General features: G+C 42.9%; 1 protein-coding gene across 1 annotated transcript; it reads right to left on the minus strand.

Annotated features, from left to right (window-relative positions):
• Positions 1–16,742: 16,742 nt before the first annotated feature.
• Positions 16,743–111,039, minus strand: CHSY1 (chondroitin sulfate synthase 1). The gene is made up of 3 exons (XM_050967467.1): positions 110,563–111,039; positions 96,772–97,267; positions 16,743–18,623 (listed from the first exon to the last, which is right to left on the minus strand). The coding sequence occupies exons 1-3, from the start codon at positions 110,874–110,876 to the stop codon at positions 17,031–17,033; spliced, it is 2,403 nt and encodes an 800-aa protein (XP_050823424.1). The 5' UTR covers positions 110,877–111,039; the 3' UTR covers positions 16,743–17,030.
• Positions 111,040–120,896: the final 9,857 nt, after the last annotated feature.

Raw genomic sequence — 120,896 nt, forward strand, 5'->3', positions numbered from 1 at the left:
ATAAGCTTGAAAATGGGAATCTTAAAAGGGTCAAAAGCCAGAAGGCAAATAAACTCCACATTAAGACAAAACTAAACAACCCCCCACACTCATGATTTTTAGGCCAATCTCATGATTTTGGGCAGCCTGAATTATTTTTGAATGCTTAGGGTTGGCGATACTGCAGAGTCATCCATATCTTCGGTGTATGAGTGGCTCATGGCAGGTTCTCATACTTCTGACTTCTATGTTACTGATTGCACTGTGCTATCCTGCTGGAGTACTTTGGAAACCCAGGATTCCCCCTCCCCATACAGTTCAGTTAAGTGCTTATTGAACACAGATGTCATTTTTCTAATCTCCCTCCAGACACTTCAGTTATTATTGGTCCAAATAATGCATTTCCTGATGAATTTTTCAAAATGATCTCTTGAAACAGTCCCACTTTGGGGTATGAATTTACTGATCCATGCACTGGAATAATTTATGGGTGTTTTCCCAAGAAATGCTGTTCCACGTACCCTGTGTTTCATAGTCTGCAGTTCAATCCCATCTTTTCGAGCAATCATTTAATTTTATGGCGCTTCCAGAGAATTTGTCCATCTCTTGAGAAACATCTGTATGAGGCGTCAACGTGGTTGGCACCAAAGTGGTAATGAATAGTCTTGTCTTCTTGTCAGGTCGGTTTGATATAGTCTTGGATTATGAAGGGCTGGCTAATTGAATTTCTGTCCTCCAGCTGGTGCTTCATCAATTGCCTGAATTCGTCAGCCAAGGTCCTATGCAAAACAACTGCAGAATCATCATAAATGCTTTTGTATTGAGCAACGTGGACGTAACTTCCATTGTAGTTGTGTGTGTACTTCATGCAGGGAATTTGGGTTCATGCCGGGTGGCTGGCTAGTGAAAACTCTACCAGGGAATTTTCTCTCTCTGTGCTCACGGTGTTGCACTACAAACTAGATGTAGCATTTGGGGGTTCATCTTCGCCAGACCTTGCTAGATGGAGGGTCCTGGCCTGGACAGAGCAATGGTCCGACCCTGTATTTCCAGGGTGCCAGGCTTTGGAGTGTGGCATGAGAAAGCAGGTCTCATTGATGTCTAGAAGCCTTTCTATTTGGAGAAAGGCCAGCAACAGCCACAGGGTGCACAGTGGTGAACACCGGCACAGGCTCCTGTGAAGTCAATGAAACTAAGTGCATTTGCACACTAGCTGGGGGACTGGCCCAGAGGATGATATCGTGCCCTCGGAGAAAAGCAAACGGATCACAGCACGGAGCAGCACAAGCTTACTCCAAGCTGAGAGGAGCTTTCAGCCCAGTGCATGCTTTCCTGCTCCTTTGAAAACCAATATGGCATCTCCTCATAGACTTTAAGGTCAGAAGGCCCTGGCATATGCCCATATGCCAGCCGGTTAATGGCATGAGCAGCCCATAGCTGGCAGCTTATTACTATTTGTATAATCACAGTGCCTGGGAGCTGCAGTCATGGATCAGGATCCTGTCGTGTTAGGCACTGTTCAAACACAGAACAAACCCACAGTCCCTGTCCCAAACAATGTACAGGCTGTGTCACCGCGGAGTAGTAGGGCAGAGACGGGCATCCAGGCAAGGGAGGTCTCTCTGTCAGCATTCAGAGCAGTCGGCAGATCTCCTCCCCTTCGGCCTGCAGAGCGGGAAATGCTTCTCTCTCTTCAGGCATCTCAGGTACTTCCGCACAGTGCAGGGCAGACAGGAGCTTGGCAAGTTAAGCAAAGTTGTGTGTCATAAACCTTCTCCCCACACCTGGTGCAAGTGTCCTAAGCCATGTCCACACTAGAAACCCATAACAGGCTACAAACAAGCTGTAGCTTCTGCATAGTAACTCACCCCTACACAGAAACACCTCACAGAGCAACGTCCCGAACGTTCTGCAAACAATTCGTCATACTGGCCAAATGAGGCTTGCTTTCAGCAGGGCTTGGTACTGCTTCAGCCTGAACTGGTTTAATGCCAGTACAGACACAAACTATCTAAAATGGTTTAACTTGTCCTCCTACAGCTGTCCCCCGCTGCACCAAGGGCCTTGCGAAATCTCCCAATGTCCACCGCTTCTGGGAGCTATGCCAGAAACCAGCGGCAACTAAGCACAGCTTAGAACAGCAGTTCCTCAGCCAGTTCAGCATGGATACCCGAAACCAGCTGTGCTTAACTTCCAGAGCAGTTGAACTACTTCAGTTCTCCAGTGCAGATTCATCCGCAGGCCTGGTCTACGTGACAAAGTTTTACTGGTAAAAGACGCCTTGTCAGCACAGCCTCACACGCATCCAAACACAATTCTGAGTCCTGCCAATGAAACCCTGAAGTTCTGTCAGTCAAGTTAAACTACCTTCCCGAGTGGTGCAATGCCTGGGAAGACCCTGCATTACGTGTACCGAAGCAAACCGTCCTCCAGAAACAATCCCACATTGTCTGTGTCCCCAGGGTGGCACTGACCACTCTGGTCGAATTTTTGAATTCTGGGGCTCCACAGAAGTTACCTCCCCACCCCCATCACTGCTTCACAATACCCAGCATGTTTAGGAAATGCTTCTTTTCCTGCTAGCCCACCTTTGCAAGGGCACAGGTTTAACTCCAGTTAAAACCACAGGTAAAACTGCAGCTAAGCCTCGTGCTGCTACCTAGTCCAAGAAAGAAGTCCTGGATTTGCTCGGCCTATGGGGGGAAGCAGAGGTGCAAGCCCAGCTGAAGAGTTCCCATGGGCATAAAGATGCTTATTTGCACATTGCAATGGAGCTGCAGAAGCTGGGGCGTGACAGAGATGAGCTCCACTGCTGAGCGAAGGGCAAGGAACTGTACCAGTCCTACCAGAAGACAAAGGAGGGCAACTAAGCACCTGGTGCTGCCCCCCAAGTGGCTGCTATTGTGTGGAGCTGGGAGCTGTGGAATCTTATTAATTTAGATAGAATATAAGGGCTTAAAGTGTTAACATAACCCAGTTACGGTAATATTCAACCATGTAAAACCAGGTCTGGGGCTTGGAATACACAGGCTGTACCCTGCTAAGCACTCTGGTCAACATACTACTAAAAAAATCTTTTAAACCCTTTATTAAATACACAGAAAAGAAGGAAAAACAGTTAAAACATTTGTAATGTAAAATATTAACCCAGGCTCTTGTTTTAACACCACTTTTTGTTCTCTTTCCCTTTAGCTGGAAAGGCTTCTAGAAGGAAAACCCCCTTGTTTAACAGTCTTGGAGGTGGTATCACAGACGGTAACTCTCATGCCAGGAGGTGTGGGGGATTCAGCTGGCGCCAGTAAGGGTGGCCATGTCATCTGCGTCCCTCTGTTTTCAGCCTCTTCCGATCAGGATACCTCCCAGGAGCAGGAGGACGAAGGACCGGAGGTCCCAGGAGAGCAGGAGTGTGTTGCAGGCATGATGGGGATGCTCGCTCCAGTTGCCTCTGTTCTTTCCCATCTTTTAAATTTTTTCCTACAAAAATCTCTTCCTTTTAAGGCCCTAAGAAGGGAGCAATGGAATAGCCCATCCCCTCATTATTTTGCCCACCAGTTAGGCATAATATCCATCAGACTAATTTTGTCTCATTAGCTCTCGGCTTCATGTCGCCTGTTTTCATGCATTCAGAACTGGAAGAGACATACATGCCGACCAATGCCTGAGCATTCTGTTAAATACATCAAAAGTACAAAGGAATCCTTGCAATAGGGCATTCAGCCTGGACGGTTGTGCAGAAATACTGTTGCAAACCAAAATATGTTTTGGACCAGAAACCTGCAGCCAATATATTTACAGGTCCAAATACAAAAGGTTCTGGGATTAGGTTCGGGGAAGAGGTAGAAATGGTCGTCGTTGGCTCGGGTGGCTTGGTTTGAACTGGCTCATAGAATGAGCCGGCCACCACAAGTCTTCTCAGCCTGTGGAGCTTCTGGGGCAGCTCGGCTTGTCCAGCCTTTTTGTCCTCTGGGACAATTTCACGGAGATTTCCAAGCAAGGCCTGTTTGATCTCTGCCTGCACATTGCTAAGAAGAGGAGCTTTGTTTCTCCTGCCGACACCTCTCCACACCACTTTTCTATGCGCTCTGGTAGCACCAGTAATGTGACGAGAGAAGCAGACAAAAGCCTCAGACCACTTCAAGCCGTTGCTTTCTCGGAGCCTTTGGCACCCGCATTAGTGGTGTATACACCAGGATCACCACTGCTTCTACAAGTTTAACATTGTTTACTATACTATCCCTGCACTTACCATGATACCACACAGCTAGAGAGAGGGTTTGAACGGCAGCCTATTCCTCACGCATCTCCCCGACTACCTATCATTAGTATCAGTGAAACGTCCCCGGTGATCTACCTATGATCGCACAATCATAGAAAATTGCCTAGCTCTGTTTATGTACTCAGGTGGGCAGGGTCAGAATCGGGATCCTGTCTATCGCCCCGGCACAGTTAGGGAAGCCCATTTCTTCAATTCCATCATTTATATCCTGCCCGTTTCCCAGAGTCACAATGCTGTGCAGCAGGATGTTTTATGGCCTTGCGCACCCAGATGATGACCGCCCTCAATATAGATTTTCCAGGAAAGACGTAGGGGATGAGTGGACTGAAATGCCTGCCCACCAACCCATAGCAACCTGCACTCTGGAAGCTTGCAGCCCCAATCACCATCTTTTTCTCCACTGGAGGACTGGGGTGGGTTCGGCGCAGAGCTCCAGAAATGTGGCCTTCTGCTGCTATATTTGTATCAGGATCTGTGCGTTTCACAGGCCAGAACCACCACTCCACTGCGTGTATCTGGTCAGTGAACGCCTGCAGCATCTGTGGTCATCTATTCACTGTCCACATCCTCCTGTCTCAATTCTCATGTTCGCTGCTGCCCGGCTGGCCACAGTGGTGGTAACAGAGGTTCTGCAAATAGAGACGAATCAGTCACCGTTCACAAAGCAGACAAGACAGATCTCCTGACCTGTGCTGCGTCTATGCTGTTGCCAGCGAGTTGATGGCGAGATCGGAATTTGGCAGGAGGAAAGAGGAGATTATGGGATGGAATAGAGGGAACTGTGGGAATTTTAAGAAAATGGCAAAGAAAAGATTATGGGATGTGGACCCTGCATTCTCTCAATTCCCAGCATTCCACAATGCACGTCAAAAGTTTCCCAGGCAGCAACATGCAGAACAGTGGTGTGGGGGACACAGGTGCCTATCCACAGAGCTGGGAGTCTTTGGCCAATGCAGCCTGTTGTTATGAGGATGCACTGCACCAGCAAAGGCAGCAGGGGTGTCATTTGCAGTGGGACAAGGGGGGCAGTTGCCACCCCAGACATTTGTTTCCTCTCCTCCAAGCCCCCAACTTTTCATGCGTCTCTGTGCTCCACTTTTTGCCTCTGCAGACTTTGCAGGATACATGATAATTACATATAATGTTCTAGATGCTGACAACTTTGCTCCCCCCCTCCAAATTTTTCTGATATCATCACCCTGAAATGCAGCCAAGTGTGAACAGACACTAAAGTCATAGCAATGCTGGCAGAAATTTTACGAGTAAAACCTAGCGTAGTCTATGCCAGACCTAGGTCAACCATGTATTTAAGAAAAACTTCTGCCAGCAAAATGACTCCTCTCCCCCCCCGCCACAACTACAGCACTCTGCAGCGTTTCCCAGAGCCCAGTCATTCCTAATGGGTCAAGTTCTCCAGCATCTATTAAATCACTCTGGGTTACAGCAGCAGAAGAGAAGACAATTTGTCCTAGGTTCTTTACCAAGCAGGATGTATCCATCCAGTCATGCTGCCCATAAGACGTGACAAAGGGCACCATCTTGCTCCTAATTCATTTGGAGACTGTTTGTTTTATTGCAGTTTCACGCAAAGGAAGTGACTCCATTTTCCCCTGGCTGATCCTCACAAGCTGTGAAGTTTTATGCTCATAACCAGATACCTGCTTGGGAGGGTGGGAGGAGCAGGGCTATCTGAAAAAAACTCTCCAGGGTGCGAGTTTTATTAAAATGGAACATGAACTTACATTAACAACGAAGATTGTCCGGAGCTTGGCTGGAAGGGGCACTGGAAAGCAGAAGGCAAAAGAAAGACAGCAACAGTTCATCTAGCTCAAGCTGCTGCTCTGGACTTTTCAGATCCGAGTGAACAGCAAACAATCAGCAGCAAAACCAGTCAAGCATTCTCTACCGATGGGTGATGGATCAGGGAACCAACGAGTGAAGAATTCCAAGGTTCACTTGGGAGGGGCAGGATCATCTTAGCGTACACTCCAGGCTGGATTGGCCCCTACACACCAGCCTGGAGAAGGGGAAGCACGGCTGTGTCCTGCCCCAAGAGCAGGAGAGGAACTAGTGATTGTACTTTCCCTCCTGACTCCTGTTGGGTGGAGTGGCAAGGAACACATGCAGCCTGTGCAGGGCTTGTTATTGAATTAGTCTAGCTCAGGGCTCAGCAACCTTTCAGAAGTGGTGTGCCAAGTCCTCATTTATTCACTCTAATTTAAGGTTTTGCATGTCAGTAATACATTTTAACATTTTTAGAAGGTCTCTTTCTATACATCTAACTAAACTATTGTTGTATGTAAAGTAAATAAGGTTTTTAAAATGTTTAAGAAGTTTTATTTAAAATTAGATTAAAATGCAGAGCTCCCCGGACCGGTGGCCAGGACCCGGGGAAGCGTGAGTGCCACTGAAAATCAGCTCACGTGCCGCCTTTGGCACCCGTGCCATAGATTCCTTACCCCTGGTCCAGCTTATCCCCCCATGGCTGTTGCCTACCTGGGGCCGCCAGCACTGGCTGTATCAAGCCCAGCGAGTGCCAGCCAGTGTCTGCTCAATGCTCCCGCTGCCTGGCTCCCCAGGTGCTGTGTTGTGGTCTCAGAATAAAGCCGGATGCTGCCTCAGCTGAAGCAGACTTTGCTGTGAGCGTTACTTTGTTCTACAGCTGGGGTGGGGAATAACCTGTGCCGGCCTTTAGCTGGTCCCTCTGACTTCCCCTACTGCACCAGCTCACCTGCACAGGCTCATGTGCTGGGGACGAGCCAAGGTTCTGCCTGCAATGGAGGATGTGGACACGGATCACTTGCCTGTCAGCAGCTGCTTCCCTTTCATCCCCCTCTGTGGGTGCGCAGCTGGGCTCACGTCCGAGGGTAGATTTAAACATCAACACCCTGTTATTTTGTGTCACCAATGACAGACAGCTGTCGTCAGATGCTCCCAGTGCGGTTAGGGTGACCAGACAACAAGTGTGAAAAACTGAGACAGGGGGCGGGGGGTAATAGGAGCCCATATAAGAAAAAAAGGCCCCAAAATCAGGACTGTCCCTATAAAATCAGGACATCTGGTCACTCTAGGTGTGGTGCTCTGCTCTGTTCAATGTTGATAACAGTCGGCTGTGTGCGTGTTCCCTCTGAATGCTGCCCCGGCTCTGCGCAGATCGCTGACGCAGCAGACTCAGAGAGAACGCCCAATGACCACAGGCTTCGATAAGGTATGAAGGCACCTGGCTGGTTTATTGCCAAACGAAACTCAGTCTGTAGCTCCCCGGATCAGATAGCTACAGTTCTGCTAGTAAGTATGTGCCCCCTGACAATGGACCGGCTCAGTCAGTGGCAGGACTTTCCACTGCCCCCTTGGCCAGACAGCCATCCACTCAGGGGTGCACTCTTAGACATAGGTACAAACAAGTTACGCATCACTCCTGTTGTACTGAGGTGCAACTCCCCTACGTAGTAAGGTGCTGCTTCTCACCTTGCACATGTTAGTTCGAACAAAACAACTCTATCCATCATATTACCCTTTTGACCATGTCCTTGTTATCTGTGTGGAATGTGCACGTATCAGAGTGTTCTGGTACCATCAGGGCATATGTTTATATCTCTACTGCCCAGTATTTTTTAGATATGTATATTTGTGCAACATCCACCCTTTCCTTGCCAGCTTCTGGGAGCAGGGCCTGCCTCTGGCTCACAGCTCAACTTAGCTTTATGTTAGCAAAGTCTTGACTAATACTTGAGTTCAGGTCTTATGCCTCACACTGGGCCTCTGACAAGGGCTTATTTTTCAGGGCTTCATCTTACTACAACAGCCTTGAGAAAGCAGCTACTGTGAAGGAGAGAGTCTCACTGCATACGTTTGCTGGATGGTAAATCTCCATAACCACCACTGATACATTTTTACCCTAAATAAAGGGTATTCACCTGGCCCAGGCCAGCCACTGACATTTCAGTCACTTCGGGGAACGTATATTCTTTGAAACAATGGGATTCTGACTGACTGGATTTGAAATCCTACCCGCTCCGTACCTGCAAAATTGCACCTGTTGCATGACCCAATAGTGCTGGAAGAGACAAGAGAGGAAGAAATCACAGCGAGCAGCATTTATAAAGGCAGCTACTGCAGCAATACTCCAATTCTGGAAGTCTGCATCCACGCCAACAGTAAGAGAATAACTGCCCAAAAGTGGCTCATGGGAGATACACATATGCCAGATATGAAAGACAAGGCTACATGGGAGGATATGTAGGGGTCCAGTTCTCAGAAACACGGAGGGTCCATGAAGGTTTTTCTGATTTAATTCCTTTCCCATTCTCTCACCTGCTCTTCCCTTAAAGGCAGGGTGAGAAGGCGAAACTAGCAAAGCAAACAGCTTTTATCTTATCCTCTGTCACAGTGAGTTTACTTTGGAAGTTTGTTTTACCATTGCATTACTCATATAGTTTAGATTGGGCTCTTTGTATGAGCCTTTTCATGTAAAGTCAATAGAATTAAAGGCTTTTGAAAGACAAATGAAAGCAGAGAGACGACATGCATTACAGCCAGCCTCCATGTCCTCCTGTGGGGTAAGAGGTCTTCATATCTCTTATTACACATGCTCTCCATTTTGTTTTCAGAGCCAGAAATCTTGGAGTCATCCTTGACCCCAGCTTTCTCCTTCCTACATCTTCCTTTCATCATGACCTACCCGTTCCTTGAACCTTTCTCTGCTTAAAATTCTGAGTCATGCATTCATCCTTTGCCATCTGTGTCCCTCTTTCACAAGCCTTCCTTTATCTGATCTCAGTGCTCCTGGGAATCCAAGACTCCAGCCAACACAACCTCTCAGTCCAAAACTATCCCTACCTCCACAGCCCTCTATAAAATCAAGTTAAAATGACCATCCTTGGCTGTGAATGCTAACCATGGATTTGTTCCTCTGAGTTCCATCGGCTTAGCCCCTTTCTGCCACAGCACCTCTGCTCTGCCAGTCTCATACTTCTGTTGTCCCACCTGGACCCCTTACCCTTTTGAAGACACTGATGGTGAAGTCCTATTTCCATTGAAGTCAATGGCAAAACTCCTGGCCCCACTGAAGTCAGTGGGATTTCATCCTAACTTGCAAACTCTCTGGAATCTCATCCTCTCACTTTCCTTTTTTCACTTTAGTCCATGATCCCCAGGGAAGTCTTCTGTCAACTTGCAAGAGTGTGCTATACAATTAGTTGTACCACTCGCTATACAATTATTTGTACCACTTTAGTTGTACCTAAATTCAGAAATTGCTGTTTTCTGAGACACTTTAGAGCAGCACACTGCAGCATCTGGAGCAGCTTAGGAGCCATTAAAATAGAGATTTAATTAAAGCATGAGAAATGCAGCCAGAACAGTATTGTTGTTTTCTGACGTAAATTCAGTTTTTTCCAATCCGCTCATAAACGTGGCCCAGATTTTTGAACTGGCAACACAGCTCTTCTGTAGAAGTTGCAGAGGAAAAGTTGCAGTAAGGAAGATAATTGTTGCAGTTGGAAAGGGTGATTTAGGGCATGTGTCATGTGGGAAAGCATCTGAGGTGATCAGGCAGTGAGGGATAAAGTGTCCTAAAAGACAGACATCATCAAGTTCCTCACAGACCATTGACCTCACTATGGGCCCAATCCTGCAAATCTTCACTTACGAGAGTAAGAGTTGCAGAATTGGGCCTATGAATGTCGCAAGTTCAGTTTTTAGGACACCACCATGGGGGCTAGGTTACAGTTATGGATGTGGAAGAATAGCAGTTTGCCACAGAACTGTGCAGAAACAAAGGCATGGCTCTAAAAGCAAGCCATGCAAAAAAAAGGTGAGCTGATAGATTTGGCCCCTGAATCAGGTTGATCCACAGCTGAGCCACAAAGATGCCTATTAAACTCCTGCAGGCCCAGGAAAGTAGAACAGCCCACATTGCATGGTGTTGTTCTTGTCCAAAGTGAGTGGAAAAAACCCATCAAATCTGAATTTGCCCCAGAGAATGCACTAAGCCACTGACAGATTCATAGAACTCCTTGTAGTGACCTTGGTGAGTATGCAGCAAGAGCAAAAAGTTAGGTTCATGGATTTATAAGAGTTTAAGGCCAGAAGGGACCATTAGATTATCTGGTCTGCCCTCCTGGATATCACAGACCAGAGAATTTCACTCTGTTCCCTTGCATTGCACCCAATAATTTGTGTTTGGCTAAAACATCTTCACAAAAGGCATCCAGTCTTGATCAGAAGACATCAAGAGATGGAGAATCTACCCCTTCCCTTGGTAGTTTGTTCCAGTGGTTAAGCTCTGTGTAGCTCAAAAGCGTGCTTCCTTCACCAACAGAAGTTGGTCCAATAAATGATATTACCTCACCCACCTTGTGTTTCTAAAAAAAAAATGTGTGTGTGTAATTTCTAATTTGAATTCATCTGGTTTTAGCTTCCAGTCACTAGTTCTTGTTCTGTCTCTCTCTGCTAGCATAGAGAGCTCTCTAGTACTTGGTATTTTCTCCCGTGAAGGTACTTATACAACAGCGTCAAGATACCTCGATTGTCTAGTGCAGAGGTTACTGGCCAATCAGCACTTGACGGTGAAATGGATAACAGATAACCCCCTCCACAGGTTGCCATGTTGGAAACCAACAGGATGTGCTAAATGAAATAACCCAACAGACTGGTGCAACCCTGTAGGTATCAACTCTCTCTAGATCTCATAAAGACTGGGCCCCCATCCCTCCTTGACCACACACCACTCCCCCAGGGGCTCACCCACAGCTAGGGATAGTTATTTTTTGTATTACTCAGATGCCTCAACTTAAAGATCCCATTGTAACAGGGGCCTCACAGACAGCTGGTGAGACAGTCTCTGCCACAAAGAGCTCTGTGTAGATAAAGGGAGGGGAAGGGAAACTGAGGCATGGGGGTGACTTGCCCAAGATCAGTGGCAGACCTGGAGACACAATTCACAGGGTCCTTTTTAGAAAAATCCCAGGGCCAGATTCTGCCACCCTTCTCCCCCTTGTGGCACTGCTGAAATCCAGAGGCTGATATAAAGATGTTTGTTTAAAACAAACCCGACAGAGAAAATATCATAAACAATAACCGCAAGGCACAATTACCGCTCCTGTAAAAAGGGAGCACAAGAAAGAACATTAGCTAGCTGCATTTGCCATGAGCAAAATTACTAATCTGGTCTTGAAATGAGGTCATCAATTTTTAATATTTGGGAAAGATTTTTTTCCAAACAGCTCTGGAGAGGTTGGCTGTGCAAGTGGAATATTTTTAGTAAATACTCATGCAAAAAAACTGACTTAGACCTTTAACAAAAACTTCACACTACGCAGATTTGGTTTTAGCAGCATTTTCTTGCTCTTCTTGCTGAAAGGAACCCTACCCAGATCCAGAAGGCATAGTTAGGGAACACAGCAGGTTAACATTTCCAAGTTACTAAAAACCCCTTGTGCATACAAATGCCAGACTCATGACTTGGGCCTTGATCCTGCAGAGACTTATGCATGCCCTTAACTTTAAGCATGAAGATAGTCATAGTGAGTTCAATGAACCGCTCACATGCTTAAAATTAACAAGCTCATGTTTTTTCAGGAGATGCTTCAGACAAAATTCTGGACATGCTTGCATAGTAGGGTGACCAGATAGCCAGTGTGAAAAATCGTGATGGGGGTGGGGAGTAATAGGCGTTTCCTATCCTGAGCTCCTGAAGGCTTCTTCAGGGGCATCTTTTATTTTCTATGGAGGAAAACAGACAGCATTAGGGAGAGCAAAAGTCTATGTTCCGCAGTCTTAGAAAGTCATCAAACATTATGCGTTAAGCACGCAAAAGTAGTAACAGTATTTTTTTTTATACTGTTGCATAGATAGGGGTTCGATAGGTATCTCTGGCATCTCATTAAACATGCCCTTTATTAGTCACTACTTACACTCAAGTCTTAAAACACAAGTACCATTTTACAATTACACAATAAAACAAGGTTCCCAATAGCTCTCACTTCATTTCACTTCGTTCTTATATCTCACTGACTGGCTGACAACATTCTAGAAGGTTGAAGGAAAAGGTAGTTCTCAAAGTCTGGAAGGTTCCACGAGATTCTACAAAGGTCCAGAACATTCCAGGCGGGCTATTGCAAAATGAATCCACATATGGAATACCTGAAACATTTTACTTCAAACATTCAATTTTCCCCTTTGTTGCTAACAACAAAAACAGCACCTTGAGCCTGGCACACCCCAAGCCCGACACCCTAGGCGGTCACCTGCCCATAAATCCGGGTTTGATAGCAAGTATACTTTTGCCTCATGAGATACTCCTCATATGATAAGCAACAGCTTCAGTCCCACACGATGTTTAGAGCAGTGATTTAGAGCCAGGAAGGGGGGGAAAAATCAGGTTTTGTTTATTGGAAAGATATCTTCCATATCTTGCATCCAACGAAGTGGGTATTCACCCACGAAAGCTCATGCTCCAATACGTCGGTTAGTCTATAAGGTGCCACAGGACTCTTTGCTGCTCTTCCATACCTTCTACAGCATGACTTTGGCATATTGCTGATGCCCTTCCTCTGTACTTAAGTCCATCTAGATCAGAGATTGTTGGGGGGAAATCACATCAGAGGCCTATAGCACCAGGTCCACTGTCAGGACTCATAAGAATGGCCATATTGGGTCAGCTCAATGATCCATCTAGCCCAGTATCTTCTGACAGTGACCAATGCCAGATGCTTTAGAGGGAATGAAGAGAACAGGGCAATTAACAGGTGATCATCCCTTGTTGTCCAGTCCCAGAATCTGGCAGTCAAGAGGCTGAGACACATCCCTGACCATCTTGGCTAATAGCCATTGATGGATCTATCCTCCATAGAATTTTTTAATTCTTTTTTAAATCCCGTTATAGTTTCGCCTTCCCCACACCCCCTGGCAATGAGTTCCTCATGTTGACTGTGCGTTGTGCAAAGAAGTATGTCCTTTTGTTTGTTTTAAACCTACTGCCCATTGATTTTATTATGTGACCCCTGGTTCTTATGTTATGTGAAGGGGTAAAATAGCACTTCCTTATTTACTTTCTCCACGTCATTCATGATTTTATAGATCTCTGTCATATCCCCTTAGTTGTCTCTTTTCCAAGCTGAACAGTCCCAGTCTTTTTAATCTCTCCTCAGATGGAAGCTGTTCCACACCCTTGATCGTTTTTGTTGGCCTTCTCTATACCTTTTCCATTTCTAATGTATCTCTTTTTGACACGCACTGACCACAGTATGCACACAGTATTCAAAGTGTGGGCACACCATGGATTTATATAATGGCATTATGATATAGTCTGTCTTACCTATCGCTTTCCCAATGGTTCCTAAGGTTAGCTTTTTTGACCGCCGCTGCACACTGAGAGGATGTTTTCAGAGAACTACCCACAATGACTCCAAGATCTTTCTTGAGTGGTAACAGCTAATTTAGACCCATTCATTCTGTACGTATAATGGGGATTATGTTTTCTAATGCGCATTACTTTGCATTTATCAACACTGAATTTCATCTGCCATTTTGTTGGCCAGTCACCCAATTTTGTGAGATCCCTTTGTAACTCTTATCAGTCTGCTTTGGACTTAACTATATTGAGTAGTTTTGTATCATCTACAATTTTTGCCACCTAACTACCTGTTTTTCCAGTTCATTTATGAATATGTTGATCAGCACTCGTCCCTGTATAGATCTCTAGGGGACCCTACTATTTACCTCTCTCCATTCTGAAAACTGACCATTTATTCTACCTTTGTTTTCTGTCTTTTAACCAAAAACAAACCATGAGAGGACTTTCCCTTTTATCCCAGGACTGCTTAAGTTTGCTAAGAGCCTTCGGTGAGGGACCTTTTCAAAGGCTTTCTGAAAGTCCAAGTACACTGGAGCACCCTTGTCCACATTTGTTGACCTCCACAAAGAATTCTAATAGACTGGTGAGGCATGATTTCCCTTTACAAAAAAAGGGAAGTTGACTTTTCTCCAACAAATCAACAACTCTGTACTTTACTATAGTTTCAACCAATTTGCCTGGTACTGAAGTTGGGCTTACCGGCCTGTAATTGCTGGGATCGACTCTGGAGCCTTTTTAAAAAAAAAGAAAATAAATAAATAAAATTAGCTATCCTCTAGTCACCTGGAAGCTGATTTAAGCAATAGGTTACATACCAGTTAAATCTGCAATTTCATATTTGAGTTTTCAGAACTCTTGGGTGAATCCCATCTGGTCCAAGTGACTTATTACTGTTAATCAATTTGTTCCAAAACCACCTCTATTGATATCACCTCAATCTGGGATAGTTCTTCAGGTTTGTCACCTAAAAAGAATGGCTCAGGTGTGGGAATCTCCCTCACATCCTCTGCAGTGATGTTTGAGGGAAATTATTCATTTAGCTTCTCCGCAATGGCCTTGTATTCCTTGAGTGCTCCTTTAGCACTCCATCTTCCAGTGGCCTCACTGACTGTTTGGCAAGCTCTCTGCTTCTGATGTACTTCATTTTTTTTTTGCTGCGAGTTCATCTTTTGCTCTTCATATTCTTTTTTGGCCTGCCTAATTATACTTTTACACTTGGCTTACCAGAGTTTATACTCTCTTGTATCTTCCTCTGTAGGATTTGACTTCCAACTTTTAAAGGATACCTTTTTGCCTCTTTTACTATGTTTAGCAATGGTGGCATTTTTTTGGTCTCCCCTTTTTAAAATTTGGGATATTCATTTAATTTGAGCCTCTATTATGGTTTTTTTTTTTTTAAAGTTCTCATGCAGCTTGTAGGCATTTCTTGTGACTGTTTTAATTTTCAAAGATCTCCATTAAAAAATCTCAACAGTAAACAGTAGGAGCAGAGGGTGAAACATCACTTTTCAAGGACTATTGCATCTGAAATTTGGCACAGATGGCAAGAACTTGTGTATATACGGTACTTTATTGTTTGGGTCATTTCACTCCCAAATCTTTGCTATAATACTTACCCTAAACTGTGCCTGCTACGTAAGATGAGGACTGAGGCAGACAACATGATGAGATAGGATTGCAAATAAAAATCTTTATTGCATCTTAGGACCAAGTCTTTCAACACTTTCCATGCATTGAATCCATTATAAGTATCTACATCCTTGGGGCTGTCACCAAAACAATGACAGCTGTATGACACTGACTCTAGACTAGTTGCAAATGCAATTCACATTCCATAAATGTGTAACCACTGATTATTTTTCTATTGAAATATTCAAGCAGTTACTCCATAAAGACCCCTTAAAACTTGGTAAATCAAATCTAAATACTGATTTTCATTCTCTTTTACTATCCTTCACCTCCCAAAGAGTAGGTCTTTATATTACTGAAATGGAATGAGGGCAAAGCGGTGTTGACGAGTACAATAGAAAAATATATTTTTCACTGGCATTATCTTTAACTTCTGCGCTCAATACATGATCTGCTTCAATAGCAATTTCCATCAGTGTTCTAACTCTCAATGCAAAAGAGTTCCCTCTCCTTTTGTTCACTTTAAGGCACTTTATTTGTATGTTTATTTATCCTTTACTAGGTGATAACTCGGAGGGGTCATACTGTTTCTACTCAACATTTTCTCTCCCCAGTTTATCTTAGAGCATCAAAACAATTCCCAAGGTTATTTAAGTCACTCAGTAAAATTTTAAAAGGAATTTGGAATAAAAAATACTTTCAAAAGAAATCTTTGGAGATCACAGTTTACTGTAAGTAAGATGTACACTACCTTAAGAGTGAGAAAAAGCAATACATTCCTAATAGATAAATAAATGACTAACAGATATTCAAGAAAAGGGCAAGAACCTAAAACAATGGATATTAAATAAATTAAAGGTCTATCAGATACAGAAAACAAAAGAAACTAGTAATCAAAGAATGTAACAATTGTTCCCACCAACATCTTGTAACTGACTGTACAAAATGAATGCAATCAGATGCAAGTTTCCAATGTTCTCATTAGAGATTTCAAATTTTTAGTTGTGTACCTTATTTTGCAGTGAGAAATTCTCATTTCTCCCTCCCACACACATTACAATTTTGCATTTCACCATCATTCAGTCTCTGTTCTAGACTGGAGAACAATTTAGAATACACAGAATCCACCATGGAATTTTTAATGTTAGATCCACATATGGACCAAATGTCAGATAAAACTTACATATGGACTAAACTGATACAAGGTTGTGCTTCTTGACCGCAAACCCCTTCAAAAAGTTGCTCGGCCACAATAAGCAAAAGTACATTTTTGGTTGAAGTAATCAACCAATTGAAATACTCCTGAAATTAATAACCCAACTATTGCCACACTGTTTTGCATTATTCTAACACAATTTGAACATTATGGCTATTTAAAAAGAGTAGAATCTGTGTAATGTAACAGTCACAACACAACAGTTAGGTACAATATTTTGCCATTTTGCTTCAATGTTCAGGTTCTAATTTATAGAATCCTAGCAGAGGAAAAAAGGTTTTAAAAAAAAAAGGAAAAGAAAAAAAAAGGAGGTCCTTTGTTCATATGGAAACCTTATTTCAAGTCATCAGAATTATGCAGATCTGCCAGATAATACTCAGCCAAAATTTTTTGTTCAAAGGCAAATATCAATCACAGTTTTGTTCAAAAAAGCTCATTCTCAAAAGAGTTCTTGGTAAGAAAACACGATTTCTAAAATATATCCTTGTGTGGTCTTTAAAAATGAACTATCAAAACATTTTCCAAAAATAAATTAGATAATTAAAAAAAGTCTTCTCCAGCATAGCTGGACATTAGGCTGTCCTCACTGAGCCATTAGTATTGCTGCTTTTCCCAAAGCTAGGGTCATTTTTTTCAAGCCATAGTTCAGCCAACTGTTGTGTGGATCCATACGTTGAAGCTTTGGACCCCAAGCACATTTTATATTGTTTCGGATCAAGATTGGGGTCACAAAAGACTGGATGATGTACATGAACAACTCCGATTTCTTGGCTTCGGAAAGTCTTTAAGCCAGCTTGAATGACTTTGTTAAATAGGTCCACGTCCTCAAGGCCCCAACCCTGGATAGAGACATCAAAGCCACCTGCTCTAAGGAGATCACCTTTGTAAATACAAGTAATGCCAAAGCCATAGTTCCTCCAGAAACCTGTTTTCTGGGTGAAGGCAAAATGATTGTCACTGGGAACTTTTCCACTATAAACTATCTTTGGATCATACTGACTAAAGATGACTGGAAAGTATATTTGTTGGCCCAAAACTGTATTGGCTCTACATCGCTGGAGAAACTCTGTGGTAAACACTAGGTCAACGTCACAGAAGAAGAGCAAAGACTCATTTTTAAACTGAGAAGATCCAACTTCAAGAGCCAGAGCTCTTGAGAATTCCCCAGACACTGGCAAGATCTGCATATCAGCCTTGGGGTACTTAATACGGTAATCTCTCATCAATTCAACTTGCTTTGCCTTATCAGGGTTTGAGTCAGAATTGAAAAGCAGGACGACCAGCTTGACGTTCTGACTGGGAATGAGGCAAGTTTTCTCAAAATTCCCCATGAACCTAGCAAACATATCAAAGCGTCCAGACAGAGGAATCAAGATGTTGATCTTCTGGTCTTTGGGCTCCTTCCGCTCTGCTTTTGATCCAGTGAGCTGGAATGGAACAAACATCTTCAGTGAATTGGACAGGAAAGACAAGGATCCAGAATCTTGGTTAATTTTGCTGGCCAGCTCTTTGGCATCTATCTCTTCATGCTCCATAAACTGGATCTTGCTGAATGTCTGCTGTAGGTAAGCATGCCTTCTGACAGGCACAGTCATCTTCTTTCCCTTGTGTTTTTTGTATAGAAGCAGTAAGTCAAGAACATATTCCGCTCCATACATAGGATTAATTCTGCGATAGCCATATTGTATCTCCTTGAAATCAATGATCCGCCCTCTGGTCTTAGCATTGGCATTGATCATTTCCATGACCTGCATAACAATGTCATCCAATGCTTCACGCTGAGATGAATCCATCCCTCTCCGAGGGGGCTGTCCATCAGCTGCAGAATAGAGATACTTTCCCGTAAGGAACTCCCATTCCAAGACCTCCTCACGCTGGTGTGGCTGGAACCTCATAAAAGAAGGTGGTATTCCCAGCTGAAGATCATCTTTATGTATTTCTGCATTGCTGTATTTGCTCATCAGGACGATTTCTCTGTGCAGCTGTATAGTCCGGTAACGCAGTTCTGCGATTTTGCGACTCAGCATGTAACTATGAAGTCTATACTGGTATGGTGGGTTCTTGTTGGGATGCAGTGTTATAGCTCGGTGTATCTTGCTATTTCTAAGGTCTTTGATGTAGCCTTTTTTGTTCTGCTCATAATTTTCATAAAACAGCTGCTGCATCTAAAAAGAGAAATATTAAGTTACTATTTTTGCAAGATTAAGATTTTAGCAGTAGTGTATTTGTGACAGTTACCCCACATAGCCCTACTGTATGAAAATGCCTCCTTGCTTACATGACCAGAAGTCTTTCTGAATAAGCTGTTCTCCATTTGAGGCACAGGTTGTAAGGATACCAGCTACTACTCAAAGGAATTAAGAAGGTTATTCATTGTAAACTGGTGAAAGAAACATCTACCAAGGACTGGGATTATGATGTCCTACTCTAGAAATATTATTATCTGAACAACTCATTTTCAGTCTAAGACATCAACATCAGATGTGTGTTTTTATCCTCTACGTTATAAAATGAATAGCATTTTTCTGTTTTTTTTTTTTTTAAACGGCATAAGGCAAGGCAAGGACATTGTATTCAGAATAAGTAGGTTTTCATTATCATGGCCTTTTAAACTTTTCCTTTACGGCCAAACTCTTCTAAAGAAAAAGAGCAACAGAGTTAAACTTGTAGAACACTAGTTTAACTAAACATTTTTACCAAAGATGCTAAGTACTGTGTTTAATTTCTGTATTAGTAAACATGATGACACCAAATAATATATATCAGGATTCAGTCTCTGTGGCAGGGGGTGATGAGGTCCACATTTTTTTTTTTTAAATTTAAGTATCTTAAATAAGATATAGAGTTTAAATGATAACAGGTCCCTACAAAAAGTACCAACAGCAGTTTCATAAAGTAAGTAAAACATAAGGTACATATACAGTAGAAAAGTGTTTCCCAAACGTGGGATGCCGCTTGTGTAGGGAAAGTCCCTGGCGGGCCAGGACAGTTTGTTTACCTGCCGCCGTCCACAGGTCCGGCCTATCACGGCTCCCACTGGCCAAGCTTCACTGCTCCAGACCAATGGGGGTTGCTGGAAGCGGCGCAGGCCGAGGGACGTACTGGCTGCTGCTTCCAGCGGCCCCCATTAGCCTGGAGCAGCGAACTGTGGCCAGTGGGAGCTGCGATCAGCCCGAACCTGCGGACGCGGCAGGTAAATAAACAGGCCCGGCCGCCTGGGGCTTTCCCTACACAAGCGGCGTCCCAAGTTTGAGAGATACCACAGTAGAACATAAGCATTCTTAAAATGGGAATTGCTCTATTTCAAAATAACGAGGTGGCAGGCTGAGACTGGTCTACACTGAGAAGTTATATCTGCATAGCTATGTCTCTCTGGGGAGTGAAAAATCTAGACTCTTGGGGGAGACAGTCAAGCCAACCTAACCCCCAGTGGAGAGAGTGCTAGTTGAGGGAAGAATTCTTCCATCAACCTAGCGAGCACCTCTCGTGAAGGCGAATTAAGTACAGTGATAGGAGAAACCCTCCTGCCACTGAAGTGTTTACACTGAAGCACCACAGCTGTGCAGCTGCAGCAGTTCAACCATACACATAGTCTGAGATATTTTAAGTCAGAATGGGTGTAAATGTCAAATCTAAGAATGCAAGCCCATTCAAGCAGTGTACTAAATGCAAATTATAAAGTAAGAAAAAGAAATAAGGAAATGAAGTCTCCATCTTGAAGATGCTAAAAGAAAGGCAGTTAAAGCGGCCACCATCCTTATGTGATCCTGTTGTGTCGATGTACAGCAGCTAGAGGTCCCATTGCATGGGTCTCTAATTGCTACCTAATTTGCTTGGTTTGACCCACCGTTTAAGAACAATGTTATATTAACTATAGCTGCATATTACTTGCAGTGGATATATTACTTGCATTACTATCCCATATCGTTTTTCCCCTGACCACATTGTAGTAATCACCATTTCTTTCCCTCTCCTTCCCATTTCTTGTCCTTCAAAACATCTGTCCTTTCCTATTCTATCTTCCCCATGTTAAGTCATTCTTCCATCTTCTCAATGTAAACTGTAAGCCCTTTGGAACAGAATCTGTCTTTTACAAGGTGTATGTATATTGCCCAGCACAAAGGGGACCTGAACTTGGTTAGGGTCCCTAGGCTATAGAAACAGGTCAACTGACAAGGAATACATACCCTTTTGGAGTAGCGCATGATAGAAACTCTCCCAGATATAGAAGTAGAGTGTTACTGGGGTGGAACTTAATCCAATTGAAACTCAGAGTAGGAGCGGTAAGAGTTAAACAGACTTAGGCCTTCTTCAAGAAACCAGCTCTGAAGCATGGTTCCCATCCTGCACTCCCTCCCTTTTTAATTCTGTGTATGCTGTTTCTGTTACTAATAATGGGATACTGTAGCATACTTTGAGTCTTGAAGTTTCTGTTAAGATTTCTGGGATCCCCCTGACCCCATGTCACACCCACACAGAATCAATCTTGTAAGCACACTGTTTATTACAATGGAGAATTTATATAGCATGACCAAGCGAAGGCACAGATTTCCATAGGACTGTGGAAAGCAAGATATATATATTTTATATTGTTTCAATAGGTAGCTAGTGTCAGGTTCTTGTTTTGTTTTTTAAACAGCACTGATAATCACATTTATTTTCAAATTCTGTTTTGGATTTAAAAAGAAAAACAAATAAATCAAGACCATACAACCTGAGAGCATTTATTTTAAGATACCGAACCAGAGCACTTAAACATCCACAATAGGAAACAATCAAAAGCAGAAGCACTTTTAAGTTACTTTACTCAACGAAGTTTGAATAGAACACTGATGGGTAGGAAAAATGATATGAAACATCTGAATGCAAATTAAGATATCGACCATTAACTAACTTTCTGAAACAAAAGTAATTGGTATTTTAAGGACTACAATAGGTGCTTGCTAAGTATGAATAAGATGTTAGCAGTGTAAGTTAAAGCCTAGATAATTTAATACATTTTTTTCCCCCTTTCTCCTCTAGCAGAGCTGATTTGAAAAGAAAAAAGTAGACTTGACTGGTGTTTCAAGTTTCCGCTCAATGCAATTTAAACGGAAAGCGTTAAATTCCCACCCTGCCCTCCCAAAGTGGAAATTCTAACAAACCACTGACTGCAGCTGAACTACCAGGCAGTGCTAGAATACAGATACACAACTAATTAGAAGGCATCAAGGCTTCCAGAAAGTTTGTATATAAACATGTTTTTCAGAATAACAGCTTGCAAGGATCATTTTGATTGCTTTTCCTATAAAACTTCATGTCTCCTCCCTCCCAGACAAGCCACTCCCCATGTACCTCATAAGCAAAAGTATACCCTTATGGCCTCTTGTGCACTGTGGGCCTGATTCGCTACTCATTGAAGTTGACGGCAAAGCTCCCATTGGCTTCAATGGTCAAGGATGTTTAAAAATAATATTGCGTCACGCTTGATATATAGGCTTGGTCTACATTACCAATGTATACTGGTAAAACTTCATTGCTTAGACACTATTATCCCAACCTAACCAGTGGTGTAGACAGCACAATGTTGGCTAAGAGGGCTTCTGCCATTGACACAGCTACCCGCTCTTGGGGAGGTGAAATACCTATGCCGATGGGAGCAGCTCTCTGGTTGGCACAGGTAGTGTCTTCACTCATTGCTACAGTGGTGCTTAAAAGCTGCTGCAGCACTGTAGTGTAGACAAGCCCTAAGATCCCATTTAAAAATGCTTCATAAAGGGCTAGTAAATCATTAATAGATGTTATACGCACATTATAGACTTAGTAGTTTGTTACAGGTGGTTATGCACCAATAGAAAGTGTCACAGGTTGCTATATGCAGTTTATTGACCAGCTGAACTAACAATCAATTACCCATTTATTAAAACAACTCATTAACCCTGAGAGAGAGAGAGACAAACCATCTATTCAGCAACTCATTTTTTCACAACTCAACCACATTATCTTTGTGCATCCACACTTGCCATACTGCCAGTGCATTCTGGGAAAAACTGAGCAGTTAACTCACAGTGCCTCCATAAAGGACAGTGCTCCAGAGACAAGCACACAGAAGGGCACAAGCACCATATAATGCCGCATACTCCGGGATGTCCTATTGCACACAGCTAGAAGGAAAAGGACACTCTGAATCAGTTATATAGCTAGGACCCCCCCTCCCATCTTCACCTTTGGGATGACGCAATTAAAGAAAAAAATCACCATGTTTTAGCCTACATCACTAACAAGGGAAACCCATAGTTAGCAATCACAGCTACTACCAGAGTAGCTGCCATATCCATGCAGAATAGGGGAAAACTGACTTAGCAGCAGCACTGCTGAGAAGGATCTAGGAGTTGTAGTGGATCACAGTCTCAACATAAATCAGCAAATGCAATTTTAGTTGCACTAACAGAGGCATAGCATGCAAGTCCTGGAGGTTTCAGTACCACTCTTCTCAATTCTGGTTATGCCTCAGCTGGAGTACGGTGTCCAAGTTTGTATATCAATGTATAGAAAGGATGTAGAGATGAGTGACGAAGATGATCGAAGGAATGGAAAGCAAGCGGAAGGAACTGTGTATGTTTAGTTTGGAAGAAAGGAGATATGGGAGTTATCTTCAGATACTTGAAAGGCTGCCATAAAAAGATGGAGAAAAGTCGTTCTCTTTTGCCGCAAAGGGCAGGACAAGAGGCAATGCGTTCAATTTACAGCATGAGAGATTTAGATTAAATGTCATGATAAAAATTTCCTAACTATAAGAACAGTAGAACAATGGAACAGACTTGCTTGGGGAAGTCACGGAAGCGTCTTTACTGGAGGTTTTCAAAAGGAGGCTGGCTAGCCATCTGTCTTGGATAATTTAGACACAACAAATCTGCATTTTGGCAGGGGGTTGGACTAGACGCAGTCCCTTCTAACCCTCTGATTCTATGTTGGGGAACACAATCAATGCTTCGGACTAATCAAGCCATGCCAGCTAGCTATATATTTGTTTAAAGGTTAGCATATGCAAGGGCCCTGATCTGAAAGCATTTGATCATGCCACCAAAAGGATTGCAGCCATGTTTGCTATTTGCACATTTCATTGTTTGAGGATTTGGGAACACTAAACAATTATGACTTTTTTGATTTTTAACCTAATGACCATCAAAATGTGTAGACAGAAATCCAGAAGAAAAAAATCAAAATGATAGCAAGGTGGTCAATCTGTGGAACGTAGAGTTGTCTACAGGAAGTGCAAACTTTTGCATGACAAATTGGTTATCAGACCCTTGCTAGTAAAACATACCCCTCATTTGGAATACACTTCTCTAAGTATTTTTTTTTAAAGAAACTTTCATAGTTATTAATTTTGGTGATTATATTCTAAGCATGCTTTATTCTAATGTAGAGCACAGGAAATACAGGGATACAGGCGCTACTCTTTATTAACCAGTATTTACTCTAGACCTGTTGAAGCCTTAAAACCCCCTAATGTTCCCCAATATATTAGAGACTGAATGTTTAAACTGTGGTACAGCTGTTGTGGGAACTATGGGCTTGGAGCCAAAAGACTAACTGAAAGAGTGTTATGTTGATCATTTTAAATGAAGAAGTCTTTTGCATGCAAAAAAAGAGTGTATTGGAGAAAATGGTCTTAAAAAATAAGGCCAATATATACAGAAACTGGCCTGCAGCCACAGAATAGCCCCACAGGACATGCTCTCACAGCTCCAGATTGTACTACCACAGCTCAGAAAATACAGCTCCACAAATGTCATGAAAAACAGCTCTGGACAACTCATGTTGTATGGCACATTTACGAATACCTGAGATGCACTTGAAATACAAAAACCTATCTAATTAAAACCTAGGATAATAGCTAATGTTGCATGGCTAGGAAGAACTTTGTTCAACAGAAGGCGAGCATCTGACCTCAGCAGCAGGTGAGGGGCACTCTTCTACAAGAGGAAAGAACATGCTTAAGACGACCACACAGAGGCCTTGTCTACAGTTTTAATGCTTTAACTACGCCAGCCTAAAGCAGCAGCCTCCGCCCCGCATCGTGTAGACGCAGTCTTTTTTGGATATAAAAGTGCTTCTATTAAGATAGGTTATTTCAGTTCAGTGACGTGAAATAAGCTTTCCTGATATAAACCACCTTATGCCAGTACAATAGCATCTACATTAATGGTCTTGCCACCTTAACTAGGTCAGTAAATAAACCTTTTGTGCAGTTCTGCTTGTAAAATGTTCAACGCTTAGACCAGGCCACAGGATAAAAGTCTTTTCTTTATCATTGTGGTTTGTGCATTTTTGGGGGTGGGGGTGATGAGGGGTTTGCAGGAGATTCAAATAACAGATCTTTGAGCACGAAGGGACACTGAGGATTCTTCGTAATGACTCTTCATACAGGTTTCTGCATTTTAAATTTCACTGTGTCACATGCAGCCCCCACAGCTATTGCTGGGGTGCTCAAAAACAAGCCGCACAATGGACTTACTGTGTTGAGGGGAAAAGGATGAACTGTGATTTCCTACGCATGTCACTCTCACCCTTTAAACACAACCTCTCAGTTGGCCACAACAAGAGGAGGTACAGCAAGAGTCATATACAGTGCTAGATGTTAATATTAAACTTCTGAACTGACCAATACAACATTCAGGCTGCAATTCAGCATGTGCTCAGCCCATCCTTTTTAACTTAAACACATGTTTAACTATCACTGACTCTAATGAGATTTGTTTTAAATAAAAGGGAAAAATATTGTTGGACAAATTTCAAACATGGATTATCTAATGCAGTTTTGGAAAGGACCGTTAAGGGTGCTACAAAATCATTTCAGGCTCAGAAGCTGTGTATTAAATAATTTTAAGCCTGTTCTTCAGAAAGAGTGAGCTGTGCCTGGCAAAATAAACTTCTTTTTATGATATTACAAAAAAACAGTGCGGGTGGTGTAATTGAAGTGTCTAGAGTCTGCTAAGGCTCTCTCAGAATCTTCATTCCAACAGTGCCATGTGTATTGCTGACCTCTATGAAGCTACTGCTCCCCCTCTCTCCAGTGTATTTTAAAAGGGAAGGCAAACATCTTGGACTACTTTAACGTACAGCAAATCCAAGGTCACTGAATTCCCAAGGAATGTCTAGTCCAGCTGTAAATTACAACAGCGACTGCGCTGAGTTTAATCTTTAGTTTACAGTAGTTTACAATGCAACTACTTCATTAAGCATTTTGTTTCATCTCAATAAGCACAGAAGCTTAAAAATCTGCCCTCAATTTGCCCATTTCCAGTTTCTCCAAACCAATTAATTTCTAATGGATCACACTCTCCAAATTTGCATCTCTTCTCCTTTCTACCACCCAACATAGTCACTTGTCCAAACAGCAGTTCTTCCTCCTGCCTCCAATATTAGAGTGATATGTCTGTCAATGGTCGCTCTAGTATCATGGAATTAGCACTACGAACAGACCACAGTACAAAGGAGTTTAAAGAAAGAATATAATAATTTAATCTCCTGGTTATGAAGTGTAGGAAAGAGATGGAAAATAAACCTTTTTGTTTTGTTTTGCAATGATCTTTTCCTGTGATCTAGACAAGGTAACTAGTCAGTTTGTTGCAGTTGGAAAGTGAAGGGTCCTCTCATCCCTGCCCCCAAATTCAGTAATGGGAAACAGACTGGGACCCTTAGTGGTTAAAAATAAAGAGAGATGAGACAAAAGCCTTCATAAGCATCTCTCAGGAGGAGATTGTTGCTTGGTTTGTTTAAATAATGTCTTCCCATTTGGAACATATAACATATTAGCCACACAGCTGCCATCACTCCAGTTCTATAAAGCCTGAGGGCTGCTTCTTTGCAGTTATTTTATTTTTTAAAGCAAAAAGCAGAACTCTACTCTGCAAGTATTTTGTATCATAAAAAAGAAACTAAAATTTAAAAAAAAACACCACACACCCTGAAAACTGGCTTTTTGAAGAGATTAGATCTGGTTATGCAAACCTCACAAGGCTTGGCTGTAATTTAGGATTCTGCTTCTTAATAGGAACAAAAGCAAAGAGTGTGCCAATAAATGCTATGAAATGTTCTACCCTACAGCTACTAAAGAAGTGCAGCATCATAAGTGTCGATGACTAATTTATATCACATTCACTTAAGAAAGTGTGTTCAAAATTCATTTTGAGCATTTCCCGATTAGGAGTCCAGTGGAAATGCACTGTTTTGTATGTGGGTCTGTCTCGCTCAAGCTCAGACATTGACCTGTGGGAAAAGTGATTCAGCTTTCCTTCACAAATTGAGGAGCGGCTGCTTTCACTGATCCAGACAAAACAGGAATGACATACTAGCAACTCACTTCTGATTTGTTCATTTAAGGCCAGACGCCGGGACTGTACCAAATTATTTTCATACCAAATATTTTGTGAGTTGGATTTTATTGTTCCTCTAAGGGCTGGTCTACAGTATGCAGTCAGGTCGATGTAAGGCAATTTATGTCAACCTAATTATGTCAGTGTCCACACTACAGCCTTCCTCTTGCTGATGTAAGTGCCCTACTACACAGTATCTGTGTAGACACTGCATTCCTTACATGACTGTCTTTGTCAATTTCATGGCAGGAGCTGTGAACTGACAAGGCTGACAGGCTCCCAGCAGGATTGGGTGGGCTCGGGGGGGAAGAAGCCCCGTGTGGCTTCCTCCCACTCCTGGCAGAGAACGGGGATAAGGGTACAGCCCATAGGGAGCCTGGGCTCTCAGATCCCCATACTTCCCCTCTTAGGTTGATGGAAATGCTCCCGGTGAGGATTCAGCGGAAGCTCCCCTGATGAGTATGTGTGTGCCCCAGTGACTCAAGATGGGTAGTGTGGACGAGCACCACTGCAGTAATTACTGCGGTGGCTGTAAGTCAACCTAATAAAGGTCAACTTACCTTTCTAGTTTAGACGTACCTTTAGCTTCCACGGTGCTGAGATGTAAACAACCTGTGTTTTGTTATCACTGACAGCAGCCCCATGAAAAGAATAGCCACAAACAGCCTGGAAGTTTGTATTTGTTCTATTTCACAGAAAGCCCCAAGATTTTGCAGAAGAAGCCTCAGATAAGCAATCCAGAGAGGAGTTATCCATTATTCTAGGTCATAGATCAAGTGAAGGGCAGTTCTTGGAAACACAGAAAGATCTACACATTGTATTATAGCAGGCAGCCATGAGTTGAAGACATCTTAAGGGGTGCAGCCGAGGTGAAAGGAACTTAAAGGACTTACTGGTACGCCAGAGTCCTGAGCAGAGGCATGGCCTCATCCGGAAGAGGCGTGGCCTCAACCAGAAAAGGCGTGGCTTTTCAAGATTTAAAGGCCCTGGGGCTCTGGCCACTGCTGGGAGCACCGGGACCTTTAAATCCCCATCTGAACTCTGATGCTAAGGCAGCTACACATTGTGTCTTGGCATGACAGTTTACTGAAACCACTTTTGTAACTTCAAAAATGGGTTTGTTCTGTCAACTTCATCATCTGAAATGATACAAGGGGTGCCTGGGACACAGTATCTATGGCCTGCTAGAGTCTTCCACTGTAAACTAGCTTAACACGGGTGAAATGTGAAGGCTAGCCAATAAAAATGAGACATTTGCCTATGGAATCTCATCAGCATCACACTCTGTGACATCGTTCAGAGAGTAGCACCAAGTCAGTATTGAATTAGTACCCCAACGCAGTGCTTATGAACTCTGGGAGATGCCATTTTTTGACTAATACTAAAAACTCCTCACCAGTTAAAGCAATCCAATACTTGTAGCATTTTTCACCAGAGCACACGTGTTGGTTTTAGTGTCCGACAGAACTTTCCCTGTGGGTAGTTACAGTCTGCTGACCTACCCAATTTCTCCTTACAGGCTCAAATGGTTAGTGCATTATTCTTCTTCACTTTCAGTCCTGGACTATTTAGCAATTCTGGGCACTGTTTAAAAGTTGTTGTTTTCCATTCCTGGTGTGACTGCATTTCCCCGCTCCATCATTACATATCAGCCCTGAAATAGATCAGTTACGCCAGCCCAAAACACAACTGCTAAAACAATATTCCTTGCCGGTCACAACACCCACACTTGGATTCCCTCTACTGGCTGACACTTTCACTTCATCAAGTTCAAACTTTCTGTCCTCAGCGTCAAAGCCCTTCACAACTCTGCCTCTTTCCTGTCTTTAACCAGAGGTGCTTCTTTCACACTGTCTACTATGCCAGCGACGCTAGTCTTGTCTGGTGGTTGCTGGTAGTACGGTTGCCAATCCTCCAGGATTGGCCTGGAGTCTTCTGGAATCGGCATCAATCCCCAGGTGACTATTGAAAGCAATCCGGAAGATTTTATTAGGATATTTTAAGAAAATGTCATTATGTCATGTTGGAAAAGAAAATCTCTCGGAATAACTTCAGTTAGGGTTGGCAACCCTACTGGTAGTTAGTTCCAGACTCCCATCCATTGCTTTTGGACTGAGAACCCTCCTACAGCCTTTTGGGATGCAGGAATTCACCCAGAAATCAAGCAGCACACAGTTCATGTGCCCCCATAACATCAGCTCCTTAGACACTGAGCAAGGCACCTTCTTCCCAGTGGCTTCTGGCTGATTCCTGCATACAAAGCAGAAAGGCTGCTCCCTGAACCTGTCCCCCAACCTCCAATCTCATATTCTCAGCTTGCTGTCCTGCATCAGTAGCACCTAGCCAGTCCTGCAGTTCACCCAGTCCCTTCTCGAATGGCATCCCCATCCTCCAAAGGGAGGAGAACTGCAGCAGGGATAGGATTTCCTGCTTGCTCTCTAAGCTGCCAAGGCTCTGGTTACAGAGGGCTGGCCATTTACACTTTTGACAGGTGGCTTGGGAACTTCACACGTGACTGTCTACTTCTCCCACAGCCAGCTGTGCTCCTCTTTCATGCCATCCTGCACAGGATGTGTATGGCCATTACCCTCTCCTCCAAAGCCCTTCTCAAGATCCACTTCTGTTGCAGCGCCTATAAGAAATAAGCCAGCTAATAAAAAGGCATAATACAAGGACAAATTTTAAAATAATATGTATTTTGACAGCATATTTTCCATTCTATTCACCCATGTGTTGCTTTCCTTCCTAAAATGGTAAACTCTTGGGATTGAAGACTGTGCCTTCATAAATTTGAAAAGTACCAAGCACATACTGAAATGCTAGTTCATTCTATAAAGTATAAGTTCAAAGTGTCACACTTCATTTTGCTTGCCACTCACGATGAACTTTTACAGTTTTGTTGTAAACCCCATTTAATTGCACTATACATAATCTAATCTGCTAGCGACATTTTGTCAAGTAAAGTTTATAATCTACATTAGCCCGGGCCATTAAAATAATGGCTTAGTTTTGCTTAGTGCCTTCTTGTGTCAGGCTGATTTCCTTAGCCATTTAGGACATAAGTATTCTTAGCTCTGGAAAATGACCAGTACAAATACTTATGCTCAGGTACAGGATAGGAAGATTGTTATTAGTTTACTAAGAAGTGACAAACTTTGTAATGCACACCTAGCAATAAAGCAACTGAATGACACCTAATGGTGCATAAAGGCCAATTTACAAGTTACTGTATCTCTCCATAATACTCAAAGAAAAAAAACCCCTCTGTTCACATGCTCTTGTTACTTTTTACCACAGCATAGCAACTAGGGTAAGATAAAGCATCATTTAAAGAGATCACACTATAGCAGCGAATCTGCTTAATGTGATACACAATATTTCCTACTGGGTTATTTGTAATGTATCAAGTATAGCAACATACTGGGTACAAAGCAAATAATAAAGAGGAACATCAGACATCTCTGTGAAATAAAGAAAGCCATATAAGCCAGCTCTCTGTGATATGCTGCAGCACCACTGTCCAACATTAAATTTAGCATTTATGGAGCACAAGGGTAATTTTTCTCTGTCACATATTTCTTTAGCAGCCTATGACTATAAATTAGCCCTCCCTGCCTAATCAATTTTGTTTTTTATTAGGTATTGCTAAGAATGGTGATAAAGCCTATTCTGGCATTGGCTTGTGTGATGTGTCCACTAGGAAATGAACTAAAATCCCCTAACTAATTTCACAAGGAGAACAGTGGGAGATGACAGCCTTCTGTAGTTACTGAAGAAGCACAGCACCATTTCAAAGTGTGTGTTTCAAAGGTACGTGTGATTCTGGCCAGCAGCACTGTTTTATAATAGCTCAGAATAGCAAAAAAGAAGCCACAAATTCTTGTGCTATGTAGAGAAACCACATACTTACTTACTCCATTAGAATCTTACTGGATAGCATTGGCACACTACCTCTACTATACCTTAAGACTGACCAACAGTAGCTGAATCTGAATGCAATAAACTACCCTCTTATCATTGGGAAACATATGGATTAAATTTATATAGTGTCAAAGTTATATATGGCTGTACAAAACCCTAAGATGGCACAGCCTGTGCCCCAAAGAACTTGGGCTCTCACAGACAATGCACGTTGCAGGTAAGTCACAAAAGGATATGGATAGTTTTTCAATAAGATCAGTAGAGGAATGCTGCCTATTTAGTAGGGTCATCATTCTTTAAGTAATTTGATTTTCTTGAAATTTATTATAAAAAGGCTACATAAGACTAGTATAAAGAGCTCTGGCTATAAAATTCACCTATATTTGTAAATGGTGTCTCTGAAGCGTAAAACATAATTTTAAGATGATATAGTTAGGTCAGTTTTTAGGAGAAGTAGAAATGCATGTAGATTACTAAGCAAATAAAGAGACTCATTTTAATAGATTTACAGGAGTTACAAATCCAGGAGGTACGCACCAGTCATATGATGGGAATTGAGAACCCGTGTATGTTTGTGTACGTATGTACACACGGAGAAAACACAAGTCAGAACCCACACCATTCCTCCCAGATTTTGCATATGTGTATAGCTTTAAGAGAGTCAGTGATTTTTATTGTCATCCCATTGGTGGAACAACTTTCTAATGACTGAAGAATGCCATTCCCACCCTCTCCCTGCAGTATCCAAGTTAGCCCATTAGTTCAAATATGGTTAGAGATTTCACATGGAGTTGCTGACTAACTGTATATGGTCTGAGGTTTTTGTGGAGGTTTGCTCTCTGGCATAGTTTGGACAAGTAACAAATAGCATGAGTCTGCGGCACTACGTAATTGAGAGTATGTTGCAATACATGCAGTGTGTCAGACTGGGGGTGGGGGTCACCTCCACGTTTGTGTTTTTAGCTATGCAGATGTACGCTGCCTGTAATTCAGCTTTGGCACTAAAATTTTCAGTGCTGCTTTTAAAACTTTAAAATGCTTTAAGCAAAAGCAGGAAATGTAGTTACCAATAGCTCCCGTTACACTGAATGAAAACTCATTAGCCACTATTTCAAAAGAGTGGAACACACTGCTTCAACTTTGGCAATCAAATCCTTCACAAAATTTGTCAATCAAGCAAGGCATGGATTTAATTCTCTTGAATGTTTCCGCTGCTTGCATGTGAATAGCTTTCTGATTTCTCCCCACGGTTTCTTTCTCACTCCGCTTCTCTACTGGAGATAGTTCAGGTTCTTGTCACCCACTTCTGCTGATGGGACTTCAGAACTCAGCCACCATTTCAGAATTCTGATATTTCGATTGCCTGTTGCTGTTACATCGGCTGCTTTTAATGCATTCATTTGTAGCTACAGTATCCAAAAGCAGATTCTGAAGCACATATACCCTTTATACTGGGGCTCTGAATGCACATCCAATACTGTGCTTTTCCCTTCTTTTGTAGGGGTAAAGCCTCTCTAGAACTGTAGAAAGAGAAATGTGTACTTGCAGAGTGAAATGTGAAAAACCCTGGCTTTCCCTGCTCCCTTTTCTACCAGTTTGGGAGGTGGAGGGCAAGACAAGTTACTTCTTGTGCATCACACATAGGTCTGGCAGCTCAGCATGAGTCACAATACTTTAGGGGGGTTGCTGCTGAGTGCAAAGGAGGAAGGAAGAGGGGAGGGGTTAGCAACTGGAAGGCGGGATGAGGCTCTTGTCAATAAAAAGGCAGGTTCGGGTCAGTGTGAGTGTTTTACATAAAAAAGGCCCTACTGGGTCAGACCAAAGGTCCATCTAGCCCAGTATCCGGTCTTCTAACAGACACCAGTGCTTGGTGCCCCAGAAGGAATGAACAGAACAGGTAATCATCAAGTGATTCATCTCCTGTTGCCCAGTCCCAGCTTCTGGCCCATCCTGGCTAATAGCCATTGATGGACCTATCCTCCATGAACTTACTTAGTTCTTTTTTTTTAACCCTATTAAAGTTTTGGCCTTTAGGGTGGAGGGATTGTGGCCAGTTTGATCAGAAGAAGAATCAGGATATGGAATGGGGTAAGAACATCACATACATGACTGCAATGCCTTGCTTTCTGGTGGTCATCTACGAATGTTTAGTGTTTGACCTGTTGCTTGGGAGGGGTTTCAGTGGAGCAAATGGGGTATAACTACTTTTTTCTTACCTCTTCCTTACTGTTTTTTGGAGGCATTTATTCAGCAATTAAGCAGCTCTGGATGGGAAAAAAGTGGTGATAATGCAGTGTCAGGAACCACCTAATTTGGAATGCCAAATCCTCGGCTGTCCGTTTATTGCAATATTCAGTCCTCTCATTACACCATTATTTTGGTCAATTAACTCTTTTAAAGAATATACAAAAGCATATAGGAAGACATTTTCATATGTTTTATACTGCCCTTCTCATCATAACCTGGGTCTCGTTGAGCATGGTTGGAAATAGCGGCAGCAAATTTGCTTCAAGTCTTTGTAAACTGGAACAAAATAAAATAAAATCCAGAAGCCACCCAAAACACATGCTAGGAACCAGTCTCTTCAGATGACCTCTGCAGTCTGGTGTTTTGCTAAAGGCCAGAGGAATTTGCCACTGCCTTTAGAGAACAAAGTATCCAAGGGATGTTTGTTTTGGGAAGACAAATCTGTGCATTCCCCAGAAGTGTTTTGATCCACGAGGGTGAATAAATTACTGTGCCTCTCTGAATACCTCTCTTTTGATTTACAGAACAAAGACTTCCCCCTCCCACGCACTTTGTAATAAACATTCTTTAGCATCATAGTGCACAGTCATCACAATTCCACACAGCAATCCATCCAGAGTGCCACCTTTTACTTGGCAAAGAGTCTAATGATAGAAGATATTCTAATACCAAAACAAAAGCAATTAGCTTAGGCCTGATTTACACTACAAAGTTAGGTTGATATAAACCACCTTGCTTGGACCTAGCTGTGCTTGTGTCTACAAGTCTGCCTCATGCTGATGCAAGTTCCCTGTCATGGCAATGCTGAATACCACCTCCCCGAATGGCACTGAGCCATAGTCAACCTACTGTGATTGATGCACTGTGAGTGTCGACACTATGCAACCTACGTTGATTCTAACTTTCCTCCAGCAGCCTCTCACTATGTCCCACACTGACCACTCTGGTCACAATTGTGAACTGCACTGCCCAGGGATCATGGACACCAGAAGCCAACACACTCTTTAAAAACTCCATGTATTTTTGAAATGCCATTTCTGGATTGCCCAGCCTGGCGAGCACACATAGCAGCAATCCCTTGTTGTTGGCAACTGCCCAACGTACCATGCTGGCTACATGCTACAGACACTCTCCTGCCTGGAGGAGACAGGAGGTATTGGATCATATGGGTCTGTGGGGAGATTAGGCTGTGCAATCACAGCTTCTGGAGCAGCTGTATAAATGTGGACATATACAAACAGATTGCATGGGGGATGCAAGAGCTCCATGAATGTCACCAACAACCTCTAATTGGTTTCTGCTACGTCCCACAGCAATCTGTTCTCCATGACATTGTCATGTGCCCAGTTGTTCTGGTTGTTCCTGCAGTTTTGCAAATACAGGAGGACTCTTCATCCTGTGTTCGCAATGATCAAGACAATAGTGCAGAGTTGTTTGGGTTCCATGCTTCCATTAGAGATGGTGGGCAGCAAGAAGTGTCATGTCGTTTTGTGGGATTCTCAAAAAAGGCATGAAAAGTTATGGGTTATAGATGGCGTTATGGGATGGAGAAAGTTGAATGCTGGGAACTTGGCCCCTTGCTACTAATCATCTGTTTGCACGTCATTTATGCCCCACCACTCATTGCCAAAATTTCCCAAAAGACAGCACACCAGAAGATGGAGAGAGGAGCACACTAGGATACCCACCTATGGTGCACCAACAAGCATTCCTAGTGAGTACACAAAGCACCTATGCAAGGAGCCAAGTATGCATGCATATACTAACTGCGGCAGCTTTATGCTGATGTAATTTGGGTCCACCAAAGTTCGAAGTGCAGACATAGCCTTAGACAACTACTTCTTTTACCAGAGAGAAAACTGGACAGTCAATTAAAGACACATTTTGGTTTCCAAAAGCTGAACTTGTTCCCATGTTTCTCATAGATGGGATATAGGTGCCACTTTAATTTAAGTCAAATCTAAACTACAGATTTGTTGGCATCACTATATCCATCAAGGGAGTTACGAGTTGTGATCCCTGAGCAAGAGAGCTATTCCAGCAGAAGCCTGTATTGGAGACTGAGTCCACAATAGGAGGACTTTGCTGGTAGAGTATACTAGTACTGCTACATTGGTAGGTGCTCCTAGTGAAGACCTCGCCTTAGCCCATAGAAGTCTTAAGTATGAGGGAAGAAAAAGGGGATAAAAATGTGCTGATTGCTCCCTCCCACAACACACATATCAAAGCATGACTAGGGCAGGAACATTCTCTTTCTGCACTGCTTTTGCAAAGCAACACAGCACTATATGTGAGTATGTATACAAAAAGAAAATCCAGACAAACAGCAGTCAGGGTTGTGTAAAGAAGAAAGATGGGATCCATTATGTAAATCTTAAAATGTAGCTTGGGGGCTCTTGTGCATAACAGCCTGTTTAGTATTAGCATTATCCAAAAAGAACTGGAAATGTGTATTACAGGATATTAAAGAAATATGTACCAGGATATTAAAACTAGGCTTTACTAAACTGTTAGCAGACACCACCACAATATGGTCAGACCACAAAGCTTAATGAAGCCTAGGAAATAAGCATCAAAAATAATCTGAAGCACATTAAATGAATCACATACAAACTCCACTAAATCCATGAACTCAAAAAGGATACTTCTTTGCCTTGCTTATAAATGTGTGAGGAATCAAATGCACATACATTATTCACATATGGTAGTTTGCCACATAATCATCTTCTGGTAGTTTTCAAGTATGGTTTCTATTTGGGGGGTGGGACTGTAAAATGCTAGGAATTTGTAAATACGGCATAGCAGCAGGAATTAAATTGACACTGTCAGAGCCAAGAGGCTGAGAAGTTGATCAACCCTGATTATTTTCCTCTCCACCCTTTAAAAAACCCTATAAACTTGATCAGTCAATACAAAGGCATACTGATCAGCTGGGCAACCCACTCAAACAGAGAGCACTGGGGTTTCTTGTTTATCGTCTCAGCCAACGAGGTATGTTTCCCTCACTGTATTGCTGCTGCTTCCTGCAGCTCCCATTAGCTGGGAATGGCGAACCGCAGCCACTGGGAGCTGTGGGCAGCCGTGCCTATGGATGGTCAATGTAAACACTGTCTCATGGCCTGCCAGCGGATTACCCTGACGGGCCACAGGCTGCCCACCACTGCCTTAACATTTTTGAAGACTTATCAGGTCCCCACCATGTCTTCTTTTATCAAGCCTAAACATGCCTAGTTTTACAATCTTTCCCCTTTTATCATGTTTGATGATCTCCTCTGGACTCTCTTCAAATTTTCCACATATTTCTTAAAGTGTAATGCCCAGAACTGGATACAGTACTCCAGGTGGGCCCACCAGTGCTGAGCAGAGCAGGACAATTACCCCCGGAGTCTTACGTACAACAATCCTGTTGATACACACCACAATATTACCATTTTTCACAACAACTCCACATTACTGTTTCATATTCAATTTGTGATCCTCTATAACCCACAGATCCTTTTCACCAATACAATCACTTAGCCAATTATTCACCATTTTGTAGTTGTGCAATTTTAAGATTCTGGACCATGTTTTCTTGCAAAGAAATACAAGGGTATATTGGTAACTTAGCAACAGCAGCAATACCATAATATGAACTATCAACAGAGCACTTGTATTTTAAATAAGACATGACTCCTGCCCCAAGGAGTTTACATTCAGACTAGTAGTATATGAAGGGCAAAGGTCTTCTCTTGTGTAAACTGGACCAGGTCCACTGGCTTCAGAGGAGCTGCACCAGTTACACCAGCAAAGAACTCAGGCCAAAGTTCTTACACTAAGGACCAGAGAATGTGAAATCCATTGCATTGGAGAGATAGCCAGGTCTTTATTACAAGTGGGGAAGAGAGATGTAAAGTAAGAGAAACAAAAATATTGTACTGATGTAGTAGTCACGGTTACAACAGCATGAGTCTTTGGTCATAACCATGAAGGGAGAATACATTTGTAAATCTCAGTGGCAAATGAAAGAATTTAATTTTTCTTTCCTTGGACACTATATATTAGAATTTACATCATGCTAAATTGAAAATTTAAGTTCTGTTTTTCATTATTAAAAAGAAGCATGGAAAGATCAGAGTCAACTGTCAGTAAAATGAATTTTTAATCCAAGTCATATATAACCTGCACCAAAGTAAGTAGTCAGAACATAACAGAGAGTTTAAATACCCTGATGAAAAACCACAGCTCTGGAAAACATTTAAAGAAATATTTCCATTTTCCTAGGTATAAATCAGGTTTTTGGCCAGACATTTTAGATTGCACTGTACTAAAAATACAGTTCTACTTTGCAACAGATAAAAATTTTAGAAGCATGATGAAATGCACCAATTAATTAGAATGTGCCATTGAGATCTTTTATTACATTATCTAATGTCTTTAAGGAGTAGATTAGATCACAGTGTAAACATTCTGGTTTCCCAGTGTTAAGGCACACTGCTAGAGACACAACTATATTTAAATATGGATGGTGCTAGTAAGGTTCTGTCATGGTTTCCCACACCAGGAGGAATAAAGATTCTTGTCCACGAACAATGCAAATACAGTGTTACAGAACCATGCTAGAGACTATTTGTGGGGATGGTTTACAGCACAATTCTCAGGGGAAGTGATCCCTAGTTATACCGGTTAGGAAAGCCAGGCAAAAGCCTTCTAACAATAACTGTTTTGGACAAGATGGTAATCAGCACTGTTCTGATCCTACCGTGGACAGGGCCTTGATACGCTGGTGAACCCAAGTTGGAGTTGATGGTGTACTGAGTCAGGATTTACAGCAATTTCAGTGTTGGGAGGTGGAGAGAGGAAAAGACAACTAACTCAGTCCAGGGTGGTTGTGCATGAAAATTAATGCAATAATTTGTTAACACTACTAATTATCTGGAAAAAATAATCGCAGGGCAGAGATATAGGAGATGCTCATGGAAACACTTTGACCAAAGGTAGAAATATTGAATTCATTGATGAATTAAACCGTGGTTTGCAAAAAAATTGTAACAAAAGAGATGTCTTACACCTGTAATAACCTGGTCCAATGGAAGAGATCTACACTTCAGTGATACGGGTTACATGGGAAGACACTGATTTACAATGGCCGCAGTTTTGTTTTCCTTCTGCTATGCCTAGATAACTAGTATAACAAGATGCAGTCTCGACTTTTTGTTGGTCATCTTGTTACTCAGAACTCGACCCCTCCCTCCTAGGTAAACCAAGAAATGGAAATGGCTAAGGAATAGAAACCTTAGGAGTGTTTATGCCTGTCAGAGCAACATCCAGTAATTGCTGTTTGCTTAGTAATTAACACTTTCCTCAATAAACTTTTGTTTCCTTTGTGCAAAGAGCCTCAACAAGAATTGAGCAAGGAGTCTTTTTTTTTTTTTTTCTTTTTTTAAAGCTAGATTAGATCTCTAGGGAATTTCAGATACATGCAAAGAATGGCACAGTGCAGGATACAGACAATAAGCAGCAGTCAGTCTCTCAGGAAAGGGGAAAATAAAAGGACAAATGTCAAGGTTTTAAGTTAAGTGCCTATACCTACAGTTGCTGCTGTCTAAAGAGAAATTGCACTTTACTGCTCTATAAAACTCTATAAACCATACTTCTAATTCTGAAGGCTGCCTTCAAGAAGCAGTTTAAATGCAAGTTTTACACTCAATGATCTACGTCAGAAGAGATGGTTTTTGAGGGCATTATCTCTAAAGTCGTATTTTTCTTAAGAAACTCCGAATGCAGAGAGCTATAAAAACTAGTCAAGGAAACTACCTCAGCATATGAGGTGTTGATTGTAAGATGCAGACTCATTACTGGGCAGAGTAATATTTATTCTGAGACACACACTTTGAATTAAATATTTGTATCACCCAATAAAAGTACAGAACCTCATTTTGGCAGCTGCACAAATTCTGGGTTTGACAGCACTCCCAACACACTGTGCTTCCTTTGACTGCAGACAGTTTCTCTTTCGGTTTTAAGAGATTGAAGCCTTTAAAAATGAAAGAGCTAGAATGCCAAAAATGCATGCTTTAGTACATCAACTCTGATATGTAACAGCAGGAAGGAAGTAGATCGCACAAGACGCTCTCTTAGCTAAATATACAGAGTTACAGCACAATAATTAACATGCAAACAATAAAGACATAGAAACCTCTTAATGAAAGATGTGAATGTCTTTTGGAATGACTGGGAGCAAAGAACCTTTCACATCCAAATCAGTGGTTCAGACCGGGACCAGGCTAATAACTTCTGGAGTCTTGTTGCCATTTTAGAGCCGGTTACCAGCTCCGTTCTTTTCCAAGATGTTAGCCAACATTCCCCCTCTTAAAATACTAAAGCAGGTTCTTGCGCCAAGGCTGTTCAAGCTATTGATGACAGAACACTGGCTGCTCTGCCTGCGTATGCAGTCAAAATGATTAGTATTTACCTTATTTGAAGAGCGTGCTGGCAGAGCTCGAACACAAAACCCACGTTTTATTCTATTTTAAAGACTGACAGGACCCCAAGTTAGAGCACTATTGCTGTACGGAGCTGTTTACTTGGATAGGCATTAGAAACATGCCACTCTTTCCACCTCAGAACAGGGTTTGAGGGTGAATTTAGCCTTTGCTACCAAGTGGTTGTGATTATGGAACACAAACTTACTGACACAAACTCTACCAACTTGAAACTGAACGGGATCTTCTGACACTGACTTCCACTGATCATGGTAAATTTACAAGGTATATTTAGACAGACCAACATCACTTTAGTGCCTAGGGTGCAAAAGTACTGTCACTATGTATATTGCCTACACAGACATGTTTTATGCTGCAGCAAGGAGCAACAGATGGTAATGTTTTCATAAAGAACATCAGGGAGAGGGAAAGAGAAGGAAGGCTGCAATACAGACCACCACAAGTTCTGTACTACAGTTGTCACATTCACTTTAGCTGGATTGGAGTTAGTTTTGAAAACAGGCACTATTCAAACGTAGTTTTTCCTCGCAACAGGAGCGTGTATATTTTAACCTGATTCCGCGCGGTTATCACAGGTCTATAGTTTCACCGTCTATCAGTTATATTATTACTTACAATCTGTACTGTGGTAGTGCCCAGGGGTCCAAATCATGGCTCAGGGCCCTACTGCACCAGGCACAGTAAAAACAACAAAGTGACAGTCCTTGCTACGAAGACATTTGCATTCTAACAAGGTCAGATCACACACCAGAAGCCTTCTCCTGATGTTGCCGCCCTCCCCTCAAGGACAAAAACTTTTGCTTCAAGCATTTGCTGAAGTCAGTTTAACTAAGATTGGGGCTGAAACCACAAACAATGTAGAAATGCAACTCCTATCAATGTGTAGGAACTTGCTATAAACACCCCCCAAGGCATGGGAAAGTATTCAAAGTCCATTTAGATGCAACATTCCAACCCTGAGCCACAAAGGACTAGCATTTGAGAGAACACCCAAGCAGTGGGCATAAAGAGTGATTTAAACTGACTGGCACTTATGTCGGTATAACTTATGTCGCTCAGGGGTGTGAATAAGCCACCCCTGGAACAACATAAATTACACAGACCAAAGCGCCAGCGTGGACAGTACGATGTCGGTGGGAGAGCTTCTCCCTCCAACATAGCTGCTGCCACTCATTGGGGGTGGATTAATTACGTCGATGGAAGCATTCTCTCCCGTCAGCTTGGAGTCGCTCCACTAGACAGCTTATAGGAGCACAGCTGCATTGGTGCAGGTGCTCTTCTGTAAGCTCTCAAGTGTAGCCACAGCCTTAGCAGTATTACTTCCAGAGCCAGTAAATAGCTTGGGACCACTTATGGTAGTTAACTACCAGAACAGGTCAGCAAGGGAGGTTGAGGAATCCCTATTCTTGGATATTTTTAAGAACAGGTTAGACAAATGTGTGTCAGGTATGGTTTAAGTTTACTTGGTCCCGCTTCAGGCTACGTCTATAGGTACAGTGCTACCACTGCAGCACATGTGGTGAAGACGCTCTATGCTGAAGGGAGATAGCCTCCTGCTGGCATAAAACCCCACCTCCGTGAGTGGCAGAAACAATGTTGGCAGGAGCAGTTCTCCCACTGCCATGGCGCGGTGTATAAGTGCTTACTTTGGTATAACTTATTTTGCTTGAGGGTGGTTTATTCACACTCCTGAGCAATAGATGCTATGCCGACATAGGCTTAGTGAACACATAGCCTCAGTGCAGGGTGCTAGACTAGATGACCTCTCAAGGTCCCTTCCAGCCCTACATTTCTAAGATTCTAAGGTGTCCACAGATTTAGTTTCATTTTAAAATGGATTGCTGCATGGGTATGGCCTACTCGGTTTCCTTAATGGAGGTGGCATGGTTTGAAAAAGCCCAGAGAAGAATGCTAGGATTTTTCTCCAGAAGGAATGAGGGGCTGGAGTAGAACCACGACACAGCTCTCTTTTTATCTGTTGGGATAAGGAGTTTGGGGCACTGAAATGGAGATTAGCGGGAGGCTGACCACCCTCAAAGCGGGATCCAGGAATTCTGCTCAGGGATTTGCCATGGTGAGTTGGCCCCTATTGGAAGTAGCATTCAGATAAGGTGCCAGACGAAGGGAAGAAATGGGGGCCATAACCTTTGTATATTGCTGTCTTTTTGATACAACAGGCTAACAAAAGACCTGAAGTTCTATCTTCCCTCCAGTAGCAGAGACTGAACTTATATACTAGGGCCTGGACTGTTACAGTCGCAGTTGAAAGCCTGGAGCAAGTGCAAACAGGCTATGAACTTCTGAATGCAGGGAAGAATGTGTGCCTAGTCCCTGCTGGAGACAAATGCAACCGGATTATTTCAGCAGGTATGTACCTACATGACACCATCCGATTTCGGTTTTTAACTTTTTCCAGTGTTTGTTTTTGTTGGAAATACAGCAAGTAACCCCAAGTGCGAAGTGGAAACACAACAGAAAGTTTCAGGCTTCTCCAACTAAGAGTGCAAAATGCACACATACAAGTTCTCACCATGTAATAGAACTGATTTTAACTGTTATTGACATTCATCCTGGTTAGCATCCAGAGAGAGAGCGCTCTCTAGACAACACTGTTTTTCCTGCAAGATTTGCCAATGGTTTATGTACACAATGGATCAGCTGTAATGAGATCTGTGGAAGGCTCATCCCAGAGTGAAAGGAGCCTAAATAAATGAAAAGCAGCTGGTTCCGAATGGGGAAAGGCTTGCTATGGACTTGGCCAACTTTTAAAAAAAGTATATACACATGACACACACATAAAGCCTTGCATCACAGTTAAAGTGCCAGAATCAGAAAAACATATTTACAGGATTTTAAAAAGCATCACTGGCTTCGAACAGTTTGAATAAGCTTTCCATTTATATGATTTAATGGCTGTATATTAAGTGAAGATGAAAAGCAGTTGTGTAATTTAAGTGAATCCATATCCAGGATTCTCAGGGCTTCCACGATTAGGATGGGTGTGACTAAAAGGCACATCTAAGCATGATAGTGCTAAATAAATTAAAAGGCTTTTTTAAAAATTATCCTCAATAAGATAATTAATGCTACGTTAATTATACCCTTTCTGACATAAGCCATCATACTTGCTTACATGAGCATGGTTATTATGCCACAAAGGTACTCCACCCATGCAAAAATAATGGCCCAGACTTAAGGTGTGGACTTTAAAAATACACTTGTCTGTTCCTTTTCAACTCAATTTACTGAACACAAGATATAAAAAGCTCTGCAGCCTTTTGTTCTATGATGTATTTCTATTACTGGCAAAGCTATCAGGATTGAGGTTTTCTTATTTTATCTTTATGTTCTTTTTTAAAAGTAATCAAAATGGCAATAGTATAACATATCCTTTGAGGTTTCCCGCACACCCCCCAAAAAATACATTGCTGCTATTCCTGTCTCTAATTCATCCCTTTTGCTTACTATGCTGTGGATAAGACATCAGATCACAACCAGTAATTTACTCCACCTCCTAGTCACCAAAAATTGCTGTTCTATCCACTAGTGAGTCACAGACCAAGAAAGTAACATACATACTTGTACCAGAATAACCATCTATTCAAGTAGACGTCTGGCAATTATATTTTTCCTTTATTACAACATGAAAGTGAGCTGTCTGGATTCTGTAAAGACTGGTTGATAAACTGCTGGAAAACACACACATTTCCAACATAGCTTTCTAGACTGGTTAGTTGGAAGAACAATTTAAAACCAAAAAAGGAACACTGGCATATCCAGAAAGGTCTTGGTTATATAATATGCTAGCTGAACTGTACTGTACTTGGTAGAGATGCTTCCATATGCAAGAAAAATACATTTCACAAGGCAGGTATAGAACTGTCAGTTTATCTAGATGTTTTTTTTTTAAATACAAATTGAAAAAGCCAATTCATTTTGTTCATAAAAAGGCTTTTAAAAAGCACTCAGGGCTATATGTATAATCTTGCACATGAGCTTACACTCTCCCTCTCGAGCAGATTTTTATACCATCCACCTAAATATCTGCATGTTCTAGGGACTGACAGATTTAGGTTTGTATCATTTTTCCTAATGACTCTGGAAAAATCCACATTTATTAATAATGCTAACAGCAGGTCCAAGCCTGCTTGACTTTAAACTTAGTTTAGGGTGAGATGAGTTTGAAAGCCATCACCATTGCCGGTTTATCTTTTAGTGCAGGATGGTGAAATCCAGCACGCTGTCTGGAAGATTAATCCTTCATAAGGAAAGGCTCAACTTTATTCCTGACAGTGAATTTGAGAAGTCAGTCATTTCTAACATTAAACTATGCCCAGAACTCCTCCAGCCAACACATGCAGGAGAACAAGCTAATCTGTGCCCATGGAAGAACGCTGAAATTAACGGAGATGACTTAAATTTATATGGCTTTTGGGCCTCTCTTTCATCAGTGGAAAGGTCAAACAAATGAAGACGGATTTGTAATTTGGACAGCCATTCCAAGTTGGCTCTCTTGTACTTGCAACACAAGGGAATCATTTAAAACATCCATCAGCTCAGATTTCCTTCCGTTCAAGTCCTAGTTTCTGTTCATGTTGTGACAATCTGTGCTGTACGTATCTAGATCTGCTGATGGATTGGTGGATTTTCTCTCCTCAAATACTTCCTCTGTTAAAAGTGGGCCTAGCTTGCTGCAGCAATCAGTTCTGGAGATGTGATCACACACCGTATTCTATGCATAAAGAGCAGCGAAATACCCAAGCAAGACCTATAAAGCAACGTGACAGATCCTACCACACAAATACTACACAGCATATCCCAGAGATATCCAAGAGGTAAGGGAGAAAAAGGAATTTTAAAAATGATCTGCAGGTAATTTTATTATTTCAACTAGAGTACCTGAAATAATTAGCCTTCTCCTTCTCCTCCCCCACTCATCCTGCAAAACCTTACTTAAGCAAGCAGTCCTAAACTCCTAGGAGTTGCCCCCTTGATTCCAATGGGACTGTGCACTTGGAGAAAGGACTGGGAGGTCTGTGTCCCTTTTTGGCCTGACATCTAATATATCTCACTGATTCTGCAACACCACAGCTTGCATACCCAAGTGACAGAGCAGTATTGTGTTAAATGAAAACTATTAAAAGGGAAAGTTTACAAAAGATGTGACAAGGTAAGGAAACCTTTTCTGAGCTTGTTTCATGTAAATTAAAATGATTAAAAGCAGCATTTTTCTTCTGCATAGTAAAGTTTCAAAATTTGTATTAAATCAATGTTCAGCTGTAAGCTTTTGAAAGCACAACCGTAATGTTTTGGTCAGAGTTACAAACATTTCAGAGTTAGGAATAACCTCTATTCCCCAGGGGTTTGTAACTCTGAGGTTCTACCCTAGTAATAATAATGTCAATGCTGGGCAATTGAACTGAAAGGGAGTCATGCATCTGGAAGTCAGACCATAAAAGAAAGGCACAATTACAAGTTAAAATACCGTTCAAAACTGAACAGAGCTTGTCTGCCCATTACTACTTAAAAATGGAAGATTTTTTGGACACTGCATTATGGCTTCATAAATCTCGAAGAACACCACCGGGTACAACATATTAAGAAAATGCCACTGTTTTTCTAAATAGTCTCGAGAGCATAACTGACTGAAGGGACACAAGTAGTTATCAGTAGAATGCTAACTGACAAATCAAATGAATAATCAAAGCCTCTCCTACCTTGGGAACAGCTGTAAGAAAGACTCAGGTTGAACGTAAAATAGTCAGGTGCAGTCTGTATGGATCAGGGATTGGCAATCTTTGGCACGCGGCTCACCAGGGTAAGCACCCTGGTGGGCCGGGCTGGTTTGTTTACCTGCCGTGTCCGCAGGTTCAGCCAATCTCAGCTCCCACTCGCCGCTCCAGGCCTATGGGGGCTGCGGGAAGCGGCGGCCAGCACATCCCTCCTCCCGCGTCGCTTTCTGCAGCTCCCATTGGCCTGGAGCAGCAAACCGCGGCCAGTGGAAGCCGTGATTGGCCGAACCTGCCAATGCGGCAGGTAAACAAACCAGCCCAGCCTGCCACGGTGCTTACCCTGGCAAGCCGTGTGCCAAAGGTTGCCGATCCCTGGTATGGACTGTGTCACTGAAATGCTTACCTCTGTTTAGGTGAAGCAAGAGCACACACGTTAGCGAACAGATGTGCCTAATGTTCTATAAACATGCATTTAGCCCTCAAAGGTACACATGGCGCAGGTCATGGAAAGCCAGATTTTGGTTAGGGATAGCAAAAAGTTAACTGAAACATTTAAAAGGTAAACAACAGGATCAAGCATATTTGCTGTACACATACTCTCACTCAGAGAGGATTCCTGTAATTGGGGAATCTCCAGTGCTCCTCTATATTCCTTCACATACGTCAAAGAACTGCTCTTGTTTTATAGCTCTTGGTATGCCAGAAGATTAGCAGCTCTGTGAAAAGACACTGAAGGAAGGAGTTACTGTACCAGATCACTAATTCTGTATCTTGTCTCTGTCAGTGGCCAGTGCGCGAAGGCTTCAAATGCAAGTGCAAAACTCCCCATAAAAGACGATTATGCAGTATCATGCACGGGGGAAAATGTCATCTTAAATCCTTTTGGTTTTGGCCTATTTCTTACACCTGGTACATTTTTCCAAGCGAGTGTAACTGTCAATGTTTTTATTAACATAATGTTTAATCTTTTTTAATATTAAGCACCTTGGCTCAATAGCATCCTGCAGAAGCAAGGCCCACAGAGTTAATAAATGTTGAGTAAAAGAGCATTTCCCCTTAGCAGTTTCACACTTGTTCCTTTTTAAAATGCATAAGGTGTCCCTTTGTTCTTGTATGATTAGAAAGGCTAAACAGGAAACATTTCATATCCTTCTACCAGGGTCATACATAATTCATCACCTCCCTAAACTAAATAATTCTTATTTTTTAAATCTCTTCCACTGTGGGAATCTTGGAATCCCGTTAATTCCTGGAAGACTATCAAACCCATTAACTCTCTTAAAGGCTTCCTACTTTTGCCCCATGACAATCTGTTTATAATGGCTTTTTGCTATTCTGAAACACCCCACCCAAAAAACCCAAACTAAAACAAAAACAATGCCAGACAATGCCTCTTGGCCTGTTCATAAAGTGTTTTTGGTTGGGGCGGGGGGAAGGTCCTCTTTACAAGCAGTTTAACCACAGTAAAAAGGAGGGAAGACTAATGGTAGGGTATATCTGCAAGATGGTGGTGATTACATATGGAAGACGCCCTGAGGATGAGATCATTGCATTGACAGCACTGAGTGAAGCAGGACACCTCAGTTGGTTCTCCTTTGGTTTACTGGGGACAGAGACTGTGTAAGTTCTCCCCAGGAATATTTGCCACCCTTTCAGAATGACTGAGTGTATCTTTTTTTTTAAAACTATTGTTCAATTTAAATGTTAAAAAGTTGAGTAAAATGAACATTTTAGAATCCATAAATGGAATAAAAAACAGTTACACCCATGTGAAGCTTTCACTTAGGAAGAATTAATATGACTGACTGCTTTGAATGGGTTGCCAACTAGCTACAGTACTAAATATAAAAATAAAATAAAATACTGACCTCTCCCATTGAAATCATTCCCGTTTCTAGCTTTTGTTGGGTATCTGTCAAGAGGGAAAATCTTTCATCACCTTTGTCTAGACTGTTCACCTGATTTTGGGGGGGCGAGGGGAGGGGGCGAGTGGGTGTGGAAAATTTATTTACTCTGTTAAAAAGCCAGGATTTTACTTTCTGGAGCACAAGCCTATAAAAGCTACAACATGTGCTGAAACATATAATGAATTTGACACTCGGGTTTTATGTTTTGTTCTAAGTCTCCATATCATCAAGGCTGCAAAAATTCCCTGCTATCCTACTTCAGCTGTCTACTAATTTACGTTATGTATTCAGCAATGCACTTCCACGTGCTCCTTTTAGATAGTGAGCAATGGGAATTATTATTTACATAATACTTGTTGTGACTTACTGGTGCTCAGAAGACAGTGGAAAAAAAATTATTCTAGTTTCATCTGAGACATCCTGCACCTAACTGGCTTCAGGCTAAAGATCAGTCTAGAAGGATATTTAATTTTGCATATGATTATTTTACACTGCACAAGTTTATGCCACACCACCAGAACACTCCTAGCCTAGATGACTCAAGACTGTGGGCAATGGACTAACAATGACAGATTTTATTACCAGCAGTGTTCACAATGCTCCTTTTTAGTCTCTTGAAGACAGTTAGTAGTATTAATGAACTACGATACAGATGACAAAGTTAGGTACTGATCAGAGGCTGAACTGTGCCCCAAAACGTGAGTGAAATAATTTTAAGCGCAGTACGATGCACATCCTCATGCCGATGGGCATAATTTCTGTGGTCTCCCAGTCAAAGTATGTAGTGGGGAGGGGAAAACCCTTTATAAATAGGGCTTTGTAGCCCACACAGAGTCTAATCCAGAAAGGTGATGCTGAGGGAAGGTCCACACTTAAAATGCTGCAGCTGCGCTACGGTAGCACTTCAGTGAAGAGGCTACCATGCAAATGGGAGAGCTTCTCCCGTCAGTGCAGTTAGTCCACCCCTGCAAGAGATGGTAGCTATGTCGACAGGAGAAGTCCTCCTGTTCATATAGCACTGTCTACACTTGGGGGTAGGTCAGTATAACTACGTTGCTCAGGGGTGTGGTTTTTTCACACCCCTGCAAGATGTAGTTATACCAATGTAAAGTTTGTAGTGTGGTCCTGGCCTCACTATTAATAATTCCCATTTGATTAGGTTAGCTCGTGATAGTATAGTCCTATGCATGGAGGCCCTGCTGTACCAAGATCACTTGTGCCAATTCAAAGAGAGATGTCCACATTGCACCTTTTCTTATAAGTGTCCAATACTACTGTGATGCTGGAAGACCAGATGCCAGCTCCTTCCAAGGCCCCTAGGTCTCACTGAAAGCTGACAAATGCATAGCTGGAAACCAGCCTGACTCACCTGTGTCTTAGCATTGTTAAAACAGATGTTAAATTGATAAGCATGAGTTTAGACTTGACGAAATACTTGCACGATGCTGCATGTATTGACCTCACTTAACATCTGTAGCCCATGGTATAAAGTTATGTTGAGCATTTATCTGCACTGTAAACTTCTGTAGTTGTTTAACTCATATGCCTTCACTACTGGCCGGATCGGTGGGCAGCGATCGATCCACTGGGGATCGATTTATCGCATCTAGTCTAGACACGATAAATCGATCCCCGAGTGCTCTCCCATCGACTCCTGTACTCCAGCTCGGCGAGAGGCGCAGGCAGAGTCGATGGGGTAGCAGCAGCAGTCGACTCACCGCGGTGAAGACACCGTGGTAAGTAGATTTAAGTACATCAACTTCAGCTACGTTATTCACATAGCTGAAGTTTCATAACTTAGATCGATCCCCACCCAGTGTAGACCAAGCCTTAGTGTAAAGTGCTGGTTCTGCACAGAAGAAGGTCCAATGAAAACAAATGAGTCATTGTGAAACATCAAAGGTCAAACATCAAATTGTTGATTGCCTCCCACCCACACACTCCCATGAAGAGGAGACAGAGCCAATACTTGTTCCATCAATTTGAACTCAGGTGGAAGGGAATAAAAATGCCTGACTAGAAGGAACTGTATCACTATGCTGCTTGGAATTCAGAGAGGGCAGTATTTCTAAGCATAAGTAAGGGATCTCCAAGCTGTTTAGTTTGCTAAGGCCTAAAAGACATAGCGCTTGCATACAGCTGCTATCACCACTTTTTGGAACCTAAGACTGTAACTTATTGGTGTGTGTATGTTTACCGGCTTAACCTTGTAAATAACTCTGTTATTTATTTTTCTTAGTTAATAAATCTGTAGCTAATTATAGGATTGTGTACAAAAGCATCTTCTTCGGTTAGAGATCTAAGGTAAAGTTGACCTGCGGTAAGTGACTGGTCATTTGGGACTGGAAGTAATCTGAATATTGTTGCAAATTTTTGTGTGAGACCATCTATCAGAAAGGAAAGCTTGCCTAAGTGGCAAGATAGACCCAATGGGGACTGTATGTAACTCCATGTTAAGGCTGGTGTAGTGTCTGAGGCGTTCACGCCCGCTACTTGGTTGGTGGAATCCAAGTATAGATCTCACAAACAATTTGGGGTTTGTGCCCTCTTCCTTAAGGGTCTACCCTGAGATTGGCACTCATGGTCATGAGCCACCCTGGACAGCTTGACAATAACCATACTGTGCTGATACACTGGCACAGAGGCTGACAGACGATAGATCATTACCCATTTAACATTTGCTTTCCCTCTTCAGCAACTCATTTCTCTATAGCAAAGGAACTTCTCTCAGCAACCTGCTTTTTCGTTCTTAATGCCCCACCTTCCTGGGGAAAGGAGAGGAAGGATTTTAAATATGAACCTGATCAACCAACCTTTATTACATTATCCCTATTTAAAAGCCATCAAAATTGATTAAAGAAACCAGGAGAGGAGACATCCAAGTATACCAGAGTTTAAAATCTGGCCTCCTGATCTTGAAAAGAGAAAGCAATCCCAAAACAAAGACAGCAATATACATGGGGCCTCAGCTTCTGTGGAGTGATCCTTGCCAATGCCCTGTATGCTAGGGTCATATCACATCACACACACACTTTAAAACTGTGGGTGCCATCCCTCCTACTCTGCCCCACTAGTCCAGTTTCTTAGATATTTGCCAGCAGCGAGCAAAGACAGTTCAACATGCCTGTATCTACTGTCAAATGCATACCCTCAAACCAAACCACGGCTGGTAAGTCTAATTTTAGTCTTTCCAGACTGGACAACATCTCCAGCATAATGAATTTGTACCGTAAGGAAACAGGATTCTATAAATTTTGTACAATCTCTTTGGCAGACATTGTCTGAAGAAAATAATGTAAATGTATCATGAACAATTAAAAAAACAGAACAGATTTTCTTTAAGAAAGAGTAAAGACATTCAGCATTGAGTAAGTTTCCCCTCTTCCCTTTAGAATATTGAAATTTCAATGCTAAATTCTATTGTGTATATTGTATATAGGTTATGAAAACCCTTACAAAATTAGGATGACTCATATAACTGAAGTTCTTGAGTGCTGTTATTCTAAATTTGCTAATCAAGTGTTTGATTAAAAACCGATGACAACAGTTCTATGCAGCGTTTCAAATATCTCACATTATTGCTCAAAATTAGTCATTTCCCCCCCTCTTCTTGTCTCCTTCAAAAGGAAAGCAAGCAGCTGTTCCAGCCAACAGCTCCTGGATTTCCCTCAGTGTGAGTCAGTGGTATGATGCATGCTTTTTTCAGTCTGGCTGCCATCCTTTAGACATAAGGGAGTAGGACAATGGTCATTTCTAAACTACAGTATTTTGGACAATCTGTAGAACTAAGCAAGACAGACATCTCTCAATGCTCGTAAACTCTAAAATGAACCTTAAAAGCCATGACTCTAAGAAAGTTAAGCCAAAAAACTTTGCCCCTCCATTAATTTCATAACAGAATCGGCTGACAGACCTAACCAATAAAGGCAAGTCTTGCAAATACCTGTAGTATTGAATAAAACCTCAAAATGCTTGCTTGTTCCCCTGCTTAGAATGGGTCGAGCCCGCTTGAATGGAGGCAGGTAGCTCGGGCAGCGCTTGTAGCCCCTGTTCTTGTGAGGTGGCTCCCGCTGGGGTTATCTCCCTTGGCTCTGAGATGACTGCGGTTTAAACTGCTTACAGATTGGACCAGGGATGTATAGTCCTAGAGGGTACCTACAGGGTAGTGCAGGAATCTTTTAGCCCATGCAGCTTGCTGTCCGTCTGCTCTGCAAACACAGCCTGGTCATCAAAGGGGAGGTCCTGCACTGACTGCTGAGCCTCAGTCAACAGGCCAGAGAGTAGCAGCCAGGAGGCCCGCTGCACAGAGATGGCCAAGGCCAGGGTGCGAGCTGCGGAGTCCGCCACAACTGAAGCTGCCTGGAGGGCCGCCCTGGCAGCAGCAGTGCCCTCCTCGAGGATCACCCTTAATTCCTTTCTGGACCCATCGGGAAGCGAAACCTCGAACTTGGCCATGGCCTACCATATGTTGTAATTGTAGCAGCCTAGGAAGGCTTTGTGGCTGGCAACTCTCAGTTGAAGGCTGGAAGACGAATAAATTTTTTGCCCAAACAGGTCCAGTCTCTTAGAGTCTTTATTTTTGGGCATGGGCCCAGGCTGCCCCTACCTCTCCCTTTGATTAACTGCCTTAACTACAAGAGGGTTTGGGACCGGGTGGTGTAAAGATACTCATGGCCTTTAGCTAACACAAAGTATATTTGCTCAGCCCTTTTCAAAATGGGGGGCAGGGAGGAGGAGGTTTGCCACAGGGCATTACTAAATTTTTTAAACCCCTTCGTGTAGGGGCAAAGCCACACTAGCAGATGACATGGAGCGGAGGACGTCAAATAAGGAGTCCGATGGCTACTCTAGCTCCTCCGCCTGGAGTCCCAGGTTGGAGATGACCCTCTTCAACAGCTCCTGATGAGCCTTAGCATCATCTTGTGGAGCTGGGTGAGGGAGACCCGTGACGGACGACGTGCAGACGAAGCCGGTGCCATGGAAGCCGTGGCTCAAAGACGGCGTGGGTGTCGTGGCTCGAAAACGGCACCGGTGGGGCACTCCGCTCTGATGCTGCAGTGCTCCGGGCGAAGTCGGATCTCTGCACTGTTGGCAGGGTCACTGCCGACTCCAGCAGGAGCGCCCTGAGATGGAGTTTGGGGTTTGAAGGATTTACAGATGAGACATTTGTCACTTGTGTGTCCTTCGCCTCGACACCACAAACAACTAGCATGTGGGTCACTGATGGGCACAGGCCGCTTATAATGATCACAAGGCTTAATGCCTGGGGACCAGGGCATGCCCCATCCCTAGGCCGAGTCCCATTCAGGACTGACTAAACTAGAACTAACACTAAGGGAACTATTAAATTTAAACTATTTTACAACGAATTTATAGGAAACATTCAGAAGGAACACTGAACAAAGTGCAATGCTAGCTGAAGCAGCAGACATTCCAGCACTGTCACTGGTGGCAAGAAGGAACTGAGGGTGGGAGGGAGCCGACAGCACCCCTTGTACCATGGCATGTGTGTGCTGCTCTAGGGGGCACCAGAGCCGGTCCCATATGGATATCTGTCATGGTACTCCCCACTCTGAACCTTAGCGTCCAAAAGATGGGGTTCCAGCATGAATTCCTCTAAGCTCAATTACCAGCTTAGTACCCGTAGCGCTGCCACCAGCCAGGAATTCCAGTGCCTGGTACACTCTGGTCCCCCCAAAACCTTGCCTGGGGACCCCCAAGACCAGACCCTCTGGATCTTAACACAAGGAAAGTAAACCCTTCCTCTCCCTGGGTTACCCTGGAAGATCACTGTGATTCAAACTCCTTGAATCCTGAAACAGAGAGGAAAATTCACCTTCCCCGCTCCTTCTCTCTTCTCTTCCCAGATTCTCCCTGAGACAGTAATCCTAACACAGAGAGAATTTAGCCTCTCTCCCCCCCCTTCCCTCCTTTCTCCCCACCAATTCCCTGGTGAATCCAGACCTAGTCCCCTGGGGTCTCACCAGAATAAAAAAACGATTAGGTTCTTAAACAAGAAAAGCTTTTAATTAAAGAAAGAAAAAACAGTAAAAATTATCTTTGTAAATTTAAAAAAATGGAATAGATACAGGATTTTTCAGCTATAGACACTGGGGAATACAGTCCCAGCCTAAGCATACAAGTACAAATTAAAATCTTTTCAGCCAAATACACATTTGAACTCGTTCCAACCAAATACATATTTGCAAATAAAGAAAACAAACATAAGCCTAACTCACCTTATCTACCTAGTACTCACTAGTCTGAACTTACAAGAGCCTGTATCGGAGAGATTGGAGAGAACCTGGTTGCATGTCTGGTCCCTCTGAGCCCCCAGAGTGAACAACCACCAAACACTAGCAGCACACACAAAAACTTCCCTCCCTCAAGATTTGAAAGTATCCTGTCCTCTGATTGGTCCTTTGGTCAGGTGACAGCCAGGCTCACTGATCTTGTTAACCCTTTCCGGCAAAGAGATATGAGCACTTCTGTTCTATTAACTCTTACTTATCTGTTTATGACAATATCTCTGAGGGAAAAACTTTCTGCACTAGTGCATGTGGTGAGCACATACATCTAATATGGAATGGACATGAGCAAACACTTGAAAAAGATATACCACATGTCCAATACCAGGATTTAGATGCTGAAATGTCTCCTTTCATTGCCTGAAAGCCTTCTACTAATTTATGGCCTCTTGTAGAAACAGCTGTTTAAGAGGTCTGTAAGAGAAAGATGCCCACCCAGACCTTCAAAGCAGGACGTGAGATCAAGAAGAAGGAAGTCACAGAACTAATCCTTCAAGTTACTTTGAAAAAAGTTTTGTTATCCTGATTATCTTTCAAGAAAAGGAAGTTCCCAGCAATTCATCATATTTATGTCAGACTTTTAATATTGCCTTCGTGTTAGTAAAACTTCAAGAGTAGTGCTCTATCAGCATAGAGATAATTAAAAAAAACTAAACCAGGTGATTTTTTTTTTATAGTTTATTCTGTACAATACCCACTTCCTGACAATCAGTTACATTTAATCACACGATGGTGATTAATAGAACGTGCATACAACTTTTCTATTGATGAGAATAGACTTAAGTGCTCATATCTTGGCTAAGTGTCTGATGACTGAGGTGGGCACATGAGGCTACAAATATAACTAAAGAGTAGAAGTTCCAAGAACGAGAGGAATTTTGGTTGGCACAAATAACTCAGTAATGAGGTGATGTTAAGAAAAGAAAACGTAGGCTGTATCAGGAATACTGACCAGGGAGCCAAGTTTGAAAGCCATTTACTAAATATGATAAATTTTAAATGCATATGGATAGCTTATATAATCAATAATTTTTAATATGCTGTCCAATCTGCAGCCTAGAGCCCTAAGTCTCAAATATTTCAACAAGCAGCCAAATTTCTGCCCTTGGACACGTGCAGTTTTCTTTTCGGTCAACAGAAAATGCATGTGCCTATGCATAAGCTATAGGTAACACTGAACTCTAATTTCATAAAAGCACTATATTTACTTACTTTTGGAATAACTATTTTAAAACGTTTAGCATATTCACATGAACATAGGCCACAGTTTAAAGTAAGCCTCACTAACTGTTCCCTGTGTAAAAGCTGCTCTTATTTATATAAATGGAGGTAGTAAATCAAAATTTTAGTGACAGTCCCACTAAGGAATTCATGACCTAATCTTTGCATATAAATCCCACTGATTTCACTGGGGCTGTACATGGGCATATGAACCACCTGCATACATGACTTTGGAGGTCTGGTCTCATAGCTAGTAACTAAAGTACAAGTCTGAAGTTCAAATGCAGATCAGAAGACAGGCATGATAGACTAGCAACTGTAATTAAATATACTTTCAACAAAGAATGTACAAGATAGCAGCATGAAGGCAATCCATAATAATAATAAATGCCACTGCAACAATTGTAGTTTTCAGACTAAGGGACAGAGGTAGGCAACGGACAAGGTATCCTCCAATTTTGATTTTCTCAAATCAATACTTAAAGACAGCAGTAAATAAGGACATTTAAGGGGTGTTTATATACTTCGAAAACATTGTTCTCTTTCACTGAGAGTTAATACACCCTTTTCATATCAGCAAACCTCTTCAAAACTAGCACAATAAAATATACTGAATGAAAAACTTAAGACTGTACTCCATAACTCTGTTGGATACCAGCCATGCATCACTCCATGCAGCTCCCTGGAGTACTAGCATTCCAGAGTTCTAAACCATTTTAGATTAGTGCTTTGTGTCAGGAGACCCCAGCTCCTGGTCACGAAGGGGTTAAAGCCATTAGCTGCTGGGACTAATGCAAACTTTTAAAAAGAGTGTGCAACATCAAGATTAATAGTACAGGATGTTAAGAGATGTCTGTTCCAGAATGTTCAGAAAATTTGAATTTGCATTTATTTAATTTATAGCTCTAAATTTACCAAAATTAGAAAAACAAAAATCAGGCAACTTGTACCAGAAATATAACAGGAAAGGGAAACCCAAATGACCACAATCCTCACTCCCCTTCCAATAAAAGCTCCCTCTGTCAAATCCTAAACATCTCTTTTGCAGCATTTTGTAAACTTATACCAGCAACTCCGCGTAGCCACTCAACCATAGAATTTTATTCTGCTACAGCCGCACAGCACAAGAGATCATTCTTCTTTTGTCTTCAGCTCAAATCCCTACTGCAACACTGGCAAGCACTGGTTTTAGAGGGGCCTCGCAGGCTGCACTGAGCCTTCAGCTTTAGCCAAACAGATTAGAGAGAGGTTCAAAGGTCATAAGGAGAAAAAAAACCAAGGTGTTAAGTTTAATAACTACCAAGAAAGACCTTCATGCTGTTTCCATAGGAATTAATCCTTATATTAATATTTAAAAGCAAGCTTGGAGAGAATTCTGAAAAACAACTTTGCCACTGTGACTAGTCAAGAGCGGTTTATAATTAAGATGAACAGTGTAAAGGACTGAGAACCCCAATTCCACTCAATACTCATTTCCCAAGGTATCATTTGTGAGCCCCGTTGAAGAGATCTTGTCAGGCTGGTACACTGGGTCCAAAATTTGACTCACTTTTTTTTTTTAAATGGGTTGCAAAGAAAGTGTCTGGGAAAAGTCTATTTGATTGTTAGGCCCTGCTTGTGTCTTTGCAAAGCGAAGTGTAGAATGCATTAACATGTAACAACAGAGCACCCCAAAGTAATCCACACAAGTGACCAGGGGATCAGGAGATGGTAACGAAAGACAGCTTGTTTCCAGATTCTAAAGGGTTCTTCTGAATGAGAAATTTCACATTGACTTTGCATTCCTAAACTGGGAAAGCATTAAGCCGTAATTTAAAATGGTGCTTTTTTTAAAAAAAGGATTAGAAATATCAGACATCCTGATACCAGTCAGCTCTGTGTTCTTGGGGAACCAGGGTGCAGTATCCAGCCTGACTCATAAAAGACACAGCCCCACCCCCAGCCTCTGCTTAAACCAAAACTCATCAGAGGGGAAAAAAACTTGCAGAGAGCAGTGAAGGGCATTGGGGGACACACCTAGACGCCTCCTGACAAGGGTGACAAGACAAAGACATCTCCATTAGCATACAGAATGGAGAGCAGAGACAACTCCCCTAGCCTCATCTGCATGAAAGATGGGAGGGAAACATCTCAATTTGCATACAGAATAGAGAACAGAGAACCGCACTGAACTCTGGGACCAGAAAAAGCAGGGAAGCACTGCATCATGGGAATCTCTGCTCCAGATGCTAATGAACCTATGCCTGCACACACCCAGCTCAGCAATTATCAGACCAATTATAGTAATGAATCCTTGACTGATATCCAAAATACTGAAGCAGCCTAGTTGCACTGTGATCTCCCTGGAAGAAAACACCACCAATAGCCAAGAATGATCAGCTCCTATTGTCTAGCCTAAAGAAAATCCTTGAGTCATCGGCTTACCTATAAACAAATCTAGTGTTCTCCCTTAAACCATTGTATTTTCTCTACAAAAATCCCTACTCACCCTTCAGTCAGGGTTCTGATGCTTAGATCCAAACTATGCATCAGTTCCACTGAGACACCATCTTTTCCTGACTGATCGTGCTAGGGGCTCTGCCGGTCTCCAGCACTCAGGACCCTGAACTACCACCATCACTTGGGAACTCCGACCAGTTCAAGCCTATGGAGTGGGTGAGATCCTCCCCCTTCTCTCTCTGTTTTCCTTTCTACCTTAGGTATTAACCTTTAATAATGTATGTTATGTTGGTTTAGCCCTTCTTGTATAGTTATCACTATTATTCAATAAATAACTTTTATGGTTAAGTTGGCTGCGTCTCTCTCTCTCTTGCTGAGCTTTACTCTTGTTTTTTTTAGCTTCCCCTAGTCACTCTACAGCAACGCTTCTTTTACCTAAGCTAAAGATCCCTGTAGCGCCCAAAATACTGTGGGGTTTGCTCATCAAGTAGGTAACTGCCAGTACAATTACGATGTGACAGTGGGGATAGGGACATGCTGAATCTGGGAAACACAAGGGTAACAGCTTGAAAATGCTGCTTGACCCAGTCCATGGAGCCCAGGGGCATATAAGGAAAGGCAGCTTGAAAGTGCTGCTTCATCCAGCCCAGTGAGTTCAGAGACATATAAGGGGTCAGCTTGACAGTGCTGATTGACCCGGTCTGCTCACACTTGCTCTGTTAATGTACGTGTGGATGGGTGTGTGCTCATCCGGTTTTGAGGCTGGAGAAGGCCAGTCCTAGGGAACCAAGGTCCTGCAGGATAGCTCCATTGGGAGGGGACTTGCAGAAGGGAGAAGTAGAGCGCCATATGAAAACACAAGTGACACAAGCAGGACATTGATAGAATTACAGAATCCCCTCCCCAGAAGAGTAACCCAAATAAATGAGCATACTCCAAAAGTAACGGGCAAATCTGGTAACAATCCTCAGGAGCCATTGCTTCATGGTGAGTCTAAATGCCATCTTCTAAACAGAAGTTGGTTAAACCTCAAACAACCACAGAAGCTGAAGTTTGAAGAGAGACTGTTCTTTCTGTAGCAAGGATGATGAAACATAGCTGAACGTTCGTGTAGAATGAGATCTATATGACTACTTTGAGGTGACTCACATCTGAGCCTATGTATTTAGTAAATTAGTTATTCCATTATGTTATTCCCATTTTTAAACCAATATGCAAGTGATTTTGCTCAGACCATTTCTAGGTTAACCTGAACTATTTTCCTGCTATATGAAATTCCTAAAAATGGGCAGTGGTAATCTACCAAATTATTTTAAAAAACTCATACAAAATATACTGGCATCAGAGTTAATGGTGGTTTTTTTGTTGGGTTTGGTTTTTTTTGCAAGATTATAGCTCCCTCCAAAATCTGTTCTCCAAAAAGAGTTTTAAGCTTTCAACAACACTGTACAAGAACCCAATAGCTTCAACCCTTGTTCTAGGGGCCACTCTGCATTTAAAAAGTATCTTCGTCTAGTGCATTATTTCCAAACATTATAAACACTGCATTCACATGACAGCAGCATCAGATTATTAGTGAGCTCTGAAAGTCGCTGACATCAGCGAGGCTGAGGACAACAACCAGTGGGTGAGGCCAAGGCTCTCAGGGCCAGTCTACAGCATCTGAACCATATTAGTATCGATCCTGTTTATGCTACAAAAATATCCAGAACAGTGTTGGAAATGAGTTCAGCACTCAACAGCTTTAGGAGACTGCTTGAAAAATCTACTTTGCTTAGCTGCCTAAGTGGGAGTGGAATTCCTTCGAAAACTCTAGCTCCAAAACAGGAGTGGTTGAGCGTTTCTGAAAACCTGGCTCTTTACGTTTAACACACAGCTGGCACAGAGGCCCAGTGCCTCTACTGGGTTCAAGGTATCTGGAGGGGTTCCCCATGCCACTGCAGTCAGGAAAAAAGAAAAAAAAAAAGAGACCATTTTTAAGCTCAGAATTACTAGATTACACATAGTTCCCACAAAAGACAAGAAAAACTTTAAAAAATGCACATGCTTACAGCAGAGCCATAAACACGTTTCACATCTGCCTTGAATCTGGTCACCTACATGGAAGCTACTCCATGAAATCTGCTAGGTGCTCAGCATCTCTATACTTGGTCACCTAACTTCAGGGATGCACTTTTGAAGATCTTGGATAAAGTTTTCAAGAGTGACTTTCGAGTCTCAGTCTCATGGACTCTCTATGGGACATAGAAGCCTAAAGCACTTCTGAAAATTTGATGTCTCTATTTGCATTCCAGCTCAGCAGGTTAGAAGAGTCTGCGTGAACTGCTTTAATAGGCTACACAGATTCAGAAGGGTTGTCAATTTGGCAAAGATTGGTTATTCATACAGCATGGCCACAAACAGAAAACCATTAAGAGGCACAACATGCAATAGCAAGAAATAAGTCTCCTTGGGTTATCACTTGCTCATTCTGGTTGCAGAGCAGTTGGCTTATGGAAGGGAACAAATGAAAAGCAGTGTTGGAAGAGTTATGTTATGGCAGTGTTTTGTAACCATGACGGACAAAATTTAGTTCTAAAAAGCATAATTTGACAAAATACTAATGGCCTCACAACCCAAAAAGTAGAGGCTTGGTTCATCCTGTACAGTTTTTTTTTTCTCCCAGAAGTTGTGATTAAGAATGGGATTTGTCAGGTAATAGTAAAAAGCCAGTGAGTAGGAGTGTAGAGGTTTCACTTTATCTATTTGTTTGGGGGTACAGAGGAGAAGGGGAAGCCACATACACAGTGACACATCAACACAGCATTTCTTATGGCCGACAGGCCAAGACACAATGTAATACTGGCCACGGCTGTTCATGAAGCCACAAATGCACCACCATTAGGAACAGCAGAAAGAACCTTATTAGTCCAGTTCTGAGCAGAGTCTATTAGAACTCTACTGATCACAGGCTTCTAGGCTACACATGGGATCAGCACAGGCACTGAAGCTGGAGAAGAGAAGGAGGTTGCCAGCAAGGAGTTCTCTGAGAAAACTCTCTCAGCTTTAGAGTTCTACTATAGCCCTAATCTATTAGCCTTTAGACATGCTGCAAGGGCCATCTCTTTTCCCCCCATCCCCAGTATTCAGGAAGAGGTTTTATTAAAATATCTGCTCTAGATGGATTATTAGGTCTGTTGGCAGCAGATATTTATTAGAGCAGGATGCTTTATGAAGTATGAAAGTTAAACTACGGTAGCATTACATAAGGAGTTGCTAGCAAAGCCCACAGTTCACAGTTTCCAAAAACAGGACCGTGTTTCTAACAGTAAAACTACTTGGTGTCTTCAATGGCTAGCTGTATATAGAGTGAAAAGGTTTCTTCAAAAAGGTTTTGCATGAATAAGAGCTGGGGTTATTACTTATGCTTCATCATAATCAACTGAAACAGTTCTGTTCAAAAGGAGAAGGGCAAAGCAAACATCTGGATTAAGTCAGTTTAAGCAGAACAGTTATACCTGTGCTTCAGAATGAAATATATGTTTTCTATAACCCAAACATTAAAAGATTGATGCAATGCTCTGTATTACGGTATCCCCGTTTTTAAATGTTGGTGGACGAGATTTTCTTAGTTACACGGACAACTGAGACCTCTCCGAAGATTTTCTGTTAACTGAAGATTTTTAAGTCTTCTAGATGGCTCTGAAAAAATGTTAATATAGCTTTGAACACTTACACACAAGTGCAGTGAAAAGCTCTGCAAGTCAGTCATTTTAATATACATGAGTAAATACAAACCCACATAAAATACCCACATAAGACAAAGGCAGATATAAAACAAATATGCAATATCACCTCCTTCATCAAATCTCCCTCCCCAAAATTGTGTAATTCCAGTCATTATTAAGCATGTGTTTGAACTCATGTGTGCCCAAGTCTGAGGTTACTAATGTGTTGGAACGCCATCCACCACTCAATGAGACAGCATTCATGCCAAGGACGGAAGTGTAAGAATAAATGCAGACTGCTTCAGTTTTATTCTTTGAAGCCTTCAAAAAGAGAAAACTTCACTTCTCTTACTTGTAGTTATTTTAGAGGGAAAATGAGAGAGACTGGAAGCTTGCCAAGCTATACGTGACATGTAGTAGCATGCCAATATATTAAAAAAAAAATGGAAGAATGAATGCACAAAAAGTTACTTTGAAATTAAATATTAAGCATCTGACTTCAATACAGTGTATGTTTCAACTTGGAATTTCCTTGCTTCTGTGCTTCCCTTCCGTTCTGCATCTAGGGATTGCAGGGTATGAGATCAGTTTGCTACGTTGCATAGACTGACTGCATGTAATGAAATACCTTAGAACCACAGGGTGTGTTCAAGGCAACGTGGAAGCCTCAGCTGGCTTTTTATTGATTTTGTCTGAATAAGCCATTTTGGGTACATTTACTGTACTTTAAAAGGACAGGAATGAAAGATCATGGAAGCGTATGCGCTATTGTGATCCATGCACTACCAAGAACAGCCAGTTGCCACTGTGTTGCGGCAAGCATATTACCAGGCACAGATATTTCACCAACCACTAGCAGAACGGCTCGTGATCAGAGCCAGCAAGCATACACTTATGCCATACATGTAACTGCATAAGACTGGTGAGGCAATCCTAACAAATGACAATACACAGTCAACCCATGAAAAGATTCTCAACCGTGTTTACATAGCTGTGATCATCTTTTCCTGACATTCCATTTGGCAGGGTACAAGGAGAGGATTTTCAGGGCAGCCTGGTCTCAATGGGCCAGATATAAAATAGCCATTAAGCCCAGGTCTACTGCAGAAACTGCACAAAGAATCTCATAATGCTGCCACTCAGTGAGGGCAGTTACAACCTTTCCTTATCACCACCAGCCGGCCTTCCCATGCATCCGTTCTCTCCTCCCAAGTTTGGGCCAGGAAAAGCAGTTGTGGGGGTCAGAGGAAAGAGAGCAGCTTAGGAAGCTCTTCTTGCACAGGCCCTGTCTGAGGGCCTCTCTTCTGTTGTGTGTTGGTGGGGTAGCTCTGGAAGACTACACGCATTCCTTCCCATCCTTTGGGCACATTTGACAGATGAGATGCTGGGGCCCATAAGAGCCTGGACCGAATCCCTTTATAGGCTAAACATCACAGGACCTCCTTGCATTAGAGGCTTTCCTTGTAGAGGTGCTGCTCTACTGGGACCTGTCTCAGAGGAGAGACTGGGGATGGGTAGATCAACCAACATAATAATGGGAAAGGACATCAACTGTGACTAGTGATTAGGTCTTCTGCTTACCAGCTGACAGAGAAACACCTGTTACAAACCAGAGCCCAATGTTATGGAAAACACCACAAGCTTCCACCCATCCTTCTGGCCCCACTCCCATACAGTTTCCAGAAGAGCGATTGATCTTGTCAGGCAGCTATATCACCGTCCAACCATACAACCAAGAAAATTCACTCCTTCATGCTGAAGTTGGAGTTATCTAAAGACTTGTTTGACAACATACATCCATCCCCCTTATGCATTAAAAAAAAGATATTGATTACGTAGTGCTGCTTGTTGTGTGCCCCATCACAGGTGAGGTGTCTTATGAGACTATTATTCCGTCCATAAAGCAAGTCTAATAACCAACATTAACATCACTGAAGGTGAATGCTATCTGACCAAAAGTAAACACAATTTGGATAGTTTTGACCTCACTGGAATCCTGCCGGCTCCTGGTGGCATGTTGTACATTGATGCCATTCATACCCCTCTGAAAGGTGCAATATCATTCACATTACAGCTAAGGATGCTGAAAATGGATACCAAAGACAATCTTTACTGGGACTCACGGTCAGGCACTTAGAGAGCCCCAGAAAAGTGACATAATCCTGAGAGAAAACTCCCCAAAACTGAAAACTGAACTATTTTTAAACGTCATTTTTTAAAGAAATACATGAATCCAAAGTCCGGGAAACGAGAATTTGTTATTATTTGACCTGGAGCCTTGAATTTGTTAGGAGAATACTGAAAAGGACTCCGGGGTTTAGAAATCTTAACCTATGCTCCATAATAAGTGGTTAACTCAAATGTGTTTAAAACAGATGTCGCAGCTACCTTTGGGTGGTAACTTAGGAACACACCCCTGAAGAGAAGTCTGTTCTACCACCCAGTCATGTGCCTTCTAAGTGAACTGAATAATTTTTTCCAAAAAGAATTTATACTAAAAATAATCCCAAGTGTGAATTTAAGTTAGTATCTATAGCATATTTGCTAGCAGTGGTACATGGAGAGGAGAGTTAAAACACAAGGTTGGAAAGCCAATTCAAGTTTTAGTTCAGACTCTGCCAGAGTCATGACTCCCTAACCCCTGTGCCTAAGTCTACCCCTTAAAATGAGGATAATAGAACACTACACTACTGCATGGAGAGAAAGAAAGGCACAGTTCACTGAGGTTTGTAAAGAGCTTGGAGTTCTTTGGATGAAAGCCATGAGAAATGCATGCACAGGTTTCCCAGACTGTGGCATTAGATGGAAACACTAGTCAGCGTGAATAATGACACGCTCCTACAATCCTAACTACTGAGGTTTCAAGAACAAGCTACCTCTTTCCTACTGAATCCCAGACACTTTCTGACATGCCTATACTATAAAAATTAAAGGTTTGTAATTCACCAAAAGCAAAGTTCCACAGAGGGAAGCTTTAGTGCAGAACAAACTTTGGCTTTTTTTTAAGCTATAACCACCATGTTGTTTAACTACAGTTAGAGATCATGGTGTTAAGACAGTGGTTCTCAAATTTTTGCACTGGTGACCCCTTTCACATAGCAAGCCTCTGAGTGTGACTCCCCTTATAAATTAAAAACACCTTTTAAAATATATTTAACACCATTAATAATGCTGGATGCAAAGCGGGGTTTGGGGTGGAAGCTGACAGCTCGCAATCCCCCATGTAATAACTTTGCCATCTCCTGAGGGGTCCCAACTCCCAGTTTGAGAACCCCTGTGTTAAGAGCATCTGTAATCTCACTTCACTACAGCCCCTACAGCAACACCAGTGGAGAATTACATAAACACGAACTTTATGGAGGCGCACTCTGCAAGTCGAGGTTGTGTGTGAAGCCCTATGTCAAGGTAACACCAGCTCCTTTAAAAACAGGCTTTGCCCCAATTTAGTTGTACCTACACAAAAGGTACACAGACATCATACACTTACAAATATTTCAGGTAGCCAGAAAGATACCTTTTAGGTTATTTCCTGAAGTATGTCTACAATAGCACTTTTGTCATTAAAACTTATGTTGCTTATGGGTGTGAAAAAACCACCCCATTGAGTGACATAATTTACACCAACAGAGCGCCTGCGTGGACAGCGCTATGTTGGTGGGAGATGCATTCCCGTGGACATCGCAACTGCCTCTCACTGGGGATGGTTCAGTTATGTTGACAGGAGAGCTCTCTCTCATTGGCATAGAGCGGCTACACAGGCGATCTTACAGCAGTGCACTTGCATTGGTACAGCAGTGCCGCTGTAAGGTCTCTCGTGTAGACACGGCCTTCGTTACAATTTGTGACAGCTGTTACCACCAGGTATAATGAACAGTCTACAAAACCACACAGTCATTTTGACAGGTGTCAAATAAACTGCTCTCCTCTGCATCCAAAGCAGGACTCGAACCTGTTGTCCAGCTAATGTAAACAGGGTTAGCCAGAGTTCAACACCCATTGTAACAAGCATGTCCTGCCCACGTAAGAGTACAATTTCCAATGCCACTTGTGAAGCAAGGGGTGCATGTGGTGAGCTGTCAAAAACTGCCAGTTATTCTAGCATAGATAGGACCAAAGATTACGCTTCTAGAATCAGAAAGAAGGAAAACAGAAGTTGCCAGAAGATATTTCATTATCGGGGCTTCTTAGCCAACTGTGTAATTAAAAGGTTTATATACGGCAGGTAAGCTAACCCAACAGCTGTGAGAGCTTCACATCTTGTCAGGTATATCAACGCGAGTTATATTCAGCACCTAGTCAGCAAATTTGCTGAAGAATCTGAAGTTAAAGGCAATGTTTATTTACTCTGCTTCCAAAATCCCTGTATTATAGGGAAAAGAATAGGTGAAGTATATACCTGATAAAGCACGTTAGTGTGCACAGAAACCCACACAAAGACACAGTCCCTGCCCCCAAAAGTGCTGGCTGGTGAGTCTTGCCCACATGCTCAGGGTTTAGCTGATCGCCATATTTGGGATCAGGAGGGAATTTTCCTCCAGGGCAGATTGGCAGAAGCCCTGCAGGTTTTTCGCCTTCCTCTGCAGCGTGGGGCATGGGTCACTTGCTGGTGGATTCTCTGCAGGCTGAGGTCTTCAAACCACAATTTGAAGACTTCAATAACTCAGACATAGGTTAGGGGTTTGTTATAGAAGTGGATGGGTAGGGTTCTGTGGCCTGCTTTGTGCAGAAGGTCAGACTAGATGATCATATTGGTCCCTTCTGACCCTAAAGTCTATAAGTCTACCATCTCAAACCCCAATCCAGCAAGTAGAACAGGTGGATGCAGGGGCTGACCACACAGGGTACATCTACACTGTAATTAGATACCCATGGCTGCCCATGCCAGTTGATCTGGGCTCGCGGGGCCCAGGTTGCCGGGCTGTTTCAATGCAGTGTAGATTTCCAGGTTCAAGCTGGACCCAGGATCTCGGATCCTGTGAAGTGGGAGTGTCCAAAAGCCCAGACTGCAGCCCAAGCTCAAAAGTCTACATTGCAGTGACACAAACCCGAAGGCCAAGCCCCATGAGCCTGAGTCAGCTGGCACGGGTTAGCCCTGGGTTTTTAACTGCAGTGTAGACAAATTCAGTTTTCTTTGAACAGTCCGGGCTTAAAATGGGGGTTAGATGTCACATCAATGTCCAACCCTGCAAAAACTCACACACATATGCAGCCCCATTGACTCTGATGGAACTACTCATATGAACAAGTGTTTGTAGGATCAGGTCCCAAGAGTGGGTTGGAGGAAAGGATACACTCAAAACCATACTACTGATTTTACTATATAAAACTAGTGTAGTGTAGTAACTCCCACTGTCCTCACCTTGCACTTAGTCCATTTTAAGTTTTCCCTTTGCTTTTTTGCAGCAACTAAGCTTGATACCTACTTAGCAACTATCAGAGTTTTGAGATGAAGTGTTGGAATAAAATGTTTCTGCACTGGTTATGTGGGACTATTTCCATTCACTGTCAGTACCGGGGCATCATCTCCAGGAACAGAAAAACACCACATTCCAAAGTTGCACCTTCTCCTCAAATTATTTTGTACACAACAGGTTAAATACCCATCCAACTTTAGTAACCCTACCACTTACGTCCATAGATGTAAATAATGCATTTTCCTGAACAAGAAATATTTACAGAATGAGCAGCATGTTAGCACATCTTCATTGTGAACAATTACACTAGGTCTTATGAAGTGCTCTGTAATGCTATTGACATTTGTTTCATAGCATGATATCTCATACTTCAATTTCTTCCTAACCTTTCATATCAGAATTTACTGATTTGACTGAATGCTTGCTTTTTAAGAGGGGAAAAACCAGTTGTCCACAGCACAGTTCTAACTAGTCATTAGTAAAAGCCAATTTCCCTTCCAGGTTTTTAAAATTCAGAAAGTATTCAATACTACCAATTCTCAGGATAAAAGCCCACTTTTGCATGGGAAAAAAAGCACTTCTCAAGCTACCACTGTTTAAACAAGCAAACAAAAAAACCCCAAACAACATCTAGAGACAGAAAACAGGTAATCTTAGAATTATTTGGAAGTCCGCCCATGCCAAAAGTCTGACATGTAAAATGGTATGTGCCCTTTTGTCTGCTGTCCAGGCTTGTTTTAATCCTCTGACTGGCTGCAGAAGGCAAACTTTTTGCAAAGAACTCAGGCCACGTCCAGACTAGGAATTAAAATCGATTTTAGATACGCAACTTCAGCTACGAGAATAACGTAGCTGAAGTCGAATTTCTAAAATCGAGGTACTCACCAGTCTGGACGGCGCGGCATCGATGTCCGCGGCTCTCCGCGTCGATTCCGGAACTCCGTTCGGATTGATGGAGTTCCGGAATCGATGTAAGTGCGCTCGGGGATCGATACACCGCGTCCAGACTAGACGCGATATATCGATCCCCGAGCAATCGATTTTAACCCGCCGATGCCGCGGGTTAGTCTGGACGAGGGCTATGTCTTTCACCAAAGTCCTAGCAGCCCAGGGCAGATGATCACCCATAAAGCACGGAAGTCAAACTCCATCTCAGTTGAGATGATCAAATAGACAATTCTTTTCCATGGTGTCGTCACATTCAAGTATAAACTTGTTTATCTCTGTGCTCTGGAGATGCAGAAAAGGAGAGCACCACTCGCTGAACAGTTCCAGTTACTGTAAATACTGCTGAGGGGCTACAATTCTACATGGGAAGTAGGTAACAAAGAGGAATTTCTTAATTTATTTTTAAAACCTGGGCATTTAAAAACCCAGAAAACAACAAAAATAAAACAAAGATACAGTTTACTCAATGAAGGTAAATTTACAGGCCAAATAATCTTTTTTAAAAAACCCAAAGAAATATAAACCACGACAGCTACAAAATTACTGCAGGCAAATACTTTAAGAAAACAGATCCTAACCTAGTCACCTTTTCAAATGGAAAAACCTCCCTTTATTTTTAAACATTCCTTTCTATAACAAGCAAATAATAATTACAAGCCTTACCCTTAACTCCCCTGACAAAAAAATAAAAATAAAATAAAAAATCCCAAAAGGGAAGATGGTATTTTAAGACATCCTTCAGACATGGTGTAAACAGAGAAATATTCTTATACAAAAATGCTCGAACCGATCAAAACAGTACATACTGCTATTCTGAGATGGACAGTTGTCAATTTTATTCAGAGCAGTTTACAGGTCTAGATAGAGATAAGATGTTTGAGCAAGATCAGAGCTCAGAAAAGCACCACACCTTCTGCAATATGGCATTAGGTGACATGTCATTCTTTACTGAGAGGTGGGGAATGACACACCATTACTACAGAAATGTTAGACCCCAAACAGTAGGAAAGAAATTCACTCTCACTTTTGTTGAAGGCTCAGTAAATGAGAGCCACTGATGGAGGATGGTCTTCAACAAACTGAAGAGTCATGTCAAAAGAAAGGGTAGCCAATTAACAAAAATGGATTTTGTACCAAAAAAAGTCACTTTCTACAGCACCACCTTAAATTTAGGGAGGCAGATGGAAAGGGCTCTAAGAGTAGGTGTACGCTGCAACATAAGCCTGTGCTTGATCCCAGCTCAAGCCAACCCCCTTTGCATTTACACTGCAATTGTGCCACTAGAGCTCAGACCCAGGGCCCCAGACTTGTAGGGCTAAAGGATCTGAGCTCGAGTTAAACTGGGACCCAGGGTCCGAGCCCTATTGCTTTGCAATGTAGATGCAGTCCCGCTTGACTTGGGTCCCGGGAGTGAGCTGGAAGGATCCCACAATTCCATGGGACAACTTCTTTAGGCCTCTTTTATCACAACAATCTATAATCCACTCTATTGAAAATGGAAGTCACTCCCCTCTGTGAACGGCAGCAGCTCAGGTCAGCTTTAATCCATTCTCTTCTGATCACCGATCTCCAAGCACATTATTAGACAGCCTCCTGGGTTCGCAGTGGAGAGCAAACAGACCAAACCTTTTGCAAAGCAAGCTGCTTCAAACTTCCTGTAACATGGAGAGAGGACAATAAAGTTTTCCCCGCAGTGCATCACAGTCCTAAGGTTAGAGGAGCCACATTTTGGCAGAGGAAACTTAGAGACTCTGGGAGGTCAGGCTTGATGAAGCCCTGCCTGGGATGATTTAGTTGGGGATTGGTCCTGCTTTGAGCAGGGGGTTGGACTGGATGACCTCCTGAGGTCCTTTCCAACCCTGATATTCTATGATTCTATATGTTTACTTTGACTTAGGTCTCCACACTGCAGTGTTGATGCCAGAGCCCAAGTTTCAAGCATAGTTTACAAAAGTCTTAACGTAGATTGAAAATACAATTTAGACACCCAAGTGCAAAGTTCACTAACAGATCAGCTGACTTGAGCCCCACTAGCCCTGAGCTTATATTGCTACAGTGACATACAGAAAGCATGACCATTTTGTAATAGTATTTGAAGTTGAAGACTAGTCTGTCACCTGCAGACTTCAGGATGATTGCACTGCCGTGAAACGCACATTTCAGTCTAGAACCTTGGACACACAGCCCAAGCCTGGCTTAACTGCAGAACCACCTTTGTTACTACTCCCTGGATGTCAATCAAGCACTTGTTTCTGCTTGGGACGAACTGCAGTGAATTGTCCCAGAAACCATCCAAGAGCCTAACAGAGCCTTAAAAAAAAACAAAATACCCTTCCAAACATGGACACATGCCCTCCAGCCTCAGTGGGCCCAAATATTTGAAATCAGGAAATAAAATGATAATGTTTCTAACTTTTTCCAGGCTGTTCAAGTTTTGTCTCTCTTCCTAGCATGCTGCATCTCTGAGGTCAAATTGCTCTGGAGACTCTCTGTTATATGCCCAACTACTGTTGTGACAGACAGGTGTCAGCTTGCTCAGCACTATACTAGTCAGGAAAGCAGCCTTCATATTCCCACCATGGCAAAGTCTGTACAAGTGCACTATCTTAGGAAGCAGAGGGGTCTCTCCCTTTCCCAGGGACCCTAGACACCCATGTACCTTATTTATTAAGATTTTTTCCTAGGACTGTAGTCATTTTTCCAGCTCTCAGGTTCCCTATCATTTGGGAAACTCTTCTCAAACGGCTGTATCTAGAGTTACTTTATCTTTCCATGTATCTTGATCAAACAAAAGCTGGTCTGTATGTTCAAGAGATCCTTCCATTAGGAACCTGTTTCCCATCACATATGCATAAGCCACCAGCTTTTTTCAATTTAGTCATACTTCCCTTCATCATTTCCTATTTCTTAACACTATCTGTTTGTCCACCGTACAGATCTCTTGATGGACTACAGCTTTCATAAATGCCAAACATTTCATATATACAGCACAGTCTGGCATATAAAAATCAACTCATAATAAAATAGAGGCTTCCAATGGGGGAGAGCATGACAGAGGAGTAAAGCCTTAATAATGAGAAGTCCAACATTATCAGTTTTGTGAAGAATGTTTGAAAATTTCTGTAACATTTTTATGAAAAAAATCTGATTCATTTTTCCCACTCACATTTTACTGTTGCCTATTGGGTATAAAGGGGTTAATTTCTTTCTTGGGACAGGGAACTGGGTAAGAGTCCAGTAGGCAAGTCTGGGCTGGAATGAACAATTTATCAAGAACTGTCAACGTACAAATGGGAAAAGCCAAGGGAAGGAGAACATGCAGAAGTAGTCTGACTGCAACTGGAAACAAAGGACTGAAGTGTGAACACATGAACATAAGAACGCTGCTGACTAAGCAAAGGAGAGAGAGAGAGAGAAAGATGGAAGAAATCTTGGAGGATCTGGACCAGGGGGGCAGATAATACTGCCAACACAGACTCATATAAGCTTTGCTTTTCCATTCTAACCCAAGCATCCTTAAACACTATATTCCAGATAACTAATAAGTGCTGACTTGTTTTTGAAAAGGCTGTCCTGTTTTGCTACAAAACAATAGCTGTTGGGTTGATTCCCAGAAAGGTGAAGTCTCTAACAAGAGCTGGAGCTCTTCTGAACTCACTAGAACAGCCATGGCAAGAAAGAGGAGTACTGAAAACAGTGTCCTAATCTTGGGCTATTGGAGGCACAGGGCCTAGCACTAAAAGGGGCACCCTCCTAGAAAGGCTGTCTAAAAGTTAGAGGCAAAGCACACCCCTGTAGATCCATGACAACCCCTTACATATTTTCCTAAACATCTTTAGCAACACTAGAAAAAGCAGACGTGTTTCTACCTTGCCTCCCCATCCACTTTCACTTTGTCTAGGTCCAGGCCAACCTCTTTAAGAAAGGATATTAAGTCACTAGACTACAAAAAACTCTTGGCTCAGCATGATATTCAGACACTACCTTACTGCAGCACTGCCCTTTAGAGACTAGTATAAAGCAGGGGAAATTTAAGCAGGGGGGGGGGAGAATGCCAAAAACATTGAAATAAGGAGTTTTAATTAAAAGCAGCTCTGCTCTGCCACCAACTGAAAGTTGAACTTCACACAAGATTTAACATCTCAGCCTGATTAGGGAAGTCTCCTCGAAAAGAATTAAGGTTCCCAAGACACAGCTTAAACGTGTGAAACAATATTAATGAAGGCTATTGGACAGCACACACAAAGGGCTGCTGTGGGCTTGAGTAGTCAAGTAGAACATTGCTGATAATGTTTGCCAGAGCCCAGCAAGCAAACGGCAAAAATCTCAGGATCCAATGATTTGGCAGTGACCTTAGCATTTCTTAAGAAAGGAGGCCTACGCTGTCTGATCCTTCTAGGTAATCTTCCTCCCATCCCCAAACAAACAAAACTCATTATATCTTTGACATTTTTGAAGTGCCAATATTTAAGATGTATGTAACAATAATTCTGAGCTGCAAAATGCCGAAATATTCATTCAGCTTCAGTTTGGAAGAGCTAAGCTTTTGTTCACCATTTTCTTATGCTAATAGAAAAGGCAATAAACTATCCTTTTCAAGAAGCCTCCCTGAGTACAGGGAAATGCTTTTAATACAGCAAATCCTTCAGAAATAACCCTCACTAGAAACAATATGGGCTGTCACTGAAAAAAGTTTGATCATCATGTTAATTCTATTTATGATTAAATACTGACCTGCAGGAAGTAATGACCCAGAGGTCTAATTTTAATATATTAAAGAAGAGGGTAGACAGGCAGTGGGAAATTAAATTAACAGACAGAATCCCATGGGCGAAAGTAAAAAGTGGTAAAAGGGATGCATATAAAAGTGAAAGTTAGATCAAAATATGAAGCACAAAAAGAGAATCAAAGCAATTTGACTAGAACAGAAAAAGGAACAAGACGTTTAGAGTATGTCCAGACTGCAGTGTAAACCCAGGCTCAAGCCTAACTTCCCTTCTGTCTATATAGCCACACACACATTAACCCAGATCTCGGACCCAGGGTCTGAGTCCAAGATAAGCTGGGACCCAGGATTCAAGTCCTATTGCTTTCCAGTGGAACTGTCTATACTGCTCTCATGCTGTGAGCCTTGGCTACACTAGCACTTTACAGCGCTGCAACTTTCTCGCTCAGGGGTGCGAAAAAAACACCCCCCTGAGCGCTGCAAGATACAGCGCTGTAAAGTGCCAGTGTAAACAGTGCCGCAGCGCTGTGAGCGCGGCTCCCAGTGCTGCAAGGTAATCCCCATGAGGAGGTGGAGTACGTGCAGCGCTGGGAGAGCTCTCTCCCAGCGCTGGTGCTGCGACCACACTCAGTTTCGAGTGTAGCCAAGCCCTGAGAGTCCACCATAAGTAGCCCACAATCCCACAGGTCAAATTTCTTTGTCCTCTGGACAGCTAACCATATTTTAGGATGGTGCTAGGAAGTCTGGGATACGGGCAGCTGGACTTGGGCCTGAATAATTCAGTGTAGATGCTAGAATACCAGGTTGGAACCCAGGGTTCAACAACTGCTAACCTGGAGTAATAAGTGTAGATGCTCCAGGTTAACCCAGGGTCTGTTCATTCGAGTTCTACTAACCCTGGACATACATTGCAGTATAGAAGTTTCAGAGGGAAGACTAAAAATCCCACACATAAAAGCCTGAGTGGGAAGGGATAGTGCTGGAAGAAAATCAGCAAGGCAAGGATACAGAATATGAGTGAAAGTTTGCAAGAACAAGACTAGGGAGACAAAAACAATTGCAACATGAAACCTCAGAGTGGGAAAACCTCTGGAGATGGAAAACTCTATAGAAAGGCTGATAAGTGAAAAGGAGGAAACTGAAGATAATGACAAGGTGGTAAAAGTATTCACTTACATTTCCTATAAAAAGGAAAAATTTGTAGAGTCAAAACAAAAAGGTTCGTGAGAAGAGTTAAAACAAATTTCAACTGAGTTCACCTATGTAACTCAATGCGACCAAACAATATACATCCAGAGTTCACAAAAAGACTCTCAAATGTTTTGGACACTTTGCTGAACCTAGGAAATGTACCAAAGGACAGAAGGAGACGCAATGTACAAAGGTAGAACGTGTGATCCAGGAAACCAGAGCAATTTAAAATGTCAGTCCATCATACAGTACTGCAATAAAAAAGGTCTGCTATTCTAGATATGCTTATAGTAGCATCACTTATAGCTACAGGGAAGTAATGCCACATACTGTATATACAAAGCCACTACTTCAGCTCTGCAAAGAATTTTGATATTCACATAGAAGGCCTTTTACAAACCAGAAAACTAGGGGGGGGATTTTATGAAGGCAACAAAAAAAGATCAAAGTGTTAAGAAAAAAGAGGGATGGAGGAGAGATTAAGGCAATCTATGTACAGTTTAGAAAAAGAGACAGAAGATGGCACACTGTAACTGTTTACAACTATTTTAAACAGCAATCTACAGGAGAGGAATGGTTGACAAGGAGTAAAAAGCCTGAACCTAAACAAGGAAAAATTTTGGTTAGGACATTAGGAAAAATATTTCTTATGTGGGTAATGGAATGAGTTACTCAAAGAGGCGTCTGAAGTGTATAAAAATAGGTTAGATAAAACTCTCCTCTTCACTATTCTGTTCATCTTGCATCTAAGTACCTAGCAGACTTTTGAAATTTTATTGTATTTGTATTAGTGTGTTTCTACACCCTCCCCAAGTGGCAGTGTTATCCCCATTCTAAACTGATCACATCTTCAATTTATCATTCAATTTTGTCCATTTCCCCTGCACTCTGGCTATTACACATACCAATAGACAGCTATTGGACACCCCTACCCCTGGTGGAGAGGGTGTAAAAATCAAGCATACATGTTTCTTCCATCTGTCCAAATATGGAGTTTTCCCCTCAAAGTTCCCCCTATTCAAGACACAGGGTAATAAAGAACAATTTGCTATCAGTAACGATTTTACATATATAAAAACTGCAGGATTTTAGGTTTACCAGTAGGTCGAATTTTTCTACCTGGGTGAAATAGGTTGCATATAGTTCTAAAACAGTGCTTCCCAAACTTGGGACGCTGCTTGTATAGGGAAAGCCCCTGGCGGTCCGAGATGGTTTGTTTACCTGTCACATCTGCAGGTCCGGCCAATCACGGCTACCACTGGTCACGGTTCGCTGCTCCAGGCCAATGGGGGCTGCGGGAATCGGTGGCCAGCACATCCCTCGGCTTGCACCGCTTCCAGAAGCTCCCATTGGCCTGGAGCAGTGAACCGCGGCCAATGGGAGCCGCGATCGGCCGAACCTGTGGACACGGCAGGTAAACAAACCGGCCCAACCCGCCAGGGACTTTCCCTACACAAGCAGCATCCCAAGTTTGAGAAACACTGTTCTAAAAGAATCAGATCAGTAAGTTATATTTAATGAACCACATTGCTTAGTTAAAATACTGCCTTTTTCTACTGCTGAAATACCTCAGTGAATGCCATTTGCAACCTTAAAATGGAGAGTGCTCTCCCTACCCCTGGACAAAATGCATGGACAGTAAATGTTTTGTGTGGGTCAATGCTCTGCCACTGTGGTTCAATTCACTATGTAAGGCATTTTTAGGCAGTCATTGGGTAGTTTGTCTGTAACAAATTCACTGTCTTATAGCAACAGTCTTTGAAAATCATATCTGATGGGGATTTAATTTGATTCCACGCAATTCTTTACACAGCTCCTTCCTGCAGAAGGGCACCTGTGCTCCATGCCACTGGCAGAAAGTTGGCTTAGTCAGCCCTCTGTGTAGGGGCACCCTGGGTGGCATAGTGTTTCTATACCAGCTTGCCACCCCTCCCTAGAGGAAGTGCAGGGCATACCTGAGGAAAAGGGGCCATGGTCAGGGAACAGTAGTGATTCCTGGTGCTCAGCTTCTGTGGCACTGGGGAATGGCTGGACACCCTTAACTATGCAAAACAGTCCTTGGCCCCAGCTGAGTATCTGGCCTATAGTCCGGAATTAGTTGAGAACCCTTTAGAACTAATCATAGTTCAAATTCACCCCTGAGCAGGAGTCCAGCAAAAGGGCAATCACACCTGATATCTCCAAATAGAGGTGCATCCCTGTGCCCAGAAGGTGAATTTCACCCAGTGTGTGGCATTCAAGACCATCTGAAAGATACCTCTGGTTATCACCTGATGCCTGTTTAAAGCATGACGGCGTGCCACAGTTTGGCATTAACATTGGGGTACCTTAAATGAGGTAGCTGCTGTAAGCAAGGAACATCCGTTTGTATTCTTCCTTTTAAATGAGCACTTTGTCCCAAAACATGACAAATGACCACATCAGAACCTGAATCCCTCCATGAATGCACTGACTTGGTGCAGAACAACTCTCCTCAGATCACCCCTACTCAGTACTGGGGCTATTCTACTTGCCAGTTCAACCCTTTTCTCTGAAGGTGCCAGCGCTGGTGTAAAGAACTGTTCACTCTGAACTAGACAGACCATTTCATTAACTTAGGACATCAAATAACCGTTGGTTACTAACAATGTGACCTGGGTTCAGACAGGCAGTCAGGCGTAAAAGGTTCTGCCCCCATTATCTGTCTTCTGGGTCACACTGTAAATGATTCTTTTCATTGAGAGAGAGCCAAGGTGGGTGAAGTAATATCTTTTATTGGACCGACTTGAGCTTGTTTCTCTCACCAACACAAGTCGGTCCAATAAAAGATATTACCTCACACACCTTGTCTCTCAGTACCCTGGGACCAACATGGCTACAACACTGCATACTTTCCGTAAGCACGCTTGACTTCTTTAAAAAAAAATTTTTACTGTGAGATTTAATATCCTTTTTAAAAATTAGAAGTCCTAACAGCAGTAACCAAATTCTGTTCAGGTTTCCATCTCAGATTGATAGGACTAAAACATTAACATGGTGCTGCCCTGCAAGATATACAGGGTGCTCTTTGCGTGTTCTTTAATGTTTTGTTTTCCATTACTCAAAGCCACAAAGAATAGTCTGCCTTATGTGCCTGATATAGATTTCTTCTCAAAGGACAAGTCATTTCCTCCACTCAGATGTATTTTTTTAAAATCTGTCTCACTTCCTGTCTCTCTCCTTTTTGAGTGGCTGAATGTCTGATCTGCCAAATTTTTGGAACTGTTTTGCTCACTAGCTTCTCAAATTCCTTGGGAACTACATTTTGCCCAGACAAGGTAAAATTTCCTTTTTATTCTCTCTGGCAGGAAACATTCAGTGATTAATTTAATTGCTAATCTGACTTCTAAGCAGAGACAGGATTGCAAAACAAAGTGAATTAATCATTCCTGTTTAACAGAGGAGGTTTGCAACTGTACACGTCACAGTAAAAATCTCAGAATAATGCCCTGTTACTGAAAACCAAGGTATATATACGCTAACAATCCTACTCTTAGTATTTTTCATATAGTACTTGAATCCTCTCTCAGTTGCTGGTTTTTATTGTTTTATAATTGTTTAAAGAGCAGATGCCCTTTCTGCTCCCAGGAAATGAACAGAATAAGTCCTCTAAGACTACAGAGTTTCTTCTTCAGACTCCAGACTTCACCTTTTAGAGTTCAGATGATACCTAGGTGTGCACACATACTTGGTTGCATGCACACAAGTGGATCTGGCCGTCATGATGCTTATGGACAACTTATGATGGAAAGAACTGCATCTATGCAACAGCCAGATATCTCCAGTTCTAGGCTGTGCTGCTTCCTTTTCCACCCTCATGAAATCTGGCACTTGGGCTAATATTTCTTGGTCTCAAGGCCATGGTCCAGAACTCTCTTTAGGTGCAGCAGGGTAAGGTGGACTGCAGCTGGAACCAGACAAGACTCTCACTGTGCCATTTCTCACACTATGCATCCAGCTGTACCAACACTCACTGGCCAAGCTGATCATTCAGTCACCTCATAAAAAGTATCATTTTTTTACTGTTTCCCTATGTTAAAAAGTTTTACCCCTAAGTTGTTCCGTTGCTCCTTCGACAGCATCTTATGCCTCAGCAGATCTGAATTAAGCTTTCTCTACTCTATATGTAATGGGAAATTGATTCTAGTATAAAAGGGAATACAGTCCCTGCGCCTTAGGGTTGCCAACTTTCTAGTTACACAAAACCAAACAGCCTAGCCCCCCACTTCCCTGAGGCCCTGCCAACAGCTCACTACATTCCCCCACCTTCAGTGGCTCGCTCCTCCCACCCTCACCCACTTTCACTGGGCTGGGGCGGGGGAGGGGGGTGGATGAGGTGAGTGCTCTAACCAGAGGTGAGGGCTCTCGGGTGGGGCTAGAAATGAGGGGTTCAGGAGGGGGCTCTGGGAAGGGGCAGGGAGTTGGGGTGTGGGGTTAGCGCTCCAGCGGGGGATGAGGGGGTTAGGGTGCAGGAGGGGGCTCCAGGCTGGGGGTGAACTGAGGAATTTGCAATGCAGGAGGGGACTGTGGGTTGAGGCAGGAGGTTGGCGTACATAAGGGGGTGAGGGCTTTGGGGGTGGGGCCAGGGATGTGGGGTTCAGGATGTGGGAGAGGGCTCTGGGTTTAGGGAGGGGGAGGCTCAGGGCTGGGGCTTGGGCTTATATCAGCCAGCTCTGGGCCAGCAGCACAGCAGGGGGAGCTAAGGCAGGCTCCCTGGCTGTCCTGGCACCATGCTGCACATGCTCCGGAAGCAGCCAGCAGGTCCAGGTCCTAGATGGGGGGCTCCAGGAGGCTCCACGCACTGCTCTTGCCCACAGGTGCCCAGCTCCTATGAGCTGGTTCCCCCCAGCTCCCATTAGCTTGGGGCAGGGGCAGTGCTTGGAGCCGTGTGGCCCACCCACCTAGGAGCAGGACCTGCTCATCATTTGGGGGGCGCAGTGGGTGCCAGCCAGGACAGGTAGGTACTTAATGCTGCAGTACCGCTGACAAGACTTAACGGCCTGGTCGGTAGTACTGACTGGAGCTATTGGGTCCCTTTTCAACCAGGTGTTCCAGTAGAAAACCGGACACCTGGTCACCCTACTGCCCCTCCCCCCAAAAAATTGGTGTATAAATGTTATATCAGCATGAATTTTGGATGGTCAGATTTAGTAGTGGCAGAGCTACACATTAGCTATTCAGGTCATCCCAAATGAGGCCTGATAAAGGCCCAGAGCCTCAGTTGCTCTAAATGGGCGTAGCTCCAAACAGACAGAGGTATGCTCCTTTGCACCAGCTGAGCCTCTGACCCAAAATCTTCACAGCACATCCATCCTGTACCTTATGTATGTGCACCTTACGCTATAGAAAAACTTCAAGGAATCTTTGAGAGGGGCTTAATTTTTATATATTTTTTTTAATAAATGAATTATTTCTTGTATCCATCTGCAGGCAAAGCCTTAGTTACCATGAGTCCAACAGTGTAGTGTAGGGCTTGGAGGGAGTCATAAAAACTTCAAAAAGATCTAAAATAGCGATTATGTACATAAAACTGGCATGACTTTAAAGCCCAATTTCTTGGGCCCTTACAGGGCTAGAATGAAGCAATGTCTATCCAGCTGGGAATCCTCCCTTTTGCAGTGGATAAAGCCCCTTTCTAGCCCTTCAGCATTTAAAAAACAGACTAAAGTTGTGGTGGGGTTTTATGCATGTAAAATCGGCTACTGGTAGCAAATAGATCTTGTGTAGCCTGTGCCTTGGAGGGGAAAAACTCCACATTTGGGACAGATGCAGGAAGCTTTTTCGATAGGCTGATTTTACACCCGCCTTTGCCCTTTCCTCCTCCCGCCCCCTAAAGCCCCAAACAAACAAACCAGCCAAAACACCCACTAATCTACCTCCAATAGTTGTCTGGTAGTATTGGAATGTTAAATTACAAAGTGCAGGTTGGGTGGGTCTAGGGCAGTGATAAAACTGCAGCCGTGATAAGTTTATCACGTGGATTACACCAGAACCTGTACAGCGTGTAGAAAACCAATAATACACATCTTCTAACATTTTATATAATACGCACAATAGAATTTAAAAGGCTATTCGGTGGTTGTAACTTTAAAAAATACTTTCTATGGTCGAAACTTGATGCTTTTCTCTCTGCTGTTGGTCATGAGTGAGTGCAGGGATGCAGAAGTCTCACCTACGCATGTTGTTTACCCAGTAGGTTACAAGGTACAACAAAACTCTCTCATACTAGCTCTGTACTGCTCAGCTGAAAGTTCAGGGCTCTCCCCTAGAAGGGCTTTATTAGCAAGTTTAGCATTAAATCCTTTCAAGCAACGCTCAAAGGTCAGTTTTCTCCAGCGAAAGACGGCAGCAGTTCTGCACAGGAACAAATCTATTACTGTAATGTATCACCCACCACAGACTGACATGATAAAGTGTTTGTTAGTGAGGGATTCTGCAGCAGGCTCAGACAAAGATTGCTTTGTTTCACATTTCCTAGAAATCGGCTACCTAAAAAAATCACATCCCAAGCTGTATCTGTTTACTGCTACAGGACAGTCTAAACCATTCACTGTTTTAGCTGGATTACATTAACAATTTGCCCCTGTGGCACTCAGCTGTCTGTCTGACCTTTGATAAAACAGGATACATGTGGACATCAGTTATGTATTCAATGTGAGTAGGTCTGCGTTATAATCTCTTGTTATTTATTACTGTTAGCTTGATGTATTGCCAAACTGCCTCCGCCAAGGGCTCAGACACAGGTCTGTGCAGGACTGTGATTTGATTAGTACGAGCCTATTGTAGATCTGTGAAGTCATTTGAAAATCTGTGAAGTCACCATGATTGCACAGACAGAAATAAAGTTTAGATTAGCACCAACTGTTTAACGTGTCCTACTTCAGGGGTCAGCATCACGAGTTATTTTCCCCCCCTTTCCTCACTCTTCATGCAACACTGCTCCACGTGGTAATAGCTCCCCAGCTGAAAAGGTTAAAATGACCACGAGCAAGGCATTTTCTACAAAGCAACCTCTGTTCTGGAACTCTTCCTTCACTGGTCTACAGAAGATAGTTTGTTGAGCTTCAGGGCACACTGTAAAGCTCAGGTTTCAGTGGTAGTTGTGTTAGTTTGTATCAGCAAAAAATAAAAATAAAAAAAGAAGGAGTCCTTATGGAACCTTAGAGACTAACAAATTTATATGGGCATAAGCTTTTGTGGGCTAAAACCCAGTTCAGCAGACGTATGAAATAAGATACAGGAACAGGTATAAATACATGAAAGGATGTGGGTTGCTTTACCAAGTGTTTAGTCAGTCTAATGAGATAAATCAACAGCAGGATACTAAGGGAGGAGAAAACTTCTGAAGTGGTAAGAGAGTGGCCCATTACAGACAGTTGACAAGAAGGTGAGAGTAACAATAGGGATAAAATAGTATTGGGGAAATTAAGTTTAGTAAAGACTCAACCACTCCCAGTCTTTATTCAGGCCTAATGTGATGGTATCTAGTTTGAAAATTAATTCCAGTTCTGCAGCTTCATGTTGGAGTCTGTTTTTGAAGATTTTTGTTGAAGAATTGCCCCTGTGAGGTCGGTTACTGAGTGACCAAAGAGATTGAAGTGTAAAGTGTAAAGCTCAGTTATTTTCCACCTCATTTGAGTTTCTCCACTTGCAGAACTGTGGACTGGGCTAGAGCAGCTTGGGGTTGTTAAGTACTGGACAAACTATTCTATCAGTATTTTCTACAAAGAAAAGAAAAAAACACCAAAATTCAGGCAGAGATCTCTTTCTAGAAGTTATGGGCGTGAATCAGGAGTTAGCATGAAATGTTCTAGGGCTGGTGTCACGTACAGTAGGCAGTCATGCTGGAGGAGCATACTACTTCATTCTGGCTTTAAAATCTGTGAGTGAAACAGAATTGTAAAGTAGACTGGAAGTACAGTACAGGAACTGCTGCTAAAAGCACCTTCAGTGGGACTCCCTATACAAACCAACAGCTGTTTGAGGTGTCAACTACTAGGAACGGGAGTCTGCTCATGCCACACTATGACAAACTGACTCTCACAGAAATGAACTAAGGCTTCATGGGCTCCACTCAGACTTGGATCAAGCCCTACGAGCCCTTCTTAGCGACTATCATGCTGCACAGCAGGTTAGGATAACAGGGTGGACAGAACTATCTAACTACTTACCGACCAGGTAGGAACTCAAGGGAGATCAAAACTGTTGTAAGTCACATCGAGTCCAGTATCCAGTCTGTGACGCTTCAGGGGACGGTACAAGAAACCTTGTACTAGGCAGATATGGGATAATTTGTGCCCTCCTCCCAAGCTCTAATATTAAACCTTAATAAAAAGATAGGTCTTCTGCCATGAGGCACAAGGTTCTATATACTGTTTAATGCTTATGTGTTCTTTCATTTTGGCTTTTTTTTGGTTACCACAACTCTTGATATTCTTGTTATCCATTTAGGTTACCAACCCCCCTCTGAACCTTGCCAAGTTCTTGGCCTTAATGACATCCTATGGCAGTGAGCTCCACAGGCTCTGTTGCGTGAAAAAATATTTCTTTTATCAGTTTTGAAATGGCCACTGTGCAAATGCATTGACTGTCCCTAGCTCTTGTGAATCAGTACAGAGACTGAGTTCTTCCACTCTTGACACCAACCATGAGGCAGTAAGAGGGAACTGAAGAGGCATCAACCCACACTGCCTAATATAATCTCACCTGAGACATGAGGCGACATGATGCACATGCAGGTCAATGGACACTGCAATGAAAAATCAGGCTCTGGTACATGTACACCAAAGTTTGGAATATAATATAATATATATGGACCATCAGTCGAAGAACCACAACCTCTCCCCAGTGTTTTGCTCACAAGGTGGGATCTGACACAGGATTAGCACATACCTAAAAAAACCTAAACATACTGATCCATTACTTCACTTTTCACAACCAGCGCATACAGCAGTGGCCCTTCCTATTCAGTGGTTCTCAAATTAAATCTTCTCAACCAAGGGCATTATTTTAGAGCTTCGATGCACTATGAAAACCTGCATTAGCAACAGTGAAACCTACCAATGCATTATGACCCAGTGTACCATAGTAGTCCATGAAGGCAGGGGCCCATCAATAGATAGTGTCATCCACTCTGTTACCCACAGCATGATCCAACTCCCTACCACGTTCATCACTGTGCACTGTCCTGCACAAAAGTGTTCCAAATCTGATCTATTTTGGGTCTTGTCACTTTTGTGCAGGACAGAGCTTTACAACAGTGTCAAGATTGCTGACTTTAAAAGTGCATGCTTTATCGGTAGGTATTCTTTCTGGGCTGGGGGAGAAAGAAGTAGGGTTGATCCAGGTATAGAAAGGTTAGTGGATTCCTGTAGGTGCTTTGTAGATTATATCTGTGACATGCCAGGGAAACAGCTGGTAACATGTATGTTTCTTAGCTGGCACTCCATAATATCTTCCAGAGTTCACTAACTCATTAGTACAAGTTTTGTTAACCCTAAAAATCGGACTAATTTCCCACTGCATACCCCTGATCTTATGATACATTTCTCTCCCTAGCTCCCTTCTGCCTGAGCTTCAGCTCCCAATACTCAAAGACTGCCTGCAACTGATCCCATGCGGATTTAAGATTCACCCCTTTCTCAGCTCCTCCTCTCAGCCCAAGTTCCTTGATGAGGGCACCTCCTTTTCTGCTGGCAAATAACTGCTCTCCATCGTCTTATAACAACTGTGGTCTCTAGCAAAGGCGGATGGTTGAAATGGCCGTAAGAGAGACACGCTGGCAACCAGATTCTATTAGCAAAAAGCCTGGTCACCTGAAGCAGCAGTTATACAGGAAAGAGGCAGATCCTGCAATATCCGACCAGCAAGCATTCAGCAGACCACAGCACAAGAGAAGCTGCTCTAGTCTAGTGAATTTGCTACTGCAAACAGGATTGAAGGTTTCACCTTTAGAAAGTTCCCAGGACGTTTGCTTCTATAGCAAATCTATTCCCATCTCCAGCTAGCTCAATGTTTTTTTATTTGCACTCCAGCCCACCATTTGTGTTAGTTAACAGTTCCTTAAATTTCATCCTTGCCCCACTGCTTGCTACCCTTCTGCTATTAACAAGATGCTGGTTCCTTGCCCCCTCACCGCTCATTTCACAAGTTTGCTCACTGGAGCTGTTGAGATGCATTTTGATTTGATAGATGAGTGTTTAGACTGCAGACCAAGTTTGCTATGATGTCCTACCATTAACTGTGTTGAGGAACCAACTTGCAACTAGCTGTCTGGACCCTAAATCATAGGGATGCCAACAGATCAAGTCTGCATCTGCAGAGAGCTTCTGTTTTACTTCTATTTCATTTCTTTCGTCTACATCAACTTCAATGGGAGCAAAGTCAGGCCAGCACATTCTGTTCGGTGGCTGGGATTTCAGTTTTCTGGCCATAGGTTAATTCTGACAGCACATGTGGTTTCCTGGAGCAAGAGGAAGAACACGTTTGCTCAAGCTTCTCTTGGTGTCAGCTCTAACTATGGAATTTTAATTGAACTAACTAGAAAAGACAGCTGTTGTTGAGTATATGAGGAGGAGTCAGGACCCCCTGTACTCTAATTCTTGCCCTGACAGAGCCTCCTTTGTGCCCTTGGGCTAATCACTTTTAAACTCCTTTGCAAGATCATTGTAATTATCACAGAGATGCAGTAAGGAAAAGGTGTTTGCAAAACAGTTTGATGCTGAAACACTTCAAAAATTCCAGACACAGGATTACAACTCCTCTCAAAGTACAAATGAATTGTTTTCCCCAAGTTTCTTGGCGATCAGGGTTAAAACTAGGCTCCTTCAAGCTTACTTGAACAACGCACAGCATTAGACCACCTAAAAGTAAGCTGAAAAGTATTTCCTCACCATCTTGAGCAAGAGGCCCACTATATGCCTGAAGTCTGATCAGTAGAGACATCTGAAGGATTCTCAGTGAGTTAAAGAGACATAGTAAAAACTAGTAAAATGTTCTGACTCCCTATACTGGAAGAATATTTCTACAGGAGAATAGAGCAAGGGTCACCCAAGTAGCTCACAACAGAACCCTGCACAGTCCCTATGTGTGGTGCAGCATTACAGAACTGTAGTGTGCACATGACAGATGTAGCACTTTTCAGGGATACAAATACAGCAATGGTAATGGAATGTACCATGCATCAATCACAAAATAAAATGCAGCAGTAGGTCTCAAGTAAACAGTGTCTTTTCTGCCTGTAACATATAGCGTATAGCACGGTAACCCTGCGGCTCCGGCTGCTGCGGGGAGCTCCAGGTTCTTTAAATCACCCCCGGAGCCCTGACACCACTACCCCAATATAAGGGTGTTTCACCTATAAACGCAGTAGGGATTTTTGGCTCCTGAGGACGGTGTTATACCGGGGTAGAGGTGTACTTCAAACGAAGAAACACCATTTTGGAAACCTGATGAAGAACTGTGTCAACTAATGTAGTTTTTCTACTAGTGTGGATAGGTAGGTGTATTTTAGAAAACTCCTGTCGACCCTAACCCCAAACGCTGCTCTCTTTCCATGCTCCATTGGATCCCAATCTAGATTGTCCCTCTGCCTCCCTACCCCACTACTAGTCCCCAATAGCCCTACTTCTTACCATGCCCTCCCCTTTCCTGCTCTCAGCTTTTGTACATAGATATGTATCCATTCTAATGGATCTAAATATAGACATCAGCTTTTAAAAGCTGGATATAGCAAGAAGGGGGTGTGTGCTAATGGGGAGAAGAGTACCTCTCCCTCCCGCATGTCCCACCCCAACTGTGCCAATGTGTTACAAGATATCACTGCCTCAGAGTTCGCATATCTCAAAAGGCAGCCACTGCTCATAGTCTTGGATACCAAAGCAGACTTATGACTGAGCAGGTACAAAAAAAACCCTTGTGCCAACTGAAGAGGAACAAGGCATTATCTGTGGCCTTGAGCGCCTAGTGTGGTAAACACATGTTTATATAGAACATTAATTATGAAATTTGTTCTCCTTTTTTCTGCACAAGAACTCCACCTCTATTCCCTGTTTAATGTTACTTCTTGTTCAAAAAGATTCACTTTTAGAGCACCCTGCTTTGTTCCATTATGGATGCCGCAGCAGAATCAGGACCTTGGGTTGTAAACTCCTTGGGGCAGGAGTTTGGATTCCTACATAGCCTTAAAGTGCCCAAGCAAATGAATGTCATTGTATAAGTATAATGTGTGTTCATTACCAGTGGTTCTCAGCCAGGGGTACATGTACCCCTAGGGGTCCAGAGGGGGTACATCAACTCATCTAGATATTTGCCTAGTTTTACAACAGGCTACATAAAAAGCCACTACAATCTAAAATTTCATACAATGACTTCTTAATACTATACACCAAAATGGAGGTACAATATTTATATTCAGATTGATTTAATTCATAATTCTATGGTAAAAAAGAGAACATAAGCAATGTTTCAGTAATGGTGAGCTGTGACACTTTTGTATTTTTATGTCGGATTTTGTAAGCAAGTAGTTTAAGTGAGGTGAAACTTGAGGGTACACAAGACAAGTGAGACTCCTGGAAGGGGTACAGTAGTCTGGAAAGGTTGAGAGCCACTGCATTATACCAAGACAGACAATACTGCTGCAGTATCTGGGCTGTCTGAAGTGTACTATGCATCCAGAGGAGGCTTAAGGCAGTTCAGTGGAGGCAACTTAACACTCTCTCCTTCATTCCACAATAATACAGTGGTGACATAACCCGCCAAAACATTTAGTTTTATTTCAAATATGGGAGTTACTGCCAAGTAATTAAAGGCCTATAAGGGCTGGTACCTTCATTAGCATTAACTTATTCTTGGAGCAGTGTTCTAACCAGTCACACTGATTTACAGTTATGTATATGAAAGCTTGCCCACTATTATTCATGAAGTGGCTTGTTCAGCCTTTTAGAACAGAACAGATGTTGAGACCACCTTCAAGTGCCAGTGCAGGCACACTGAGATGGAGAGAAGTATCCATTTGCCATATATGCTCAGTATTTCTGAAGGTATAAAGGAAAAAGCTACTCCAGTTAGTCAGAATTTGCACAGTTGTGTGTCTCGCCACCCTTCTTACTGCAGTGCAGGAAGACAATTCACCTCAAACTTCAGAAGATTCCTACTAGGACATTTATCATCTTCCTATATTCATAGGAAAACGTTAGCCTTCAAGCTTCAAAATGTTTAACTAAGATCTGCAATCTATTTATTAAGCACCAACCGTGTTGTCTGCAGATACATGAAGACTCTTTCCCTGACAGCTTCATGGACTATAGGCTTGTCTACACATAGAAATAAATCTGGAATAAGGTAGTGATTCTGGATTAATGTCATGCGTGGATACTGTTATTCCACAACAGTGTCTTATTCCAAATTAGTTCAATCCACTTACGCCAATTCTGAATAAGACACTCAGTTTGGAATACGAGCACCCATCATGGAGTTAGTTAAGAATGGCTAATCTAGAATAGTTCCCCATGTAGCAAAGCCCTCAGGCCCCAATTCTGCAGTCAAATAGGATCTGGCACGGCTGAAGAAACCTTTGCTAGCAGATCCAAATGCAGGAGTGGGGGCCTAACTATGATAGTGGAATGTCCTCTCCAACTCTAATTCAAAAACCAGAACACCAACGCAAATGTAGAATGCAAACTCTAAGTGAGTAGATCTCCTCTGATGCAAAAAAACAAAAACAAAAAAACCACACAAAACACCATCAATATTATTTGAATTTAAGCTAACTTTGGCTATTTTTTGTTAATGAAATTTAAAAGACAAAAAAAACTAACAACCATCTGTAACATGATTTGCCAGTTAACCAGATTCTCAAATTTCCCATTGGTGAAAACGAAAACTAGAGTCAAGTTTGTATCATTATTATTGTATGTGAAGTTGCTCAAACATATCTGAAGGTAATTCTTGACAGTTTGTTTCAAGTGGTAATACAAGCAGAAATCCAATTTAAAGCAAGAAATAAAGTAGAACTAAGTTAAGTGCAACAGGACCAGTGAATCCTCTTCCAGACGAAATTTAACAGCAAAAGTTCCAAGAGTCCCTAATAGCACTTGCCGAGAAATTGGGGACACTTAAAGGTCATGGTGTCCTAGGTATGCAAGAACAGAATGCCTACCTTTTAGATAATCAGGATTTCTGGCAAGATTTTAAGAAGACTCCAGCTGATGACCATGAAAGTTTACATCATCAGGAGTCCAGATAAGCTTTTAAACACAGGAAATTAGTGCTAAGTGTTTAAAGCCTTTTAAGACTTAAAGTTATGTGGCAGCCCAGTAGATTACAACGAAGTTCCATTTTCCAAGTCAGAGGACTTCAGGGCAACTTCATCAGGAAACTTGCTAAATGAGAAGAGGCTAGACACATCCTGAACAACTAATTCTCCACACGATGGACAGTATGAACTGTAGTCAGCAGATTATGCAGAGACAAGTAGAGATCTTATACAGCGTAGTACACAGTAGAGTGTTAGAAACTTCACTTTTTGTGATGGGGAGCTGGTGCTGCAGGTGGCCGTTTCACAGCCACTTTTATCAGTTGCACTTCTCTACCACAGGGCTGGAACCTCCACCGCAGTCCAAAGCCAGGCTATAGCTTACCATACAGAAACATTTTAGTGTAATATGTATGGGAGGGCTAAGGTATCCCGCTCCCGTTACTAATTGCAGCTGTACAACTAAATGCATCACAGCACGCTGAAGTTTCATCCCAGCCGAGTCAGCAAAAAAGGAAAAACTGCAGCACTAGTGGATGCCTGTAATCCACAGATAGTGACCTTATAAAAGGAAGCTGTTGAAGCAGGAGATTTATTTTTTTTTAAGAGACCTAACAATTCTTTTCAGTATTATCCCCCCTTTTCTTCTCTAAATTTTAGGCAGATAAGAATGAAAAAAGATCAGGAATACTAATTGGGAAGGTACTAACAGAACATGCCAGGGACTGATCCTGCTGTATCAACAAAATATAACTGACAGTTTACTAAAGCCTTTGTATATACTAGCATACCATGACCAGCAAAGAGAGCTGCTTAGAAAGCAGCTGTTTTAATGATACATCAGGATGGAGATAACTATTGTACATAATTTTGCAATGCTGACTTCCCAACAGCATTATAAAAGGCCCTGGAAACAGATTAGTGCTCCTGGCTTTTACAAGGTTGGTTGTTTTGGAGCTCCCAGGACTACAGGTATAGTCTAGCACTAGCACAGGTCTAGACAAATCCAGCACACTGTTGGTGCTACATAAATAGTAATAAGACTTATTTTTTCAAGATGAGGGATTGAAAGCAGGTCCCCTTCTTCACATTTTTTTAAAAAGTGAAATTTCACTTGACATTAAAAGAGATGTGGTCAACTAAAAAAGCAACCCTGAAAGCACTGTGCCTAGTACCGTAAGTGCCACCTAAGATTCTAGTCTTTGTTGTAGTAATCTCTCTTTATAGTTTAACTGCTTTGTGCATTTGACAAGTTTGCCTAGACAGTGAAGCAGTGAAATAGACTATACAGAGTTTCCACTTTGTTTTGTGTGGGCTTTTCTCACAATGAGACAGCCATTAAAAAAAAACAAAAGTGCTATTGCCAACCCATAAATATTGGCAAGACCGAAGGGATCCTTAGGGCAGGTGTAGTATCCAAAACTTGACTACATTTCAAGTTGATTGTGGATATACTGTCAAGTCAATCAAGACTCTTTTTTAAGAATTTGTTTTTACACAGCTTTTCCATACTTAGTCCTAGCAAATGGGGAGGATGCACGCAGAGGACAGTGGGAGGGAAAGAGTAGCAATTTATTTTGGATAAAGACAGAGTAACTTCATTTAAGCTCAGACAAGGGGAACTACATTTCCCCCCTTCTCCGATGGTTTCTCAAGTCTTCACACAACTTCTCTCCATAAGTACATGTCTGAATTAAGAATCTGGGATGAGGGGGCATTCCATTAAAGTTCTTTATCCAGCAATGCAATAAAGCCTTTGCTGACTGTAGTCAGGACAATGACTAATCTTGATAGCTCCCCAAAATTCACAGTACACTGATGCTTAATTCATGAAAGAAAGGTCTTACTTCAGTCTTCTGAAATTCAGCCTAGGGTACTTTTATTTTTATGCATGGCATCAGCAGAGACTACATTTCATTGTTCAAGTTTCAATTTTTATAACCTTCAGCTTATAGGTCATCTAGCTAAGAGCAGATTCCTCTGTCTTCTCATGAAAACTGGGTCAAACCCTATCAAAACAAAAAAAACCCTGACATTACATACAAGTCAAATACAAGTGCACACCTTAAAATTCCCAACAAGGCCAGGAGTCAAAACAAAAATATTAGTGCTAAAACTGCAATACACAAAGTGGAGCTGTCTCCAGGGTCTTTGGGTTCAAACAGCAAAGCAATCAAAATACTTCACAAGCCTCAAACTTCTGCTTTGCTGATCTGCAACTGCAGAAGTTACTAAAAAAGGCTTCAAGTATCAGAGGGGTAGCCGTGTTAGTCTGGATCTGTAAAAGCAGCAAAGAATCCTGTGGCACCTTATAGACTAACAGACGTATTGGAACATGAGCTTTCATGGGTGAATACCCACTTCGTCAGATGCATGACCACGAAAGCTCATGCTCCAATACCTTATAGACTAAGGGATGTGTCACAGGACTCTTTGCTGCTTTTAAAAAAGGCTTATGAGTTTTCAGTCAGATTTTGCTTTCTTTTAAGTAACTTAGATGAAGTAGAAATTACAGTTTGGATGTGGATCTTAGGTTGTTGCCTCCCACTCCAAATGCTGAAACCCTCATCCACCCTGTGGCCTTCCTGCATCTACGGAGAAGCTTCCTCAGCGTTGACCTCCCTGCTTCTCCCCTCACTAATCTGCTGAAAGTGCTGTTATTAGAGTTCTGATGCTCTGCCCACCTCCCTCTACCTCCCCCAAGCTCTTTACTGGTGCCCTTTTGCCTACCGCATCAAGGTCAAGTTTTTTGCACTCATTTCCAAGGCCTCATGCAATTCTGCCCCTGCCTACATACGGTCACCACCTATTCTTGTCCACTGTCTCTCCTGTAAAGTACTCGTTTCTTCTCAGCCACGCACAAAATGCCTGAAATCCATTCTTTGGCTCCTGTATACTACATAGAATTGCCCTTAAAAAAACAAAGCAGACTTCCACAAAGTCTTTCAATGACAGTCCCATCCAAGTTAGTGCAGTTTTTTAAACTGTACTACACCTCTACCTTGATATAAAGCTGTCCTTGGGAGCCAAAAAAATCTTACCACGTTATAGGTGAAACCATGTTATATTGAACTTGCTTTGATTCACGAGAGTGCGCAGCCCCGCCCCCAGAGCACTGCTTTACCACATTATATCTAAATTTGTGTTATATCGGGTGGCGTTATATCGAGGTAGTGGTGTACTTCAAGGTTCTCTCCAAACTAATTATTGTGCACATGCAGATGGTCTGCATCAGATTCAGACTCTATGCACCTTGTGCATGGGTGCACATGGTACCACGTACACGGATGGTATCAACTTATAACCCTGCTATCCCTGTTTCCTAAGGACAGGTTTTATTTTAAGAGTAGCACATGGCAGAGGTCAGAACAGACTGCATGTCAGAGAGACAATAATGTAAAGCAATACTGAGGGCCTGATTTCCAGAAGTACTGACCTCAGTTGGAGTCGTGGACACTCACCATTGTGGAAAAATGTTGGAGATGACAAATTCAAGAACTGACATGATGCTACATTGGTCCTTGAGGTTAACAAAGACACATATGGTATCCTGCCTCTCAAAGGCCTTCACAACAACTCTATTGTAATATACATCAGACTAAATAGGCAAGTACAGAGTATTCCAATAAAATCTCATCAGGACTCTGATGCTTCATCATTAGAGTCAACATGAGCTCTAGCATAGGACCAAGCTCTAAGCGGGCCACACAAAGCTAATCAGCCAGTTAGTCTCAAATAGCTTTTTGACACAGTGAGAAGGAAACTTCTTCAAGAGAAACCCATAGAACTGGAGACTAGTCACATGCTAAGAGTTGTGTATTTGTCCCCCAACATCAGTACTTTCTATTTCCCTCCCTAATCATCACAGGATTTCTCCGAGTTCTGGCCACTTTAGAGCCCAAAAACACCCCCCGTTCCCCTGCATTTGGAGCATCTTATATACAGGAATGGAACGTTTGGGGGAATGCTTGCATCCCTATCTGATGGATTCATAATTGGACCTATGTGAATCTGGCTATGGGACAAACTGCTTTTTCTCAACCCACAATAAAATACAATATAAAACACTTGACTCTCCCTGGCTTTCTTTACACTACCTCTCACAGGTAAAGATGTTTTGAAAATGTGTTTTCTATTTTGATGCTTTGGTGTGGAAAGCGCGCGCGCACACGCGCACACACACACACACACACACACACACAACCACCCCCCAGACACTGCTAGGTAAACTAGGAAGCAGGGCTTTGGAGCTGTGCTCCAGTGCCATGCAAAAACCTGCAGCTCCACTGCTCCGGAGCTGCTCCGCGCTCCAGCTCCAGGCTCTGTTCCAAAGCCCTGCTAGGAAGTGGAGTTTCTATTAAGACACATGGATCAGTACATTTTTAAAAATGACTTTTCAAGTCTAGTTAAAATAGAAAAGCGTTACATGATTAATTCTTTTGAAAACATTCTTTCGAAAACCAAAGTTTCCAGGAAGAGACTTTCATCAGGGCACAACACTGTCTAGGTTCTTATTCTGCACCAATCACTGTGGTATGAGGAAAGAAAAGTGTTTGACACTAAGAGAAGGCAAAATAGTGCCAACAGTTTGTATCACAACTAAGGAAAGTTGGATGCATATGCTGCAGCTTTGCCAATTACCAGCAGTTATGAATAACCTGGATAAAAGTAATCGGGATTCCTATGAACAGGAATTGAACTCTTTACATAGTAATTTATGGCAAGAGCAACTATAAAAAATGCATCACCTGCAACTGAAAGATAATCCCATGGGTGAGATGCTGCTAAAGAAAACATAAAAGATTCAAAATGAAACTCAAAACAGAAAAGTTGACAATTTTTTTAAATGAAAGCACTGCAATAGCTTTGCATCAGAACGGAAGCTAGCTTTCTTCAGTATGAACAACTGAAATAGTGCAACGTTGTGCTAGTGGTACCAAAGGCAGAAAGTCAACTAGCCAGTCTTTACTCTCCAAGCAGAGAGAAATGCAAAGTAGTAAACTAATAGTGAAAGAAGATTTTAAACACAGGTATAATCAAATAGTCTCTCCTTAGCTCTGGCAGCAACCCTGTAAGATTGAAATACCTAGATTCTCTAGGACTGTGGGGTCCAGTCCTCACAGGATCAACTCAGCCCTTTATCCTCCCCAACAGAGATAAATTAAGCTCTACATACTTTATGCTGGGGATAGGGAGGGGTTGTCAGGTTTTGAAAGAGATCTTAAAACCTAGGTCCTGTCTGTTCTCTGTGGACATATACATATTCCATGGCCCTAGTAGTCCTTGGTATAATTTGTCCTGCCTCCTGCTGTCATGCAAAGTGTTGTGCTCAAATTATTGAGTGGTTACTTCCAGTGACCTAGGAGGTGGCTGCCTTTCAGAGTTATTTGTTAAGCACAAATGACAGGTTCAGCACTCTACCACACACACAAAAAAGGAACAGTCACTGATAGAGATCTTACAACCTCAGACACACCGGAGAAAGGATAAAACCCAGAGAAGTGCTATCCCCCCACCACACACACACACACACACCCCTAAGCATTCAGGCCAACAAAGTTTATTCACAACTTGTCTTGTGGGCATCATGGAACCAGTGAGTTTACATGAGACTTGTAATGAATAAGGTTGGTAGCTTAGTGCAGTGCACTTCATGAGTAAGAGGTAGCACAGAAGCCTGCACCAAATGCAAGAACGAAACAAGATGGGTTTCGAGGCCGATATCTTTGATCAAGCAGAAGGTACAGCAGGAACAAGAGGATCCAGGACCAGACATGCAGGCTGGGACAACACTTTGACGCAGCAGTAGAGTGATGTCTAATGGTCAGGACAGAAGAGGAAAGTTTGGGTGGCCATGCTGTGGCTGGAGTTAAAAGGGAGAGGGAGGTGTAAAGGAGGCTGGAAAAGAGGTGGTTGCAGTTATCAAAATGCACGTGACCCCTAGGGTGTAAATAAGAGTAATAGCAATGGAGGGTAGAGAGGGGAAGATACAGGGCCAAGCAGAGTTTTCCCTAGTGATGTTCCACAAATGTATGGCAAAGTACTGGTAAACACTTGCTCATGCAAGAAGCCCCTACTGACATCAGTGAAATTACTCACATGAATAGGGGCTTGAAGATTTGGACCATTAAAGCACTTTGGAACTCTTCTAAATGGAAGTCATGAGCAAGGAATTTTTTTAAAGCAATTAGGGTCTAATTTGCTAAGCCCTGCAAGAACTATAGAGAGGAAACTAATTCGAGGTATCCTAGAGAATGCAATACTAATACCCCCAGAAGGCAGGGGATGGAATAACTGTTCCTTCCACCTAAAGTCTGTTGCAATACAATGTACTGCATTTTAGGCATAGTGATCTCTTGCTTGACACTCATGAATACACTTAAGACATGGAAAATGTTGCTTAAACACTAACCTTTCCTAACACAGCTGGTTAAGACAGCTGCATTGCTTAACAGAGCCATTGTTTTATCTTACATAACATTCCCTAGGCACATTTAATCCAGTTGTCTCGGCATTGAGGGAATCAGACCAAAGACCAAATTATGACAGTTTTTAAATTAAAAAGCCCTCAGTGAAACGAAAGCGCAGCTACTCCCTAAAGCAGTAATGTGCTTTCATCATTGAAACTGCTACCCAGCCATTCCTCCCTCCTAGGGAACTTTAAACCTTACATTCTCACTCACGCTGCAGGAATAATTTTTAAGAGTTCATGCTATTTTCCCCCCTCCACACATACTAATTTTAGATGGTCCACCACATCTGCGAGCAAACATTCTGAATAGCTTAAAAATGCTCAAGCATTTTGCTTTACCTCAGCATTATTTTCAGTCTAGTTCCGCTATGTCACGCACTTTGTTTTGTTTTTCTAACCTCCTTAAAGCGTGACAGCTCCACAAATGATTCAAGATTTCATGCCAAATCTTGGTCCTTCTGAAATCAATGGCTGTTTTGCTATTCATTTCAATGGGACCAGGATTTGAGCATTTAATAGTTTCAAGTTATACCTGATGTAGCTATTTACACAGAAGTTGTTTCAATAGTCTGCTCTAGGCCTAGTCACTATTTTAAATAGGAGAACTAAGAGGAAAAAAAGTGGTTTGATCCTTTTCTCCGTAAAGCACCTCACACACTAGTAAATCATTTCAGGTCTAAAAATATAGAAAAACTGACAGCACCACTGCCACTCTAGAGCTCATCTTTGCCTGTGTCCAGATTTCATTTTTTATATAAAACACATTTATATGTGCCAACATGAATGCAGATGAAAAGACTCTCCATCTCAAGGCCCTGATCCAATGCCCATTGACTCCACTGAGCTCCAATTGGGCCTACAAAGCACTAAATGGTAACTTCTCAGGAAAAGCAATCAGTAACTATTTCAAAAATTTAAACCATCTCGCTGCCAAAATGAAACCAAGTCAGTTCAAGTTAATAATAGCTTCAGGTGCTCTCTCTGACTCAAGTTCCTCTGTCAGTTTCTGTGGTTTTACAATTTTCTTTTTAAAAAACTCCCCCCATTGCTATGAGAGAGCTTATAGTCAGAGAAAACTATGTACAGCGCTGTCAGCCACACGCACAAAGAGTATTCCTTTGGAACAAAAATATGAGCATAAAGCAATCTTCCTCTGATCTTTTGTCGCTAGTAATCCTCACTGTTCTTTCCAATACTAGCAGAAGTGTGATTAAGTTGGGGTCCCTTTAAAAAGAGCTGAACTCATGTTTGGCCACATACTTAGATTCTGTAGGGACAGGCTTTTACAGAACTCCAGACTGATGGAAGTGATTCCACTTTATTTAAAACCAAAAAAGAAAAAAACACAACCTCCTATGTTAGCAGTTGAGCAGAATTATTCTTCTACAATACATACAACCAAACTTTGAAGTCTAGAGAACTGTATGGATCTGAATTGTCCATGAGGATAACAAAGTTTAAGTAATAAACATAGTAAACAGGTTGTGGGGTTTTTTTGAGATCCTGAAGCTGCAATCAGATCTCTATGGGCAGAGTTCAGTGGTGGTCAGTATAGGGGGCTTTGAGGGTGGGGGAGGAGATAAGTCCCTCTGAAGACCAGTTTTCACCCACAAAGTCCAACAGCAGGAATCAGCAAATATCCAACAAGTAACAGAACCATGTCTGAGCCGTAGATACTTTCTTGTAGGCAGTTTCATGTTTAATTATCTGCAGACTTAGTACTGTATGCAGTGTGACAATGTTAAATGCTGGAGAGATTAAACACTTGTTTGGCAATAGGTATGCCTTGGGGGAAAGACTAAGACAGAAACATGGAATACTTTACAACACAAGTCTGTAAGCCTTGTGTGCTCCAACACTAATTTCCAAACTGCTCACCAAACCATTAGTTTTCAATACTGATCCCACAGACAAGTTGGTTAAGCACAAATTAGAAGCCAAAAACACCCACTCTCAGCTGACAGTCAGCAAAATCACTCAGGGACTTAATTTCAGAGGTGGTGAGCACCTGCAGCTCCCTGTTAGCACTCACAAGCCTGTATGAAACTGAGCCCATTTGAGGAAAACAAACAAACCAAACCACTTTGATTCAGTTTTCCCCTCAAGTTCTTATTTGTAAAATGGAGGTGATGAATATTTTTGCCTCACAGTACAGGGATGGTAAAACTATCGGCTGGACCACATGTTGGGGGGGGGGGGGGGCGGGAGGGGGAGAAATCAATCTAAGATACGCAACTTCAGCTATGAGAATAGCGTAACTGAATGAATGAAATGACGTATCTTAGATTGACTTACCTCCTCTCCTCACCACACGAGATCCATGGCCGCGACTCCCCCGTCGACTCCGCTTCCGCCTCTCGCCCTGGTGGAGTTCCGGAGTCGACAGCAGAGCATTCGAGGATCGATTTATCCCATCAAAATGAGACATGATAAATCAATCCCCAATAGATAGATCAATCGCTACCCACCGATCCGGTGGGTAGTGTGGACATACCCTATGAGACACTCAGCTTACATGTCACCTCTACCTGATGACTTTAAAAAAGAAAAAAAAAAAAAAAAAAAAAAAAGGACAGACAGACAGACAGACATCTAAGAGTAGTGTAACTGAAAGGTTAGAGAAGTTACCAGGTTTTCCCCAGTTTGGTTCATTTATGAGTCATTTTTCTCCATTCTGTCACACACTCATTTTTGTGGGGGTTTCACATGATGACAGGAAGAAGAAAAACTATTTTCAAGCGGTAGGACAATTTTATTGTAAAGCCAGAAAGAAAGGCAAGGGAGCTCTGGGATAGGTGCAATATCCAGAACTACTTTAACCAATTTTAAATTTGTATTACACAAAATTAGGTGTCAGGTAGGCCATATCCCATTTGCCTGTGTCTGGGACATGACATTATCCTGTACAAAACAGCACACCTTTCGCATCCACATGCCTCATTGCTTGTGTTTGTGTTCTTACCTCATAAGACCAGACACACTGCACTCCTGCAAATCTCCGCACACATCTTCCCACTTCCACATCCTCATGAGTGGTGTACATCTCTCGCAAGCACTCTCCAATGTGAGGCACCATTCTGCGCAGCACCTCCCGGCTCATGATCACTCCAGGTCCTCCCATGCAGAAGTTCTCGCCAGGTTCCAAGGCCAGTTTCCCCATCTCTTCGGTGGTGCCAAGCCCAGTCTGTCCAAGGAAGAGGGGTTCACTGCTGTTCAAACTCCTAAGGAAGCTCTCCAATCTGTCCCCCTTAATGTAAACATCATCATCTGCTCTCATAAACCATTCATAATTGTCCAAGTAGTGGTCATGCATGTACTTGAGCATCATAAAGGATTTCTTCTGAGGTGGGTAGGAGTCATCCACGCCTTGTAGTGGCACTATTGGGATTGGAAGAGAGGTGTCCGAACCCTCACTGGAGAAGAATTCAACCTTGCCAGGAATGGTTTTGGACCAGGTTCTAGAATGAAAATACAAAGTTAAGTTTACAGACAGAGCACATCATAGTACAAGTCAAACATACAGGAAAAAGTGACTCAGGAGGACCATTTGTCTTAAGAATTTCCTCCTTTTTAATCCTCTTGAAATGCTGTCTTCCTTCCACATAAGTGATAGTCATGTACAGTGGTAAGAACCATATATGACAGCAGTTCTCAAACTGTGGGTCGCTACCCTGTTTTAATGAGGTCACCAGAACTGCTGTTAGACTCAGAGGGGCCAAGGGCTGAAGCCCAAGCCCCACTGCCAGAGGTTGAAGCCAAAGCCCATGGGCTTCGGCCCAGGGCAGTGGTGCTCAGGCTACGGCCCTGCTGCCTGGGACTGAAGCCCTTAGATGCACGGGGGGGAGGGGGAAGGGAGAAGAGGGGGAGTGTTTGTGTGTGTCGTGTAGTTATTTTTCATTGTCAGAGGGGGGTCGTGGTGCAATAAAATTTGCTATACGACATGCAAGCCATTCCAACATGAAATGCCTCTGAGCCTAAGTTTTTAGTGTCAAGGTGTGCTAACAACAGAGCGTCTCCAAAACTAACTGTGGAATTTTCCGGAAGTGCTCACTCTTAGCCAAACTTTGTTCCCACTGATGTTGGTCATAAAACTGTCATTGAAGTCAAAGGGAACTGTGTTAGGCTAATGCTGAGTGACCTTGAAAGTACCATCTAAGTCCTTACAAAAGGACTATATAACTTTCATGTATGAACACCAATCAGATGCAGAAGGGAGAACAAGATTTGTGACCTCCTAGACTCTGACTTAGCAGTTTAAACAACCTTCCCACCTCCCCAAGGTTTTTGCAAAATTTAGGAAAATCAGTTTCTTTTAAATTACTAAGAATGTATTTTCAAGTTTGTGCAGGTGACAGAATCCACACAAAATTAGCTTCAAACTGTTCGGTGCTTCCCTGCACATTTTCAGTCCCTACTTCTGAACACTGGTGACTACATTAATCTATAGTTTCAGAGGTGCAAATGAACAGATGACAAATTTTTGCACCAGCTTATGAAAAGTCTGTACCTACAAAAGGCGAGACTCTAGGACAGATGGGTAGAGTAGTGGTGTTTTCCACCCAGCAGCTAGTAGATGGACTGGGTAGGCACTGATAGAGGGAAAAGATGCAGCAACCCAACATGCAGGGAAGAAACAGGAAAAAAAGTTACCTCAAACTCATCTGCCCCTACCAGCTGGAGGCTCATGGAAAAGCAGCCCCAACGAATGGGGCATGAATAGCAGCACAGCAGAATCCTAACAGATGGACTTCTTTTCTTATCATGGTATTACCCCTCACAGCCACATTTTGTATCAATCTCTGGAGAACAGGAACACAGATTTTTTTTTAAGCCCTACTCAAAGCTCTGATATTAAGTGTTTCATGATCCCACAAGCTCAGCATCTAGTTCAGAAACACAGGAAATGAAACCAAAAGGAAGAGAGAGGACAATTGAAATGGAGGGTTAAAGAGGTAACAGCCACCACTTGAGTTGGCAGAAGGGTTTGAACTCCACAGAGCTAAAACCATGAGATACTACCACTTCAGCTAAAGAATTTAGGGATGGGATTTTCAAACAGGACAAAGACACTTAAAATAGCTTTCAATGGAACTAGCACTCCTAAATCACTTAAGACATTTATGAATCTACTACATCTGATGTGAATCAACTCCCAGAAGACAACAGACCCATACTCCCCTAAAGAGGTTAGGAAAGCAGTGGGGTTTAAACAGGGATGGGTATTTGTGAACAGGAAATGGCAGGCTGCTCCAAGCATACAGAGGATGTCTCATGAGATACAGGAGCTAGTAGAGGAATATGATCAGCAATATAGGCAGGGCCTATGGCATATCAGCCACTCTTATAGCCAGGAGCCCTTATTTGTGTTGAGCTGTGTAAAGACATAGCATCGGTCTTAAGCCTTCACCAGCAGCCTCTAGCAAAGCCGGACTAGCGCATACGTATATGGGCAGCTGGCCTCTTTATGCTACTTAGGAGGACTCCTCTTTACACCTCTTCTGAGTCACAATCAAGCCAAGATTCTCTTGAGACATTTTAAGTTACCCAGCTCTTAAACGTTTCACATTCTTGCTCTTAAAAAAAAAAAAAAAAAAAAAAAAAAAAAAACTTATGGAAGTTAGATCACTGGGTATTGTTTAATGCAATTGCTACCCACAAAGACAGTAAAACTGTTTTCCATGCCTTCCTACACAGAATAATCGGACAGTTGTTCCTTCAATAGGAGTTACTTTCTAGTTATGTTTGGCAGCTTTATTCAGATCATAATCAGCATTCAGAATCTGCTGTAAAAACATTCTTGAGGTGTGAAAGAATAGTGTTCCTTAAATGTATCACTGCTATTCATACCAGGTGCTTCCAACCATAATTTTTTAGATTAAGTGAGCCAAACACATCCTACACTATTCTTAAACTATCTGAAATCTACAGCATTAGCCACTGGGAGACCTCATTTAAAAATATATTAAGGTAAATTAAACAAGAAATTCCATTTAGAAATAAAAGGTATTTTAAAATTTTCATACCCAATGAATTGGGCAGTTGGTGTTCAACAGTTATGTCTGCTCCTCACAGAAATTTTAATTTAAAAAGTTACAATCATTTAAAAGAATATACTTATTTAAATCCGGATTTATTAGTCAAGTGTCCAGTGCATTTTAGGAAATTAACATCCAGTTGAAGTCAGTGGAAAGAATCCCAATGACTTCAGTCAGAGCTGAAACACATTTTTAGGGTCTGTCTGTCAACACAGCAAAGAAAAATCTGCAGCTGGTCCATGTCATCTGACACAGGCTCACAGGGCTGTTTCGTTGCTGTGCTGGCTTTCAGGCTTGGTCTACAGCCTGAGCTCTGGGAGGCACCCACCTTGCAGGGTCCTAGAATCCAGGTTTTAGCCTGAGCCCAGAAGTCCAAACAGCAATGAAATAGCCCCGCAGCCCAAGCCCCATGAGCCTGAATCAGCTGGCATGGGCCAGCCATGGGTTTTTCTTTGCCATGTAGACATACCCAGTTATCAGCGCATAAGCTACAGTTTATGAAACCACTTGACTGAAATGGGGAAAATTAGCTAGTTTTAAGCAAACACTTTAAATTAGTGAGAGTTTCCTTGTTAATTCTTTGGTAACCACATTTAGATTGATCCTCTACTCCTTTTTAAGTAAAAAGAAAGCAAACCATACATAGCTTTTTCTATGCTAATATCTAGTGGTTTATGAGTGAAATATCCCAGCATAAACTGTTTTTAAAATTTAAAAGTGAAGAAGCCTTTTGACCAACATTATTCAAAAAGTGCATTGTGATAGATTTAAATGCAACTAGAATTGTGATTCTCAACAGCTTTTGTTCCACAATTATCAGAAGCATCCATTGTTATCTGTTCCCAATACTACTTTTATACTGAACCAAGCCACTTCCCAGACAGATTCATTTATAAAGTGGCAAGATGAGGTCCTTATAACTTCTTCAGTTTACTGTCTTTTTCCTTTACGGAAACCAATAATTTTCCAACTCACTTCCTACACCATGAAAAATCAGCACTCTCTAATTATGATGAACTATTGACAGGGCAGGATGTTCTCTGTACTTTATAGCTCCTAGCTAAAGATCCTCTACGGTCCAGATGTTTTAGAAGAGTACTCAGCTACATAAAGCAATGCTGCGTCTGTTATTTCCCATGTTTGTAGGTGCTCTCAGACCTCCCAGTTCAAGTCCTCCCATATCAACACTTATGTGAGTACTGGTAGGGAATAGCTTCATCACTTGAGATGGAACAGCTGCACACATCAGTAAAAGTCTAACAGATTGGGTTTTTAAGTGTTCAAGCTGCAGAATATCCCTTGGCCCAAGGCCAGGTGTCCTAGATAATATTTTTGGTGAAACTACAGTTGGAGTATACCTTAATAATTTCCTAAAGTATTGCGATTTCTAAGATAAGGAGCAAGTCAGCGTAACTCAAGGTTGTGGCTTCCAGCACACATTTGAATTTTGGTACAGGTGACTCGTAGAAGCTCACTGAAGGCCTTTTGAATACAAAAAAAGTCAGTTATTAGAGGCCAAAACATCTGGAGAACATCAATGCCTGCTGCTTCTTACTGTCAGAATTACTGGCAGACGATATTTGATATGCATAACTTATTGGCTCAGGCATCCACTTATTCGGAAAGTATAGGCACAGAAAAATTTAAGTTCAGGATGCATGTTTATTTACTTCTAATAATAAAAATCAAACTTGAATTTATATGACCAGCCATATCTGACATTTGAAAGATTTGTCTATCAAAAGACAAGAATAATAATAAACATGGAATTTTGTTCAAAGCTACTTCAAGCCTCTTAACTTTAAGTCATTGAAGAGCCAACTTGCAAAGTCATAAATGTAAAACCAAGTTTAACAAGTTCATAGCAACTATTCCAATTCAGTCTGGAATCCTTAGGTTTATTTTCTTTTTGCTTGATCTTCAGCTATAGGTAGTGTCCTAAATCATAAGACTCCACAGCCACAGGGTTTAGTTCTCTTTCCTCTCCCATGGCCTGAACAGTATTTACTCACATGAGCAGTCCCATTTGCTTTGCTTATACTATTTACTTAAGCAATAACTATTTATTAGAAGGTTTGCAGAACTAGGCATGAAACTTGGTAACAAAAACCAAGAAATTGCTATGTCCAGAGAAGGCTCATACTCTCTGTTGGTGTTACCAGGATTATCAATCATCTGTACTGCAATAGTCCCTACAGGTCTCAGCCAAGTATATCCTCGACACTGTGCAAAGATACATCAGGAAAACTTTAGTGGCTACTGAATATTAGTATTCAAAAACACAACAGGCCCTGGAGGTTTTTCGCCTTCCTCTGCAGCAAGGGGCACGGGTCACTTGCTGGAGGATTCTCTGCAGCTTGAGGTCTTCAAACCACAATTTGAGGACTTCAATAACTCAGACATAGGTTAGTGGTTTGTTACAGGAGTGGGTGGGTGAGATTCTGTGGCCTGCATTGCGCAGGTGGTCAGACTAGATGATCATAATGGTCCCTTCTGACCTTAAAGTCTATGAGTCTAACAAAACTGCTTTGTTAGAGCCCAACCCTCTCTCATATGTAGAATCTTTACACATGTGAACAGGAATACTGCATGAGTCAAGATTTGAAGGATTAGGCCCATAGGATCGTTGGGGCTTTTTTTGGGAGAAGTGTTGAAGATGTGCACGATATTGAGCAATACCAGTTCACACAGCATGCAAGACATACACAATTCTGATAATCCAGAAGCATGAAAACCCAATGTCATGATTTAAAGAAAAAAGTTGAGCAATCTTCTTTTAGAATGAAGACACTTAATATAGTGCATTAAGGCTAGCTGTCATAACATCATTACTATGAGTCAGATGAAATTTTTCTTCACACGCATACGTAGCCAATTCCATGCAAGTCACATGATTAATACCGCTGGTCAGGTACAAGGGTTCTCCATAGACAGCTGTTAAAAATCAAATTGGAAAAGCTGGGAGTGAATATGAAAGTTGTAAGGTGGATAAGGAACTGGTTAAAGGGGAGACTCCAGAGGGTCATATTGAAAGGTGAACTGTCGGACTGGAAGGAGGTCACCAGTGGAGTCCCTCAAGGATCGGTCTTGGGACCGATCTTATTTAACCTTTTTATTACTGACCTTGGCACAAAGAGCGGGAATGTGCTAATAAAGTTCGCGGATGACACGAAGCTGGGGGGTATTGCTAACACTGAGAAGGACAGGGATACTATTCAAGAAGATCTGAACCACCTTGTAAACTGGAGTAATAGAAATAGGATGAAATACAATAGTGAAAAGTGCAAGGTCATGCATTTAGGAATTAATAATAAGAATTTTGGATATACGTTGGGGGCGCATCAGTTGGAAGCGACGGAGGAAGAGAAGGACCTTGGGGTACTGGTTGATAGCAGGATGACTATGAGTCGCCAATGTGATACGGCTGTTAAAAAAGCAAATGCGATTTTGGGATGCATCAGGCGGGGTATTTCCTGCAAGGATAAGGAGGTGTTAGTACCGTTGTATACGGCGTTGGTGAGACCCCATCTGGAATACTGTGTGCAGTTCTGGTGTCCCATGTTCAAGAAGGATGAATTCAAACTGGAACAGGTTCAGAGACGGGCTACGAGGATGATCCGAGGAATGGAAAAACTGCCTTATGAAAGGAGACTCAAAGAGCTTGGCTTGTTTAGCCTGGCCAAAAGAAGGCTGAGGGGGGATATGCTTGCCCTATATAAATATATCAAGGGGGTTAACGTTAGGGAGGGAGAGGAATTATTTAAGTTTAGTACTAATGTAGCCACGAGGACGAATGGGTATAAACTGGATATTAGGAAGTTTAGACTTGAAATTAGACGAAGGTTTCTGACCATTAGGGGAGTGAAGTTCTGGAATAGCCTTCCGAGGGAAGTAGTAGGGGCAAAAGACTTTCCTGGCTTTAAGACAAAGCTTGATAAGTATATGGAGGGGATGTTATGATAGGATCGTCAATTTGGGCAATTGATCTTGAATTACCACCAGACAGGTCTGCTCAATGGTCTGCGGGGAGATGTTGCATGCGATGGGTACTGAGTTGCTGCGGAGAACTCCTTCTTGGGTGCTGGCTGGTGACTCTTGCCCACATGCTCAGGGTTTAGCTGATCGCCATATTTGGGGTCGGGAAGGAATTTTCCTCCAGGGCGGATTGGCAGGTGCCCTGGAGGTTTTTCGCCTTCCCCTGCAGCGTGGGGCACGGGTCGCTTGCTGGTGGTGTCTCTGCAGCTTGAGGTCTTCAAACCATTTTTGAGGATTTCAATAACTCGGTCCTGGGATAGGGGTTGTATAAAATTGGATGGGTGGGTTTCTGTGGCCTGCCTTGTGCAGGAGGTCAGACTAGATGATCAGATTGGTCCCTTCTGACCTATGAGTCTATGAGTCTAAATTAATGTAAACCAAGTGCATACAATCTCTTGAGGGCACAAACTAAGGTGTATACAAGAACAAGTTAGGGCTACAAAGCCAACAACTACTATTACCAGGAATTAAATACTTCCTAAAAAGCAACCACTCACATAGTTATAGTGTTGTAAGTAATAATATATGCACTTAGCAGTAGGGACTTGGCATGCCCTAGATCTGGAATTTTTCCTCACCTTCAGTTTCCAAATTCTTGCTTCATTATCTCCAGTGAAGACTCATAAAAAGCACAATCTAGAATATTCATTACTCAGACAGTTGTCCCAAACTAAAAAGGATTAAAGAAAAAAAGTATTTCATTTTTGCCCGAGTGTGCTGGGAACTTCCTTCGCAGGAGACCAAAGAAGCCATTTAGAGTTTTGAGAAACACTTGCATTGTATAATTATGCCAAAGAAAACAATTTGTCAATGCCTCAGCAAGATAATGAAGCTGGGAAAATGATTTCTTGACTACATCATGGAACACTGAATTAATACTAGTTTTGAGCAACTCTGTTTCTAAATGATAGACTAGTTCTCTCCAGTGAGTTCTTCCTTAGAAGCAAGGCAATCAGCTCGATTAAGCTATAATGTCATGATGAGAAAGCAGCACTGGTAGCAGATGTGGCTCTGGTACTAAGTATCTTGAGGTGTCACTGGTGTAAGGTTTGTTTTTTGTTTGTTTGTTTTTTAAAAGGCTATTTTAAAAATGTTCAAAGATATTTATATGCTGATCCACCTCAGCACTGGAGAATTTTGCATCCAGTAGTATTGATAGTGTTACGTACATCAAAGTGCAAACTATTATCTTGAACACCACATACAATTCTGTCTCCCCTCTTACCAGAGAAGATCTCTAGGAGTTTATATCTTGATAGAAAATTTCTCTTTAAAAGCTACCAGCCATGCTGTCCTGCAGAAAGTTGCCAGAGAGGCTGAATAGTCTGCTATACTCCTTAAAGTCTCCCTTTCCAAACCTAAGAAAAGCTAATCTAGGGCCCTAATTTCCAGAACGGATGGAGTTCAGCCCCCAATTCTGCACCTACAAGTATATGCGGGTGCAATTTATAGCATCTGGGTAAATATACAAGTGTGCCTATGATTTACATATAATTGCTCCCACAATAAATTTTAGGTGGGAAGGCCAGTGCCTAGGTCTCCTCTTTACCTCAGAAGCATGACAGTTGGTTGCTCACAAAATATATTATTTGTTCTGTAGAGTATGTTGCAGAGTTTGGGTCACTGTAATAAATATTAATGGCCTCCCAGAAGTCCTATACTCTCACCATGGCATGTGACCAGACCATAAAAAGAACTTGTTTGTTGCATCAATTTTTTTTCTACATTCCAATTATTTTGATTAAAACATAACTGGATTCACTTAACATAATCTGAATTGGAAGCAAATGACGTTTTCCCAAATATAAGTGTATACTCCACTGCCCACAGTATCTAACTAGTTACCCTGAAAGGACCCAACAAGAGGAATACCAACTAGTAGACTAGATCCCGGGCCTGCAGATAGAGAGCTTGTATTATACTCTTGCAATGGCCAGCCCTGGGATCAGGCACAGAATACACACTACACTCTTAGACCCCAAATCCTGCAGCTTTTCTAAGCAGTATTTAGCTTTTTCAGCACTCTATTTCCTATAAGATACAACAGCACAACAATGTGTTCAAAATGCAGTCTCTTGAATAAGTGAACCTTCCAAGCAACGTTTGAAAGAGGCAAGTTTGGGTATGACGTACTGCACAACATTATCCAGAAGCAGAATGGCATCTCTCATTCACGGTCTTTTGAAGACCCTCTCTGTTTTTTGTTCCTTAATTACATACAGTTCAGTGTAGAGAAAAGTAACATTCAGCTTGGTTCTCAAAGTTTGATGCCTCCCTACACATTAATTGTGTTAAAAGTTAACTACTCTCCAAATTTCCCAGTCAATATCATTTATGTGCAGAATAAATGAGTGGGTCTAGTGTTTGGCAAATTGACTATTACTTCTATTCCATTAATAAGACATCTTTGTCCAGTCTTTCTACTAACAGCAGACTTTGGAATCCTCTGGTTCTTGCTCTTCTGGCGAGTCTTCTCCCTTCTGTGGTCCCTTCAGGATAGCTTCCTGCCACTCAGAACCATTAACGTTTATTAGCATCCTTTTTCTTCGCCTCATGCCTATGCCTATACTCTTTCTGACTTGCCAACTTCCTCGTTGATTTACATGGTCACAGCAAGGGTGATCAAATCCATTTCCTATGTTGTATTTTAGTTGCCTTCTAAGACACAGTTTCTGCTAATCTGTTTGTCAGATGGAATAACAGTTTAAATCAAATGTCTACTACACTCTGCCTATTATGCTACCAGAGCACTATTCAAAGCTTCCTAAATTCAATAGGCCCACTTCTCCCACTAGCAACTCACTGAAATGACTGATAAAGCTTTTCAGGAAGTGCACTGCTCAAGTTCTTCCTAAGCATAAGTGGATTAGCAGCAGCAAGGGACAGCATACATTTTGTTCTTTGGTCCCCGGTAAATATTTGCAACCACTTTTTTCCCCAACTGAAGCCTTAGAACTAAAAAATAGTTTGGAGATTTTCAGCTCCCTGCACCTTTGGCTCCTCTCACAACTACTGAAATCATATTAGCCAGTCTCTGCAATTCTTAAGATGGTAATACCATAATTCCTTGCCAAGGGCTTCCCCACTGTCCTTGCTGCAACCATCAATTCATCTTATCATGATGCAGTGTCAATTTAATAATCTTAATTGTCTAGCGGAGCATACCATGGCACTCATAAGCCATCTAAGGTTTCTTTTAGCCAAAGGAAAGTGTATTCTTATCTCTGGGACTTGTTTTTTCAAATGCACCGTAGGGTGAAAAAGGCTTTTAGGCTCTTCACAATGGTAACAGCTCTCAGATCTTGTCCATTCGGTGACTACTGAATCTCTCAAAAAAGCCACCAATTTTAGGGGGACTACCAATTGCCTCTTCCAGGCTGCACATTAGCTTGCTCGCTGAAGGTTCTGTTTCTTTCTTCCTCCACCGTTACCCAATGTCTGTCAGTGTGCATCTCTCCCGCACATCTACCCTGTAGATCTAGTTTTGCAAACCTGACCCACATAAGTAGCAGCACCACTGAAGTCAATGGGTTTACCTGCATGGCTACTACCTAGTGTACTGGATGCAGATTCAGATCCTATATTAGTAACTACCAACGTGTAAATGCAGCGTATGCCAACATCTCTTTGAACATCTTCCATAGGTCTCTCATAACTGCCTCCCTCTCTAAAATTCCCAACCCAACTAGGTTCGAGCTAGCACAGCTACTATGTTGAAGAGCCCAGTTAGCCAATTCCTTATGTTAAATATCCCCTCCCACTTTAATATATTTTATGGCATTATAATCAGATGCTCCCATTTCTGTTAACAATGAAAAGCACTTTTATTTGCTCAGTTTCACTAGCCTATTGATCAAACAGGCCAAATATTTTAACCTACAAAATACAAGAATTTGTTAAAGATACATCTGCAGAAAAAAATTTTAAACTATAATATATCCAAGTTAGGTTGCTAGGTTTTAACTACTTCAGATCTCTTGCAGAAGCATACCTGGGGGCAGGACGTCCCAAGATCTGCCTTTAGCTTAAGGTTGAAACACTATGCACATTTTGTGCAGGAAACCACAGCAGAGTAGAGACACTCTCTAGAACCATAGGTACTACCCTTGCCAAAGGATGACTGTTCTAATAAAGATTGGAACATAGTAACAGATTTCATCACCAACTACTGTTTGTATTACAGTAGCAAATTGAAGTCCAATTTATGGATCAGGCTACATTGTTATGCCTAGTGCAAAGAAGATCCCTGCCCTGAAGAACAAATAAGAGAACACTGCAAATTAAAATGTTTAAGAGTTCTCCTTCCCTGTGACAGTATCAAAATTGAAGACCATTAAACAATCTATGTTTCACCATTTATGCTTTCTCAACCTGGAGATCACTTTCTTCATGGCTAGATGGGAGTAGAGGTGGTCCCAAAACTTTGTTTCTATTGCAATATGCGGTCTTTGTATGGAAAAGATTCAGAACACTGCACCTACACAGTACTACAAATTTGGTTTAAACGCATCTGTAGTGAATTTTTTTTTTGAAGTAAAGTTGAATAAAAACCATTTACTAATTCCACTAATATTAAAATGTTGGAAGCTACAATATGTTAAGCCTCATTTAAACAGAAAGTTGGGGTTACGGTTACCAGATACTGTCCCTTAAAACAAGTCACAAAGGATTGGCCTAGCGGGAGCATTCATGAAGTTTCAACACGAGGAGATTACAGTGCTGTCAAAATGACCCTGGCAATTTTGCACTGAACACAGAGGTTTAAGTTCTCTGACATACACACGCATACACACGAATGTTCAGATCTCTCCACAGCATTGTTCTTCATGTTACTCACTTCCCCTTCATATGGGTAACCAAACTATTTTCACATGAGCTATAGTTTAAGAAAACCTTCCAATCTCAAACTAGTTTTTGCTAAAAACTTCTGTGCCAGAGATCTTAACAACCATTAGAGTTCAGTGCAAAAGGGTTAGCTGAGCATATCCTAATGATGAATAAGGGATGCCAGTGAAAAGTGCAGTTGAATAGACCTGAGTATTGGCACATTTGTGGAGGTCTAATCAGTTATCAGACTGATCACTGTCAGAAAGTGGTTTAATTCTGATGCAAGAGCATTTCCTTCTTTTAAACTGTCAACTTAGTGCAACTAGTCAAACAAACCATAATCAAGAAGACCCTTACGGTGAAAGCTCTATAATATAAACTCAAACTTGCATTTGCAAAGTAGTCCTCAATTTTGTTCAGGGGTTCTTTCAAACAAGAGAGTTAGTTAACTCCTAAATCTTAAAGGGTCAGAACCTGGGGAAAAAGGTCTCATTGTCTGAATTTGCCTGCTATTGTTGCATGTAGCAACAAAAATGGCTACAACTGAAAGATTTCTATTTTTTCAGTTTCCTTTGGTCCATTTGACACTACTTTGGGAACAAGTGAAGCTGCCTAGAAACACACAGTGCCTTTGTCGATTTCTCCTGCTGTTTGTGTGGGTCTGCCAGATAGCACCAAGGGAGAGGAAAGCTATTTTAATAATAGGAAAATGTGACTGTAAGAACCACAGAAGATTAGCATGGAGACTCAGCATAGAGGCGTAGTACCTGAAGCAACTTTTAACTGGTATTTTGAGGCTTAATAGGTATCAAGGCAGAACAATGTTTAAGTCAGACACTGGTGTCTGTACAGAGTAGATCTCTTCCTACGTAGTGAGTAACCCAGCAGCAGCTCAGGATGTATATTTCAAGATTTCCTCCAGATTGATCTGTATGGAGGCTCTTTTTACAAACCCCGTTGATAATAGGCACAGCATCACCCACAGGCATGTAATGCCATTACAAAAAATGCCTTCAAATACACACCAAGTCGAGATTGCAGAAGAGACTCTAGATACTTATAGATCCCATCTGTCAGAATACAAAGCAGCTGGTTAGCAGCAAGACCCCCTGAATCTGTGCAGCAGGTTAGAGATGTTCAGAAGGGAAGAATAAAGCAAGCTTTCCCCCTTCCCCTGCAAGGCTAGTGACTTTATCCATTTAACAGATGGGAAGCTGCACAAATGAACCCAGATAAGGAAGAGGCATATAAAGCACATTCCCCCATACAGACATTCTCTTCTCTGCACACCCCCTATAGGGACTTTATCCACTTAACAGATGTAGGCTAACATGCAAAGAAAAGGGGGCATAAAGCAAATCCCCATACATATTTCCCTCCCCCTGAACCCACCCCTACTCCAGTGACTATCTTCTTCACTGATGAGGAGATATATATGCCAAAGAAGTCATGGTGAAGGGGGCGGCTGCCTAGAGCAGCATAAGAATAGGGACAGCCAGGACAAGGACAGGGTGCCCAAGCATGTGTGGGAGGAAATGAGAACACAGACCAGAACGGCCCGGGAGGCGGAAGGAAAGACTCTACCCCACACACTGCTGGGGGAGGGGGAAGACAAAGAGGGGGTGCACAGTGGAAAAGGGGTTCACGGGAGGATCCTGTCCCATGCACTGCTAGAGGGGAAGGGCAGAGAAGGGACACACAGGGGGGAGACCCTGTGATGGAGGACAGAGTAGGGGTGCACAAGGGAGGACCTTGCCCCATGCACTGCTAGAGGAGGAGGACAGAGAAGGGGTGCACGGCGGGAGACCCTGCTCATACAATGCTGGAGGAGCACAAGGCAAGGGTGCAGCCCTCACCTGTAGGCAGCCACCGCCCGGCTCTGCAGGTATTTCTGGGCTGTCATGACCCCCACGAAGAGGAAGTTGCTGGCCGGCGGGATGTCGTCCTGGCGCTCTGCGGGGTCCTGGGGCCAGAGCAGCGTCCCCCGGGAGTCCCTGCGCAGCAGCCCCCCGCCCTGCTGCAGCCGGCAGCCCTCCGGGCTCGCCTTCCGCCGGTGTCCCGCTTTCTTCAGCTCCGAGGCGCGGGGCAGGATGAGTCTTGACGCCAGGATGAAGCCCAGGATGAGTCCTAGCAACACGCTGAGCCAGGAGCGGCGGCTTCTGCCAGCCATTCCCCACTCGCTGCCCGACACACGCTGGCCCCCCAAAATACACCGCGCCCCGGGTGACGGTCCCCTCGCTGCCTCGCCCGCTGCACGCAGTGCCTACACCCCGGCTTCTGCCAGGGGGGCCACTGCCCTACTCCTGCCCCTAGAGCGTCCCCTCAGCCCTGCACCCCGGCGGCAGGTCCCCGCACCCCCCTGCCCAGGCTGCCCCGCCCCCTGCACTCCCCCTGCAACCCCGCCCCCTGCGCCCCCGCTGCCCAGGCCGCCCCGCCCCCCTGCACCCCCGCTGCCCCGGCCGCCCCGCCCCCCTGCACCCCCGCTGCCCCGCCCCCTGCACCCCCCTGCCCAGGCTGCCCCGCCCCCTGCACCCCCGCTGCCCCACTGTCTAGCCTACCCCAAGTCCCTGTCCCCCGCCTCCAGCCGCACCCCCGACGGGGGCTCTCCCTACCGCCTACTCCCCCAGAGCCCCCCCAGACTCCCTGCACCCCAACTGCCAGCCAAGCCCAGCCCGCCTCCGCTGCCCCCCACCACCACCACCAGGGCCCCCTGCTCCCGGGGAGCCCGGACTCCGCTGTGCCTGCTCGCAGCCTGGCCCCGCCGCTGCCTGCCCTAGCCGGCCAGCCCGGGCCCCCCCGGGGCAGGGAAGCGCAGCCCCCGCCTGAGGGCGGCAGCCATGGGACCCTCCTCCCCTTCCCCGGCGGAGACGCGCTCGGCTCGGCCGCCGCTAGCGCTGCCCGGCCGCCCGCTGGCCCGGCCCGGCCCTGCCCGTGGTGCTGGTGCAGCCGCCGCGGCGCGTCCCCCGGCTCAGCTCGCCATGGCGCGGGGGGAGGGGCGCGGCCCCTGTCCAGCCCGCAGCACGCACAGCGCTCCCCGGCCCGGGCCGCAGCCTTTGGCCCCGCTCGCTCGCCGTCCCCCCGTCCCCATTGGCTCGCGGGCAGGCTGCGGCGGGCGGGGGGGGACGGCGGAGGGGCGGCAGGGACGGGGCAGAGGGGGCGATGGGGGAAGGGCCTGGGGGGAGGGGATGGGGAGACCGGAAAGGGGGTGATGGGGGAGGGGAGGGGGCGAGGAGGGAAGGGCCTAGGGGGGAGGGGATGGGGAGACCAAGAAGGGGGCGATGGGGGAAGGGCCTGGGGGGAGACCGGAAAGGGGGTGATGGGGGAGGGGAGGGGAGGGGGCGAGGAGGGAAGGGCCTAGGGGGGAGGGGATGGGGAGACCGGAAAGGGGGTGATGGGGGGGAGGGGAGGGGAGGGGGCGAGGAGGGAAGGGCCTAGGGGGGAGGGGATGGGGAGACCGGAAAGGGGGGGATGGGGGAGGGGAAGGGATGAGGAGGGAAGGGCCTAGGGGGGAGGGGATGGGGAGACCGGAAAGGGGGTGATGGGGGAGGGGAGGGGGCGAGGAGGGAAGGGCCTAGGGGGGAGGGGATGGGGAGACCAAGAAGGGGGCGATGGGGGAAGGGCCTGGGGGGAGACCGGAAAGGGGGTGATGGGGGAGGGGAGGGGAGGGGGCGAGGAGGGAAGGGCCTAGGGGGGAGGGGATGGGGAGACCGGAAAGGGGGTGATGGGGGGGAGGGGAGGGGAGGGGGCGAGGAGGGAAGGGCCTAGGGGGGAGGGGATGGGGAGACCGGAAAGGGGGTGATGGGGGAGGGGAGGGGAGGGGGCGAGGAGGGAAGGGCCTAGGGGGGAGGGGATGGGGAGACCGGAAAGGGGGTGATGGGGGAGGGGAGGGGAGGGGGCGAGGAGGGAAGGGCCTAGGGGGGAGGGGATGGGGAGACCGGAAAGGGGGGGATGGGGGAGGGGAAGGGATGAGGAGGGAAGGGCCTAGGGGGGAGGGGATGGGGAGACCGGAAAGGGGGTGATGGGGGAGGGGAGGGGGCGAGGAGGCAAGGGCCTAGGGGGGAGGGGATGGGGAGACCGGAAAGGGGGTGATGGGGAGGGGAGGGGGCGAGGAGGGAAGGGCCTAGGGGGGAGGGGATGGGGAGACCGGAAAGGGGGTGATGGGGGAGGGGAGGGGGCGAGGAGGGAAGGGGCTCTGAAGGAGTGTCAGGAGAAGAGGGACTGGGGAGTGGAGGGGTGAGACAGAACAGGGGATAGAGGAAGGGGGAAGAGCATGGGGCAGCAAGGGGAAAGGTGATGTGGCAGAAGGAAGGAGAGGAGGGGGATGGGGAAAGAGTGAGTCTGGTCTGGGGATGAGAAAGGGAGAAAGAAAAATTCCAGTCTGGGCATGAGGGGGGAGTTGGAATGAGAGAGAAAGGGTCATAAAAATAGGGTGGATGTACTGGTCCCAGGCCCCCTGATGGTGTTCTGCCAAGGGAGACTAGTTTATCAGATTGTCTATGTCCTGAGGCAATGCAAGTTTTGTGGATTGTTAGAATCTTACAAATCAGAAAAACCCTTGGATTCAGCATTCCTCCCATGCTTTGCGTTTAGGGACTGCAAATCTAACTCCAAACTGGTTCCTTGGAACCTCCAATACCTTTCAATTTTAAATGGATAACTAGTCCATAGGTAGCAACAGACATTGATTATCACACACTGTAGATTTGCAAAGGCCCAAACAGATCAACAGTAAAACAATGCACTAGCACTCAAGGCTAGAGCTGAACTGGAGTTTTCTTAATATACACTGGGATACTACCACTTGTTCAGCTCCACTGGCTTTAGCACCAGTGGGGATGCCTAGTGCAGTGGTTCCTAAACATTTTACTAAGGTAACCCATTAACTACATTTTGTCTTTTTTTTTTTGCAACCCACCATTACATGCATGCACCTCCATTCAGGTGCTGCAACCCTAATCCCAGCTCAGTTCAGAGGGGAAGCCCCAGTGCAGGTAGGGTTGCAGAGCAAGCTTGCCCCACACACCTCCTGCAGTGGCAGCTTCTGTCCCGTGGGGCTGGGCCCAGCTTCCTATTGCAGGCATTGGGTTGCAGCGCCACTCAAGCTTGGCCCAAACATGGGAGAAGTATATGTTAATCTAGGTTAGGGTCCAGTGATGGGTTAATCAGCCCCTGGATGCGGCAACCCCCCTAGAAACTTCCTGCAACCCACTGCTGGGTCAGGACTTACTGTTTGGGAAAAACTGACAGTGTAGACAAGCTTCCTTCATTTTTTCCACCATACTGTTTAAACCGACTGCACCCCTTGGGCCCATTTCTTTATTGGATCTACAATGGGTGCTATCACTGATACAGATGAACCCATATAAATTGTTTGGTAAAATTCCCTAGTAAAGATGTAGCCTTAGCCAGGCTTTTCTGTGCCTGCACCACTTTCCTACACTCTGTCTCCAGTTAACTCATAAAAGCTTTTTAGCCTGGATTAGATTGCTGTGGCCCCAAGATTCCCTGTAGCTGTAAAGACATGGCATGGTAATAATACAGCATTTCCTTTTACTGCAACATAACTGTACCTGGTGCAGCCCATTGATCCTGTCCTTATTGCTGGGTGGTTTCTGCCTTTTCCAGTACAATTTTGCATCTTTAAATGCTAGGCTTTTCCATGACCAGTTTTTTAAATGTACGTTATGGTGCCAGCCACAATTTTCTAGGCGCTTTCCAAACACGTAGTGAGATTAGTGCCTGCACCAAAGAGTTCAAAGTCCGAAGACACAAGAACCATGTGAAAGGGAAGCCAATCAGGAGCAGGAATAAAACATAAAAAGTGATTGTATTTATTTATTAATTTAAAAAAAATACCCCCAACTAGCCCTTTTCCTAGTCCTTATTAAGATCAAAAAATATTAATCTGAGGGAATAGTGGTAAATATTTCGTCCTGAACGCCATAGAAGAAAAAATGTGCATAACTTAAGGAGAAAGGAGAGAGAGGAAAGAAAATCTGACATATGACAGCTATTATCAAAAGAACTGGACTGTTATAAATAGGATACAAATACCAAACAATACTGTGAAGGCATGTCTTAGACAAAGGACATGATGTGCTTTAACAGTACTTGTATTCTTTGTCACTATAACATTACTGGGAGTCAATCGATAGGTTAGTTGCTGATTATCTGAATATATAGCAGTTAGATGTTTAAGAACTGTGTATTGTTAGTTGTTGTACAATTCTTTTTTAAAAGCTGGGTATATCACCAGTCAATTCTCTCACTACCTGAGTAAGAATACTAGTCTTCTGTCTGTGATGAAAGTGGAGATACTCGTGCCACAATTCAGGGCAACTGCACCTGTACCCCACTTCTCTAGTCCACTAAGGGCACACACACACACACAGACTTCTGGCTCCCCAGCCAGTATTTCTCTTGAGCAGAGGACCACATCTCTCTCCCTCCTGACCAGGTTTTTTTCCAGACTGCACAGTTCCTTGCCTACACTGCGAATTCCCTAGCCAGTCAGACAGCCTAAGCAGTCCTGCTTCACCTTCTCAGAGGCTCTAAACAGAATACAATGGACCCTTGCTAGAAAGCACGTATATATAGCTTGGATTCACATATAACACAGTCGCAGCCATGGATCCCAAATGTAATTACTGTAATAGCAATTCATTTTAACGCTGTCCCCGCTATAACATGGTACTGCACATGGACCCCAAATCCCGTGTTCTAGCGAGGGTCCACACAGCCATTTATAAGCAAGAGCATTTACTTGTAAGGTGAAAGCATTACAGAGAAACATATGAAAACAATCAAAGAATGTACACAATGCTAATAAGCTTCCCAGAGATCACACACCGTCTTCACCTCCATCCCTCCCCCCAATCTTCACAAGGGCTCTGAAGGGGCTTACTCTTTCCAACAGTTCCCTAAGGACTGGGTTCCTCCCTTTGGACAAAAGGTCCGACCCATTTGCTGGGTCAGAAAGAAGGCTGCTTATCCAAGAGTCCATTTTCTGTCTGTTGGTTCTCTAGAGAATCCTGTATGAATCAGTACATGTGAGCCTCTCCAGGTGGTGGTTTCTCTCTGGAGGTGTTACTGAATGAATCTGCCTAACCTCCCCCCTCCCCCGCCCGTTTTTAGTTCCTGGAGGGCTAAGGTCATCCTCCCCCATGAAATAACATACAATCCCTGGCCCGCAATGATATAGAAAGTTAAACTTAATTCAATAAGGTTTGACCAGGTTATTGCAGAAAACTACCCTATCTGTCACAACTGGCTTTAGGTAATACGCAAACAAAATACTATGGGATGCCAGGATGTTACAGTCATGACAAGAGATTTTGAAGCAAACTTGAATTCATGGGTAGGTGGGAATCCAATGTGGAAATATAAGAAAGCGAGTGAGCAAAAGGAAAGAGAGAAGAAATTATTCTCCCTTGGGCTACCCCTACACATGGAAGCAATGCAATTAATTTATTGCAACTGGGTTTACAAATCCAGGGGCAAAAGGTGGGAGAAAGAGAGAGAAGAAAGAAAAAAACATTACAGGAATAAGAGGAAGGAGAGAATTCCAGGCTGGTATCAAAAGAAAGAGAAAGTAGTTGAGGGAAAATGAGAAGCATCCAGAGAGGAAAGTTAGCCTCTGAAAAGAAAAAAGTATGTGAGATCATGCCTCCTAGGTTAGCGTGCAGGCCAATGAAAGACAATGGGTTACAAGTCTGGTACAGGAACCAGAGAAAGGAGAGTTTATTTAGGGCCTGATCCAGCACCCACTGAAGTCAGTTGGAATCCCTCCATTGACTTCAATGGGCAGTGGATCAGACCCATATTAAGCAAGCAGATGATTCCCCAGCAGCCTTACAAATTTGAAGCAAAGGGTGGGTTGGTGGTTTCCCCTGAGAAAGAGGTTGAACTTTTCTTTTTTACCCCCAAAATGCTGTGCAAGACCCCTTTGCTTGCAGAAGAGAAACCTTTCCATCCCAGACAGATCAAGAGAAAGCTGTTTGTTCAAGTGAAAAAATTACTCCCTTCTGGATAGGGCGAAAGCATTGCTTAATCAGTTCCTAAGACGAGCTTCTGTCTGGAACCTTTTTTCTTGACACACATGGACTGTGACCCAGCATGTACTAACAGCCATCTCTAGTGAAATAACACTGCTTATGCCGATAAAATCCTTTAATCTGCTGTGGTATTATTTCTTTCCAAATGGTTAAAAAAATGTTAATTCCTTTTTATTATATTTTTGCAGTATTTGACATTATTTCTAGTGGAAGATTATCACTTACCAGAGGTCAAGATACATTCTTACCACTTTTGGCCTGAAAAGGGGAACAGAAATCTCAATTTCTTTGGCATTATAAAAAGTTTAGCAGAGTTAGAAAGGCCTGGCTCCGAACTGTGCCAGGCAGAATAAATGAAATTTCTGAGTGGTTCTTCAAATAACCCTACTGAAGTCAAGATGGTGGTTTATGGGGGTGGGGTATTGCTTTTTGCCTGTGTAAAAACTGCATCATCAGACCCTAAAACACATGGCAAAATACTTTGAGAGAAACTTTAGAACACTGGCTTAAAATTAACTCAAAGGGAGGGACAATTCCCTTCAAAATAAGTGAGGTGTGGCAAGTCTTGTCTATGTGTAGTGGCAAGAATAGGAGCACTCTAACCAGGCTCCAAATTGGCATTTAAAAATCTCCTGATTCAAGGGAAAGCCATCAGGTTCTTGAGTCACAAGACTCTTCTGACAGGAAAAGGCAGTTAACACCGTTAAAAGGCAATGAAAGACAGGGCTGGGGCTGACATGTTGTCAACCGGCTTCTTCTCATAGAGGAAAAAAACCCTCATAAAAATGTCAAATCTATTTGACTTTACAACGGATATAGAGAGGATGAAGTTTATAAGACGGCAGGCGAACAGGAATACAGGGATTAAAACAAGTAGAGTTTGATTTATGTTTCTCCCACCCTTTCTTAGGTCAGATAGGGCAGTGGTTCTCAACCAGGGATGTGTGCCCCTGGGGGTCCACAAAGGTCTTCCAGGGGGTACATCAACTCATCTAGATATTTGCCTAGTTTTACAACAGCTGCATAAAAAGCACTAGCGAAATCAGTAAACAAAATGAGAATGTCAGCCATGTTTCATTAACAGTGAGCTGTGACACTTTTATATTTTGATGTCTGGTTTTGTAAGTAAGTAGTTTTTAAGTGAGGTGAAACTTGGGGTATGAGAGACAAATCAGATTCCTGAAAGGGGTACAGTAGTCTGGGAAGGGTCAGAATCACTGAGATAGGGCATTCTTGGCTAGATTTTATTAGGGAGGAAATCGCTGTATACACAAGAAAACAAAGCAAGCACCTTTTTTTGAATTAAAAAGCAGTAATTCCATTGCCGGGCTCCACAGAGGTGAGCTTTACCCTCACGGTTTATGACATCACCAAAGCCCCCAGTGGAACTGAAGCCCTGGAATTCACAACAGAGAGGAGATGCCGAGTGGCCCAGGATAGACAGGAATGGCATCTAACAGAACAGGAAGGATTCAGATTCAAAATTCACATTGTTTATTCCATGTCACTCACATAACTAGGAGAAGAGGCTGATGTGTGAGAATATTAGTTACACTACTAGACAAAATGCCAAATCTTTTCACACACACAAGTAGAAAATTGAGCACTTGTTAGGACCAAACACACAATTTAGATCCACGTCTAGTTGTCAAGCTGCAGGTCAACATTATCCTGAATGATAATGAGGCGTTGTATATATTTTATGTACATGGATAAAGCAGAGAGATGTCATTCTTTTGGGATAAGTGGAGTTTGTGTGACAGACACAGGGAAAGTGTATCTGCTATATGATTGACAGAGAAAGGCTAACTTACTTGGTACACATTAATTGCTGGTAATTTTGCTCTCTTTGCTTATCCTGTGGAAAACCCTGTGATGAGCATATTATAAATACATAAATAATGTAATAGTGCATTATAAATTCTTTACTATTTTTTTAAATGATGGTGTTAAAGAAATGGAGTAGGTTTTAACTGCTCTAGGGACCTAATTGTTACAGTTCTTTGGTAACCAGCGTTCAAACCAATTCTTTAAAACTCTTCAAACACTGGCAAACGAGCACATGTCACATATTCAAGGTAACAGTCATGTTAGAAAAATCTAGTTCGGCAGCTAGTAATACTTGTCTGCGTCACAATATTTCCAGCATTGCTGTGTTTTCCTGGGTGATGCAGAAACCCTGCTGCTCCCTCCAGACTTCCTACACTCTCTGCTCTTTCCTTCAGCTTTCCCCGGTCCTGACACTGACCAAACCCAGCTTCTCCTCTCGTTTCAATCACAGGGATGACAAGATGTTAGGCCTGTGGCATATTTGTCAGCTTATCAGCCCGTTTGATTAGCGACTGTGCTGTTACTCTCCAGAAACCTGGAACAACGCTGCCCTCCTATGGTCTGACATAGTAATGCAGCAATACGCCCCATGGGCTTCCTGCAGGAAAAGAGACGGTTGCTGCATCTGATCACAACAATTCAGACCTTGCTTCACAAAAGGAAACTTTGTTTCATGCATTTGACTACCCTTCTTTCAAAACAGACTCGTTTAACTTCTGGAAGTGTCTGGAAAATTTATATTTTAGAAGTGACAGCTGGGGACACAGTGCCCGGGGTGTCTTAAACCTACGCAGTAGGACAGTGTTTGCACATCTGGTTAAACACAAAAGTCATTACTGCTGTGCTGGGAGAAGATACTTATAGCAGAAAGATGGTCAGGTCACAGCTTTTAATGAAGGTTTTGTTATTATTACTGGGGTTTTTTAGTAGTAGTAGTGTTTCCCACTGACACCATCCTCTAGTTTTCATCTGTACAGCAGATCACTAAAAACAGGAAGCACATTTACAACGTAACCTCTCAAAGACCAAGTTCCTGATTTTACCTCCATTCCCGTTTAAAAAGGAAGAGAGAAAATTCTCAGAATTTGCCCTCAAAACATTTCTCACCCCACAAAACTACCCCTTTCATTTTTGCCATAAAATGTCAGCAGCCAATGGGAATATGCTATGCACCGTGTCCTCGAGGGAATGGTGATGAGTAAGATCACTAAAGAGAGGGGGCTGAAGTGAAAGGAAGGGAAGCAAGGGAGGTGAAGCAGACTGAGCATGAGGCAGCTGATAGCAAACTGTACCTTTTAATCCTTTCTTTTAGACTTACCCCTGGGGCAGGCATCAGTCTATCTCAGACGGATTTGCTGTCTCAGAAACAAAGCTTCAGAACATCACAAGACAGTAAAACATTTCCATGGTCAACATAACCTCAGAGAGCCCTTTTGGCTGCTGCCCAGGCTTCTTTTGGCTCTCATAGAGCTCAGCTCAGCTACAGAGGATAGTGGCTCGGCCTCTCGAAGGCCTCAATCCATGCAGTGGGCCCTTCAGTTAGCAGCCACCACAAGACAACAAACAGGGAGGGAAAACAGAGGCAGAAGTGAAAAATGCACAGGAGAGAGCATGGATGGACCGGGGCATGGTGAAAGGAGTCGGAATAGGGGCTGCCTACCTGTCAATTCATCATGGCAGGTGCTTGCAGGAAGAGGTTAGGAACCAGAGGTTTAAATCCACCTCTAGGTCCCCACTGGAAGTGAATTGAGCAGGGCCTTATTCTAGACCAGTGTTTCCCAAACTTGGGATTCCATCCTGGGCCTAAGAAACCTTCCCAATGAAAGTTTAGTCAAAACTGCTATCTTTCAAGTCTAGCTATATTTCTAAGGCACCTAACACCTTGGAAAGAGATTTTCAAAAGGCACAAACTTAACTCCTTTATGCCTTTGAAATTCTACCCCAAGGGTGTCTTATACTTGGAGGTTTAAACAGTATTCTGTTAACTAGAAACTCTGTATTGTTTTAGCAAAATAAGTGTCAGTTTTAATGTTTTACAGTATAATCTCTGCCAGAGAAATCACTCCAGTAAATGCACAACAGTGCAATCACAAGTCATTAAGCAATAAGCTTTTAAGCCAGAGAACACTGGTGTGGTTGCTGAAGCCAATGAGTTTAGGGACCGATCCTGCATCACTGCAGTTTGCTGAAATTTTGACATGGTCTTAAAGAGGAGTCTGGCACTCCACAGCTATGTTATAACCCCATTTTCACTCACTTGTAGTTCTGGATAATTCTCCCTCTGGGCTAAAACTTTCCATATTTGC

This window comes from Gopherus flavomarginatus, chromosome 9 (assembly GCF_025201925.1).
Source record: "Gopherus flavomarginatus isolate rGopFla2 chromosome 9, rGopFla2.mat.asm, whole genome shotgun sequence".
NCBI classification, from domain to species: domain Eukaryota; kingdom Metazoa; phylum Chordata; order Testudines; family Testudinidae; genus Gopherus; species Gopherus flavomarginatus.

What these genes read in the sequence shown, in the direction of transcription:
- CHSY1 (XM_050967467.1), bottom strand. Translation starts at nt 110,876, where the DNA reads ATGGCTGGCAGAAGCCGCCGCTCCTGGCTCAGCGTGTTGCTAGGACTC. An exon ending in CGGGCGGTGGCTGCCTACAG is followed by an intron (nt 97,268 to 110,562) that starts GTGAGGGCTGCA and finishes TTTTCATTCTAG; the next exon opens with AACCTGGTCCAAAACCATTC. An exon ending in AGTGTGTCTGGTCTTATGAG is followed by an intron (nt 18,624 to 96,771) that starts GTAAGAACACAA and finishes TTCTCTTTTTAG; the next exon opens with ATGCAGCAGCTGTTTTATGA.